The 144179-nt window shown below is 43.2% G+C and overlaps 1 protein-coding gene across 1 annotated transcript; it reads right to left on the bottom strand.

Moving 5' to 3' along the window:
* Nucleotides 1-61217: 61217 nt before the first annotated feature.
* Nucleotides 61218-130414, bottom strand: LOC124796142. The gene is made up of 4 exons (XM_047260234.1): nucleotides 130214-130414; nucleotides 116446-116608; nucleotides 61547-61678; nucleotides 61218-61375 (listed from the first exon to the last, which is right to left on the bottom strand). Exons 1-4 carry the CDS (start codon nucleotides 130412-130414, stop codon nucleotides 61218-61220), a joined length of 654 nt encoding a protein of 217 aa, XP_047116190.1.
* Between the last annotated feature and the right edge of the window lie 13765 nt (nucleotides 130415-144179).

Raw genomic sequence — 144179 nt, 5'->3', positions numbered from 1 at the left:
AAATTTCAGTTGGACACTGGTGCCTCTGTTACATTGCTCAATCGTAGCGCATATGAACTGTTAGGCTCCCCACGCCTGTCTAAAACTAGTACGCACCTGGCGGCTTATAATGGACAAGACATTCCCGTCCTCGGAATGTGTAGTTTGCCTGCCTTGTATCACTGGCATGCGTGAACTGTGCCTTTCGCTGTGCTACCATCAGGCGACTGTGAGAACATATGTGACTTTGATTCGTTTGGCTTTCAAATTCAAGACACTGTGCTGACAGTGACTGCATTCAAAGCCAAAGACAGTGTAGCTAGTTTGCTTATAACACTGCAACAGCGTATTTAAGTAGCTTATGTAATCAAATACCAAATTTGGTTTATAGCGTACTATGCCCCAACTGAACAAATAGTCCTGTCACAGAAAAGCCACATATAACACTACCGTCTGCTACTGCTATACCATAACCTTAAAGTTGGAGGCAGGTCGTGAAATAAAACTATCTTATTAAAGCAGTTATGGTATGAAGCAACAGAGCAGTGTTACCCTCTGAGAGAAATTTTGTTATGTTGACCGTGTTATCGGAAATCAAAGTCAGGATTACGTAAATATTCGAACAGTAACAAACAATATTGTTGCCTAGCTATACTGTTTAAGGAAAACGGTCGCCAGCCTAATTTGGCACGAGAAAGATTAACGTTCTCGTTTAAGAAAGTAGGTATGCGTAACTTGAACAGACAAACACAACCTAAACTTGGCCACACGTGAGTGCAATGATCTCTGACACCTGCATATGTTAACGTTAAGGTTGGAACAAACAGCTAGAGCAGCACAAACTATTTACAAAAATGTAACAGATAACGAAACACACAATTACTTTCAGGGCTTATTCAAACTGAATGGTCTTTATAACGTTACTATTAATATTCACTGCAGAATCATTAATTGGACGTAGGTTCAGTAATATTGTTCAAACATTTTCCTAGCTGACATAAAATATAAATGTAGCTCACAGCAAAATTATGAACAAATCACAGGGTAAGTCTCTCTCAACTAAATACTTTTCTATTAAGAATGAAGGTTATATGGAATTCATCAACAGGTTACTTCTCACTGTCTTTTAAATAAAGAAATTTATGTTTTCATAGATAGTGGTCTTCCCATTACTTGTTACCTAGCATTAACACAATAGACAAACTGTGGATCCTGTTATACTATTAATATGCACTTCCAGTACACAAGAGAGACAAACATTAGAAAACGAGTATATAACCTTCCATAAATGCAATTCACGACTTTTGCTACAGTGAGACACAATGTTGACAAATTTGCAAGATACTGACTCGTCTTCTGCGATTTACAACAGGCAGCAATGTGATCATTTACTAAGCAAAACTTTATAAGCCTCAGTCTTAAGAACTTTTAATTTTGGGGAACAACACTTTAATAAGCAGTTTTAATAGGAAAATTATTTTCAATAAGCATCATTTACTTTAACTCACTCTCTTACCACATTTTTCTTTTTACTATGTTCAAGAGGCATTAATTAGCAAAACACTGGTCTTTAATGTTCTTTCAGTAGGGACACTCGGTAATCACTTTAGTTCAAACGGAGAGGAACCTGAGAGGTGTTATGATAAGGAAAAAATTAAGGTAGGTACATAAATTCAGTTATAAGTTACCTTATATTTGTGCACGCTAAATCGCCCAATAAGCTGATCCTTCAATGTACATTAATATAGTACTCCTTTACAGTATTTGCGCAATGTGGTGGCAACTGCATGTTGCTAGGCGGATTTACAGACAGAATTGCTGGACTCTAACCCTTCTTGGTGACGATGATGAATACCAATTCCAGAATCGTTCCAGCTATTTATCCATCCATCCGAGGCATTGGAAAGTAGCAGAAAAAGCCTCTCTCTGAACCAACACAATTTACAACCTTTACATGGCAGTGCACAGTTTGGTAGCTCGTCCCCGACTGACTCTTGTTCCACCTTTTCTACCTAGGCCAACCACAATTTGCGCGCGCTACACAGTTCCGTTCCCGAGGGGAACCACACTACCTCTTATACACAGAATAACTAAGAACCCTAAGCGAGGATCAGCAGTTTACGTAACAGTGACCAAATACATTAAATAAAACAGAATATTTGCACATATTGACATTTCTACCAAAAATTATTCACACAAAATTACAATTAGATACAGTAAGATTTTTTCCCTCCAAATGGGACAAAGAATTTAAAATGACAGATACACTACTTTACATAGAATCAAACCATGACATCAAAGTTCTAAACAAAGAAAAGAGTACACAATTTTGTGTTATCTATTCAAACACATTTACAGATACTCAATGTTATAACATTAAACCAAAGCAAAAAAGCAAAATAAATCCGTACAGCATTAGACCTATGGTGTTACATGCTGCAAGAATTCCCTCACGTTTTTCTGTAGGTTTAGCCAAGGTTAACAATTTTGTTGGACACATTACTATGAAAGACAATGCTCAGTCGAAATTTTGCCGGACCAGAACTGTTCCCATTGCATTACAGGACAAACTAACTGCTGAACTTAAAGAACTGCAAGATAGCGGAGCTATTGCGCCCATGCAAGCTAGTCAATGGGCAAGTCAATGTCGCATTCGCCTTTAAGTCTACCGTCAACCCACTCCCAAAGGATCTCATGGACAGACAGACTTTTGAAATACTGATTTGAGCGACGCATTTCTTTAAATACCACTAGATGAAGAATCTTGTAGCGTTGTTTTTTTTGGGGGGGGGGGGGCAAAAAGAAAAAGAATTGTTATTTTATATTTTTTTAAAAAAATGTCGAAAAAGTGAATATTTTGGTGGGCCACTTGGCAACAGAATCAGGGACTGATTACACTATTATAATAACATACGTTGAGCATTAAATACCTGAGTAAGAGAAACATTATCATTTCTGTGCATTTTTATATTCGCGATGTAGTCATATCCGGAACAACACTAAGGGACCAGAAGATTTATGGACTTTAAAAGAAATGCAACACTACACAATTAAAAACAAAATTGGCTCAGAAATAATAGGAAAACGATGATGTTCCTTCTGCCTCATGCTGCGTTCGGCCCATCAGCGTGATCGTAATTTCTGGTAATGAACTAACACAAAATAATTGTCAATTGAGTGAATGAGGAGATGGAAATACTCAAGGTTAATTTACTGAAATAAGCACACTTATCTGTAACACACTTTTTTTTTAATGCTACGTAGCTTTTCATATTAAATTACAATAGATGACCACTGTGGTTAAAAACTTCATACATAACAGTCAAAATGTCCTCTTGATGCTGTCTGTTCGTAATCAGTTACAAGAAACTACATGTTTTCTGGTTGAAAAAAAATAGCATTTAGCATATTCACTCAATATTTTCACATAAAATATAAAATACAGTTGCGGAACGCAGCAAGTCCACGTCCGCCTTTCATAGAATACAAACAATAAAAGGTGAGGCGCCAAAAACCTCATTTGTCTTGAAACAACAGAATTCTTTTTTTTTTTTAATACCATTAATCGATACATGTACATAGAGATTTACAGGCACCGCGCAAGAACGGCAAAGATAAAGGATAATAGACTCTGTCGGTGCTATGCGATGGTTCATTTCTTTTACTTTACAATTGTTCGATAACTTTAGGCCATCAGGCGTTTACTATTGAGCGTATATTAATGTTTGTGAGGCGAAAATTACTAATATTACATTGCCTCCCATGAGGAGGGAAGGAATACCGAAGGTATTACTTTCATCCTCATGCCCATTGGAATATTTGTAATTTTCGGGCGTAACATGTTATTAAAATTTAATTTCTCATTCATTCCATAATAAAAAGAATCAACGTTTCAATTTGTAATTACTGACGGTGGATCATTGTGAATTTGTTCTGTGTTTCTATCAGAGTTTGCATGGATTCAGTCTTTCTTGATGATTCTTAAAATTAAGGCTATAAGTACACATATTTACAAAATTTATAAGGAAATAGAGTCACACTTCATTTTTCATCGTTGCAAAAGTTATTTGACTATCACAACTGGTACACAACTTTCTGTTTTGACTGTTTTCATTATATTGTCATCGTCTTGTAAATCGATTGCCTTGTCCGTTATCGCACTTAATTATACATTTATTTTCGTCGCACATACACTATTTATGATAGACTTGGATTGTAGAGCGGCCGCTGGTGATGGCTTCGACAAGGAAGTCCATATCTTTCACTTTCAGGGCTCGAGTGTGGCTCTCCGAATTATTTCACATATATTATATTAGAATAGCTTACAAAACTAATTTTATATACATGTGGGATGGGATATAGGAGGATCGGATCATTTGACGTATTTTCGTCTGCTTATTTTCATTCGTATCGTGACCTCTCGTTAAAGTTTACATTTCAACAGTGTTCAGAGGTGACTTTGTGACTTATCTCTGTGTACAATCAGTCATTATACTAATTACGCTAACTTCTCTATCTTAGAGTCTCTCAGAAGGTTTATGATACATACAAAAATGTTTTAATACTGGGTGTGAATGTTTTTGCTACAGAATGTAGCGCACAGCAACTGTGTTGGCGGTTGAACGTTTACATTATTTCGTCACGTGGTGGCTGCCCGCCTCCACTGTTGCGAGCAATCTTGAACTTCAGTCTGTGTGCGCGCACGTGACCGGAGCTTTCTTTCAGAGCGTTGATTTCGCGTTTGAGGTGCCGTGCGTCACTTTAGTTCGGCGTATCGTGGCTTTGTGCTTTTTAGATTGCTGGAGGGAGCTTCTGCCACCGTAACTGCCTCACATCACTTCCTGTCCACTATCCAATTACGGATTCACAGGTAAGTGGTAGCTACCGCTGCAACTGCATGTGTGGAATGACACCGAGTATTACACACTGCACACATCAATGAATTTTTCACACATGTGGTGCAGTAGAATACTGCCACTGAAAATCGTCGAACTTTAAAAATTCATTTGCACTGTGGTGAGCGTCTGCGTGAACGGTGTATTAAAAGAAATTCTCGCTTCATAACATCACACGGTGTTTACAAGTTGATTTACATACTAATATTTACAAGAGTTCATTTAAATCGAGAACTAATCTAATTGACCACTTTGAATCAGAACAATTGTTTCTTTATTAATCTTTTTTTTACTATTTGTGCCTACGAACACAGGTAAGCTATTAAAAGTCCTTTATCTTTGGCCAAATTCATTCCAATCTCCTTTACAAATTAATTTCATTCATAGTAATCTTTATCACGCTTGCTTATTTATTTTGTAGGCCCAATACATTTTTTTAATGCTCATCTTATTTAGTGACTTGTGAGGGGAGTTTCATTTATGGCAAAGTTTCTCACGTATGTGCTTGTCTTTAAAGAAAGTTCGAGGACAGATTTGAAAATAGCAATTCCGCCACTGGATTTCGTGTAAAAATACAAACAGTCGAAAAAGAAAAATGGGCAAAGCAGGCCTACTCGAGGATCATCGACAGAATTTAAATTACTCCTCAACCAGGTCGAAAATTTAATTTACATTACGCATTACAAAAGCAATTTGCGCGTCGCGAACCTACTCATTTTTATACGTAGTTCCTCACTTCCCAAGCACACGTGCACCTTTACAAGTTGATCCTGGGGAGTGGATAGCATCAAGGATCTTAAAGGATTTGCACTTAGGAAAGGGATTCAATAATCACATAATCACAGAGAAAACAATAAATATTGCAGTGCGCACTTAAAATAAAATCTATCACTTCAGGCATGTATATCTAATATGTATCTTACTGCAGCTTGCTTACTACTCTTTGTTCATTTCTTAGACTAAGTCAAGTTTATGCATTACGCATTTGGGTATTAATTATCATTTGTATATATAAGCCTCTCACTAGAGTGTTGTTGTTTGCTGCTGTGGCGACCTATGAAGCTTGGGCGAGATTCTTATTCTATTTGCTGCCAGCTTGTGAATTTGCAGTATCGCTAATGCTCAATAGTACCATGAAGTTGCCATAATAAACCATGTTACTCGTATGTTGTTTTACTCAGCTTGTTTAGAGTCTGGACTGCGTTATATAATAAACTTCCTTTTTATTCCATCACGATTTTACTTAAGGTTAACGACAGGTCTTTTTTGTACAATTGCACTGCGTTATCAATCTGTTCATGCTTAATCCTAGGTATCTGTTCACTTCAAAGAGATGTTATTTTATCGCTGGCACAGCACTGTGCTGGAATTTACAAGTTAAATCTACCGACTGTTTTGCGCTAACAGGTGGTGCCTTATTTACGTCACATTTGAAAATAGGGAACAACCTCATGGACTCGAATCTTCTCACACTACTTTCTTCTTTTGTCTGGACGTTAAGTATTTTCTTTCAAAACAGGTCATTAATTTGTCCTCGATTAAATTTCACTTACTAATACTAAGCACATATAATCATCATTTTCATATTACTATTTAGCGAGAGAAGTGCATTATTCGCTCCTTCCTGCTCATTTTCAAATTACTGTTTAGCGAGAGAAGTGCATTATTCGCTCCTTCCTCTTTCCTCCTTTTAGTACCTCGGGGCTAATTAATACCTCTCGACTACATCATTTTTATTACATACTAACTTATAACTAAAGTTGAAAATCGCCTCTAGGACATGTCCTCCTGTTTATATAAAGATTATTCATGTAAATACTTGTCTACAACTTATTCTGTATTTTATTTTCCAGACACGTTGTTTTAATACATAAGGTTTCCTTTTAGCACCGGTTAACGTCCGTAGTCGGTTCAGTTCAGTTCTTGTCACTCATTGGTTAATCCTGACCTCCAATACCTTAGAATTTTCTTACAGCTTAAATTAACTTAATTCCTGGCGTTATAAAATTTTCTTAAATCATGATGCTGGAACAATCCTTTGATTTTATTCGTGGCAGGGTCAGATAACAAATAGCTACCAATGTGTGGTTTCCTCATTATCACAAAGGGACCTTCATAAATGCGTTGCCACTTACGATACTTCTTTAACAACAGGGATGGTTTAAATTGAGTCCTGACTAATACCTTTTCTCCTTCTTTGAAATCGATAACTCTGTTCACCTTCTTATCAAATGCCTTTTTTTGGAGGTTAGCATACGTTGTCAGTAATATGAGAGCTTGCCAGATTTTTGCGTCTAGGTCCAATTCGTTGTCTTGTAACTTCGGAAGGGGGTCTATCCATTCATTCCTTTCTTTTGATCTTGACATTAACTCATGTGGCGTGAAGCCTGCCGACAGATGGGGAAGATGGTTTACAATCTGTTCGAAAGGTGTTACGAAGTCTACCCACTTACATTGCTTATTCGGAATGTACGTCCTTATAAATCTGTTAAATTCTTTAAAGATTCTTTCTGTCGAATTTGATTGCGGTCGAAACAGGGATATTAAAATTTGTTTGATTCCATGGCGAGCAAGAAATGCACGCCACGGGCGTGATGTGAAATTTGAAGCATTATCGGACAAGATTGATTCTGGAATCCCGAATCGTGGGAAATAATCATTTTCAATGCGACGAATTATCGGATTTGCACAAGAAGATTTCACTGCGTACAGTCTTATGTGCTTAGAAAAATTGTCCAGGATTGCTACTAAGTATTTAGCGCCTCCCCTACCGGTGGGTAGTGGACCTGCCAAATCAATACTAAGAAGCTGGTTTGGCCTTTCAGAAATTATTGGATTTAGTGGGAATGAAGTGGAAATGTTTAAGTATTTTGCCTTTTGACAGATGACACAGTTTCTCAATAATTTATGGATTCTCTGATGTAGATTCGGAACATAACAATAAGTCGAGATTTTCCTTTTACATTTTTCTGGTCCGTAGTGACCCCATGAAATGTGAGTGTACCACAGAAGATGTTCAATGAAATTTCGAGGGATGTGTGGTGTCACCGCCAGACACAACACTTGCTAGGTGGTAGCCTTTAAATCGACCGCGGTCCGTTAGTATACGTCGGACCCGCGTGTCGCCACTGTCAGTGATAGCAGACCGAGCGCCGCCACACGGCAGGTCTAGAGAGACATCCTAGCACTCGCCCCAGTTGTACAGCCGACTTTGCTAGCAATGGTTCACTGACAAATTACGCTCTCATTTACCGAGACGATAGTTAGCATAGCCTTCAGCTACGTCATTTGCTACGACCTAGCAAGGCGCCATTATCATTTGATATTTATCTTGTGATTCATGTACCGCCAGACCGATGTACACCAATTATGGATTAAAGTTAAGTATTCCAAGATCTCCGTACTTTATTTGCAATTCTCAAGACATTGTCCTGTTCCAGACCTCACGCCAGTCTGCGTGAGCTTAAACGCGTGCCTTTCGGCTACCTCCTAGTGGCTTGGCTGTCTTGCCAAGTCACTACAGGATGCAAACACACCACCTCTCAGATGACTCAGACGCCTTCTGAAATAAGCACTTAGTTATGAACTTTATAAAACTTTGACAACTTGTGGGCTGGATTTTCGTGAAGAATTTGTCTAACCTTTTCCCATTTTGGATCTGTATTTTGAAGAATCAGTATCTGCCTACATAACTGAAGAAAATACTTTCTGTGAATTGGATCTTTCATTAACAAAACTTTATAATTAGACATTTGTTCCACCACTTCGCTGGTTGCTGGTAAGCCCTCAGGTGAGCGAGAAAGTGCGTCTGCTATAACATTATCTTTGCCTTTTATATATATAATGTCAAAGTCATTTTCCTGCAGGAATAAGCACCAGCGAGTAAGACGGGGATGTTGCAACCTGCATGTAAGGAGGAATGATAAGGCTTGATGGTCTGAATAGACTTTAATTTTTCTTCCATAGATATAATAGTTAAATCGCCTAAAAGCCCATACAACGGCGAGTGCCTCCAACTCCGTAACCGAATAAGACTTTTCACACTCAGATAACACTCGACTCGCAAAGCTAATCACTTGGATTTGCTCGTGTCCATCTACTAATTGAGAAAAGAAAAGACAAGCGCCGATACCCACAAAGGAAGTGTCTGCAGTAATGCAAAATTCCTTATCCATCTGAGGATGATCGCGGATGTCATTGTTAAGCAAACCGTCTTTAATTTTCTGAAATCCGTCGTGGCATTCCGGCGTCCAATTCCAATCTGAATTCTATTTTAAAATGTTGTGAAGATCGGGATTGTTCAATACCTCATTGAGAATAAAACGTCTGAAAAATGACGTAAGACCGATAAATCCTTTCAGTTGCCTTTTTGTAACAGGGGTTGGAAAGTTTTTTATGGCAGACAATTTTTCCGGGTCAGGTTTAATTCCTTCAGGGGTGATGATGTGTCCAAAAATTTAATTTCACTTTTTCCAAACTTGGATTTCTTAAGATTTGCTGTAATACCATACTCTCTGAATCATTGAAATACCTTTTGCAGAAGGGACACATGATCTTCCCAGTTTTCCGATGCTACAAGAACGTCATCCACATAGACTGTTACCTCATCTAAAAGTTCAGGACCTAGTACATAGTCAAGGGCTGAAATAAAAATTCCGGAACTCACGTTTAGTCCAAACGGTACAACTTTGAAATGGTAAGATCTACCTGCAAATATAAACGCAGTGTACTTCCTAGAATCCTGCGCAAGTTTTACTTGCAAGTAACTGCTTTTCAAATCAAGGGTGCTGAAATACTTAACTCCAAGAAACTTCTGCAGATGCTCTTCAAGGGCCTCTGGTCTCGTTCTTATGGGTACTATAATTTTATTGATTAATCTTGCATCTAAGACTAGCCTTACGCTACCATCTGATTTTAGTACAGACGATAAAGGACTCGAATAAGGTGAATGAGACACTTCTATCACGTTCCAGCGTAACATTTTCCTGATCTCGCACTTGACAGCTTCGCGTCTCGCATACGGAATGGAAGAGCTTGTTCTACAGCAGGTTGACTGGTGCAGGACATCCATTCGATATTCAAAGCCTTTTATTAGTCCAGGTTTCTTACAAAATACTTGAACGTAATCTGTTAACAAATTGTAAAGCTCATTCTTCTGTTGTCTGGATAATTCAGTGGACTCACTAGCTTTACCGTATAATTCATTCTGACCGGGAGTTAGGTCTTTATACTCATCGATACCTGACAATTTGTCCCTCCCTGTTCGGGCGCCAAGTGTAGCGTTGCTCTTGGGTGGGGGGGGGGGGGGGGGGGAAGAAAAAGAATTGTTATTTTATATTTTAAAAAAAAGGTCGAAAAAGTGAATATTTTGGTGGGCCACTTGGCAACAGAATCAGGGACTGATTACACTATTATAATAACATACGTTGAGCATTAAATACCTGAGTAAGGGAAACATTATCATTTCTGTGCATTTTTATATTCGCGATGTAGTCATACCCGGAACAACACTAAGGGACCAGAAGATTTATGGACTTTAAAAGAAATGCAACACTACACAATTAAAAAAAAATTGGCTCAGAAATAATAGGAAAACGATGATGTTCCTTCTCCCTCATACTGCGTTCGGCCCATCAGCGTGATCGTAATTTCTGGTAATGAAGTAACACAAAATAATTGTTAATTGAGTGAATGAGGAGATGGAAATACTCAAGGTTAATTTACTAAAATAAGCACACTTATCTGTAACACACTTTTTTTTAATGCTACGTAGCTTTTCATATTAAATTACAATAGATGACCAATGTGGTTAAATACTTTATACATAACAGTCAAAATGTCCTCTTGATGCTGTCTGTTCGTAATCAGTTACGAGAAACTACATGTTTTCTGATTGAAAAAAAAAATAACATTTAGCATATTCACTCAATATTTTCACATAAAATATAAAATACAGTTGCGGAACGCAGCAAGTCCGCGTCCGCCTTTCATAGAATACAAACAATAAAAGGTGAGGCGCCAAAAACCTCATTTGTCTTGAAACAACAGAATTCTTTTTTTTTATACCATTAATCGATACATATACATAGAGATTTACAGGCACCGCGCAAGAACGGCAAAGATAAAGAATAATAGACTCTGTCGGTGCTATGCCATGGTTCATTTCTTTTACTTTACAATTGTTCGAAAACTTTAGGCCTTCAGGTGTTTACTATTAATGTTTGTGAGGCGAAAATGACTGATATTACAATCTCAAACCGTGAGTGTTGTGAACACTCATTTCGGCTTGTTTAAATATTTTCGTTTGTACTTTGGCAGTGCTTCTGCACCAGTAATTTTCCAACGGTGTTTGGAACAGCTGGGTGCTCAAGTACCTAACTGTTCAAACTATTTGGATGATACTGTCGTAACAGGTCGTACGCCTGAAGAACACATTGCAAATCTGCGTGCTATGTTTCGTTGTAACCTCCCAACACTAGAAATATATAAATTATGCTATAACATTCACATTTAGTGTAACCTCCCAACAGTTTATTGTTCTGTAGCCTCGCAATCATAAGGTGACTAACCTCCCAATAAAAAGTGTGCCTCATATATAACCTTTCAATAATTAACTGACTGTGAATGTAAAATGGTAAATTTGGACGTCAGCAGTGCTGCGTCATGGCCCTGAAAGATCATTTTGAATAAACTGAAAATTCTTACCTTAATTAAGTCGCCGGATAACGCGTATATATCTGCTCCTATAAGAAGTTCTTCTGGCACAGCCCAGTGCGATGCTGGCCACTAGATTTGTCATATACAGGGCTATTACAAACTATTGAAGCGATTTAATAAATTCACTGTAGCTCCATTCATTGACATATGGTCAGGACACACTACAGATACGTAGAAAAACTCATAAAGCTTTGTTCGGCTGAAGCCGCACTTCAGGTTTCTGCCGCCAGTGCGCTCGAGAGCACAGTGAGACAAAATGGCGACAGGAGCCGAGAAAGCGTATGTCGTGCTTGAAATGCACTCACATCAGTCAGTCATAACAGTGCAACGACACTTTAGGACGAAGTTCAACAAAGATCCACCAACTGCTAACTCCATTCGGCGATGGTATGCGCTGTTTAAAGCTTCTGCATGCCTCTGTAAGGGGAAATCAACGGGTCGGCCTGCAGTGAGCGAAGAAACGGTTGAACGCGTGCGGGCAAGTTTCACGCGTAGCCCGCGGAAAATTGGCTCATGCCACAACTGGAGACCGACAGCGCCGACTTCATCTTTCAACAGGATGGTGCTCCACCGCACTTCCGTCATGATGTTCGGCATTTCTTAAACAGGAGATTGGAAAACCGATGGATCGGTCGTGGTGGAGATCATGATCAGGAATTCATGTCATGGCCTCCACGCTCTCCCGACTTAACCCCATGCGATTTCTTTCTGTGGGGTTATGTGAAAGATTCAGTGTTTAAACCTCCTCTACCAAGAAACGTGCCAGAACTGCGAGCTCGCATCAACGATGCTTTCGAACTCATCGATGGGGACATCCTGCGTCGAGTGTGGGAGGAACTTGATTATCGGCTTGATGTCTGCTGAATCATTAAAGGGGCACATATCGAACATTTTGAATGCCTAAAAAAACTTTTTGAGTTTTTGTATGTGTGTGCAAAGCATTGTGAAAATATCTCAAATAATAAAGTTATTGTAGAGCTGTGAAATCGCTTCAATCATTTGTAATAACCCTGTATAAAAAGAAACAACTGATTTTTCTTTACGATAACCGGGATGACCATGGACTGCAAAAATTACTAAATTCTTTAACTTCAGATGAATTATTGTCAAAAAGTTAATTTTATAAAAAAATTATTATTAAAAGGTTTCTTTAAAAAATTTACATGGGACTTGATATAACAATAGTACAAATTTAGTTGTAACAAATTAGATATGCGCGCGACTGCTTTTACCTCAGGCACCGCCATCGCTCTCCACGACGGGCCCCGCCAACTCCATACACCAGCTAGCTACTCCTAGCTACTACTTACTCCTACTGCCGAAGCTACAACTACTACTGCTGCCAGCACTGGTTTCTGGTCTGAGATTCTCTTATAGCTTACATATCTCAGGCAGCGCGTGAGCAATCCATCGAAGTTACATCTGCTCGAGTGCGCTAGCAATAAATTCCTTAGTCATGGATCTCTTACATCGTGTGTTATCTGATATGTGACCTGCCAGTTCCTCGCAATGTCAGAGAGTTGCAGTCAGTCTTAGGGAAAAAGAAATATTATATTCAGTTCATACCGAATGCAGTACAAATCAGAGCTTCATTACATCGTTTGCGACTCAAGAATGTCCCCTTTGTTTCGTCAGATGAGTGCCAAGAAGCTTTTCGAAAACTTAAAGATGCATTGTTCAGTGATCGATGCTTGGTTCACTTTCATCCTGACAATCGAGTTGTGTTGCAAGTTGACGCTTCCTCTTACGGAATCGGTGCAGTGCTTTCGCACATACACTCCTGGAAATGGAAAAAAGAACACATTGACACCGGTGTGTCAGACCCACCATACTTGCTGCGGACACTGCGAGAGGGCTGCACAAGCAATGATCACACGCACGGCACAGCGGACACACCAGGAACCGCGGTGTTGGCCGTCGAATGGCGCTAGCTGCGCAGCATTTGTGCACCGCCGCCGTCAGTGTCAGCCAGTTTGCCGTGGCATACTGAGCTCCATCGCAGTCTTTAACACTGGTAGCATGCCGCGACAGCGTGGACGTGAACCGTATGTGCAGTTGACGGACTTTGAGCGAGGGCGTATAGTGGGCATGCGGGAGGCCGGGTGGACGTACCGCCGAATTGCTCAACACGTGGGGCGTGAGGTCTCCACAGTACATCGATGTTGTCGCCAGTGGTCGGCGGAAGGTGCACGTGCCCGTCGACCTGGGACCGGACCGCAGCGACGCACGGATGCACGCCAAGACCGTAGGATCCTACGCAGTGCCGTAGGGGACCGCGCCGCCACTTCCCAGCAAATTAGGGACACTGTTGCTCCTGGGGTATCGGCGAGGACCATTCGCAACCGTCTCCATGAAGCTGGGCTACGGTCCCGCACACCGTTAGGCCGTCTTCCGCTCACGCCCCAACATCGTGCAGCCCGCCTCCAGTGGTGTCGCGACAGGCGTGAATGGAGGGACGAATGGAGACGTGTCGTCTTCAGCGATGAGAGTCGCTTCTGCCTTGGTGCCAATGATGGTCGTATGCGTGTTTGGCGCCGTGCAGGTGAGCGCCACAGTCAGGACTGCATACGACCGAGGCACACAGGGCCAACACCCGGCATCATGGTGTGGGGAGCGATCTCCTACACTGGCCGTACACCACTGGTGATCGTCGAGGGGACACTGAATAGTGCACGGTACATCCAAACCGTCATCGAACCCATCGTTCTACCATTCCTAGACCGGCAAGGGAACTTGCTGTTCCAACAGGACAATGCACGTCCGCATGTATCCCGTGCCACCCAACGTGCTCTAGAAGGTGTAAGTCAACTACCCTGGCCAGCAAGATCTCCGGATCTGTCCCCCATTGAGCATGTTTGGGACTTGATGAAGCGTCGTCTCACGCGGTCTGCACGTCCAGCAGGAACGCTGGTCCAACTGAGGCGCCAGGTGGAAATGGCATGGCAAGCCGTTCCACAGGACTACATCCAGAATCTTTACGATCTTCTCCATGGGAGAATAGCAGCCTGCATTGCTGCGAAAGGTGGATATACACTGTACTAGTGCCGACATTGTGCATGCTCTGTTGCCTGTGTCTATGTGCCTGTGGTTCTGTCAGTGTGATCATGTGATGTATCTGACCCCAGGAATGTGTCAATAAAGTTTCCCCTTCCTGGGACAATGAATTAACGGTGTTCTTATTTCAATTTCCAGGAGTGTATTTGGTGATAAAGACAGGCCTATTGCTTTCGCATCAGAAGTCTTGCCCATAGCTCGGTTTAAATATTCGCAAATAGAGAAAGAGGCATTGGCTATAATGTATGGTGCCACTGATTTCCACCACTATTTGTACGGCAGAAAATTCTTCTTAGTAACGGGTCACAAGCCATTGCAGCCCTTGTTTCATCCGATGAAGCTAGTTCGTGTACGAACTGCACAAAAATTGCAAAGATGGGCTTTGTAGTTGTCTCAGTACTAGTACGAGATTGTGTCTCGTCCAACGGCTCAACATGTTAATGCGGACGCACTTTCACGTCTTCCGTTTTGCCCTGACGCAGAGTTTGACGCTTTGGCTACGTCTCGTTATCACACCGATGTTCAGCATTCTGAATTTCTTCAATCCTTTCCTATGAACTATAGAAAAATTGCACAGGCCATGGAAGCTGATTCAGATTTGAATATTTTGCTAAAACACATTCGTTCATCTTGGCCTCGCTCATTGCGTAGCATAAACATCCCTATAGTGTGCCGATACTTTGCATTTCGGCATTGCCTCAGGTTTGCAAAAAGATGCTTTGTAGCTACTTCACCAAGGACGCTGGGGGATTGTTCGTACGGAACAGTTAGCGCATAGACAGAGTACTTGGCAGGGCATGGACTCCCAAACAGAAAAGACGACGTCACAGTGTCACGCATGTGCGGAAAATCAGTCTGCTCCGCCACGAAAGTTCTCTGCTTGGCCCAAGCCGCAATCGCCATTGTGCGCACTGACGTCGAACATGGGCGGTCGTCACATTGAGGTCACAGGCCGGTGCACAGACCCGCGAAATTTTGTAATTAATGATCAATGTTTGTCTTGAGTTAATGTCGAAACTGGAAAAATCCGTAAGTAGAAGTTATTGTCAGTTACTTATTCTCATTTACTCACCGTAAAAATCGATCGTTAATTATAAAATTTCGCGAGTTTGTAGGACAGTCCAGAACCTCACACATCGAAACCTAGCGAATGAATGCCATTTTACACGAAAAACGCACTAAAAATGGGGATAATATCCTGAAACACGTTTTGCAAAATAGTAAAGGAAAGATAACCGTGAAGGGTAGCAGAAAAAGTTATTTTAAATATAAACTCATTGCTTTTACATAAGCAGGCTTTTACCAAACATTTACAGCACATAAAATTTAAAAATGCTGCTTCTCGTAAGTGAAGTCTGATTCGTTCGCTACAGTACATCACCTCATTTTTGTACTTCACGTCTTGTGCATTCTCGTGGACTCGGTTAATGTTCTCGAGTAGCTCACACTATTGTCTTTCCTCGTGCAGTGAAGAATTTTATATTGTTCCGTTGAGTTACTCAGGTTGTCAGATACACAAATATATCTCAGGTAGTCAAGAATTGCACAGTATTCTAGATATCGACGATTAACGTATTAACTAAATACATTAAAATATGAGGGACAGTCAAATGAAAACCGAACAGCTGGCACAAGGGGACTACGGAATGGTCCCATTCGAAAGTAATCACCACACGGCTTAAGCCATTTATCCCACTGGGAAGCGAGACGATCAGTTCTTATCGTAGAAAACGGTCGTCCTTTGACGGGCCCACATTGGCACCCACTCTCGCACTCCTGAAACCGACGTCTACACCTAAATCTACATCCATACTACGCAAGCCACCTGACGGTGTGTGGCGGAGGGTACCTTGAATACCTCTATCGGTTCTCCCTTCTATTCAAGTCTCGTATTGTTCGTGGAAAGAAGGATTGTCGGTATGCCTCTGTGTGGGCTCTAGTCTCTCTGATTTTATCCTCATGGTCTCTTCGCGAGATATACGTAGGAGGGAGCAAGACACTGCTTGACTCCTCGGTGAAGGGTCTCGAAACAAAAGCCCGTAACGAGCTACTGAGCGTCTCTCTTGCAGAGTCTTCCACTGGAGTTTACCTGTCGTCTCCGCAACGCTTTCGCGATTACTAAATGATCCCGTAACGAAGCGCGCTACTCTCCGTTGGATCTCCTCTATCTCTTCTATCAACCCGATCTGGTACGGATCCCACACTGCTGAGCAGTATTCAAGCAGTGAGCGAACAAGTGTACTGTAAGCTACTTCCTTTGTTTTCGGATTGCATTTTCTTAGGATTCTTCCAATGAATCTCAGTCTGGTATCAGCTTTACCGACGACCGACTTTATATGATCTGTGGTGTCGCCGCCAGACACCACACATGCTAGGTGGTAGCATTTAAATCGGCCGCGGTCCATTAGTATACGTCGGACCCGCGTGTCGCCACTGTCAGTGATCGCAGACCGAGCGCCACCACACGCCCCAGTTGTACAGCCGACGTTCATAGCAATGGTTCACTGACAAATACGCTCTCATTTGTCGAGACGATAGTTAGCATGGCCTTCAGCTACATTTGCTACGACCTAGCAAGGCGCCGTATTCAATTGATAATTAATATTATGAAGCATGTACCGTAACGAGAGATGTTCTACAAATGTGGATTAAAGTTAAGTATCATATCAACTACTTACCTTATTTACAACTCTCAAGATATTGTCCTGTTCCAGACCTCACGCCAGTCAGCGTGTAATTAAACGTGTGCATTTCGGCCTCCTCTAGAAAAACAGTGTTGGCTCTTCTGCCAACACTACAAATTGGCGACTCGGATACAAACGGTCTCCTTTATATATATATAACTAATTTACTTGTGTCATGGCTTCGCCACAATCTCCAGATGTACTGTCCGAATTTTATCGCTTGCAGAATTAGCAGACGCAGGCCTTATTGGATGCCCTTGGACAGCTCATCCAGGGTCAACGTGCAATGCAAACCGATGCGGCAGCCGCCGCTCCACCGCTACTACAGCCACAACTTGCAGTTGCACCACCTTTTCGTCTGTTTGATGCGGCACTGGAAAGCTGGACAGAGTGGTCACGCCAATTTGGATTCCATCTCGCCGCCTACAGAATTCAAGGTAATGAGCGGCAGCCTTACTTATTATCATGTGTCGGCGTCCAGACGTACCATGTGATAGTGAATTTGCTTCCCCAACGCGACGTAGCAACTCTGTCCTACGAAGAAATTTTGTCTGCATTAGATGCATATTTCAAGGAATCAGTCAATGTATTTGCAAAAAGGTATACGTTCTTTCGTACAAAACGTACAGCCGGTCAAACTAATTGGGAGTGGGTTGCAACTTTGCAAGGCCTTACAAGGGATTGTGCTTTTGAGTGTGAATGTGGACTCCCTTATTCAGATACAATGGTACGTGATGCAATTGCACAGAACGTTTCTGATGTTCGTATACGGGAGCAAATTTTGAAACTAGTCAATCCCTCCCTTCAACAAGTGATAGACATTTTGGATAGGCAAGACACACTTGACTTTCCTCAGGAATCGTTTGAACCTTCGCCAGCTGTGTGTCACGTTAATTGGCCCGCCGGGCGAGCTGCACGGAACAGTAAACAGCCCTTGCGCTCGTCTGCGCAGCTGCCGCCAAGCTCTCAACCACGTGTCCCGCGGCAGCAAGCAGATGCAGTGCTAAAATCATGCCCGCGGTGTCCAGCCAGACATTCGCGTGAGAATTGCCCATCACGCCAAGCTATTTGCTTCTTCTGTAATAAAAAAGGACATGTTCAGAGTGTTTGCCAGAAAAAGCTCAGATCGGACACTCACAATGATTCCAGGCCCTTTGCTTCGCGCCGGAATCGAACCAAGAATACTCAGGCTCGTGAACGTTCGCCCATGGACATTCATGTAGTTAATACCAATCCGCCCAGTGCCGCTCTCTTTAACAGTGACTGTGTTCATCCCACAAATAGAGTGCGTCGACGTCGCAGGAAATCATGTCAAGTAGCAAGTGCTTCTGTACCAGTGTCTGTTCAAATTGCATGAGACAGTCGCTCTTGTCGTCGGCAGTACAATAAACTTTTTGTAGACTTGGACATTCATGGCAAAGTGATCCCATTCCAGCTCGATACCGGAGCTGCAGTTTCATTGATCAATAAAGACACGTACAAACAACTGGGCACACCTCCGTTGTGTGCCGCAAATGTTAAGTTAAATAGTTATTCCGGTCAGAATACCCCTGTGTTAGGACAGTGCAGCCTCCTTGCAACATACAAGGGACAAACAAAACTTGTGTCATTTTACGTTCGTCGTTCTTCTTCTGCAGTGAACTTGTTTGGTTTAGATTTATTTCAGTTGTTTAACTTGTCTATAGTAAATCAGGACCTATCAGTGAATCAGACTGTGCCTTCAGCCAGTGTTTCTCGTCTATGTGAAGAGTTTGCAGACATTTTTGCTCCGGGCCTTGGTTGCGCTAAGAACTATAAAGCACATTTGGAACTGAAAGTAAATACGCAACCGAAATTTTTCAGAGCGCGCAATGTTCCCCACGCATTGCGTGATAAGGTCGCAAGAACGTTACACGATTTGGAATCACAAGGTGTGATTGAACGTGTGCAGGCTTCTCTCTGGGCATCACCCTTAGTAATTTTGCCAAAACCTTCCGGAAAATTGAGACTTTGTGTGGACTTCAAAGCTACAGTGAATCCACAACTAGTGATTGCAACTTTTCCTTTACCCCGCCCGGAAGATCTTTTTGACAAACTGTGCCCGGATAAATATTTTTCGAAGTTGGACCTAGCAAATGTGTACTTGCAAATACCAGTGGACGACGAATCCCAGCGCGTCTTGGTGGTTAACACGCATCTGGGTTTGTACCGATTCAAAAGACTGCCATTCGGGTGTGCATCCGCCCCTGCATTGTTTCAGCAATATCTGCAAACTGTTTGTGCCTTGATCCCTACTGCAGCAAACTATCTGGACGATATTGTGATCTCCGGAAAGACGGAAGAAGAACATTTAGCCAACCTCCGAACATTATTTCAGGTCTTGCGACAAAATGGTCTTCGCTTGCGGAAGGAAAAATGTGTGTTTTTTGCTCGTGACTTACCATATCTGGGCCACGTATTCAATGCCCAAGGCATACATCCCAGTCCCGAGCACCTCCGTGCCATCCAAGACTTGCCTTCGCCGCAGAATTTGAAGCAGCTACAGAGTGTGCTGGGTAAAATAAATTACTACCATCGCTATGTGCGCAATGCCTCTTCCATTTCAGCTCCGCTTCATCGCTTACGCCGTAAAGGTGTTCCGTTCGTCTGGACGACGGACTGCGAACGCGCCTTTCGCCAGTTGAAATCGGCGTTGCTTTCAAATACTTGCCTTACGCCATTCGATCCCCAGAAACCCCTTTTGTTGATGGTAGTTGCATCGGATTTCGGGATCGGTGCTGTGCTTGCGCACAACGATGGTTCGCATGATCGCCCTATTGCCTTTGCGTCCACATTGCTCTCGTCTGCGCAAAGAAATTATTCACAGATAGAGAAAGAAGCCTTGGCTCTCGTGTTTGGTGTTACTAAGTTTCATGATTTCTTGTATGGTCGTCACTTTACCATCATTACAGACCACAATCCCTTGACATCGCTTTTTCATCCGAACAAGCCTGTACCTTCACGTACAGCGCAGAAATTCATTCGCTGGTCAATTTTCCTCTCGCAGTACCGCTACGATATCTTGTATCGGTCCACTGCTAAGCACGGAAACGCTGATGCGTTGTCCCGTTTGCCTGTTGCTGAGGATAGAGCATTCGATTCTTCCGAACTTGCTTGCATGTTCATTGATTCGGAAACCGATGACGTGGTCGAATCGTTTCCGATTGATTTTCGTCGTGTAGCTACAGCCACAGCTGCCGACCCTGTCCTTGCTACCGTTCTGCCTTTTGTTGCTACGCAATGGCCCTTGTCAAAGTCACGGATCGAGGATCCGTTGGTTCGCCGATTTTTTGCTCACAAGGAGAGACTTTTTGTACGACGTGGTGTTTTGCTGTTGCGTTCTGATAATGATCAGTCCCGGGTCGTGGTCCCACGTTCGTTACAGTCCTCTGTCTTACGGCTTCTCCACCAAGGAAATTGGGGTACAGTGCGAACGAAACAACTTGCTCGTCAGCACTGTACTTGGTTCGGAATCGATGCTGCGATTACGAATATGTGCTCTTCTTGCATGGCGTGTGCCGAACAACAATCCGCACCATCGCGGAAATTCTTTGCATGGCCGAAAGCCACTTCCCCTTGGCAACTATTACACATAGATTTTGCTGGTCCATTCTGGAATGCTCGATGGTTGGTTGTTGTCGATTCTTTCAGTCATTTTCCTTTTGTTGTCCAGATGTCTTCCACGACGTCATCTGCCACCATCCAAGCGTTATCCGCTATCTTTTGCATTGAAGGGCTTCCACAGACTATTGTTTCCGAGAATGGCCCACAATTCATGCCACAGAATTTCAGTCATTCTGCCAGGTCAATGGTATTCAACATCTGACATCCGCGCCGTTTTCGCCTCAGTCAAACGGTGCCGCTGAAAGATTGGTCCGGACTTTCAAGTCACAGATGTTGAAGTTGAAAGAGTCGCATTCTCGGGAGGAAGCGTTATTGCTCTTTTTGTCTTCGTATCGCTCTCAGCCCCGAGATGGTCGCTCGCCGGCTGAGTTGTTGTACGGTCGTCCTCATCGAACCTTGATGTTTTTGCTGCATCCGCCGCATCAGGTTCCTGTGCAGCGGCAGCTACCTGCTTTTGCTCCAGGCGACGTTGTATACTATCGCAACTATCGAGGTTCACGGCGTTGGCTCGCAGGGCGCATTCTTCGCTGCCTCGGCCGCGCTATGTATCTGGTTTTGGGGGCCTCTGGTGAGGTGCGTCGGCATCTCAATCAGCTGCGCCTCTGTCGTCGCTCGGGTTCTGCCGCTCCCCGTCTGCTTTCAGCGACGGTGCCGTCCGGTCAGCGCCCTGGGGACCCATCTACTGGCTCGCCTCATCCCCAGGTGTTACCGACGCTGCCTTCCATTTTGCCCCGTGGCGACGCGCCGCCGCCTCCGCCGCCGCCGCCTGTTCTCCCGCCGGCGCCGCCCGCAGTGGACGCTTCCCTGCAGCCGCCGGTCGCCTTCCTGGGTCACGCGCCACCGATCGCTTCCCGTGACCAGCTGTCCTCCGCCTTGGAACTCTTGCCGGCTCCGGACCAGATGTCGTCTTCGCCCGTCGGCTGCCCCGACACGATGGAGGTCGACCCTCCTGTCTCTTTACGGGCGCATACACCGCATGTTGGCATGCAACCCTGGACTAGGTTTTCAGGCGTTTCCTAGCTCCCCTCGGACCGAATGGCCGGGTGCGGGTGGCACAGCCTCGCCTGTTGTTAGGCTCCCCACCTCATCGCATACGTCAACATGGGGTCCTCCCCACGGCGGGCGGAAGCCTTATAACACAACCGTTCGCCGATTTGCGGGGGAGGAATGTGGTGTCACCGCCAGACACCACACTTGCTAGGTGGTAGCCTTTAAATCGGCCGCGGTCCATTAGTATACGTCGGACCCGCGTGTCGCCACTGTCAGTGATCGCAGACTTAGCGCCACCACACGGCAGGTCTAGAGAGACGTACTGGCACTCGCCCCAGTTGTGCAGCCGACGTTCATAGCAATGGTTCACTAACAAATACGCTCTCATTTGCCGAGACGATAGTTAGCATAGCCTTCAGCTACATTTGCTACGACCTAGCAAGGCGCCGTATTCAATTGATAATTAATATTATGAAGCATGTACCGTAACGAGAGATGTTCTACAATTGTGGATTAAAGTTATGTATTATATCAACTACTTACTTTATTTGCAATTCTCAAGATATTGTCCTGTTCCAGACCTCACGCCAGTCAGCGTGTAATTAAACACGTGCATTTCGGCCTCCTCTAGAAAAACAGTGTTGGCTCTTGTGCCAACACTACATGATCATTCCATTTTAAATCACTCCTAATGCCTGCTCCCAGATAATTTATGGAATTAACTGCTTCCAGTTGCTGCCCTGCCATATTGTAGCTAAATGATGAAGGATCTTTCTTTCTATGTATTCGTAGCACATTACGCTTGTCTACACTGAGATTCAGTTGCCATACCCTGCACCATGCGCCAATTCGTTGCAGATCCTCCTTCATTTCAGTACAATTTTCCATTGTTACAACCTCTCGATATACTGCAGCATCATCTGCAAAATGCCTCAGTGAACTTCCGATGTTATCCACAAGGTCATTTATATACGTTGTGAATAGCAACGGTCCTACGACACTCCCCTGCGGCACACCTGAAATCACTCTTACTTCGGAAGGTTTCTCTCCATTGAGAATGACATGCTGCGTTCTGTTATCTAGGAACTCTTCAATCCAATAACACAATTGGTCTTCATATGCTCTTACTTTGTTCATTAAACGACTATGGGGAGTTGTATCAAACGCCTTGCGGAAGTCAAGAAACACGCCATCTACTTTGGAACCCGTGTCTATGGCCCTCTGAGTCTCGTGAAAGAATAGCGTGAGCTGGTTTTCACACGATCGTCCTTTTCGAAACTCATGCTGATTCCTACAGAGTAGATTTCTAGTCCCCAGAAAAGTCATTATACTAGAACATAATACGTGTTCCAAAATTCTACAACTAATCAACGTTAGAGATAGAGGTATATAGTTATGTTTTATATCCCGCCTGGAAGGCGGCCTTTGGGTCTGTTCCTGAAAACTGAAAGGAAGCGGTAGGAAGCTAGGAGGAGCAGATGAGATAGAACTCTCGGCACTGCAGTGTGAACTAAAATCACCTTTACTTAACTTTGCGTGCAAGTAGTGGTTCGCCCACTGTGAAATAGAAACAATGTTGATAGGTCGTCTCCTCAGAATCAAATGGGTTGAATCCGGAGCGACGCTCGTACAGCTCCACAGCGCTGGCTAGAGGGCGCTGTCGTCGGTGTCTCGTAGCGCCAACTCATGAACTTGCACCTACGCCGTGGCATCGTTCCTATCGCTACCACATCCTGCACATCTGTTCGACGTCCCTTCTTGAAAACGGGGATGACCTGTGCCCTTTTCCAATCTTTTGGAACGCTACGCTCTTCTAGAGACCTACGGTACACCGCTGCCAGAAGTGGGGCAAGTTCCTTCGCGTACTATGTGTAAAATCGAACTGGTATCCCATCAGGTCCAGCGGCCTTTCCTCTTTTGAGCGATTTTAATTGTTTTTCTATCCCTCTGTCATCTATTTCGATACCTACCATTTTGTCATCTGTGCTACGATCTAGAGAAGGAACCACAGTGCAGTCTTCCTCTGTGAAACAGCTTTGGAAAAAGACATTTAGTAATTCGGCCTTTAGTCTGTCATCCTATGTTTCAGTACCATTTTGCTCAGAGAGTTCAAATGGCTCTGAGCACTATGGGACTTAACATCTGTGGTCATCAGTCCCCTAGAACTTAGAACTTGTGGTGTCACCGCCAGACACCACACTTGCTAGGTGGTAGCCTTTAAATCGGCCGCGGTCCGTTAGTATACGTCGGACCCGCGTGTCACCACTATCAGTGATTGCAGACCGAGCGCCGCCACACGGCAGGTCTAGAGAGACTTCCTAGCACTCGCCCCAGTTGTACAGCCGACTTTGCTAGCGATGGTTCACTGACAAAATACGCTCTCATTTGCCGAGACGATAATTAGCATAGCCTTCAGCTACGTCATTTGCTACGACCTAGCAAGGCGCCATTACCAGTTACTATTGATGCTGTAAAACATGTACCGTCAAGAGCGATGTTCACCAATTATGGATTAAAGTTAAGTATTCCAGCAGCTACGGACGTTTTTTGTTAGTCTCATTTCCTTGACCTGTTCCAGACCTCACGCCAGCCTGCGTGAGCTAAAACGCGTGCCTTTCGGCTTCCTCTCATAGTGGGTTGGCTGTCTTGCCAATCCACAACAGAACTACTTCAACCTAACTAACCTAAGGACATCACACACATCCATGCCCGAGGCAGGATTCGAACCTGCGATCGTAGTGGTCGCGAGGTTCCAGACTGAAGCGCCTAGAACCGCTTGTCCACTTCGGCCGGCGCACGGAGGGTGTTGCAGTGTTTTCCAACCAAATCGCTGAAATGTAGCCTTCGTCAGATTAGCAGTGTGGGGGCGGGCGTTATAGTGCTAAAGGATGATTCCGTCCCACAGCAATCCTGGACATTCCGACTTCAAGGCGCTTGGCATTTTCCGCGAAGTACACTCCTGGAAATGGAAAAAAGAACACATTGACACCGGTGTGTCAGACCCACCATACTTGCTCCGGACACTGCGAGAGGGCTGTACAATCAATGATCACACGCACGGCACAGCGGACACACCAGGAACCGCGGTGTTGGCCGTCGAATGGCGCTAGCTGCGCAGCATTTGTGCACAGCCGCCGTCAGTGTCAGCCAGTTTGCCGTGGCATACGGAGCTCCATCGCAGTCTTTAACACTGGTAGCATGCCGCGACAGCGTGGACGTGAACCGTATGTGCAGTTGACGGACTTTGAGCGAGGGCGTGTAGTGGGCATGCGGGAGGCCGGGTGGACGTACCGCCGAATTGCTCAACACGTGGGGCGTGAGGTCTCCACAGTACATCGATGTTGTCGCCAGTGGTCGGCGAAAGGTGCACGTGCCCGTCGACCTGGGACCGGACCGCAGCGACGCACGGATGCACGCCAAGACCGTAGGATCCTACGCAGTGCCGTAGGGGACCGCACCGCCACTTCCCAGCAAATTAGGGACACTGTTGCTCCTGGGGTATCGGCGAGGACCATTCGCAATCGTCTCCATGAAGCTGGGCTACGGTCCCGCACACCGTTAGGCCGTCTTCCGCTCACTCCCCAACATTGTGCAGCCCGCCTCCAGTGGTGTCGCGACAGGCGTGAATGGAGGGACGAATGGAGACGTGTCATCTTCAGCGATGAGAGTCGCTTCTGCCTTGGTACCAATGATGGTCGTATGCGAGTTTGGCACCGTGCAGGTGAGCGCCACAATCAGGACTGCATACGACCGAGGCACACAGGGCCAACACCCGGCATCATGGTGTGGGGAGCGATCTCCTACACTGGCCGTACACCACTGGTGATCGTCGAGGGGACACTGAATAGTGCACGGTACATCCAAACGGTCATCGAACCCATCGTTCTACCATTCCTAGACCGGCAAGGGAACTTGCTGTTCCAACAGGACAATGCACGTCCGCGTGTATCCCGTGCCACCCAACGTGCTCTAGAAGGTGTAAGTCAACTACCCTGGCCAGCAATATCTCCGGATCTGTCCCCCATTGAGCATGTTTGGGACTGGATGAAGCGTCGTCTCACGCGGTCTGCACGTCCAGCACGAACACTGGTCCAACTGAGGCGCCAGGTGGAAATGGCATGGCAAGCCGTTCCACAGGACTACATCCAGCATCTCTACGATCGTCTCCATGGGAGAATAGCAGCCTGCATTGCTGCGAAAGGTGGATATACACTGTACTAGTGCCGACATTGTGCATGCTCTGTTGCCTGTTTCTATGTGCCTGTGGTTCTGTCAGTGTGATCATGTGATGTATCTGACCCCAGGAATGTGTCAATAAGTTTCCCCTTCCTGGGACAATGAATTCACGGTGTTCTTATTTCAATTTCCAGGAGTGTATTTTCATAGCGCTGTGTACTAATTGCGCTTCTACGCTTGAGGAACATGGGGAGCAGAGACAGCTGCAGTTGAAGAAGGTCATAATGGGAGCTTGTGCGAGTAGCTTTGGATTCCCTTGGCGGGGAGGATGTGGGATGTTTGCACTGCTGGGGGACTGGTTTAGGGCGGAATCATCCTGTTGCACGATAAAACCCGCCCCGCACTGACAACCGGACGAAGGCTACGCTTCGGTGATTGGTTGCGAAACACTGCAACGTCCTCCGCATAGCCTTGATCCTTCACCGTACGATTTTCACGTCTTTGGTGACCTGATGAAAGACATGGGTAGACGTCGGTTTCAGTCGTAGGAAGGAGTGCAAGAGTGGGTGTGGTTGTGGATCTGTCAGCAGGCGATTGACTTTAACGGAACAGGAAGTGATCGTCTCCCAGTGGGATAAATGTCTTAACACGTGTGGTGATTACTTTCGAATGGGACCATTCCATAGTCCCGTTGTGATGGCTGTTCCGTTTTCAGTTGACTGCTCTTCATAGGTCAGTGTATTCAGTAGATACGTTATCCGTCGATGTCTACAATACTGTGCAGACCATTCCAAGCTCTCGTTGTGGCGGTTGTTTGTTTTCATTTGACTGTCGCTTATACAAGCTAAGTGTTGTTTTCTATATTCATATACGATGGTGATAGGCGTCATAATTGTGAGCGAGCAGCTATGTTGTAAAGCTGTATCGCAGAAGCTAAGTGATTATCTCTGACGTGCGCGAGGGCGCTGTGGGTCACACAACGTTAAACTCTGTTAGACTGAGGAAACAATGGCAATGTTATGTATCAAATGTAAAGTCTAAATTTACCAATGTGTTTAATGAATATGCTTATATTAAGATTGTAACGGAAACTGACTTGCAAAGCAAGAAGTCTAATGGAATGTCCGGGGTAAATATTATAATGACGTTTTTTTTCACTATTGCTGCGCCATTGGACTAACTTGGTACTTGGTACTGAGAGTTGCTAGATTTGAGAGATAGGAAACTGTATTGTTTCGACGTTCATTAAATTTAAAATCAGCCGTGAGCACTTTTTCACAATATACAAAAAATCTTAGTGTTTTCATTCATGGGCATATTTCATTTTTTGCCAACGTCTCTTTTACAATTTTTTTATTGATCAGGGTACCAAGTTTGTTCGGCAAATACTTCGATTTGCAACTATCAGATAACTCATTGCACCTCTCTAGTGTCTCTGTGTAGATGCAGTAATTTGCAGCTTTAGCACAGCGGCGCGCATTACAGAGCAATACTGTAACGCATTATACATATTTGCGCAGAACAGAGGTGAGAACAAATATTTTTTTTCTATTTATTCAATTAGGGTTAACTTATCTCATTCAGAGACAATTTTTGTGATGAGTTTTGCAAATCTAATTATCGCAGGTTTCATGTCAAAGTTCATTATTCAGACAGTTTATACTGTTCGGAATTCTTGCAGTCAGTTTGCTAACTTTTACAGTATGAAAGACTTCCATTTGTTGTTGTTGTTGTTGTGACCTTCAGTCGTAAGATTGATTGGAAGCAGCTCTCTATGCTACTCTATCTTGTGCAAACCCCTTCATTTCCCAGTACCAATTGCAACCTACATCCTTCTGAATCCATTTCCCAGTACCAATTGCAACCTACATCCTTCTGAATCTGCTTAGTGTAATCATCTCTTGGCCCCCCTCTGTGATTCTTACCCTCCACACTGCCCTCGAATACTAATTTGGCAATTCCTTGATGCCTCAGAACATGTCCTACCAACCGATAAATTCTTCTAGTCAAGTTGTGCCACAAATTTCTTTTCTCTCCAATTCTGTTGAATACCTCCTTATTAGTTATGTGCTCTACCTATATAATCTTCAGCATTCTTCTGTAGCACCACATTTCGAAAGCTCCTATTCGCTTCTTGTCCAAACTACGTATTTATCGTCCATGTTTCACTTCCATACATGGCTAGACTCCATACAAATACTTTCAAAACGACTTCCTTACACTTAAATCGATACTCGATGTTAACAAATTTCTCTTCTTCAGAAATGCTTTCCTTGCCATTGCCAGTCTACATTTTATATCCTCTCTACTTTGACCATCAACAGTTATTTTGATCCTCAAATAGTAAAACTCGTTTACTACTTGAAGTGTCTGATTTCCTAATCTAATTCCCTCAGCATCACCCGACTTAATTCGACTACATTCCATTATCCTCATTTTGCTTTTGTTGATGTTCATCTTATATCCTACTTTCAAGAGACTGTCCATTCTGTTCAACTGCTTTTCCATGTCCTTTGCTGTCTGTGACTGAATTACAATGTCATCGGCAAACCACCAAGTTTTTATTTCTTCTCCATGGATTACAATACCTACTCCGAACTTTTCTTTTGTTTCCTTTACTGCTTGCTCAATACACAGATTGAATAACATCGGGGAGAGGCTACAACCCTCACTCCCTTCCCAACCACTACTTCCCTTTCATGTCCCTCGACTCTTATTGCTGCAATCTGGTTTAAGTAAAAATTGTAAATAGCCTTTCGCTCCATCTATTTTACCCCTGCTACATTTAGAATTTGAAAGAGAGTATTCCAGTCAACATTGTCAAAAGCTTTCTCTAAGTCTACAAAGGCTAGAAACATAGGTTTGCCTTTCCTTAATCTTTCTTCTAAGATAAGTCGTAAGGTCAGTATTGCCTCACGTGCTCCAATATTTCTACCGAATCCAAACTGATCTTCCCCAAGGTCGGCTTCTACTAGTTTTTCCATTCTTCCGTAAAGAATTCGCGTTAGTATTTTGCAGCTGTGACTTATTAAACTGATAGTTCGGTAATTTTTACATCTGTCAACACCTGTTTTGTTTGTGATTGGAATTGTTATATTCTTCTTGAAGTCTGAAGGTATTTCGCCTGTCTCATACATCTTGCTCACCAGATGGTAGAGTTTTGTCAGGACTGGCTCTCCCAAGACTGTCAGTATTTCTAATGGAATGTTGTCTACTCCCGAGGCCTTGTTTCGACTTAGGTCTTTCAGTGCTGACTTCCCTTTACATTACGACAATTAATTATATTTACAATGGAGCTTTTCCTTCACATTATGACAGTTCATTTATTATTGCATCTCAGAGCTTATAATCAGAAGCAGTACGTAAGTCAATTTTTTATTTATTTAGGTAACTTTCAACAGCGGTGGTTTATTTGATTCCTAGTATTTGTCATACAGCATAGGAAGAACAGACACGGTATGGCCGGAACAGTAGCTTTTCACTTATGATCAAACAGCGCTGGAATTCGTATTGCGGTATTTCAGGTTTGAAAGCCGTTTGCCTGTTCAGGGCGGCACGAGAGCGATGAGAAGGCTCTGCATCCCCTCATGCCACCCCCACTGCCCCCCCCCCCCCTCCTCCGACATTGGCCTAATCCAGACAGGACCTTCCTCTCTCACATCTTCACCTGCCACTCTCTGACTTCTTTTTCTTTCCCCCTCCCCCCCCCTCCCCGCCTCAAGATTGTCTGCCACCGCCATCATTGACACCGTCACGAAGATGAGGCCAGGATAGTGGCCTTTCGCTTTCAATAACTCCTACCGTCCCTCCTCCTCTCCTTTACTCTGTCATTTAGTTGTAATCTACTGGCTAGCCAATGGGCCGTTCTCTTTCCTCAAACTCCTACTGTCATTTCTACTGTCCTGTCAGCTTTCATTTTTAAATACCTAGCCGGCCAGTCAATCGGACCGTTCGCCAGCATGAAAGCCAAGTAAAATACCAGAACCATCATGTCATCTTCCCACCACCACACCATGCAAGAAGGAGAAGCGCCCCAGGGGCGCTAAGACTTCGCCCCCAGCAGGGGGTTCAACCCTCCGTCACGTGCGTCTGCGTCTGCTCCGCATCCAGAGTCACCTCCTCGCTGAGAGGCATTTGTGGACTGTCGATGGAACTTCTTCTAGTTTCGGAGTCACACAGCCAGAGCGGGCTACGCGCTGTGAGCGGCTGCGGACTGACTGGTTCGGGGCAGACACGTCACCAGGGGGAGTGCGCCCTGCGGCGTGCCGGCGCGTCCGGGTAGTGGCCCGAGTATTTGGGGCTCGTGCGTTATCCGGGACAGCCGGCCTCCCGGCCGATAATTAAACCACTCCGTCAAGCCGGCCGGCGGCGTCACGCCTCCAGCCCCGATGCGTGATCCGGGGCCGTCAACGCAGATCCGTCACACTGGCCCGACGCCAGTGGTGCTACTGGTAGTAGCAGTTGTTGCACTTCTACTCGTTCGTGGATCACTTCCACCACTGTACTGGAACCGTCGTGCTGTTACAGTTTACGAACAATACAAATTAATTTATTTTACAAGCGGCAGTTAAATGAAAGTGAGACAGATGGGAAACACTAAGTAAACTGTTTGTTGTTTCAAAAGTTTTTTTTTCTTAATTTGTATTTCAAGTCCCCATCGGGGCGGGCTGGCAGCAACGTATGCGCTGCTCTTCAGCTGAAAGACATAGAACAAACAATAGAAGACAGTTAAAAATATACAAAGGAGAGAATATGGGGAACATCGGTATAAAAAAGGGGGAACATCATGGAAGGCATTAGACAAAAAAAGGGGCGACTGTGAAATGGAGATAAAAACCGTAAAAAAGTAGCACACACAAAAAAACCACACACTGGGACAGTTAAAAGAACACAAGGCACAGTATGAGCGGAGCATAAAAGTATCGACGGATGGTGTAGCACATAACAAACACTGACAGCGAACCTCAAGGCAGCACACAATTCAAATCACATCTCTTGACGCACAGGAGAAACAGCACTAAACACAACACTGACGTGGCACACTGACGATGATCAAAACAGAGGATCTGCCAAGCGCAAGGAGATGAGGGTGGGAGGGAGGGAGGGGAAGAGAGGGGGGAGATGGGCGGGGGGCGCGCTGAAGAGGGCCAGGTAGGGAGGGATGTGTTAAGGAAAGAGGCAAGGATGGGGTGCAGGGTCTCGGGGGAGGGGGGGGTGGGAAGGAGGAAAATCCGCTATGGGAGAAGGAGGGGAGAGGAAGAAGGGGTCCCTGGGGAGGGAGGGGGAACAAGGCCAGGTTATAGATGGAAGGAAGGGTAGATGTCACGGCGATGTTCATCACCCGGGAGGGGGAGGTGCTGGAAATTGCCCTGATGAAGGAGATGGTGAGGAAGTGGAGAGAGGGAGGGATGCAGCGATAGAGGTGCGGCAACAGGCATGGGGTGGAGAGGAAACCAGAGGGTGGGGGGGATCAATCCTGCAGACAATGTAAATAATGCGGATGTTGGAGGGACAGGAGGAGGTAGGGGAAGGGGATGAGGTCATACAGGAGCTGTGTGGGCGAAGGAAGGCGGATACAGAAGGCAAGGCAGAGCGCATGGCGTTCAAGGATTTGGAGGGCCTTGTAAAAGTGGGTGGGTGCGGAGATCCAGGCAACACTGGCATAACAGAGGATAGGACAGATGAGGGATTTGTAGATCTGGAGGATGTTGGAAGGATGCAATCCCCATGTCCAGTCAGACCGGAGTTTCAGAAGGCAGAGGCGGGAATGGGCTTTCTGCTGGATGGTCTGGAAGTGAGGGGTCCAGGTGAGGTGTCGGTAGAGGGTGAGGGCAGGGTCTCACAGGGTGGGGTGAGCTGGATGGGACGACCATAAAGGGTGAGGTAGAAATCATGGAGACGAAAGGAGCGGGTGGTGCGGCCTATGATGATTGCCTATGTTTCAAAAGTAATCGGCACAACTATTAATATACACTGATGCGCCAGGGAAACTTGTATAGGCATGCCTTTTCAAATAGAGAGATATATGTAAACAGACAGACTATGGCGCTGTGATAGGTGGTCCACTCATAGTGACCTGGCCAAATATCTCACGAAATAAGCGTCAAACGAAAAAACTACAAAGAACGAAACTCGTCTAGCTTGAAGGGGGAAACCAGATGGCACTATGGTTGGCCCGCTAGATGGCGCAGCCATACGTCAAACGGATATCAACTGCGTTTTTTTAAAAATAGGTACCCCCATTTTTTATTACATATTCGTGTAGTATGTAAAGAAATATGAATGTTTCAGTTGGACCACTTTTTCCGCTTTGTGATAGTTAGCGCTGTAATAGTCACAAACATATGGCTCACAATTTTAGACGAACAGTTGGTAACAGATAGGTTCTTTAACTTAAAATACAGAACACAGTTACGTTTCAACATTTTATTTCGGTTCTTCCAATGTGATACATGTACCTTTGTGAACTTATCATTTCTGAGAACGCATGCTGTTGTAGCGTGATTACCTGTAAACACCACATTAATGCAATAAATGCTTAAAATGATGTCCGTCAACCTCAATGCATTTGGCAAAATGTGTAACGACATTTCTCTCAACAGCGAGTAGTTCGCCTTCCGTAATATTGGCACATGCATTGACAATGGGCTGACGCATGTTGTCAGGCGTTGTCGGTGGATCACGATAGCAAATATCCTTCAACTTTCCCCACAGAAAGAAATCCTGGGACGTCAGATCCGGTGAACGTCCGGGCCATGGTATGCTGCTTCGACGACCAATCCAGCTGTCATGAAATATGCTATTCAATACCGCTTCAACCTCACGCGAACTATGTGGCGGACATCCATCAAGTTGGAAGTACATCGCCATTCTGTCATGCAGTGAAACATCTTGTAGTAACATCGGTAGAACATTACGTAGGAAATCAGCATACATTCCTCCCATAATGTCGCACCATACATTAACCCGCCAAGCTCGCTGATGTTCTACTTGTCGCAGCCATCGTGGATTTTCTGTTGGCCAATAGTGCAGATTATGCCGGTTTACATTACCGCTGTTGGTGAGTGACGCTGCGTCGCTAAATAGAACGCGTGCAAAAAAGTCTGTCATTGTCCCGTAGTTTCTCATGTGCCCAGTGACAGAACTGCACACGACGTTCAAAGTCGTCACCATGCAATTCCTGGTGCATAGAAATATGGTACGGGTGCAGTCGATGTTGATGTAGCATTTTCAACACCGACGTTTTTGAGATTTCCGATTCTAGCGCAATTTGTCTGCTACTGATGTGCGGATTAGCCGCGACAGCAACTAAAACACCTGCTTGGGCATCATCATTTGTTGCAGGTCGTGGTTGACGTTTCACACGGGGCTGAACACTTCCTGTTTCCTTAAATAACGTAACTATCCGGCGAACGGTCCAGACACTTAGATGATGCCGTGCAGGATACCGAGCAGCACACATTGCACACGCCCGTTGGGCATTTTGATCACAATAGCCATACATCAACACGCTATCGACCTTTTCCGCAATTGGAAAGAGGTCCATATTGTTATATTGCTAGAGAAGGCCAAAATGCACGCTATAAGCTCACGCAGGATGGTGTGAGGTCTGAAACACGATACTTAATGAATGCTATAAAGAAAAGTACGTAGCTTCTGGAATACTTAACTTTAATCCATCATTTGTATACATCGTTCTTGATGAGACATGCTTCATACGATAACTATCAATTGCTATGGCGCCTTGCTAGGTCGTAGCCATTGACTTAGCTGAAGGCTATTCTAACTATCTTCTCTGCAAATAAACGAGGCTTCGTCAGTGTTGCATCGCTAGCTAAGTCGTCCGTACAACTGGGGCGAGTGCTAGTAAGTCTCTCGAGACCTGCCGTGTGGTGGCGCTCGGTCTGCTATCACTGACAGTGGCGACACGCGGGTCCGACATGTACTAATGGACCGCGGCCGATTTAAAGCTACCACCTAGAAAGTGTGGTGTCTGGCGGTGACACCACACATATTAACACTGGTAATGTATTACGAAGCAAATACCGTCCGCACTGGCGGAATGTTACGTGATTCCACGTACTTATGCGTTTGTGACTATTAGAGCGCCATCTGTCACCAAGCGAAAAAAGTGGTCCAACTAAAACATTCATATTTCTTTACTTACTACACGATTATGTAATAAAAAATGGGGGCTTCTATTTAAAAAAAAAGAAACGCAGTTGATATCCGTTTCACCTATGGCAGTTCCATCTAGTGGGCCAACCATAGCGCCATCTGGTTTCCTCCTTCAACCTAGACGAGTTTCGTTCTTTGTAGTATTTTCGTTTGATGCTTATTTCGTGAGATATTTGGCCCGGTCACTATCAATGAACCACCCTCTATAAGCCAACGAGTGTCTGGCGTAGTTGTTAGATCGTCTATTGCTGCTAGAATAGCATGTTATCAAGATTTACGTGAGTTTGAACGTGGTGCACGAGCAATGGGATAAAGTATTTCCGAGATAGTGATAAAGTGGGGATATTCCCGTATGACCATTTCGCAAGTGTACAATGAATATCAGGAATCAAATCTGCACCGAGCGAGGTGGCGCAGTGGTTAGACACTGGACTCGCATTCGGGAGGACGACGGTTCAATCCCGCGTCCGGCCATCCTGATTTAGGTTTTCCGTGATTTCCCTAAGTCACTCCAGGCAAATGCCGGGATGGTTCCTTTAAAAGGGCACGGCCGCCTTCCTTCCCCATCCTTCCCTAATCCGATGAGACCGATGACCACGCTGTCTGGTCTCCTTCCCCAAAACAACCAACCAACCAATCAAATCTGCGACGTCACTGCGGCGGGAAAAAGATCCTGCAAGAACGAGACCAACCAGAACTGAACACAATCGTTCAACGTGACAGAAGTGCAACCCTTCCGCAAATATCTGCAGATTTCAATGCTGGGCCATCAACAAGTGTCAGCGTGCGAAGCATTCTACGGAACATCATCAATATGAGCTTTCGGAGGGGAAGGCCATCTCGTGTACACTTGATGACTGCGTGACTCAACGCTTTACGCCTCGTCTGGGCCCGTCAGCACCGACATTGCAAGGTTGATGACTGGAAACAAGTTGCTTAGTCGGACGTGTGTCGATTCAAATTGTATCGAGCGGTTGGACATGTACGGGTATGTATCCAGGGAACCTGCATGTCAGCAGTGGACTGTTAAAGCTGGTGGAGGCTCTGTAATAGTGTGGGGCATGTGCAGTTGGAGTGATATGGGACACGTGATACGTCTAGATACGACTCTGATAGGTGACACGTACGTAAGCATCCTGTCTGATCACCTGCGTATATAGGTGTATAAATCTTGAAGTGTATATGGTGTGTGACTGCATGCTGTGTATGTGAGTGAATTTCTTTTCGCACACTATGTATGTCATTTTTTGTTCTGTGCACTGTGAGCTATACTATTTTGCGCACTATGTGTATTATCTACAAAGTATGTTAAATTTCACTGCTGCTGGCCGTATCAAAAGAGATTATATTGAGATTTGCGTCGTGTCTCGCAGAGAAACCGTAAAGAAATATTACATGTCAGATGTAATTAAATTGCAGAAAATGTGTGTCTTTAAACTGTTCATAAACTGTGCTACGACTTTTCCAGGCTGTTGGAAGAAAATGTATAAGTGCTTAGCCGTGGATGGCACGAGTCATGCTTGTCTTGGGTTAAACCTTGGTTGCAGTCCTGTGGTTTCATTTCTCCTGCAGTTATCGCGGTAATGTTGCTGTCCTCTCTGTCGATACTAGTACTGCTGTACTATGTTTGATGTGGCGCATATAGTTTCCAGCTGGGAGGTGTGTGACCAGTCGGTTGGTTGGCGTGGGGCAGCAAGGAACTCTCTGACGCGCGTTCTCTGGCCAGGGCCGATGGTGGTGTGCGCGCGGGGTTGCAGTATAAGGCGCTGCTTGCGGGTGCTACGAAGTTCGTCGCCCACCGATCTTGGAGATCAAAGTTGAGTCCTCACTTAACTTCTATCAAGCCTCAACTGTTTACGTTTCTTCGTTTGATCCTGGTTGTCGCTTTGGGACATTCCCGCGAGCAACAACGTGTGTGTATTCAAGTAGGCTAAGATTCCAGCCAACTTCCTGTGGAATTTAACTTAATTTATTCCCTGTTATTGAAGTTGACCAGCGGTATCTTCTGCCTTGTGGCCGTTCCGGTTACTTGCCCTGGTCGTAATTTTAGGCAGTGTATTTTCCTCGTCGTGTTGTTGCTGTCCAGTACGACATATAGTTCGACAGCTGAGGTGATGGCAGTCGTTGTGGGCGTCAGTATTCTGTGTGTGTCGTTGTATTGAAATCTTGTGGTCGTCTCGTTGGTTGCGTGGAGAGGAACTGATTTTGTTGATGGCTCGGTCGGCTGTCTGTCGGTTGGGTTGCTTTCCGATTAAGAAGTCGTTCGACAAGCTGGCTGTCTCACCTAAACGGGCGTTAGTGTTACAATCTCAGGTCAGCCCTTGGAAACTTCTGAGCACCGTTCCTTGTGTGTTACATAGTAGTTTCCCTGTTTGGATTTTAGTTATTTGGTTGTGTATGGCTTTCAGCCGAGTATCAATATCTCTTAATGTTCTTGTCTTGCCCTTAAGGCATGAGATTGTTATTCTTTTATATGGGGCCTTAGGCCGAATTTTACATGAGACGGATTAAGATAAGGCCTCCTGTCTTTTAAATTGAAACTCTTTTTCTAGGCCTTATGCCGTTAAACATATTTTGTTGATATGTGGCCTTCATCCGAGTATTAATATCTCTTAAATTTAATGTTCTTGTCTTGCCCTTAAGGCATAACATTCTTATGCTTTTGTATGGAGCTATCAGCCAAATTTTGCATGAAATGTTTTAAGGCTTTCTGCCTTTTGATTGAAACTCTTCTTATTGCTTAATATGCGGTCTCCAGCCAAGTTACATTAAAATTAAATTTGTAAGGCCTTCAGCATGTTTAGATTGAAGATTTAGAAAATATTTTTGGGTGAAACCTCAAGAAGAACCTTGTATTTCAATTTCTTCCTTAGGCTTTGTGTCTTGTATTTTGAGTGTGGCCTTCAGCCAATCTAAAGTTAATCAAAGAACGTCGATTGAAGTTTTGAGTGTTTTTGCATCCTTTTTGTAATATTGAGTGTTGGTTCAAAATGGTTCACATGGCTCTGAGCACTATGGGACTTAACATCTGAGGCCATCAGTCCCCTAGACTTTAAGAACTACTTAAACCTAACTAATCTAAGGACATCACACACACCATGCCCCATTATGCGGCATTATTTGTTGACAATGAAGTTTGTATTTGAATGCAACTGACAGCAACTTATTTTGGCCCCTTTCCACAATCTAATCCGCTCCGTCCTGCTACCCCAGGCATTTCAAGTGCATTAACTGTTCGTAAACTGTGCTACGAGTATTTTAAGGTGATGAAAAGCACGTCAATTGTACAGGAAAACATAAACTGCAATACTTATTTTGTGTATATATTCTTGTAAATTCTTCCGTTATTTTTTGTGAATACTGTGTATATACTGCTTTTACGCCTTGCTTTATGTGTGTTGAAATAAATATTACGTGAAATCCAACATGTCAGGCATATTGTTTTTGTTATATAAACATACATATATTTTTAAAAAAGCACTAGTTCATAAAGTGGAATATACTTTTTGCAAGGAAAGATTAACTTATTCTGACCAACAGATAAATCTAGTTTTTTGAACTCTAGTCGTTTGCTTTCTTTCATTCTGCCCTGTCATGTATTACTATTATCGCTCAGAAGGATCACGCAAAGCGTTCTGCTTCATCTGAGAATTCTTTCTGATCTTCCACGATCCTCTCATCTTTTCCCATGGCGTCTGTTCCTATTTTTCAATGTGCTTTGTCCCTAGTTTCTTTCGGACTTCAGTCTCTGACCTAACATTCCACTTGTGTATCTTGTCTCTGTACATGTTTTTGTCTTCGGTGTCTCTTGGCTCGATTTGTGCTCTTTGTAGGTCAAGGAAGAAGAAACAAAATTTCTGAGGTTTGTCAGTGACAGTGTAGTACTGCCAGTGATGGCAAAGTGTTTGAAGAACGGTTGAATTTAAAGAATGGTGTTTGAAAGAAGATAATAAAATGAACGAAATTAAAACAGAAGTAGTAGAATGATGACGAATTAGATCGGGTCTGATGGTAGGATTAGATAAGTAAATGTAGCAGTAAAAATAGACGATGAATTTTGATGTTTGGACAGCAAAATACCAGGTGCCTGGCTGAATTAGGTAGGATACGAAATGAAGGCTGACCATAAATAGACGAAAGCGTCTCCAAGAAAGAGAAATTTGTTATCATCTATACACATTATAAATGAAAATCCCCCGCCACATTTTTCTGTGAGTATTTGAAGGCTAATTTCATAAACTAACATTGGGACTGATATAGTTTTCACTAATAGACTGACCTAATCGGGAGGAAGTTTTGTGTATATGTTGCCGCTAAGCCAGACAAGTGGTCGATGCGTGGATGCTTAGTGTCAAGACGGGGCAGTTCGCAAGCCGAATAAATATTGAAGTGTTAGGAAGTCTTTTCTGAAGCTGTACATTTGGAGTGAAGACTTGTACTGAAGTGAAGGCGAACGATTGGCAGTTCAGACAGAAAGACAATAGTGGCTTTTGGAATGTGGTGCTACCGAAGAATGTTAACAATTAGCTGGTACATCAAATAGCTGATCGGGAGGTACTGTATAATACTGGTTAAAAATTAATTTGTGACACAACGTGAGCAAAAGAATGGGTCGGTTGACAGGATTCATCATGGTGCATGAAGGAGTCGTCGGTTTGGTGCTGGAACGAAGCACAGAGGGCAAAAATTATAGAGAGAGACCAAGGCTTGAATACCACAGGCAAATTCAAACGGTTGTAGGTTACGCCAGTTATGCAGAGATGAAGAGTCTACTGGGGGAGTGCTTCATCAAACCGGTCTTCCGACTGTAGACCGAAACAACAACGTAACAGCACTTGAAATGTGGCATTTGAAGTTAATTTAATAGATAAATAGATTGGACCACTAGACCGCTTTAGTTGCATTTAAAGTTTTCTTGGAGGTGGGCAATTAATTTCGGCTACTTTTAGGACGGACAGTGTGTACAGAAGAATTAGTAGCTTTGTTTCACTATGATTGAAACAGGAAAATAAAAAATACCCGCCATATAAACACTCTTATTGTTGCACCCGAGTTTTAGTTATCGTTACTATGTAAAAAATGAATCGTTGCTAGGTGGAGTACGATGGGAGTGCTTAATAGCGTGTCGTCACTGGACGATTTCAGCTCTGACCACGGTGCGCTTGACTGCAAGATTTCCCGGGGGCATCTGAGTGAGGGCTGACGTCAGTGCAGCTGCGACGAGATGGACATGGTCAATCAGCCACCGATTGTGACGGTTGCCACCGTCATTCATCGATCACCACACACACACACACACACACACACACACACACACACACACACGGAGAGAGAGATAGATAGATAGAGAGAGAGAGAGAGACAAGAAAAGTCGAGCACAACGTTCCAGCAAACGTTGACGTGTCTTAACTTCAGGCATATAGATGAAGCTTTCTGTGAACTTTTGAACAGACATGTCAGTGTATGCAACAGATCAGCTCTGGTTCATCTCCTTGCGATTCAAATTATTCATCAGCAACTACCACCTTTTTCTAAGCTAAGAAAGAAAAAAGAAAGCAAACAAACCTAGCTGTAAAGAAAATTTCTCTCTGATAGCATTCAATCGTAATCGCGTTTTGTTTGTTCGATGTCTGTAACTCCTAATACCACAGGATGTGTTCATTAGTCAGCTTTTGAAGTCCCTTTCTGTTGCAGATTATATACGTGCCTGTAGTTCCACGGCTGTTCCCGGGCTGCACGAACAATAGAGCTTAGGTGACTTACTCAACCTCTGCCTCCAGTCTGCAGGTTCTGACGGCTAGCCTGCCCTCTACCCACTCCCACGGAAATTTTCGGATTAAAAGGTTGCAATACAGGGATGTAGTCTTTCACACTTACTGTTCCGATTACATATCGAAGAAGCAATGACGGAAATAAAATGACGGTTCAAAAGCGTGAGTAGAATACTGGGTGGAAGAATGTAGACGTTAAGATCCGCTGTTGACATTGTTACTCCTATCGAAAATGAAAAAGAATTACAGGAATTGTTGAACGGAATGAAAAGTAAGTAAGATTAGAGTTTAATGTCCCGTAGAAAACTGAGTCATTGTAAATCGGACACAAGTTCGGATTGCTTCGTGGATGGGGAAGTAAATCGGCCGTGTGTTTTCAAAGGAACCATCCCGGCGTTTCCTAGAGCGATTTAGGGAAATCATGGACACCCTAACGGAGGGATGCGGATCTGAACCGTGGTTCTCCGGGATGGGAGCCGACTTCGCTGACAACTGCGGCCCCTCGCTCGGTTTGAATGGAATGAACACTCTAACGAGTACAGTGAGTACGGAACACGGACTGAACGTGAAGCACCGAAAGTACGACGTGAAATATTAGGAGACGTAAGATCTCTCAGCTGATCGCAAGTGGATGTTCTAGTAAGAACAAAAGAGTAGTACGATGACAAGCTCACTAACTGACCGTCAAAAGTTATCAACAAACCTGTCAAAATATTACCTGCTAACACTGGACTAAACAGCCGTTTGCCAATCATTAATTTTGCTTTTCGTTGGCGCTCACATTGCACCAAAACTGTCACCCCTTAGCTATCCACAAACGTAGCAGGAAACATAAATTTATCCTACGATTCAGTAAGAGACTTAAAGGGGATTATTACGCAAGAAACTAAGCGAAGGCACGTGCTTGACTGTACAAAAAAGTCATTGTGCTTTAGCAGTAGCGAGTGAATCGAGATTCTCCAACATCACAAACAATTCAGGCTCTTCAATCCAGAAATCTGATAACGGAGACGATATTTCAGATCGTTATTTAGTAACCTCTTCTCTGGGATGCGCAAATAAGTTATGCTTACAGGTGGAGCATAGACCATAGAGGTCACCGAATCGGCGATGGAGAAATCATTGTGGCACCTCTTCAGTTATAGCCCACAAATCCTGTGGATGCATATTATATATAAATCAGCGGTTTCCATTGCATTTTGCATCCTCATGCAGTTCATCATTACCGTTTCTTCTGCGTTTTGAGGGCGTGTGCCCACCGCTATGGCAGGGGTGTTTCCTGAAACTCATTTCCCTCCTCCGCCCTGTTTAACAAGGCCATTGGCAGAACAGAGGTGGCTCATTATGCTGGAAGTCTTCAGGAGCAAGGACTCTCTGATTACTAGTCAAAGGTGCTACTCGTAAGTAGGGGAGCGGTGTATATTGCGGTAGGAATTTCGCTGACTTCAGAATCAGCATTCCTGAAACTGATGATTTCAGCATTGTCTTACTGACCCCAGTTCCCAGAACTCAGTCAGTGACATAATTCCAGGAATTCCCTCCTCCCCCTGCCCCTTTCCCTAACCCCCTGCGACCAATGGCGTTATGTGATCTGCGGAAATGTGGAGGGGTCCTGGGGCACCAATGCCATATAAGCTGAGCCTTCTGCCCTCTGAGCAAATTTAAGTTTTATAATCAGTTTCCGTGAATGCCATAATTTATTCACTGTCTGTATATACGTCTAGGCCTCATGTGTTCAACTGACGAGACTCTCCTATTGACTAAAGAAGACATTAAGAAGTCTCTTCGCTGTAAACATCCATCAGAGAAAGTTGCTCACAGCTTTCTACATCAGGAATGGACAGGAATGATAATGGAGGAGCGTGTGACTGCAGACAAGGGGAATATTGTTCAGCAGAAAATGGAAAAGCGACAGATGGTAATGTCATCAATTCCAGGAATGTTGATGTCAGCGAAATTCCTGCCAGAACATACACTGCTCCCCTACAGCCCTAACCTCTGGTGATGAACCCACGATTAAGCTGTGGCAAACGTTTGTATAGTGTCATGCAATAAGAACCATCTTTTCCAAATGCATATCCGAGTCTGATACTGGTCAAGTTTTTGTAGAAGACAGCTTTATTTACAGCAATGCATAACTGTGTGCACAGCGATCTTGTTTTATAATTTTTGTGAACAAAGCATAGTTTAGGTCATACATTATTTATTATGAAGACGGATTTAGTCCAAATTAGCCGATCTTCAGATCAAAAATGTGAATAACGTAATAGCCCTCACCATTATGAGCTAGTGCTCATAACCTGCTAATTCGGCTGAAACCCATCATTACAATAAAAAAGTACGTTATCTAGACGGTGATATCTTCATTAGAGGTGCTTTACATGGCTTTGTAATTTCGACAAAATTGTGTAAGCTTCCATTATTTGCTCTGAAGCTGAATGTATGCTGCTGTGAAAAACCATGACATATTAAACCCACCTACTGATCCGCAATGCGTACACGGACGCCTGTTTTCTGGGAGATGTCATGTGATTGAGTTACATGGACACTCCAACAACCACCCTCTTAGGAAGAGATTTATTAGCGGAATTGATCCTGCAGAGGCAGAGAGTGGATCGCAACTAGATGGATCAGGTAAACTTGCTTCTTTCACTGCGCTTGTTTCATTCAGCATTTGACTCGGAGAACTACGACTGAAAATGCAAGATTACGCCGAAACAGCACAACGTCCTATATGGCACACGTATATGCAATACGAGAACGATACAGACTGCAAATACACTGAGATGGGTAGCGACTGACCTTATGTGGGTCACACCGAGGGACAGAACAAGCTTCTCAGAGTTTTTTTCTAAGTGAAAGGATACTTCTCGAACTGGCGGACCTCGTTTGACGTGCAGTGGATATCTTCCTCAGAACTTTTTTTTTTCCGCGGGCACTAGCGCTACGGGAAGTCATCGAGAGCGGAGGAAAGAAAAGCACTCACTCTGGTGCACTCGAATATTGGAATTCTCTTTCGCTCTGCTGAAGCGAAAGGAGAACAATTCCTACGTACGACGAGCTGTAAGGCAGCTCAAAAACGGTTTTCACAGCCAACGCTGCAGCGCAAACGCGTCGCCGGCGCTACCAGTTTTCACGCCTCATCCCACCCGCTGCGTTCGCGATGTGCATGAAACTGCGGAAGCACACATAATTCACTACGACTCAGTTTTGCGGTAATTGAACAAGCATGTCGATTGAGTTTCCCAAATATTCGAACCTCACTTAAACAAGAAACTTGGAACTTTTCCAATACAAACTTGTTGTTATCTTTCGCCAGATTTTAAATTTCTATGATTCTCCTTTGCGATAGTGTTGGAAAATTTCTTCTCTTTGCTTTTGCTTATGCACTGAAACGGCACAGTGATTTCCATGTTATATAAACTGTCACTGCCCAAACGAGTGACTGTTCCGTGTGAGTAACATTTCATCTGACTTTCTTACTGTTAGAGGGGCCTCTGGAGGGAGGATGAGCAGAATTTATCACCCATTGATATCTGATATTGCACTTTACATCCTAAAAGCCTTCTTAAATTAGTGCATAAGTGAACATGTTTCAAATGTTCCGCGGCGACCAGAGATTCAATTCCATCCCGCTTGAGGTATACCAACACTGCAATAATGTGGTAGTCACAGGTGTAACGAAGAATACAGGGTCAAAGATGATTTGTTGCTTGGAACCACTTTGTCCTGTGGTTGGCAAGGCAGTTAACAGTAGGGACTATCCCCTACAGTCCGAAGAAACGACCCCGTTGAAATCGGAAGACACTTTTCTGGTGACCTTCGTGTGAATTCGATATCGAATTCTTGATGAACTTACTGTTGTAGTTTAGAGTAGTTATTTCATCAAGTAATACTTTGAGTTGTTTTTCACTTATAACGGAGTAATTATTTGCAATAAATAGTTTTGCTTATTTTCAAACATTTGCACGCGTACAAGGATACTAGTGAGATAGTCTTTGTTTTTTGAGGGAATGCTCCCAGGTGCACTTAACGTCAGGGAATGGAGAGTTTCATGCCTTAGTTCATTTCTGTATTCCAGAAACTGTTAAAATCCTTGCTATCAATATTCACTTGATCTTAAGATGTATGCTCGTGTCTTAGTATCCATCCCTTGTAGGTGAGCCCACCAACACGGTTCAGTACTCGATCAGATCTCAGGCTGAAGTGCTTAAATGACTGTATTGGCACTTTAAGCGATTCTTTTTAGCCATTGCGTTGTCACCATTTTTTGAGAACTTTTTATCAGCACTAAGTGATTTTCGCTCGATTCTGTACTTAGGGGTCACATGCAGAATTTGCAACGTATTCTTCAATTAGGCCCTAACAAACAGTGTCACCCTTCGTATTGTTGTAAATATAATTGCCAACAAACAACGAAGCATATTTTTTGGCTTCCGGCCGCCATTTTTATACCATGACACCATGGCAACGGTGTCTCCTCTAAGACGTCTTAGTACCACTAGGGATATTGTATGACAACTATACATCGAGTTTTAATATATTTATCTTTTCACTCAGTACCTCGTTTGCGTTATATTTAGCGCGGTGGAACACCAATGCGTAAGCTCAGAGTGACAATTATTGAACTGTATGAAATAAAATCGTCATAACTGTGAACGGTTTGCGTTAGGACGTTCAAACTGCACGGTTGGCCGTTGGGCAAGATGGGAATTAATATGCGCGTGGTATGGTTTAGTTTAGCGACGAAGCCCACTTCAAGCTGGATGGGTTCGTCAACAAGCAAAATTGGAGCATTTGGGGGACTGAGAATTTGCATTTCGCAATCGAGAAATCTCTTAAGCCTCAACGTGCGACTCTTTAGTGTGCAGTGTTCAGCCACGGAATAATCGGTACGATATTCCTTGACGGCCCTGTGACTGAAGAACAGTAGCTGAAGGTTCTGGAAGATGGTTTCATCAAAAAATGGTTCGAGTTGTTTTGAGCACTATGGGACTTAACTGCTGAGTCCCCTAGAATTTAGAACTATTTATTTTATTTAAATGTCAAGTTCCGTAGGACCAAATTGAGGAGCAAATCTCCAAGGTCATGGAACGTGTCAGTACATGAACTTACAACATAAAAAGAAATAACAGATAAAAATAAATGTTCATGAACCTGAAAGAAAATCAGTCCATAAGTTTAAGCAAACGCCATCAGCAATACAATGAGAATCATCTTAATTTTTCAAGGAACTCCTCGACAAAATAGAAGGAGTGACCCATGAGGAAACTCTTCAGTTTCGATTTGAAACTACTTAAACCTAACTAACCTAAGGACATCACACGCCTCAATGCCCGAGGCAGGATTCGAACCTTAGATCGTAGCGGTCGCGCGGTTATAGACTGTAGCGCCTAGAACCGCTCGGCGAACCCGGCCGGCATAATTTCATCCCCATTACCCAAAGTAATGATTTCGACAAGACATGGTTTATGCAAGACAGAGTTCAATCCCATCGAAGCAGGAGAGAGTTTGATGTCCTGGAGGAGCACTTTGGGGACCGCATTCTGGCTCTGGGGTACCAAGGGACCACTGGCATGGGCCTCGATTGGCCGCCATACTCTCCGGATCTGAATACATGCGACTCCTTTTTGTGGGGCTGTATTAAAGATATGGTGTACAGCAATAACCCCAAAACCATTGCTGAGCTGCAAAAACAGCCATTCAGGAGGTCAGCTACAGCATCGATGTTTCGACACTTCAGCGGGTCACGCAGAATTTCGCTATTCGTCTGCTCCACATCATGACCAATGATAGTGGGCATATCAGTTATTTCATAACCTAAATCCGAATATCTGTTGTGACGTTTACATGTTGACTAAAGTGCGAGGACGCCGTAATTTACGTCTTGTTATACAGTTCACTAATTGTTCCCTGTATATCTTGTGTAGGACCCAGCCGATATTTGGTAAATTTTAAATATTGGTTTACGAAACTGCTATTAAATTAAGTTTGGCCTATTTATATTGTTTTCAGATAGTCTGTTAATATGCGCTTATCCATAACTTTAATAAACACAACAGATACATATAACAGAGATTTTAGTCATCAATAATATATCCACCTTCACTATGTAGAACAGTCTGCCAACGCTGGGGTAGCTTTCATTCGGCGACTGTAGAAATCACGTGGCGAAGAACTGGAAGATGCATGTTCGGAGAGCATTTTCATCCGTAAAGAAAGTTCCTTGAAGGCTGTTCGATAGAGAGCGGGAAAGGGTAAAATCTCAGAGCACACACCCAAGTGCGTAACGTGGCTGCTGAGTGATTTCCCAACATAACTCTTGTGCGGTGTTTCTTTGTCAGTCTAGCACAATGCGGGCGGATGTTATCGTAGATTAGCATCACTTCACACAGCCTTTCTGGTCGTTGTTCTTGGATTGCGTCTCCAAGACGTCTCAGTTGTTGATAGGAAATGTCAGCTGAGATAGTTGCACCTCAGGGAAAATTGGTAGTACACCAAACCTTCGGTGTTCCACCAGATTCATAACATTATATTTTGTAGGTGCACGAAAGTCTCTATACGGGGAGATACTTTGTTTGGCCCCACCTATTCCTTTCTTTTCCTTATATTCGCAAAAAGACACCACTTCTCGTCACCAGTAACTATACAGGATAGAACTGGTCGGTGTTTCACAAGCAACTGATGATCAAGCAGAGATGAACATTTGTCCACCTGCTGATATTTATGATTTTGGCTTAGAGTACCATTCTCATGTCTTGGTCTGTCCAATGGCATTATTCCCATACACGGCGCAAATGTTTCTGGCGGCCTCCGTTGCTGACACCTCTGTATTGAATTCAGACACAAGAATATGTCTGAAATGTTCCGATTTCTCCACTTGGCACTTCATTTTCTAGCGTCCACAGCTGCACTCACTATCTCCAAATGACAAAATGGCAATATGTAAACTCAAATTGTGGTGTCACCGCCGGACACCACACTTGCTAGGTGGTAGCCTTTAAATCGGCCGCGGTCCGTTAGTATACGTCGGACCCGCGTGTCGCCACTATCAGTGATTGCAGACCGAGCGCCGCCACACGGCAGGTCTAGAGAGACTTCCTAGCACTCGCCCCAGTTGTACAGCCGACTTTGCTAGCGATGGTTCACTGACAAAATACGCTCTCATTTGCCGAGACGATAGTTAGCATAGCCTTCAGCTACGTCATTTGCCACGACCTAGCAAGGCGCCGTTAACAGTTACTATTGATGATGTAAAACATGTACCGTCAAGAGCGATGTTCACCAATTATGGATTAAAGTTAAGTATTCCAGCAGCTACGTACGTTTTTATTAGTCTCATTTCCTTGACCTGTTCCAGACCTCACGCCAGCCTGCTTGAGCTAAAACGCGTGCCTTTCAGCTTCCTCTCATAGTGTGTTGGCTGTCTTGCCAATCCACAACACAAATAACGACAGTGAACTGGAAATAAAAGATTCCAATTGATAAATAAGCAAGCGGAATACCACCATGGAAAACGGAAACGCTGCGATCTTATGCACCAACCTAATATGTATAATGAAGTAGTTTCCTAGCGACTCATGAATATTCCACACAAAGTTCTTTGAAAATACCAACAATTTATCGTTCCGATGGCTGTAGTTGCTGTCCCATGGCAACAGCATCTTATTACCATCATTAGAGGTTACCTTCGACTAGTAACACATTGTTCCTTTAATATTAATTTTTTAGTACCTGGATTTTCACTGCATTATGCGCAATGGAACGCCGGTACATAAAAATATATTTTGCCAATATCCGCTATTTATCCACTAAAAGCCGTCAAGTGGTTTTCTAACAGCCTCTCTCATGGGTCGTTGACGCACACATGTTTGAAGACATCTACTTGTACCGATAACACGTCTGCAATTGGCGTCCCTGTGTGTGTGTGTGTGTGTGTGTGTGTGCTTCTCTGATTTCCTGGCTGCCATCTTTGTTACTGTGTTAGCTTGACAACGGAGTCATTTTGAGCACACACTGCAGGGCATTACTTAGCATTTTTAAACGAAGATTAAATTTTATCGACACATTAAAAGAATGGCACCTACTAGGCTGACAAAACAAATAATAGATATCAACTAAAACAGAAGTAAGGCCAAAACTGAGCCAATTAAATGGGTGCCTGCGATTAAGATGGATCTTGAAGTAGCAGGTATAGCTTAGGTAGAAATTACAGATAGAAAAACATTCAGACAAAAGATATTTGATTGGAAAGTTCGTCAGAAGGAAGTTAGAAAACGGACTGGAACACCGAGGTCTGATGAAAGAAAGAGACTTAATTCCGACAGGCTGAAACAAATTTGGACACAAGAGAAGGCTAACCATCAAAAGCGAAATTGATTTATCATATCTCCCGTGGTCCTAATGGGCCATACGTGAATAATATATTAATATTTTCATCATTTAATGTCATTAATTGCTAGTTGTATATCACGATATGCCAGGACGTATAAAAGAATTAAAAAATCTGTTTTGTTCTTATACTTATCGGCTGAAAGCTATTAAGAACTTTGTCTTTGGAACTTGTACCAGTGCCACTAGGTGGAACTTCATCTTCTTTCAAACTGTAAGCTCACTTTTCCTGACATCAAAAAGACTACTTTTTTTGCGATCTGTAACTATTTGCCTATTTATATATTCGTATTTTCTTTACGATAACTTATTTCGTAAATTCCATACAACTTCAACAGTTCACATTTTGTGAGGTGTTTACTATTGGATTGGGCTGACATAAACCATTTTCGGTTCGAAATTTACCACTTAACCCGTTTATCTACAGCTGTCAGTCACCAGTTTACGATCGTGTTGTCACGTGATCATCCCAGGAGCCGCCAGCAGCAGCCAGGCTGGTAAAGGCAACATCGTTATTCCATTTCACTTTCCTCTGACACTTACTACTAACCAGACTTATTGCTTACCAAACCTTCTGTAACTCTGCTGTGCTTGTCCTTAAATTGCTAATTTTCTGAAGATGACTTCTACATGGAATCGAAACTGACGTTAGTAAAGTATTATTGCTATTTAGGCTCTTGTTTTAACCTAGTTGTGACTCAAACGAATACTTATATGGGAATGTATTCCTTCTGCTTTGGCATATGTAGAATTTAAAGTATTCTTCATTAGTTCGATATCTGAGCTGTGACATGGCTGCACTCGCTCTATTTTAATCTTAATCAGTTCCACAGTAGCAGCCGAACGTCTGTAGGTCCTTTTTAGTTTCTAATTCTGGTAATTTACGTGGGTCCAAATGAATTTTTTTCACATGCCGCTGTCTCGCACTATTCTCCCTATCCACTATGCATATAAAGTGAGCTATGTCTGCAGTAACAACTTAATGTTACTGATTGTTTCTTACCAGTTGTCTTAGTGGAACACGTAACTATAACATATTTTCTTCTAAATGTTTGGTTGGCTGAAGCAATCCTCATTAATCCTTTTAGTGCACTGATCGATAGCTGTAGTTTTGTGCTTAAAGATAATAAACGCTCATTACTGTGATTAATTAACTACTACCTGAGCCGTGTGCGGCTCGCGTTCTTGCTGTTGATAACTTGACGTTCTGTAATAGCGGTAGTGGCGTCTCGATTCCTTGTTGTGTTAATGGTGCCACTGACTTGCTAGTATTGTTTGTCCGCAAGTGGCAGCTGTACTATCTTTGGTGCCACGGCTAGTATTCCGGGTCGCCGTGTGTGTCAGGCAGTTCGGCTTCGGACGGAGCAGCGAGGAGGTCCGCAGCGCGAGGGCATACCGGCACTGCTGGGGGCGTGCAGGCACTCTCGGACTGAGGGGCTGTAGCCGAGGACATTTGAAGTTGAGTGAACCGTGTCCAGTACTGAAACCTCCACTGTTTGAGACCTCGCTGTTGTTCGCGTGTTGCTGCTCCCAGAGTCGGTGAGACCAACCGCAACAAGTGGAGTCTGTCTGGCTGGCCGAAGCTATTAGCCACCTTCTACTCCTTGGTGTTAGTTTGGCTGTAGTATTGTTGTTATTAGTGAAGTGCAACCAGCGGTATTTTCTGCCTTGTGGCCGCTAACGCCCCAGTTACCTGCCCTGGAGGTTAGCTTACTTTTCCGGAAGTATACCTTTCCTCGTCGTGTTGTTGCTGTCCGACACAGCGTGTAGTTCTACAGCTTCTTGAACTGCACTGTGCATGTGTTTTTTGGAGGTCTGCCTTGGTTCTAGTGTTTCCTTCGGCCTTGGGTGTGTTTCTGAAGACGTGGTGCTGTCCGTCTCTTTGCCCTTGCCTAAAAATATCCCATCGTTTTATCGGTGATCGGGCGTTAGGCGGATTGGTTAGTCGGTCGGCCGGCGCTTAAGCTACCCGTGATCTGAGCTGCCATCCTGTTTCGTGAGTACAACTCCTGGCTGCCTGTCTCACCGCTTACACAGCTGTAGTCACCCTCTTCAGGTCGATCCAGGAAGCAATGTCTGTGGATCACTCCGTCTTATTTGGACAAGTTGTCATAATTATTTAAAATTTACTCTAATATTTTAACATGTTATCGCCTTCTCCTATTGTAATTCCGGCCTTCAGCCATTAATTGTTTGTAACACTGCTTGTGGCCTTCAGCCGACAAATAATTTTCGATTTTCTCTTAATAAGGCCTGCAGCCATCGCTGCACCTGTTATAGTTCGTTAAGATTGTTTTAAAAAGGTTTTAGTATTTTAACATGCAACTGCCTTCCTTACTTGTAATTCAGGCCTTCAGCCGTTGAGTATTCTGAAAATTGCTTGTGGCCTTCAGCCCCCAATAATTGGAATCCTTTCTTAATCAGGACTTCAGTTGTTAGTTGGTTGTAACATTTCTTGTGGCCTTCAGCCGACAAATAATTTTCGATTTTCTCTTAATAAGGCCTGCAGCCATCGCTGCACCTGTTATAGTTCGTTAAGATTGTTTTAAAAAGGTTTTAGTATTTTAACATGCAACTGCCTTCCTTACTTGTAATTCAGGCCTTCAGCCGTTGAGTATTCTGAAAATTGCTTGTGGCCTTCAGCCCCCAATAATTGGAATCCTTTCTTAATCAGGACTTCAGTTGTTAGTTGGTTGTAACATTTCTTGTGGCCTTCAGCCGACAAATAATTTTCAATCCTGTTTTAGTGAGGCCTTCAGCGCTCACTATAGCTTGTTACAGTTATTAAGATTGTGAAAATGGTTTTTGGTACTTTTAACGTGTAAATGTCCACCTTATTGGTAATTTAAGCCCTCAGCCGTTGAGTATTTTGAAATTGTTTCTGGTCTTCAGCCGACGAATAATACTGAACCTTCTTAATTAGGCCTTGAGCCGTTGATTGTGTGTAACATTGTTTGTGGCCTTCAACCGACAATAACTTGCAATTCTTCTAATAAAGCTTTCAGCCGCCAGAGTAGTAAAACCTTTTAAAAATTGTTGTTGAGAGTTTTCTTTTTTAAAAATAAAGTGTATGTGTTTTCTGTGCAACCAGCGGCAACTGATTAGGTCCCGTCCACACCTTTCCTGCTTTCCCTAAGTCCCACGTCTAACTACCTTTCATTTTGTAATTGCACTTGTTCAGTTTTCGTCGATAAAGCTATGATCATCTTCAATGGAAATTGCCTCGAGCTGAGGTGAGCGAACTGATATGTACTGCGTAAGTTTTTCGGATGCTGTTATCGTAAATTCTGACCTGGAAAAGCACGTACAGGATACACTGGGCAGCTATAACATCATGACCACTCGCTTAAAAGCATACTGGTCCATCTCTGGAACCCAATACAGCAGCGATTCTGCGTGTCATAGATTCGACAAGTCCTTTTTCCGCAGATACCTGCTAACAGATTTCCCAAGACAAGTAGATTAAGTTGTTTATGCCTGGAGAGCTGGCGCCCGATATCTCCACAGATGAGTCCCATCGCTTTCAGATCAGGCGAATTTGGTGGTCAAGATATGAACGTGAGTTCATTGACACAGTTCTCAAAGCACTCTAGCATCTTTCTGGATTTGTGACGCGGAGAGTTATCCTTCTGGAAGATGTCGTCACTGTTAGGGAAGATATCAACCGTGAAGAGAGGTGTTTACATTTTATCGGGAGCTCCAACGTTGGGCCTGTTATGGAGCTCCTTAGTCAGACAGCGTTCAGGATCAGAGAGAAAGCCTATGTGCACTCGGTGTGTCTGCTGGGAGTCCTCATCCGAGATGTGGAGAAGGCCATGCCTGTGGTTTTCGAGCGTGCAGGGTGCAGTCGGCTGTAAGTTGGGGCTCACGTCGGCACGAACGACGCATGTCGCTTGGGTTCTGAGGCCACCCTCAGTTCATACAGGCGCCTGGTGGAGGTGGTGAAGACTGCTGGCCTCGCGCGTAGTGTGCAAGCAGAGCTCATAGTTTGCAGCCTTGTTCCAAGAGTCGATAGGGGTCCTTTAGTTTAAAGCCGTGTGGGGAGTCTCAAGCAAAAGATTCGTCGACTCTATGACGGTCTTGGCTGCAGATTTCTGGACCTGCGTTATCGGGTGCCCTTGATAAGTCAGGGGTGCATTTCACAATGAGGCAGCTACTCGGGTAGCAGAGTACTTGTGGAGCGCCAAAGAAACTGGTATAGGCCATGAGTATTCAAGTACACTGATATGTAAACAAGCAGAATACGGCGCTGCAGTCAAAAACGTCTTTATAAGATAAAAAGTATCTGGAGTAGTTGTTAGGTCGGTTACTGCTACTACAGTGGCACATTATCAAGGTTTAAGTGAGCTTGAACGTGGTGTTATAGTCGGCGCACTAGCGGTGGGACACAACATCTTCGAGAGAGCGATGAAGTGGGGTTTTCCTGTACATACATTTCACTAGTGTACCGTGAATATCAGGAATACGGTAAAACATCAGATCTCCGACATCCGACTGAAGAGAATCGTTCAACGTGACAGAAGAGCAATCCTTCCGAAAACTGCTGCAGAGAAATTACAGCAAATGAAATGAAGGAAAAATGGGGCATGTGAGTAAGAGTCGTAATTTACGACATCACGTGGGTGGGATTATGAGTAGTATCTGCAGTTAGAAGTGGGGAGTACTGGAATTGTGTCTGGCTAGTCAGTACTAAGCTTTGCCAGATGGTCATATATTTATTAATTTTCCTCGTTTCAAGGCGGTTCTTCTTCCATCCTCTATGGATGTGATGACGCAGTACTTGATATTGCACCTTTAACTACGCCATTGTTTAAGCAGGTAGTTTGCGAAAGTAGAGTCTACTTTCTCAAGTTATCAACTCCTATGAAGTACCTTCAAGACGATGCATGTTGCTCTCCCATACTGATCTATATAGAATCTGCCACAATTACTAGTGATTTTGTATGTTCCACTCTTTTCCAAAGATGAAGTTCCGTTTTTGGGCAAAAAGTATCTAGCAGTGTTGTGCACATAAAATGATTTTAGAAAGCTCCTGGATTGGTTGGTTGGTTGATTGGGGGGGTGGGGGGGGGGGGTGGGGGGGGGTTTGCGGTGGGGGCGGGGAAGGAACCGAACAGCGAGGTCATCAACCCCATTGGATTAGGGAAGGAGGGAGAAGGGAGTCGGCTGTGCCCTTTCGAAGGAACCACCCCGGCATTTGCCTGAAGCGAATTAGGGAAATCACGGAAAACCTAAATTAGGATGACTCCCGAATGCGAGCCGAGTGTGCTAACCACTGCGCCACCTCGCTCGGTAAATTTCTGGATTTAAGCTTTATGGCTACGTTCAGTGAGACTTTACGTAAATATGGAATTTAGCTTCATCTGTAGATGCACTAGTTTAAAATCTTGGATACTATAAAAATTTTACTGCACCACATATTTATCTTTGTACCTGATGATGGTGTAACAGCCGAAAACCGGTTTCTGAAATAAATAATTGATAACTAAATAAATAATAAATATTTTAGAATATTACAACAGCGTCGTGTGTGTTTTCGTACATAATGTATAAAATATTTTACCAAGAACTGACGGAACAGTCAATGAGTGCAGAAAGTAATATGTCAAGACAGTCACCTGGAATATGAACACTGTTGATGATAGAAAGCCCTGGAAATATGGCTCTGGTGAGAACAAAAAGAAAATCTAATGAAGATCTTTTTCTGAGCAATCTACGTTCGAAAAGGCCTTGTGGCAACTGTCAACAACACAAAAACTTTTTCGACGTTAACTAAAACATAAGGAATTGATTTTTAGTGGTAGAACGAAAGATTTTGGGAAAAAAATCAAGGGGAGTGGAGGAAAGAAGAAATCGTCGTAATTACACGGATCGAACAGAAAATCAAGGTTATCAAGAAATAAACCGAACTATGTAAGAGGGAAGGGTTTGAGTAAGAAGGCATAATGTTTGGCAGCTTGACTTGGCTTCTATCGTTTTAACTTATTCATCTCCCACTTTACAACGTCCTTGTGAGGAAGTTTTTGGCAGATTTAACTTTGGTCATGCAGGGTAAAAAAAATGTTCAAATGTGTGTGAAATCTTAAGGTCATCAGTCCCTGAGCTTACACACTATTTAACCTAAATTATCCTAAGGACGAACACATACACACCCATGCCCGAGGGAGGACTCGAACCTCCGCCGGGACCAGTCTCACAGTCCATGCAGGGTAGATCGACACTATACTGACAACACTTCCTTATTCAGAGGAACACTTGGGCGGGCTCATTCACACTTTTACGCCCCCCTTCCTTCTTAAGCCAATAAGAAACTGGAAACCCATGAATTCTGCATACCTCTGGTGGGCATTCGTTCATATGACTGGTTTTTGTGGCCACAATTATTTCCGCACCTGGCCCAATCTCTTCATCATCGGATAGAACGTCGACAGTAACTGCAATATCATCAGCAAATCTCAATGCTGGTATTGTTTCTCAGTGAATTTTAACCCCATTTATAACCTTACTTTTATTTCCTTCATTGACTCTTCGACATTCACGTCGAACAGTAGCGGAGACAGAATATATCTCTGTCATAAGCATTTTTAAATACCGAGTACTTTGCTCTTGGTCTTGGTGCTTACTGTTTCATATTCGTGATCGTATTTCTCTGCCATTTACACATATATAGCTCAGGATTCCATTGGTCGTATATGTTTACTGTTCTCTCTTCGTTGTTGTTCACACTGAATATCGGCCGTCTTTCACTATGGTCTGCACATGCTGAAAGCTGCTACTGCTTTCTAAGTTTTACTTGTAAGTACATGTCAAATTGTGACTCCGATATTAATGCCATTAAAATATTGGCCTCTGTATGAAATTTGATCCACGAAAAGCATCATCGCAATGTGACTACAGTTAATGAAATATTAGGTACTGAGCAAACTTTCATGGAACAACGGAAGAGCAAAGTGGCCTCTAGCATAAATTAATGGAGATATGTCGTATACAAGGTGTTGAACAGAACAAAACCGCCTTATACGAGAGGTATGTGCCATGCAATTGTACTGTCGTCTGACACAGAGTTAGAAAGACGAGAAACACAACTCATTCCCACGGTTAACACGATGTAGAAAAGCGCCGTCTGAGCTTCGAATCACAGTTCGATTAAAACGCCTGATACGCTTAGACCGTCCTGAAACGGGCTGCTCCCATGAATCCAATTACCGTCAAAGCGTCGTGCAACGGAAACGGCAGGAAGTAGTCCGACTGCTAAGAAATAAATGTGATGAAAATCTAGCCCAATAAACAAGGTTATGACGACAGCGTCGCTATATAAGATACATTGAAGTGACAAAATTCATGAGATACCCCTAATATCGGATCATACATCTTTCGCGAGGCGTAGCGCAGCAACTCGACGTGACATGGGGTCACCAAGTCGTTGGAAGTTAGATGTAGAAATATTAAACCATGCTGCCTCTACACCCGTCCATAACTGCGAAAGTGTTGCCCGTATGCACGAACTGATGCCTCAGTTTTATCCCATAAATGTTCGATGGTATTCATGTCGGGCGATCTGGGTGGCCAAATCATTCGCTAGAAATGTCCAGGTTGTTCTTCAAACCAAACGCGAACAGCTGTGATCCCGTGGGATGGCCCATTATCATGGGAACATGAAATCCATGCATAGCTGCAAATAGTCTCCAACATAACCATTTCCAGTCAATGACCGGTTCGGTTGGACCAGAGGACCCAGTCCATTTAAAGACAGCCTACACCGTTACGAAGGCACCACAACTTGCGCAATGCCTTGTTTACAATCTGTGTCCATGGCTTCGTCGCGTCTGCACCACACTCGGGCCCTGCCGTCAGCTCTTACCAATTGAAATCGGAGCTTATCTGGCCAGGCCACAGCCGTTTAGAGACCAACCGTTATGATCACGAGCCTAGGAGAGGCTCTGCACGTGATGTCGTACTGTTAGCAAAGGCACTCGAGTCGGTCGTCTGCTGCTCTAGCCCGTTAACGCTTTATTTCACCGAACTGCCATAACGGATAATTTCGTTGAATGTACAACCCTGATTTCTGCGATTATTTCACAGAAAATTGAAGGCCGTCGGCCACTGGTTTGTCCGTGGTGGCAGGTAATACCTGAAATTTGGTATTCTCGACACACTCTTGACACTGTGGATCTTGAAATAGTGAATTAGCCAACAATTTCCGAACCTTATTGCCCCATACGTCTAGCTCTAGCTGACATCCTACGTTCAGAGTCAGTTAATTGCCATCGTGCGGACGTAATCATGTCGGAAACCTTTTCACATGAAACACCTTAGTACAAAGAATAGCTCCTCCAATGCACTGTCATTTTGTACCCTGAGTACTCAATCTTACTTTCATCTGTATATGTGCATATCGCTAAACCATGACCTTTGTAACCTCAGTGTAAATATAAGGACATTAAAGTTTCAGTAGGCTCTTCTCAACTTTATGATAGTTAAACCAAATGCAGGCTGAAAAAATAAAATCACCACAAACAAGAAAACTTCTTAAAAAAAAGCACTCCATTGTCAGGCCACAAGTGCCCTATCGGGACCATCCGACCGCCGTGTCATCCTCAGCGGAGGATGCCGATAGGAGGGGCGTGTGATCAGCACACCGCCCTCCCGGTCGTTACGATGGTTTTCTTTGACCGGAGCCGCTACTATTCAGTCGACTAGCTCATCAATTGGCATCACGAGGCTGAGTGCACCCCTAAATGTGGCAACAGCGCATGATGGCCCGGATGGTCACCCATCCAAGTGTCTGCCACGCCTGACAGCGCTTAACTTTGATGATCTGACGGGAACCGGTGTATCCACTGCGGCAAGGCCGTTGCCCATAGAACTCCTTAAACAGCAAAATTAATTGTATTATGTTTCAGTGGAAATACTGAGAGGTAGTATGTGACAGTTGCCACAGTAGTTCGTTGACGCAGGATTTCAAGGTTATGTCGAAGAATGGTGCAAGAGTCTGAATTTACATGGGAAGTATGTTGAAGAGTACGAGTTAAACAGATTTAATGTTATTTGTCGCGGGTGTGCTGACGTAACCTCCTTTCACAGTTGATTTGTTAGCTCAAGATCGTACTGAAATGGGAATAATGAACACCACGCTACATGCACCTAATACGGGATTCGAGTCGTTCTTGTAAAGAAAACGCTCCTGTCAACTCATAGTAGTTATTCTTTAGATCGGTAACTCAGTGTGAAATGAAGAAGATTCTACACAGGGGCGACAAAAGTTACGGGACAGTACATCCACATGGTATACAACAGTGCACTGGCGGAATTAACAGACTCTGAACGCAAAATGGAGCTAGACGCATGGGACATTCCATTTCGGAAATTGTTAGGTAATTCAATATTCTGCTATCCACAGTGTCAAGAATGTGCCGAGAATACCACTTTTCGGACATTACCTCTCACCAGGGACAACGCAATGGCCGGCGGCCTCCACTTAACGACCGATAGCAGCGACGTATTCGTAGACTTCTCATTGCTGAATGACAGGCAACACTGCGTTAAATAACCGCCGAAGTCGACGTGGGACGTACGACGAATGTTTCCCTTAGGACAATGCCCTGAAATATAGCATCAATGGGCTATAGCAGCAGACGACCGACGCGAGTGTCTTTCATAACAGCACCACGTCACCGGGTATACCACAGATGGCTAGAAAGCCGTGGACTGGACACGTGAGTTCCGATTTCAGTTGGTAAGAGCTGATGGTACGGTTCGAATGTGGCGTAGACCTCACGAAGCCATGGACGCAAGTTGTCAACAAGGAATTGTGGAAGTTGGTGGTGCCATCATAGTGGTGTGGGTTTTGTTTACATGGAAGAGACTAGGTCCTTTGGATGTTCTACTACTTGGAGACCATTTGAAGCCATTCATGGACGTCACGTTCCCAAACAATCATGGAATTTTTATGGATGACAATACCAATTTCACCGGGCGACAATTGTTCGCGATTGGTTTGAAGAGCTTTTGGGGACAGTTAGAGCGAATCGTTTGCTCACTCAGTCTGTTCGACATGACTCCCATCGAACATTTATGGAACATAATCGAGAGGTAAGTTTGTGCACAAAATGTTGGACTGGCAACACTTTTGCAATTATGGACTGCTATTTCATTGCAGAAATCCACGGCTCAGTGTTTCTGCAGGGGACTTCTATCTTCTGGTTGAATCCATGTCATATCGGCATGCCACCCCACTCCGGGCATAACAATGTCTGATATAAAGCGTAAAGCTGAAATACTAAACACCTTTTTCCAAAGCTGTTTCACAGAGGAAGACCGCTCTGCAGTTCCTTCTCTAAATCCTCGTACGAACGAAAAAAATGGCGGACATCGAAATAAGTGTCCAAGGAATAGAAAAGCAACTGGAATCACTCAACAGAGGAAAGTCCACTGGATCTGACGGGATATCAATTCGATTCTACACAGAGTACGCCAAAGAACTTGCCCCCCTTCTAACAGCCGTGTACCGCAAGTCTCTAGAGGATCACAAGGTTCCAAATGATTGGAAAAGAGCACAGGTAGTACCAGTTTTCAAGAAGGGTCGTCGAGCAGATGCGCAAAACTATAGGCCTATATCTCTGAAATCGATCTGTTGTAGAATTTTAGAACATGTTTTTTGCTCGCGAATCATGTGATTTCTGGACACCCAGAATCTACTCTGTAGGAATCAACATGGATTCCGGAAACAGCGATCGTGTGAGACCCAACTCGCTTTATTTGTTCATGAGACCCTGGAAATATTAGATACAGGCTCCCAGGTAGACGCTATTTTCCTTGACTTCCGGAAGGCGTTCGATACAGTTCCGCACTGTCGCCTAATTAAGTAAGAGCGTACGGAATATCAGATCAGCCGTGTGGCTGGATTGAAGAGTTTTTAGCAAACAGAACACAGCATGTTGTGCTCAATGGAGAGACGTTTACAGACGTTAAAGTAACCTCTGGCGTGCCACAGGGGAGTGTTATGGGACCATTGCTTTTCACAATATATATAAATGACCTAGTAGATAGTGTCGGAAGTTCCATGCGGCTTTTCGCGGATGATGCTGCAGTATACAGAGAAGTTGCAGCATTAGAAAATTGCAGCGAAATGCAGGAAGATCTGCGGCGGATAGGCACTTGGTGCAGGGAGTGGCAACTGACCCTTAACATAGACAAATGTAATGTACTGCTAATACATAGAAAGAAGGATCCTTTATTGTATGGTTATATGATCGCGGAACAAACAGTGGTAGCAGTTACTTCTGTAAAATATCTGGGAGTATGCGTACGGAACGATTTGAAGTGGAATTATCATATAAAATTAATTGTTGGTAAGTCGGATACCAGGTTGAGATTCATTGGGAGAGTCCTTAGAAAATCGTCAACAAAGGACGTACCTTACAGTACACTCGTTCAACCTATAATTGAGTATTGCACACAGTGTGAGATCCGTACCAGATCGGGTTGACAGTGCAGATGGAGAAGATCCAAAGAAGAGCGGCGGGTTTCGTCACAGGGTTATTTGGTAAGCGTGATAGCGTTACGGAGATGATTAGCAAACTCAACTGGCAGACTCTGCAAGAGAGGCGCCCAGCATCGCGGTGTAGCTTGCTGTCCAGGCTTCGAGAGGGTGCGTTTCTGGATGAGGTATCGAATATATTGCTTCCCCCTACTTATACCTCCCGAGGAGATCACGAATGTAAAATTGCAGAGATTCGAGAGCGCACGGAGGCTTTCCGGCAGTCGTTCTTCCCACGAACCATACGCGACTTGAACAGGAAAGGGAGGTCAAGACAGTGGCACGTAAAGTGCCCTCCGCCACACACCCTTGGGTGGCTTGCGGAGTATAAACGTAGATGTAGATGATATTAGTAGGTGTCCGATGACTTTTGTCACCTCAATTTATGTCGCATACTGCTGAAAGAAGAGCGTTTGTTCATGTGAAGTTTCTTGTTCATGTTACGGCACGCCCGCCGGGAACGATAGAACAGGGAGGACTGTGACAAGACGTCAGCCAGCTGCACGCTGACCCCTCTACAAGACAACAACGCGACAACATAGGTCTCTATGCGAAGAAACATAAGCGCCGCGCCCGACTGGTCGCGGCCCAGTCGAAGAGAAGTTTCTACACTAACGACCTGAAGTGTCAACTTTATTACTTTGCTTGTACTAGGTTTGTTTATATTGATGAACCTTGCTTATTTTGCACGTCGCCCTTTGCTTGCGACACATTTGTCTAATCGCAAAGTATTGTAATCCTTTTCATTTTATAATAAACCTTATTAATACGATTTGTCTGAAATTTGTCTAGCGATCAGAGAAAGCTGGCTTCCTACACGAACCATATTCGACGACTAGGCAGAATTTAACGGTTGACAATGACCAATACTACCGCTCAAAGTACGTACCTTTCCTCTTGACTCACCGTGTTTGTATCCCTGATCTAAGGGGAGATGGGTTACGCAGCCATCACTTAGCGCAGCTTTCTACCCTGCGACTGTTCTCGGAGTAATTCTCATAAATTCGTGTCCCTCCACGCTGCAGAGTAACCACTTTTCCTCTGAACTAATTTCTCCCTGAACCGACTAACGTCCGCCAGCCACTGCTGGGCGCCGGTATGGACGAGTTAGGTGTGAGGTAGCAAAGTGAACGCGCTGCGCCGAACGAACTGCGAGCGGGGGCAGAAGTTGCGTCCCGGCGTTGCATATGCAGCGGCGGCGCTAACTTCCGCCGTCGCGAGTTATTTCCGCGGCCACAGTGGCGGCGCCAGCACTGGTCCCTGCGGGACGCGCGGCCGGCACGCGATTCACGGCGGCGGCGGCGGCGGCGGCGGCGGGGGCGGCGGCGGCGGCACACGCCCAACCCAGGCCACGCCGCGCTGCGCGGCCCGCCCGCTCGCTACCTCTGAAGGCCCACGCCCACGCCCACACCCGCCTCTCCGGCGGGGTTCATTTGTTTAATTAAGCCGTGCGCGAGATAAATGAGTGCGAGCGGGAGCGGCGTGTGACGAGCGGCGCCAAGACAGCCGGCGGGCCGCTAAATTAATTACGCGACGGGCCGGCAGGGGACCGGCACAGGCGCCTCCGAGGACCGGCCGCGGCCGCGAGTGCAGGCGGTCCGCGCTGCTCCGAGGCGACGCCGCCGTAGTTCACTGGACGCGAGCCGGCGCGGGTCTCCCAGTCTGTTTCAGGGTCAGGATTAATATCACATCGAAATACACCTCTTCAGTCGCCCACTGGCCGTAATGGCTCCTAAACGGGAGACCAAAGAGAGAACACCAAAATACTAAATTCAGTACTCCGAAATACACTGATGGATGAAAATCTGGAACATCAAAAACTTATTAATGTAGAGTAATGAAATTTTGTGAATAAATCTCTCTAGGTAAGATACACTACTGGCCATTAAAATTGCTACACCAAGAAGAAATGCAGATGATAAACGGGTATTCATTGGACAAATATATTATACTAGAACTGACATGTGATTACAAATGGTTCAAATGGCTCTGAGCACTATGGGACTCAACTGCTGTGGTCATAAGTCCCCTAGAACTTAGAACTACTTAAATCTAACTAAACTACGGACATCACACACATCCATGCCCGAGGCAGGACTCGCACCTGCGACTGTAGCGGTCGTGCGGTTCCAGACTGTAGCGCCTTTAACCGCTCGGCCACTCCGGCCGGCCATGTGATTACATTTTCACACATTTTGGGTGCATAGATCCTGAGAAATCAGTACCCCAGAACAAGCACCAGTGGCCGTAATAACGGCCTTGATACGCCTGGGCATACAGTCAAACAGAGCTAGGATGGCGTGTACAGGTACAGCTGCCCATGCAGCTCCAACGCGATACCACAGTTCATCAAGACTAGTGGTTCGAATGGCTCTGAGCACTATGGGACTTATCATCTATGGTCATCAGTCCCCTAGAACTTAGAACTAATTAAACCTAACTAACCTAAGGACAGCACACAACACTCAATCATCACGAGGCAGAGAAAATCTCTGACCCCGCCGGGAATCGAACCCGGGAACCCGGGCGTGGGAACCGAGAACGCTATCAAGAGTAGTGACTGGCGTATTGTGACGAGCCAGTTGCTCGGCCACCATTGACCAGACGTTTTCAGTTGGTGAGAGCTCTGGAGAATATGCTGGCCAGGACAGCAGTCGAACATTTTCTGTATCCACAAAGGCCCTACAATACCTGCAACCTGCGGTCGTGCATTATCCTCCTGAAATGTAGGGTTTCGCAGAGATCGAATGAAGGGTAGAGCCACGGGTCGTAACACATCTGAAATGTAACCCCCACTGTTCAAAGTGCCGTCAATGCCAAGAAGAGCTGACCGAGAGGTGTAACCAATGGCACCCCATACCATCATGCCGGGTGATACGCCAGTATGGCGATGAATACACGCTTCCAATGTGCGCTCACCGCGATGTCGCCAAACGCGGATGCGACCATCATGATGGTGTAAACAGACCCTGGATTCATCCGAAAAAATGACTTTTTGCCATTCGTGCATCCAGGTTCGTCGTTGAGTACACCATCGCAGGCGCTCCTGCCTGTGATGCAGTGTCAAGGGTAACCGCAGCCATGGTCTCCGAGGTGATAGTCCATGCTGCTGCAAATGTCGTCGAACTGTTCGTGCACAGCCGTGCGGATAAGATGCCTGTCATCTCGACTGCTAGTAATACCAGGCCGTTGGGATCCAGCACGGCGTTCCGTATTACCCTCCTGAATCCACCGATTCCATATTCTGCTGACAGTCATTGGATCACGACCAACGCGAGCAGCAATGTCACGATACGATAAACCGCAATCGCGATAGGCTACAATCCGACCTTTATCAAAGTCGGAAACGTGATGGTAAGCAATTCTCCTCCTTACACGAGGCATCACAACAACGTTTCACCAGGCAACACCGGTCAACTGCTGTTTGTGTATGAGAAATCGGTTGGAAACTTTCCTCATGTCAGCACGTTGTAGGTGTCACCACCGGCGCCAACCTTGTGTGAATGCTCTGAAAAGCTAATCAATTGCATATCACAGCATCTTTTTCCTGTCGGTTAAATGTCGCGTCTGTAGCACATCATCTTTTTGGTGTAGCAATTTTAATGTCCAGTAGTGACTTTATCAGATTACCACTGAAAGATCACAGGTTAATGTAAACTTGAGATAAAACATTGAAAATGTGAAATGCTGGCACTTTAATAACCGGTGTAATCGCAAGACTGTTGAATGAAAACATGCAAACGTACGCGCAAAGTGTTGTACAGGTGCCAGATGGCAGTTTGTGGGATGGAGTTCCCTGTCTCTTGGACTTGGTCAGTCAATATAGGGACAATTAATGCTAGTTGTGGTAGCCGTTGTGGTTGACGTCCTATGGTGTCTTGTATGGCCTCGATTGGAAACATTTTCGGTTATCGAGTAGGCAAAGGAACATGTGGAAACCCTGTAGAGCATCTTGGGTTGCAGCCTCGGTATGTGGTTGAACGCTATCCTGTTGGAAAACACTCTCCACAATGCTGTTCTAGATTGGCTTGCCAACAGATCGAATCTCCAGATTGACTTAGACATTTGCAGTCAGTGTGCATAGGATGACCACGAGAGTACTCCTGCCGCAGTAAGAAATTGCAGTCAAGAACGCAACGCTGGTGTCTGTCCAATGTATCTAGCATGTAGACAGTTTGGTCTGAGACCCTGAAATAGCTTCGTTCTTACAAACACACGCCCGTCTCTGCCAACGGGGCAGAACCGGGTTTCATCAGAAAACACAACAACAACAAAAAGTTCAAATGTGTTTCAAATCTTATGGGACTTAACTGCTAAGGTCATCAGTCCCTAAGCTTACACACTACATAACCTTAATTATCCTAAGGACAAACACACACACACCCATGCCCAAGGGAGGACTCGAACCTCCGCCGGGACCAGCGGCACAGTCTACGACTGCAACGCCTTAGACCGCTCGGCTAAAAAACACAACAGACCTCCACCCACTCGCTTGAGAGCACTGAAGTTATAAATAGGGGATGTTTGAGGTCAGTGGAATGCACGCTACAGGACGTATGGATCGAAGCTGTTCCTGAAGTAACCAATTTGTAATATTTCGCTGTGTTACAGTGTGGCCAACTTCTGCTCAGATTGCTGCTGCAGATGCACTGCAGTGCACCGGAATCATAAGCCGAACACGATGGTCTTTCCTCTCGGTAGTACCACGTGGCCGTCCGGAGCCCGATTTTCTTGTGACCGTACGCCGTCGTGACCACCGCTGCCAGCAATCATGTACAGTGGCTACATTCCTCCCAAGTCTTTCTGCAATATCTCGTAGTGATGTTACAATACCCTATGCAAAGTCAGTGAGGTTTTAATAACAGAGTCTTTCTTGCCCAAAGACATTCTTGACTGACATCAACTGATCACGTCCATTCTCCAAGGAAACTAAGCCCCACGACAGTTAGAGCGTGTGTTTAAAGCAAAACTGATTTACATCCTCGCAGTGGCGCCACTGCAGCCGCTCACATGGGTCTGGTGTCAAATTTGAGAAGATATTATCTTTCAGCTGTAGAAACACGCCTACAACTCCTTCTTGGTTTTACGATCCTTTTCCCCTCAGTGGAAATACGCATGCGACAACGTGTGCCGTCTAATATGTTCGAAATGGCCCGTATAAAAAAGAGATTCTGCCGGCGCTCATATTTGGGTTCGATTTCGGACAGAAAGGTAGACTCAAGTGCTTAGGGCAGCCCTCGGGCTGTGGACCATTTGTATATCCAACAGAAGGATCGGCTAAATGTCACTATCCCACAGACATGGTAACATTATGAATACTACACACTTCCTCCTGCTTAGGCTAACGGAGGAGTTCTGCTTCTTCTTTTCCATTCATGTGATCTACGATGCGTCTTGAGACACTTACAGAGGCACAATTAGTCCATGGGTGGTTACTGAGAACTCCCCCCTCCCCCCATAAAAAATGTTTCGCACAAATTTTTCGTATCAAATACGAGTCGCGGGTTCTAAGACGGCTATTGCCAGCAAATGGCTGAAATGTTTACGACATTTTCCTAACATTCCGATCACGAATGATCTTGACAATTTTATTGATATTTTTATCTTTTCCGAGATGCGTAGTTTCAAACTTACCCTACTTGTCTATATAAAATACGCTGGTAAAATCCTGTGTGTGGTGGAAGCGTAGTTTATAAAGTGTAGAGGAATCTGCTGGGAAGTGTCTCCTGCATCATCGGAAGTGTTCTGAGAACGTCATGCAGTAGTACCGAAGCACATGAAAACTCTTCGTCCACGTAAAATCCTGTCAGAGGTGTAATATGAGTTTTCCATCATTTCAGTTTCCCGTAAGTAAACTACCAAAAGTTTCATTTTCTATGTCATGTCTTACTGCGGCATGGAAAAGAAGCAAACCAGAGGATAAATATTCATTTTGAAGCACAAAAAAGGCGAATATGCTCCTGTTCGAAAGACTCTTACTGAAAAGTGAGCTAGTGCCTCATTCTAACTTTCTCAGCATCTTCAAAAGTTATAGCACAAATTTTGGCATGCAAACATATTGGAGCTTTTTAAGCGGAGAGAGAAGGAGACAGTGGCAGCGGGAAGGAGGTGGGAATGCCGTAAATACTGGAACATAGTAGAGAGAAGATGTAGAAAGAGCGAAGGAGACACTGGCAGTGTGATAGAAAGAGAGGAGCACAACGACAGTGAAACATAGTTGACAGTGACAGAATAGTGCTCATAAATGAGAGAAGGAGACAGTGTTAGTGGGAGAGGAATGAAAGAAGAAGAAAATGTAACTGGGTAAGACAGAGTGCGTGACACTGACAACGAGGAAGAGAGAGGAGGTGACATTGACAACCAAAAGGAAGGAATGAATGCAATAAGAGCAGTAACAGAGAGCAAGAGGGAGACTGCGACAGTGATACGAGACTGTAGTAGTAGCAGAACAAAAGAGTGGGGCTTTGAGACAGGAGACAGTGACAGAGAGACATAAAGAGATAGTGAAAATGAATTGGCAAAATGACTTTGTGAGAATGGGCAAGTGTGAGTGGATGGGGAACGGCACAGTTGGAAAAACTAATGGTCTACGTGGAACATCAGCCCTAAACAACTCTAGCTGACTAACGTTAGTGAAACGTCTACGCGATCGTGATGCCCCCAAACGCCATTAAAGCTTGATACAAAAGAAACTTAAAAACGATTTCAGAACATAAACGTTAGTAGGGTAGTGAATCTGTAAACTTTAAGTGTCGAAATGTGTTTCTTGCAAGCACAACACTAAAAGATTAGAGATTTCTGTATTATCAGGATTTTCGACAATGCTGAATACATCTGGTACCAATCAATCCGCTAAATCAGTTTCTTGTGTAGAGTACACGGGCGTGCAAGACTTAAGAACGCAAGTAACTTTCACATAATGTGTCACTGTCAAATACGTATAACATAGCTGGATGAAATTTGGACCATAAAGGGAACGAACTGCGCCGGCCGGGGTGGCCGAGCGGTTCTAGGCGCTTCAGTCTAGAACCGCGCGACCGCTACGGTGGCAGGTTCGAATCCTGCCTCGGGCATAGATGTGTGTGATGTCCTTAGGTTAGTTAGGTTTAAGTAGTTTTAAGTTCTAGGGGACTGATGACCTTAGCAATTAAGTCCCATAGTGCTCAGAGCTATTTCAACCGTTTGAATGAACTGCTACAGTACAGTACTGTGTGGTATTACAGCTCCATCTCATAACAGTATAAACAGGCCATGTTAACCGGAACGAGAGTCCTCTATCCGTTGCCAGTTTCGAATGTGGGTTCTCTGCTGGGCATGAAGAAGAGGATTGTATGGGTGTGTCCACAGATGGCTCCTGATGACAGAAAAACATTTATTGATCAACTCAAATACATTGGTTTGGGCCCTCTGGACGTGGTTTTCTTCCACTCGTAATATTCTTGGCGGCCACGGAGGTGACCGGCGGACGTTCACACGTGCGCCCGCCACTGCGTCTGAAGCTGCGCTAGTTGAAACGTCCCCTTAGAAAATATTTATGAATTACTGTGCTGATAAGCCCCTTACGTTATTTGATTTTCAAACAGCTGAGCAGAACTGAACGTGGTCAGACATTTCTCTCTTTACTTATTCTGATCAACACTAAACTGTCACACAATATTTTTAGCGCAACGCAATGTGACTTTCAATAATCCCTACAAAAGAATGGCCCTGACTAACAATAACCTGTACCTGTCATGAAACACTTACCTCGCAAAAATCTTCGTTACTCGAACTACTGCAATACAGCGAGCGCCAATACTGCCAGATAAATAAAGGATTCTAACTACTGAAGGCACTAACTACTGAAAGGCATAGATACCAAATGAAAGATTTTCATGGAGAACAAACAATATATATTACCTTAATAGTGTTCAAAAGTCATTATATATATATATATATATATATATATATATATATATATATATATATGTTGTTGTGATCTTCAGTCCTGAGACTGGTTTGATGCAGCTCTCCATGCTACTCTATCCTGTGCAAGCTTTTTCATCTCCCAGTACCTACTGCAACCTACATCCTTCTGAATCTGCTTAGTGTATTCATCTCTTGGTCTCCCTCTACGATTTTTACCCTCCACGCTGCCCTCCAGTACTAAATTGGTGATCCCTTGATGCCTCAGAACATGTCCTACCAACCGATTCCTTCTTCTGGTCAAGTTGTGCCACAAACTCCTCTTCTCCCCAATTCCATTCAATACTTCATCATTAGTTATGTGATCTACCCACATAATCTTCAGCATTCTTCTGTAGCACCACATTTCGAAAGCTTCTATTCTCTCCTTGTCCAAACTATTTATCGTCCATGTTTCACTTCCATACATGGTTACACTCCATATAAATACTTTCAGAAACGACTTCCTGACACTTAAATCTATACTCGATGTTAACAAATTTCTCTTCTTCAGAAACGCTTTCCTTGCCATTGCCAGTCTACATTTTATATCCTCTCTACTTCGACCATCATCAGTTATTTTGCTCCCCAAATAGCAAAACTCCTTTACTACTTTAAGTGTCTCATTTCCTAATCTAATTCCCTCAGCATCACCCGACTTAATTAGACTACATTCCATTATCCTGGTTTTGCTTTTGTTGATGTTCATCTTATATCCTCCTTTCAAAACACTGTCCATTCCATTCAACTGCTCTTCCAAGTCCTTTGCTGTCTCTGACAGAATTACAATGTCATCGGCGAACCTCAAAGTTTTTATTTCTTCCCCATGAATTTTAATACCTACTCCGAATTTTTTGTTTGTTTCCTTTACTGCTTGCTCGATATACAGATTGAACAACATCGGGGAGAGGCTACAACCCTGTCTTACTCCCTTCCCAACCACTGCTTCCCTTCCATGTCCCTCGACTCTTATATATATATTACACGATTACACGATTACACGATTACACCAGAGAAAGTCGGAGCTCTCTGGCAAACTTCCACTTAAAACACCTACATACATTGGAACCTTTAACATAAATACATTAATCCAACCAGGAAAACTTCTAAACCTTCAACAGAACTTGAAAAGCAAAAGATAGTAATACTAGCTTTACAGGAGACACGTTTTACAGATGAAGAAACATCAGATTATGGCAACTATCGCATCTTTAAGAGCAAGACGGATAAACGAATCGGAAGAGGAGCCCCCCATCTCGGGATGGCGTTTATCATACACAAGAGCGTGCTCAGCTCCATCAAGGAAGTTACTCCCGTAAATAATAGGATAATGACGATGCGCTTACAATGTGCCAACAAAACATACACAATGGTTAATGTTCATGCTCCCACAAACGGAGACAACAAGAAAAACCCCATAGAAACAGAAAAGTTCTGGGAAAATTTGGAGAATATAATGGCCAAGATTCCAAAAGATGATACAAAAGTTCTACTCGGCGATTTTAATGCCCAAATTGGTAGAGAGAAAATCCACCAAAAAACAATAGGCAAATATCCTGCACATAAATTTACCAATAAAAATGGTACAAGGCTCGTCGAACTATGTAAGCAGAATAACCTGAAGATAATGTCAACATCTCTAAGAAAATGTCCAAGAAAACAAAAGACATGGAGATCTCCTATGCAACAAATTGGCGAGTTTCAAATAGATCATGTGGCGATTTCATACCCAGTACAAAAAGAAATTTACGACGTCCAAGTACGCAGAGGAGCAAACATTGATTCAGACCATTACCTAACTAGAATTAAAATCAAGTTTACAGCACGAAGAAGTCATCAGAAGAAAACAGAAATACAGAAATATGACACCAAGAAGATTAAAGAATTTAAAGTAAAAGAAGAATGGGAGAAGGAAAAGGCAAACACATGGGAAGAATTTCATTCTAAAATCACGCGAATAGCTAAGGAAACTATTCCCTTGAAAAAGATATTCAAACACCCTTGGTGGGATTCAGACTGTGAAAATGCATTGGAAAGGAGAAAAAAGGCATTTCAAGAATATAACAGTAAAAAATCACAAGAAAGTCTACATTTATTTAACGAGGTTAGAAAACAGGTTTCAAAATCCATTAGGCAAGCAAAAAGGAAGTACACAAAGGCACAACTGGATGCCATAGAAGAAAATTTCCAAAACTATAATACAAGAGACTTCTACAGAACTTTCGCAGATAAAATACGAGGATATATCCCTCAAAATTTATGTTTCAGAAAACCTGATGGTAAATTAGCCCTAACAAACCAGGAAAACTGTCAAGTATTGGCTCAATATTTTTCTAACCTACTAAATTGCCCAGAACCTAGTTTAAGGTTTCCCAAAGAAATCAGTGCCAACGCTCAACCGGATTCATTACCACCAACACAGGAAGAAATCAAATGTCACATTAAAAACTTAAAAAATAATAGAACATCTGGCGAAGATGGCATTGTTGCAGAGCTATTAAAAAACCTAGGACCAAAGACGTTGCAAGAGCTCACAAAAATAATAACAAAAATATGGGAAACAGAAAAATTACCAGAGGATTGGAAATGTGCCCTTATTCACCCGTTACATAAAAAAGGAGACAGAACAAATGTCAATAACTACAGGGGAATCTCACTTTTACAAGTCACCTACAAAATTCTCTCAACATGCCTGCTGAAAAGAACACAAGAGCAGCTGGAACGCCAAATTGGTGATTATCAAGCAGGCTTTCGCCCCGGTCGCTCATGCATAGAACAAATATTTAATTTAAAGACAATATTAAAACACAAAGCAATTAGAAATGCCCCCATAATTTGTACATTTGTAGATTTTAAGAAAGCCTATGACTCAATTGACCGGCAATCTTTGTTTAACATTTTAGAGGAACTTGGACTTGACTCCAAAAGACTAAGGCTTATCAAAGAATCACTGACAGACACTGTATCTAAAGTTAAATTCAGGGGAGAAATCTCTGAACCTTTTCTCATAAAAACTGGAGTACGTCAAGGTGACGGGCTATCTCCACTTCTGTTTAATATAGTCCTGGATAAAGTCATTAAGGAATGGGAAAAAGAATTAAAAAATCAATCCTACTGGAAACCAATCCATCTTGGTAGAACCAAAGACAACGTGGAGATATCTTGTTTAGCATTCGCGGACGACTTGGCCATACTTGCAGATGATGAAGAAATCGCCACCAAACAAATAGAGAGCCTTAAGGAATGCGCGGATAAAGTAGGTTTACAAATTTCGTTTCAAAAGACAGAATTTTTCTGTACGAAATTCCATATACACAGTTTGAACACAAAACATGGAAAAATAAATAGAGTAAAACATTTTAAATACCTAGGTGAAATTTTGGAGCCAACCGGAGGAGAGAAAGTTGCACAGAAGATCAGACAACAGAAAATGAAGAGAGCATATGGTATGACACATGAAATATACAATAAAAAATGCATCTCCTCGAACACAAAAATCAGACACTACTGCGCAGTAATTAAGCCAGCAGCACTATATGCTAGTGAAACGCTCACACTCCACACAAAATGTGATTTAGAAAAAATACTAAAAGAAGAACGCAAAATTATGAGAAAGATTTTAGGTCCAAAATTAACAGAAGAAGGATACCGGATACAATCAAGAAGAACCACAGAAACTATATCAAACCTGGCAGCAGACATAAGAAGGCGAAGATTAAAATTTTATGGACATGTCACTAGACTTCCCCCCACACGACTCACCAACAGAATTCTCACTTACATAGAAAAAGTCAAATCAACAACACCATGGATTAGCTAAGTAAAATTAGATTTACAAAAAGCAAATATTGAACTTAAAGATGTCAAAGATACAAAAACTTTTAGAAATAAGGTGGAAAAGTGGATTGTATTGTCGGAGAAGGAAGCACTAAAGAGACCAGGAACAAAATGGACAGAAGAAAGAAAAAGAAAACATGGAGAACGAATGAAAGAAGTATGGAAGAAACGACGTCAGAAAGCTTTGCGTGATCCTTCTGGGTCCATTCGCGATAAGTAAGTAAGTATATATATATCAGTTCATGACATCCAATCTTACAAATTTTGTATTTCTGACGGACACACGTCCAGATCGTCCGCTCTCAAAACTGCCATCTCTCTTCCCACAACCACCACTGCTGGCGGCTCACCTCCAACTGCGCAACGCTACGCTCTCTTCACATCCAACTGCCCAACACTACAACAGCGAATATTCCAACAATGCCAACCAGCCACAGACTGCGTACAGCACAGCCAGTGATTTTCATACAGAGCGCTACGTGACGTTAACAACATAGAAACCTAAACAGCCTACTTACATGGTAAAAATCGAATCGTTTGCCTCGGCACCGGCGTTCCGGCCTTTCAGAGGCTTGTTGGGGCGGCTGGAACCACACGCCACGGGCCTCTGCTGTGCTGGCGGTTGGGGGGGGGGGGGGGAGGGGGGCAGCGGGGCAGGGCAGTGACCTGTCTCAGCGGACTCCACGGCGGTGGCTTCCTGGCGTCGGCGGGCCATGGTCCCCGGTTCCTGCCACAGTCACGGTATTCGTGTCCGCAGCGTCCCAGGACGATGGCGACAGTGCGTTACCGCGAAGTACCTCATGACAGGTGGCTGCTTGTTGACGCCGGCCGACGATAGTTACGGCGGCGGCGTCATTGCGGCGACGACCTACATTACGATGGCAGCGACGACTCTGAACCGGTGGCGGCGCTAGGTGACGCAGGCTATGTCTCACTCCAACACTTCACGGCGGACGATGGTGAGAAACTGACTGCAGGTCCTTAAATACGGCTTTCTGCCGATGATGTCTGCTGTTCTTCTTCTCCAGTAGGTCGGTGGAATATTCTGTTGTTGCTCGACTGGCGTAACTGACCAGATTACCGCCTTCGATGTCGACACCCTGGCGTGTGGAGAGCTGCTTCTTGTCACGCCTTCTGCAGCGAGTTGGCCGATGACACAGCGCTCTCCTTCATGTTGCTGAACTGGAGCCTCCGCCGACCCATTTAAGCCACGGTATCATAGCGCTGAACTGCAGAACCGGATGTAACACACCTATGACATCTTGCTCCCAATACTCCTTCCCATTTAAACTTTGTTACTTCATAACTCCTGCCTTTAAATAACTCCTTCACTCTTATCTTTCGACCCTCTACAGTAGTACAGAAGGTTGCTAGAAGAAATACGCTGTGAGATGAAAAGAAATACACTTTTATTCATAAACCACAATAAAACAGACTGGAACAGTATTAAAGAAGCCATGGTACAATCAGCCACTGAAACTATGCTGACCAATAGAAAATGTAAACACCCATGGTGGAACGAAGATTGTAATGAAGCAATTGAAAAGCGAAGACAGGCTTGGATAAAATGGAATAGCAAGAAAACCTCCGAAAATCACTAAAACTTCTTGAAGGTTAGGAAAGATACATCAAAAGTAGTGAGAACAACTAAGAGACTCCTCAACAAAAACCAAATCGATGAAATAGAAGCAAATTTTAGAAGACATCACACTCGGGAATTTTATAAAGCCTTTCAATCACAAGTATGGAAGTTTAAACCTCCTACGTGACATATAAGAGGACTCGATGGAAAACTAAATTTGAATGGCAAATCATGTGCTGCAGCTTTTGGAGATTACTTTTCATCCCTACTGAAAATCGAAGTGAAAAGCTTGATATATATCCTACTGTTCCTCCTGCAGATAGTCCCCCTCCCACATTATATGAAATCATGAAAACTATACAAGGCTCGAAAAATAACAAATCTGGAGGTGAGGATCGCATCTTGGCTGAAATTTGGAAATACGCAGATCATGATACAATAAAACATCTCCTTGATATCATAGTGAAGATTTGGGAAAGTGAAACTCTACCTCCAGATTGGACCGTAGCAATTATTCACCCACTTCATAAAAAAGGCGATAAGAGTGATCTGAATAATTACCGAGGGATCTCTTTGCTACCAACGACGTACAAAATCTTTTCCAGACTGTTGTTAAACAGAGCTGAATCAGTCTTAGATCGACAATTGGGTGAATATGAAGCTGGTTTCAGGACATCAAGATCCTGTCCAGAGCAGATCCATAACCTGAAATCTATTATATCATACGCCAAATCAAGAACAAAAGCATTTGTTGTGACTTTTGTCGACTTTTAAAAAAGCGTATGACTCAATTGATGGAGAAACAATAAAGAACACCATTGCCGAATTTGGTCTAGATAGGAAAAAAATCAATCTGATAATCGCCACTTTAAATACCAGAATGTCAAAGGTCAAAGTTCAGACGCGAACTATCAGAACCATTTCAAATCCGCAGACGGGTGAGACAAGGTGACCTGCTCTCTCCATTGCTTTTCAACTGTGTCCTGGAAAAGATTGGAAAACAACCGTACCGGCAGGTTATGGGATTCACATTGGACACAAAAGAAATGGCCTCAGTGCAAACTGTTTGCCTTGTGCTGATGATCTGGCACTCATTGCAAATAATATTGACGAAGCTAAGGTTCAAGTGTCCAGCCTACAATCAATTGCTGCTAAGACTGGCCTATTTAACAAAACTGAATTCATCACAGACATCAAACACGCTCCTTCTCATATTGAAATATATAACAAGAGAAAATAAAGCAGTCGAAGAAATTTAAATATCTTGGAGAAATAATTACTCCTGACGGTTCAGAAAATGTAACTGTAGAAAGTAGGTGTTCTAAACTAGAAGGTGCTTTTCATCTGTGCAAGGACTTATACAAAAGCAGAAGTCTGTCTTTAAACATAAAACTTCGTCATTATAACACCGTAATTAGACCGTCAGCTTTGTATGCATCAGAATGTTTAAACATGACGAAACAAGGACGACTACAAAAACTTGGAATAAAATACCAGAAAATTTTTAGGGAAATCCTTGGCCCTATCAAAGAAAACGGAGAATTCCGCCGAAGACACAACTGTGAATTATACGAACATACAGAAGGCATTGTTACTAGCATGAGGAAGGGGAGAATGATGTTTTTTGGTCATCTGGAAAGAATGGACCCGCAAAGACTTACTCATGGCATACATTCATCAATTTCAAAAACAAAATCGTATTCAGAATGGACAAGCCAAGTTAAAAAGTATTTACAGGAAGATGACATTCAGGATCGAGAAGTTTTCAGAGAAAAAGTCAAAATTACTAAAAACCTTATTTCGCTTACTACGCCAGTTCCACGTCCTGCCTGCAAATGGTCAAAACAGAGATAAGAAGCACAGTCAGCCAAAATGAAAATCTACTAGCAAAAGAGGAAAACACAATCAGGGAAGAGATAAAAATCCTCGTGGTCCGTAGCAGGCCGAAACGATGGCAGAAAAAAGCCATAATTACAGTGGACCCACTGGTATTCATGCTGGTCCTCTGCACAAAAAGGAAGGAATATGGTTCTTAATAGTGCGTGCGATCACCACGGACCTCTGCAAAGGGCTCCACGCTAGCCTCAGGGTTGTAAAGAGTTCTTGGGGTAAGACGTTCCATTGCTACACCATCCCTGAATCATCGTTGGTACATGTGGACACGCTGCAGCAAGTCTCTCCGACGTATCCTTAACATACTCGTTTGGTATTTACTACTAAAAACAGTCTTGATCACGATTTATTTATCAAGGTGACCGGTTTCGACCACTGCTGTGGTCATCTTCAGACCATTGAGTAGGAACTTCTTTCTGTTGGAGAATCACTACTGTTTTTAATAGTAAGTATTTGTAACACATTGATCACTGCCACTCCCATAATGTATCCAGAAGTACTCGATTGGATTTAGGTCAGGGAAACGAACAGTCCAGCCCATTCGTCGAATATCACCTCGTTCACAGAGATGCATCACCTGCGCTGCCCGATGCGGTCGTGCATCCTCATACATAAAAAAGAGTCGAATGCACTCGTGAAGAGACACACATGGTGTGTAACATGTTCAAAGTTTTTATGGTCATGGCGTCTACGCAACATTACGCCTGCCGATGCCATGACTCCTCGACCACAGTTTGAAACCTGCTGCAGGCATAAACTTACCAAGACCAAGAAAACCGACTGTGAGCTGGCATGTGAGATCGTGGTCCAAGAAACCCTTTTCTTCCTGACGTTTCGTCCAGGACTCCGCTGGACATACTCAGATGCACTCCTCCGCTGAGTCATTGCCTTACTTCGAGTCACTTCCAGTGGGACGATAAATTTTCTGAACAAATTGATGGTGTAATGGGTAACCCATTAGGTCTTTCGATCGCTAATTTCTATATGCAGAAATTCGAACAATCGGTTCTGGACAAAAGAAATAAGAAACCATTTCACTGGTACCGGTTTGTAGAAGAGACATTCGTGGTTTGGTCCCATGGTAGAAAGGCATTGGATGAATTCTTTGCCGGCAGCGGTGGCCCAGCGGTTCTAGGCGCTTCAGTCCGGAACCGCGCGACTGCTGCGGTCGCAGGTTCGAATCCTGCCTCGGGCATGGATGTGTGTGATGTCCTTAGGTTAGTCAGGTTTAAGTAATTCTAAGTTCTAGGGGACTGATGACCTCAGAAGTTAAGTCCCATACTGCTCAGAGCCATTTGAACCATTTTGAATTCTTTGATCATCTAAATAAAATTAATTAAAAAATCCAGTTCACCATGTAAATGGGAAATGATTAACAGAATATCTTTCTTGGATGTTTTAGTTGAGAGACACTCCGATCAAAGTTCGAAACATAAAGTTTTTCAGAACGTAACACGTACAGACATGTTTGCATACAAACTCCATTCACCATCCAAAACAAAAGGGAGGTGTCACTAAAAGTCTCGTCAATAGAGCCCAACGGATACGCACATCGAAACACTTGGACGCTGAAATAAAACATATGAAGCAGGCTTCCAATGAAAATGGCTACTCAGAGAAAGAGGTAAAGAGAATTTTGCGACTGTGCCGTGGCGGCAGTATTCCCGATCGATTCTCGATCGTTGGGCCTTCGAGTGTTGTTTCTTTCTCCTTTGTGGGGCGCCTCCTGGCGGCGCGGCGGTTGGCGCCGTCTCTGCCCGGTGGCGTGTGCGCGAGCAGTCAAGTTCGTGCGCGAGCGGCGGGTCCCTCCACGCTGTCGCTGGCCGGGGCTGGTGTTACTTGCTGCTCCCCGGATCGGTGGTTGAAGTCGTCGCCTGATTAACAGCTTTCCTGCCCTGTCTGACCGCGCGTTGCTGAGGTCTGGGTGACGATACTCATGCTGCATCATCTTTCTCGCGGTGATTTCCCTGGAACGCGCCTTGGCATGAGCTTGTGGCTGTGCTGCTCCCAGATATATTTTACAGGGGAGTACTTTTCCGTCCTCGGAAGTTTGGTGCTGTTTGTCTGTTTCAGCGTGCTATGGCTAAGAAGATTATCTTCGTTGTTACGATTGTGTTGGAAGCGTGGGCAAACCCCAGTGTTCGTGTTTCTCGGCTTTCTGTGGGGTGATGTACCTTACTTAGTGTGTTTTTCTTCGCGTTCTATTGCGCCGTTGCAGAACTTTGTTTAACATTTTCCCTCCTTACTCTTCTGCAGAGTGCCTTTGGATCCTGTGGCCTGTAATTTCGCTTGTGATAAGTTCCGGGGTTTTGGGGGATAATTGATTAAATTATGTTTTGGATTTTATGAGATTCTGTGTGTTTGTCTGGGGTTTTTGCTGGCCTGTGCCCGTAGGATTTCCCGTTTCCTCGCCCAGGCGTCGTACGTAAAGTTTAAGGTGAGTGAATTTTGGTAGTTCCCGTCCAGTGGTTCGGTGGGCCCCGTGACGAATTGTTTTTCTTTCTTTTTTTTTCACCCTGTCTGTCCTATCTCCCTGGCTTAACGTTGGCTCATCTGTGCGCGTGTGCGAGTGTGAATGTGGGCGACGGTGATCGTTTCCTGGCTTGTTTACCGTTTCTAGCCGACTTCTCTGCATAGACTGCCGACTCTGTAATTTGGTCTATGCCATGTTATAGTTGGTTCAAGTTGGTTCGCACACTTCCCTTGGTAATGACATCTACGTACCTATGAGACTGAATAATGTTTTCAACTACTGTAGACTGGCGGTTGTCGCCGTTTGTGTTAAATTTTAACTTGTATTTGAGTTCTCGTGTAATTGTATTTTGTTAACTGAGCTAATTTTATCTTGCCTACTGCTGCAATGTCAGAAATGTTAAAATCTATCCTTGGGCTCCTTGTGAATTTTTATGTCGATAACTGATGCAGCATTTTAGTGTAATGATTTATCTTTTATGTTTTAGGGAAATTTTATCTTGGCAAATCCTTGAGTTTAAATTGTCCAACTTCTGTCTATGATGTATGGAAATGTTGGGGTGGATTGTACTTTCTCGTTAGGCCTATCACTTATTGTTTCACTAAAGACATTAAGGGAGATGTGTTGAATTTTTTTTAATTAACAATCATAAATTTAATCTTACCTGTGAAGCCATATTTGTGGAGAGTTGTTTAAACTTTATTGTCTTCCCAGCTTGCCCTTTGCTACTGTATTAAAAGTTTTTGTTGTTTTGATTAATCGCAGCTGCTTGCCTTAACGAACTAGAGCTGATTTTGAAAGATTCCAATAAAGCCACCGTGTTAAAAGAAAGATTTTGGTGCTACTATTTGTTTCCCCCTTCTTCCCCTTCCACGGCTCACTGGTTTGCCCACGTTTCCGACACAATCGTAACAACGAAGATAATCTTCTTAGCCATAGCACGCTGAAACAGACAAACAGCACCAAACTTCCGAGGACGGAAAAGTACTCCCCTGTAAAATATATCCGGGAGCAGCACAGCCACAAGCTCATGCCAAGGCGCGTTCCAGGGAAATCACCGCGAGAAAGATGATGCAGTCACCCAGACCTCAGCAAGGCGCGGTCAGACAGGACAGGAAAGCTATTAATCAGGCGACGACTCCGACCACCGATCCGGGGAGCAGCAAGTAACACCAGCCCCGGCCAGCGACAGCGTGGAGGGACCCGCCGCTCGCGCACGAACTTGACTGCCCGCGCACACGCCACCGGGCAGAGACGGCGCCAACCGCCGCGCCGCCAGGAGGCGCCCCACAAAGGAGAAAGAAACAACACTCGAAGGCCCAACGATCGAGAATCGATCGGGAATACCGCCGCCACGGCACAGCGACCAAGGAACAGAAGACTGAAGGACAAGGATGAGCCACAACGATGGAAACATACAGTTTCTCTACCTTTTATTAAAAAATCACTTCGGTAATATTTTACAGAGACATGACATCAGACCGGTCTTTAGACCAGCAAAGAAAATAAGTCAAGTACTCCTATCTGTGAAGGACAAACACGCTCCTCTGTCGACATATGGTGCATACAAAATTCCGTGTACGTGTGATAAAGTTTGTATTGTATCTACCAAGAGGAGCGTAAATACACGGCTAAAAGATCACAAAAGTCTTTGCCGACTAGGAAAAATAGAGAAATCAACTGTAGGAGAGCATGCTCTTCAGTCAGGAAACCACGAAGCAGAAATTTTATCTACAACGTCAAATTACTATACACTGAAATTTATATCAGGATAATTTTAATAGGAAAGAGGAGGCAATGAAACTAAGCGACATATGGACAGTAGCTCTGCAGAATCCCGTGACAGTATGACTGTAAGCATGCTGGTTAATCGAGAGGCTTAGACATTCAATACAACAATGTTGAACCTGAGACAGACAGTCATACAGATCTCTGTAAGCGCGGACCAAGAAGTGTCCCATCGGGGCAGTGCTGCTACTTATGCTCACCATAATTATTCACGGATAGCCACGGTGAACGCTACTATCATCCGACAGCACGTTGTTTGTTGCCAGAGGTCAGGACCCCTTTCGGACGCTAGGATCTACACTAAGACAGCTCCAATGTACACATCTGATATGCATAAATGTGCACAGCTCCACTCCTCTTCTGATTCGCTGCATAAACACCTACGCTAATTTCACTAATTCCGACATCTTGCTATCATTTCTCTCCAAACATTGGATGCCCATCAATAACAAAAGATCCATACACACTTCCCTAATACCGTGGATCCTTCCAGCACACAAATTCCCACCAAGACAACGTGTGATAGAGAACGTCAGTCACATGACAAGACGTCTTCCCACTTCTAAGAAACAGCTGCCACAGCCCTGTCTCCATGATGTCAGTGGGTAGTTAACCAAAATACACTTTCGCTCATCCCCGCACTAGCCTCACGTCAGAGGTCCTCTGAATCTGGAAAACAACATATGAGGCTACGCCATTGTTTTCTGCATACTGCGTTTCTTTCGGAAAGTGAGTAGTGGTTATGTACAAAGGACTCTCTTTGTCAGTAAGTCCCGGACGGACAGTGTTCTCCTGCTGCTAGAACAGCACCGCGGCCACAGTTCGGCCTCCGAACAGTGCTCAGCTGGTAAATACACAACAGCCGTCAATACTTCGATTCGCACCTGGCATCCAGACTTCTGAAAAATCCGCCACCTGAGACTCCAGACTGCGCTGGTGGCAAAAGACCTTTTCTTGTAACGTTCTTTGCCCATCCTGTCTCAAAACAAACATACTGTGCTCCACAAACACACAAAAATCAGCCAGATAGCAATCCATCCCGGCACCGTGTTAAATGAAAGAAAATGAAAATAGAAAGAGTGCATTATGTCCAGCCATTGTCATTCGAAATACTTTAAATAAAAGCATTGCCCAAGAAATCAGCTCCGTTATCTCCCTCCGACTACCTAATAACCTCGGATTGGAAGAAATAAGAATGCAAAACTGCTTGTCGTGTTTCATAACATCCCCCTATCTGTGAAAATTTTATGTAGCAGGTGCCCCTCCTACGTCAAAATATGGGCAGGAACAAGCAAACTTTTTCTGTCATTTTACCGTGTGCAACTGCATTAATATCTGGTTTGCCGAAATGACATACCTTATTGCTGACTGCCATGATGGGACACTTCTTGGTCTGCGATGACCAATAAGGATTAAGGTAATTGCTGGCAATTCTGTTCAGATAGTTTCAATTAGATGTCCATGAAGTATATTCCTGTTTTTGTAGGCAATAAATAGTATGTATCTTAGGGCATAGCCTACAATTACTGCAATTAATAATAATACGAACATAGTATGGTCATGGAAGAATGATAGTTACTCCATTAATGGTGAAGCTCCGTCTTGAGGTGATAAGTTTGATCATGTTGCCATTTATTGGTTTCTAATAAAAGGTCAAACCTTTATTTGTAGAGCTTAAATCTAATGCACTAATCTGTCATATTAGAATCTAGAAATTAATGGTAATTCTGAGTAACTATGTTCTGCAGATGGATTGTTTTGTAATAATTCTGTTGACCTTCTTATATTAGCACTGAATATGATTGCTCAGTCTGTAATTATTCTTTCTCATATAATTACAATAAATAAAATTATAAACAGCCGACCAGTTGCAATGGATAAAGAATTATTTACCTAGGTTTCAACAAATTTAAATTTGTCTTCTTCAGAAGGTGGCAATTTTACATTAGTAAGAACTAATGTACCATCGACCGTTGCAACTGGTCGGCTGTTTATAATTTTATTACGTGGAACCGTTGCTGTTGTGCAGCTATGTTTAAAATACTGATTACAATAAACATAATGATTCCTACAATAGAAATTGTAGATCCAATTCTTGAAACTACATTTCATGATGTATATGCGTCTGGGTATTCTGAATATCTTCGTGGTATTCCTGTTAATCCTAAGAAGTGTTGAGGGAGGAATGTCAAGTTTACTCCAATTAATATAATTGTGAACCGAATTTTTAATCTTGTATTATTTATGGTTAACCCTGTGACTAGCGGTTATCATTGAATAACACCTCCTATGATCGCAAATACTGCTCCTATAGATAATACATAATGGAAGTGGGCTACTACTGTTACAATGTGTGAACAATAGTTAAATGGCACGTATACTCAATCTCACACACTTTCAAGGAACTAACCTTAACTCATTTTATTGCTGGACGTGATTTTAAGGCACATCCTTAGAAATTGTGGAATATACAGTAACAAATAAGGACTGCAGTACCAGATGAACAATACGAAGAACAAAGTTTTCTGTCAGATCAGAGTCAACATTATGTTATACTCCTTGAATCTTCCTGTGCCTGACATTTAACTTCGCTCCTTGTCCACTTATATTGGTACATGATAAACATAACTGCGAATGAAAGTCCACTGATACAGTATACTTGCTAATGTTTATAGTATTTAAAAGTGCTTTCAAAGTATCATGGAGAATATGAGTATATTGATTATATATTGTAAATATTGTCACTTTCAGGTATCATCGATTGAAAGCTAGTTGCAATGTGAAAAACACGAAATATTAAAGTATCACAACTGAATTTACATACAGATAGGTTTTCAAATCACTTAAGCAGCTGACTGAATGTTGAATTAAACGTGAAATTTAAGATGATCAGTTGTTTTTGTTCTGGCATAACCATAAGCCATGTGTGGGGTTCATAGTCGCACATCTTGTAGGCATCTTTTTAAAAGATTTGGAATTCTTAGAACAGCCTCACAGTACATTTACTCACTAATGAAATTTGTTCTCAACAACATGGACCAGTTTAAAAACAACAGTGACATTCATGATTGTAATACCAGAAAAAAGAAAGACTTACACTATCCTTTACTTACTCAACCTATCTTTGGCACAGAAAGGGGTAAAATATGCTGCTCTAAAAATTTTCGACAAATTACCAGATGAAATAAAACGTCTGACAGGCAGCAGTACTAGCTTCAAAAATAAATTGAAATCATATCTCCTTGACAACTCCTTCTATACCATAGATGAATACTTGAATAGGAATAAATAAATCTATAATTATAGCATATGCATTTTGTGCCATTTAAGGTAACAGGGTAAATAAGAGAAATATAATCCTTAACTATATATATATATATATATATATATATATATATATATATATATATATATATATATATATATATCCTGGGGTAGTTGCTAGTCTCCTACCAGGCGCCTCCCCAGGTGGCAGATAGGGGAATGCTCACCAGATATGGTGGGTACCGGGGAAATAAAATACCTGGGGTGGACCAAAACTAGCAAACTAGGGCACGACGGTTCCACATGTCAGTGGCGGTTTCCCGACAGCGTCTGTTCCACATGTTAGTGGCGGCTGATTTGTGTTTCAAGGCTCCACAACCTTGATCCTACCAACTGGCACATGTCAGACCAAAATACAATTACAAGTAAAATCATGGTTCGTGTATGTAATAACAAAAGTACCCCAGGTGGTGAAATCCACCCACCTAGCAGAAAGGTGGCAACCGGTCTATCGGATTCTGGGGAGACCGGACCTACACGACTTGTGAGTGGATCGGAGCACTCTGGAAAACTTCCCAAAAATGAAGATTACATTGGAACAGTAAACATACGGACACTAATACAAACTGGAAAATTATACACATTAACAGAAGAATTAAAGAAGCTGAAAATCCAAATCCTAGCAGTACAAGAGACCAGATTTCCTGATAATCAAATCACTGACTACAATGGCTTCAGAATTTTCAAAAGTGGAACGGACAGAAAAATTGGTAAAGGGGCAAACATGCTTGGTATGGCCTTTATGGTCGAAAAATCCTCAGTTAAATTTGTAAAATCTGTAAAAACTATTAGCAATAGACTAATGTTTCTTAGGTTGAAACACAAGAATAAATATTACACCCTAATTAATGTTCACGCACCCTGCAACGTTGACAATAGAAAGGACATAGACAATGTGGATAAATTTTGGGAACGATTAGAACTTGAAATGTCAAAGATACCGAGGAATGATGTCAAAATACTTCTTGGAGATTTCAATGCACAGATTGGCAGAGAAAAGAAATACAGGAAGACGGTTGGACTATACCCAGCACACAAATTGACCAACAAAAATGGCGTGCGACTAATCCAACTTTGTCAGCAATTCAACATGAAAATCAGCTCAACGTCGTTCAATAAGAAACCAAGAAAACAGAAGACCTGGAGATCCCCTATAAGCCAATTGGGAGAATTTCAAATTGACCATGTGGCCATCTCATATAACTTCCAAAAAGAGATCAGAGATACCCAGGTTAGGAGAGGTGCAAATATTGACTCAGATCATTATCTCACAAGAGTTCGGGTCCAATTCACCCCAAGAAGGAAAACACCAAGAATTCCACCAGCAATCCCAAAATTTGACCTACAAAAACTAACAGAATCAGAAACAATTAAAAAATGGGAAAATTCTCCCGCAAACAACTGGGAAACATTCAAGGAAAAAAATCACAAAAATAGCGAAGGAGCAAATACCACTGAAGAAGAAGCACAAACATCCATGGTGGAATATGGAATGCGAAAAGGCAATTCAAGTTCGTACAGAAGCCTTTGCGAAGTACAGTTCAAATAAAAATGAGAAAACTCTTCAAAACTTTTTAGAAACATGGAAACTTTCAAATAAACTTATTAGACAAGAGAAGAGAAAGTATGTAACTCAGCAACTGGAATCAATAGAAGCAGATTTTAAAAATTATAATACGCATGGATTCTACAAAAACTTTTGCAAACCAAATTAAAGGGTATATCCCTCAAAATGTCTGTTTTCGGAAATCAGATGGGAATCTGGCACTAAGCGACGAAGAAAACTGTGAAGAATTAGCCAAATATTTTGAAACGCTACTAAACTGTCCAGAACCAACAGAAGCTCTTCCAATATCCAGCACTAAAGCCCCGCAACAGCAAGACTCTGTACCGCCAACTGAAGAAGAAATTATCAAACACATAAACAAACTCAAAAATAACAAAGCATCAGGAGAAGATGGAATTGTAGCCGAATTTCTCAAAATTCTAGGGTCTAACTCAAGAAATGAGCTAGTTAAAATTATTCAAAACATATGGGTTACTGAAGAAATACCGGATGATTGGAAATGTGCCCTAATACATCCGTTACATAAAAAAGGGGATAAATCGGATGTGAACAACTATAGAGGAATCTCCTTACTTTCCGTCACATACAAGATATTATCAGCTTGTCTTCTTGAAAGAACACAAAAACTGCTAGAACCCAAAATCTCAGATTTCCAAGCTGGTTTCAGACCAAACAGATCATGTCCAGAACAAATTTTAAACTTGAAATTGATTACAAGGATGAGACAAATGCGAAGGAAGCCTACAGTATATGTCTTTGTCGACTTTAAAAAGGCATATGATTCAATTCACAGACCCACACTATTTAAAATTCTTGAAGAACAAGGACTGGATAAGAAGACACGGAACATCATAGAGCAGACATTAACAAATACAAAATGCAAAGTGAAATTCATGGGAAAACTTTCAAAATCATTTGAGATAAAAACTGGGGTTAGACAAGGTGATGGATTATCACCTCTGTTATTTAACTTAGTTCCGGATAGAGTCATGGCAGAATGGGAAAAAGAACTCAAAAAAGAAAAGTACTGGAAACCAATATCACCGGGAACCAAAAAAGATGACCTACAAATCCCCTACTTAGCCTACGCAGACGATCTTGCAATAATGGCAGATTCTAGTGAAATGGCAGTCAAACAGATAGAAACCTTAAAAGAGTGTGCAGGAAAAGTTGGCCTACAAATATCTTTTGAGAAAACGGTGTTTACAACAACAAATCTAGAAATTTCTAAGTTACAAACCAAATATGGAGAAATTAAGAGGGTACCATACTTTAAATATTTAGGAGAGATAATTTCTGAAAAATACTCACAACAAGAAAGAATATTAAAAGCTCGTAGGGGTCTAGGGCTGGTCCAAAACATTTACAATAAAAAATGTCTATCTATAAATACAAAAATTAAACATTATAATTCGGTACTTAAACCAATAATGCTATATGCCAGCGAAACCTTGACACTTAAAAGGAAAACAGATATGGAAAACCTGAAGAAAGAGGAAAAGAAAATCATTAGGAAAATTCTGGGACCAAGATGGACCAAAGAGGGGTATAGATTACAGAAAAATTCTAAAATTGAAGAATATTCTAACATAGAGATAGACATGAGGAAGAGGCGTCTAAAATTCTATGGCCACATAATGAGACTTCCCGATCACAGACTTACAAAAAAAATAGTAAGATGCGTAGCATCCCTTATTAATGGAGGAGAATGGATCAAAAATGTAAAGAAAGATCTGGAATTAGCCAACATTACTACTGAAGACATGAACAAAAGAAACAATTTCAAACTTAAAGTTGACAAATGGGAGGTCAAACCAGAGACAAAAGCGCCGAGAACTGGAACAAAATGGAGCGAAGAAAGAAAAGCTGAATTCTCGCAAAGAATGAAGACCTCTGGGCAAACAAGAAGAATAAGAAGCCCCAGAAGTGAACCATCTTTACTTAGCGTCTTCCATGTTGGGAGCTTTACGACTAATAATAAATAACTAACGTGGAGGACGCATAAATTGGCCAGCCCGTTCTCCTGATCTTACACCTCTGGACTTCTTTCTGTGGGGTACGTTAAAGGAGAATGTGTACCGTGTTGTGCCTACAACCCCAGAGGATATGAAACAACGTATTGTGGCAGCCTGCGGCGACATTACACCAGATGTACTGCGGCGTGTAGGACATTCATTACTCCAGAGATTGCAATTGTGTGCAACAAATGATGGCCACCACATTGAACATCTATTGGCCTGACATATCGGGACACACTCTATTCCACACCGTAATTGAAAACGGTGTACCTCACCCCTCATGGTAATGAACATGTGCGTCAGTGAAAAAGACCAGTAAAAAGGTGTTAGCATGTGGACGTAATGTGCTGTTCCAGTCTCTTCTGTACCTAAGGTCCATCACCGTTCCCTTTGGATCCCTACGTAATTCGGTGCTCTCCGATACACACGATCGAACAGCGGAGGAGTGGTACTCAATCGTCAACTTTCGGTTACAATATCTCCGGATGTAATTAACATTTTACAATGCAACAAACGGCACTGATTACGTATTTGTTTATATGTTCAGATGTGCTAACAAAACTAACTGGGTTCCATTTAAAAAAACGATGGTTTGTGTTAAAAAACATACTTCCGTGCATTTTTTTATGTTTTGTGTTAACCAATTACACTAGCCCCTCTCCTCACGTTCGGTTTGTGGAATCGATTCGTCAATATTTGATGTGGTTTACGAAATATATCCAGCGGTAATGTTAGGTGACTCGCCCTGTATATATATATATATATATATATATATATATATATATATTAAATGATCTTGTTTCATATGTGCATTTCTTGTGCACTTGACACGTTCCACATCATAACGGCTACCGTACCGTGCGATTGATCAATGGAACGCGCAACCAACTAAACTAAAGTAAACTAAGCGCCGGATCGAAAACGTAGAACGCAAGCTCAAAGAAGACGGTGGCAAGCCGTCGGCCAATGGTGCGCGGAATTGGACCGCGCCTGCCAGGAGCGGCCTCTGCAAGAAGTGAACGTAAGCGCTGCTCCGGACGCCCTCGGCCGCTCAGAAGGACTCAGTATACGGACATTAGTGGAAAGTGTAGGCACAGTTGCAGTCCGTCACTCGCAGATCAGTTATTAGTGACGTGGGTCAAACTTGCAGGAACATTTCATATCCAAGAATATTACTGTTTGCATGTCGCCCATTGCTAGCGACTACTCCTTGTAAATCTCCAAGTGAACTATTGTGAATCTGCTTTATAGAAATAAAAATACTAATGTTATTTGCTTGAATTGTTGTATAGCATTCAGAGGATTCAGCATCCCTTAGGTGCCCTATACGAGGCGAGTGGGTAAGAACCAACAATTTTACTGTTTCTGTGAAAACATGGTGTAGTTCAGCTGCTCTGAATAGAAACGAAACGGCCAAAATGGGTGGAATGGATCGCGTCAATGAAATCACCCCTCCTCTCTTTGCGATACTGATTCCCTCACATTCCGTGGTCAAAGTCGTCGATTCACGCTGCCATGAGCATCAGGCAGATGTTCTTGACAACTTTTGACACTCCCCACGTTTAAAGCCTGCATCCACGTTGAACGCGATCGCCGCCCTTTGAGTGGAGAATGACCGTAACTTTTGCTCTCGTGTACAGGGTGGAAACACTGGACACAGTTCAAAAACGTTTTGACGAAATTTTAATGTGACGCGAAGCAGCAAAGTGTCCTCATTCTTTTTCAAATGGTTCAAATGGTTCGGAGCACTATGGGACTCAAGATCTGAGGTAATCAGTCCCCTAGAACTTAGAACTACCTAAACCTAAGGTCATCACACTCCCATGCCCGAGGCAGGGTTCGAACCTGCGAACGTAGCAGTCAACCGGTTCCAGACTGAAGCGCCTAGAACCGCTCGGCCACACCGGCCGGCTCATACTTTTTTAGTACTCCTGTGTCACACCCTCCTGTGGCGTGATCGTGAAGGGATGTGACATTGACGCATACGAGAATAAAAGCGCAAAGGTTCCTCCTAACTCCACCCAGTTCGGTAAAACCCTCGAAGGTACCAGCACACATTTATTGAGGGTTTTATAAATGTACCTTTACAGAGCACACATGCAAAGTAGCCTGCCAGCAGATGCCTAGGAGTATTCCGCAGGTTTTCTAAGACATATTTGTGAAGTACTCAACGAAGTTGGGCAGTTGCCACCGAGCGTTTTGCCTAACTGGGGAGGTTTTAGAGGGATTCATCACCGTTTTATTCACGCATGTGTCAATGTCGCATCCTTCTGTGATCACGCCACAGCAGGACGTGGAACAGGAAAACTGACAAAGCTTAAAGATCATTTGTTTATCAGAAGACATTCCAATTTCGTCGAAAGGCTTTGAACGGTCCACAGTGGTTCCACCCTATACACCAGTGAAAACGTTGCAGTTTCACTGCACTCCAAAGGGGTAAGATCTCATCCATTGTGGTTGCACCCCCTGATGTGTGTCGGGAGGGGTTGAATCGCTCAGTAGGTGCCAAAGGTTGTCCAGAACGCTTATCGTGCTGCGAGCTGTCTGTTGTCGACCGCGAAACGTGTGGGAATCAACGTACCAAGGGAAGAGGTGGTTTTATTGACGATCTTTATTCCAACCCCTGAGGCCTTTTCGTTTCGATTCTGAAAGGCGGTGTTTCTGAAAAGTTTTCGTCGGCCATCCATAAGGAAACCGTGTGATTTCAACGCTTGGCTTAGTGGTCCTGGCCTCCACCGCAGAGACGTGAATTGTAGGTAAGAGGGGCTGTCACGATCTTCCGATCGTGCGACACGTCCACTGTGACGTTGGGCAAAATTGTGGTGAAATCTGATGCCGATGTGACTTTTTTCTTCAGCGTATGTCTACACCTTGCTGTGTGAAGCGTCGTTGAGCGCGAGGATGACGTGGTAGGGTATCACGCTTTTGCGCCATTACAGGGGAAGTCTGAAGGCTTGGAAGTCTGAAGGCACTTGTGAGCAGTATTTCAAACTTATGTGTCAGAATGGGAGAGAATTAAGGGGTTTCGAAAAAGTGATCCTTCAGTCCTGTTGTGCATTGTATTTCTTAAATTGTGGGATAAAGCCTTGGTTTGTTACAAGGAAGGATTCGTATCATCTAATGCACTCGTAAATTCATGTCGCATTATACACACAGAAAGAAAAAAACATAAATTGTTGATAATATGCCGAGTTCGCATCGACCATCTCTTCATAATTGTGCTGTACATATGGAGGTGATATTTCAATTCTAACTACTGACGACGCCTTTGACACGATTGGTTAATGTATCTCCACTGCAGGATGTAATTTTAGTGTGTTTTTGCTTATGATGAAGGTATATTTAGATACACCGAAACTGTGGTCAAGGATTTCAATAAATCTTTATCCTGCAACTGTTTGGCTGTTATCATTTACCGTGAGTAAATTTATACAGCAGACTGAAAAACGATGGGCCAGAGAAACGTTAGCTATACTGATCGACCGTGTGGCCGATAGCTCACGTAGAAATTCTCCATCTCGGAAGCGTACGGAATGAAAGCAAATTCTCACACGATTACAAATTCATATTTAACAGCGTGCTTGGATGAATAATAACACTGAGCTAGGCTATCCACGTGGTGGAAAGGCGTGTGGTCTAGTTTAGCTAACCAACACAAAGAAATACCGAATTCACGAAAATTATTCAAATAACGTAAAATTGTACAAATAAGGAAAGATATAAAAAGAAATCACAGAAAGAGAACAAGAGATTTATGGAGAGGAACGAAGTAATGCACCAGATGGTAAGGACGTGTTCTATTATCGATTCACACGCAACAAGAAACCTGAAACTCTAGAAATGAATTTAAAACTGAAATGTGGAAAAGAATTCTAACACGACAAACGGATATCACATACACAACGCATTCACGCATCAAAGATTCACACTAACTAAAGCGAGATATAGGTTCAATCAAGCACTATCCTATAGATAAGTGGATATAGGACAAAGAATCACGTTAAATAACCAAAATATTAATAAGCATCGTCACATTCCATAAATGAAATAGATACTTTGGTATGGTTTACCAAGAGTATAGTTTTGCGAGACGCACCAGCATCCCAAGCCAAACCAAATTCGTACTCTTTCTAACTACCTAAACTTGCATAACAAGACGTGATCACAAGAGACAACCTCACCTTCCGACGTCCCAGTGCACAGTGAAGTTCACGCGTAAGAGCAGAAACGACCAGAGATCACGTCTTCCCGCTACCTGTGCCAACCTCTATAACAGCTGCTGACCAGTGTCCCCTAATGTTTATTTGGCCCAACACAAGTTGGTTAAACTGCCACTACCACTCAAGCAGCTCCTCCCTAAGAACCAAACTACATAGAAGTATCACACATAGACGTACATACACTATATGATCAAAAATATCCGGACACCTGGCTGAAAATGACTTACAAGTTCGTGGCGCCCTTCGTTGATAATGTTGCAATTCAATGTCTTGATGGCAGCTTCCACTCCCGCAGGCATACGTTCAATCAGGTTCTGGAAGGTTTCTTGGGGGATGGCAGCCCATTCTTCACCTAGTGCTGCACTGAGGAGAGGTATCGATGTCGGTCGGCGAAGCCTGGCACGAAGTTGGCGTTCGAAAATATCCCAAACGTGTTCTTTAGGATTCAGGTCAGTAGTCTGACAGGCCAGACCATTACAGGGATGTTATTGTGGCCGGCCGCTGTGGTCGAGCGGTTCTAGGCGCTTCAGTCCGGAACTGCGCTGTGCTACGGTCGCAGGTTCGAATCCTGCCTCTGGCATGGATGTGTGTGATGTCCTTAGGTTAGTTAGGTTTAAGTAGTTCTAAGATTAGGGGACTGATGACCTCAGATGTCAAGTCCCATAGTGCTTAGAGCCATCTGAACCAGTCTGATGTTATTGTCATGTAACCACTCCGCCATAGGCAGTGCACTATGAACAGGTGTTCGATCGTGAAATCCAAGTTTTCTCACCTCCCGCCTATCTGTCATAGTTCCTGCAGCGGATCCCGATGTAGTTTGGAATTCCTGTGTGATGGTCTGGTTAGATGTCTGCCTGTTACACACTACAACTGTCGGCGGTCTCTGTCAGTCAACAGACTCTTTTATGGTGTACGTGTCTACTCATGTTTCCACTTCACTATTACATCGGAAACAATGGACCTACGGATGTTTAGGAGTGTGGAAATCTCGCGTACAAACTCATGACGCAAGTGACATCCAGTGACCTGACCACGTTCGAAGTCCGTGAGTTCCGCAGAGCGCCCCATTCTGCTCTCTCACAATGTCTAATGTCTACTGAGGTCGCTGATATACAGTACATGCCAGTTGGTGGCAGTGCACTGCACCTAATATGAAAAAGGTATGTTTTTGGGGGTGTCCGGATACTTTTGATCACATAGTGTACAACCTCACTAATAGGCAGACAAGGAATAGGAAAGGGAAAACAGATAAATAGTATGAAAACGTAATAAACAAATGGGAAAGCAAAACATAGCACTGTAGATACTGATATTAATATATATCTTGTTGTTGTTGTGGTCTTGAATGCGAAGACTGGTTTGATGCAGCGCTCCATGCTGCTCTATCCTGAGCAAGCCTCTTCATCTCCGAGTAACTACTGCAGCCTACATCCTTATGAATCTGCTTACTGTAATTATCCCTGGGTCTCCCTCCACGTTTTTTACCTCTCACGCTGCCCTCCAATACCAAACTGGTGATCCCTCGATCTCTGAATGTGTCGTACCAACCAATCCCTACTTTTAGTCAGTGCTACAAATTTCTTTTCTCCCCCATTCTATTCAGTACCTCCTCATTAGTTACGTGATCTACCCATCTAGTCCTCAGCATTCTTCTGTAGCTTCTATTCTCTTCTTGTCTGAACTGTTTATCATCCATGTTTCACATTCATACAAAGCTACACTCCATGAAAATACTTTCAGAAAGCACTTCCTGACACTTACATCTACATTCGATGTTCCTCTTCTTCAGTGACGCTATTCTTGCCATTGCCAATCTATATTTCATACCCTCTCTATTTTGGCCATCGTCAGTTATTTTGCTCCCCTAGTAACAAAACTTGTCTAATATTTTAAGCGTCTCATTTCCTAACCTAATTTCCTCACCCTCATCTGATTTAAGTTCCATTATCCTGGAATTGCTTTTGTTGTCTTCATCTTATATCCTCCTTTCAAGACACTGCCCCTTCCGTTCAACCGCTCTTCCAAGTCCTTTTCTGTCTGTGATAGAATTACAATGTCATCGGCAAACCTGTAGATGTGTGAAATGTAAAGCATAAATTGAGAAATAACAATTTTTGCCTACTGAAGTGGCACTTTGGCCGTCTCATGAAACTCTCCGCAGCTTGTTCTTCGCCCCACAATTGAAAGCACAGATGAACCGACCAATAAAGGTGCAGCTAAGTATGTAAAGGCTGAAGGCAGTTGAATATTGCCAACGGAACGCTCCACATTGAGACGTTTGATCTCTAGTAACGATTGCGGCACGTTAGTTTCAATTGAATGATTAGACACGACCCACTTCGCCAGTCGGTCATTCGGCGCAAATCCGATGTCTTATGAGCGGATTCAGTTCTTTCTAGTTACTCAAATGTTTCCGAAAAGTAGACAGAAAAGCGAATTTTCGATTATGTAATGTTAGCTCGGTATTAACAGTTTGTCCCCTATCATTAAAAATAAAATCTGAATGACACAATAACAATTAACGAAATAAAATATGAGTTTTGGTGCACAGCAGTCACTGAGAACAGAAGACTATTCAGTTGGCGCACTTTTCATGATAAATGCCGATAGATGAGCGCATCTGTTGTTTCTACCTTACTCCACTTTGTGGCGTCATGTGTCAGCTATTACGTCTTCGCTCAGATGGGATATAAAACTTGGGAATATTGCTTGTAATTTCTCGAGCTAGGAATGTTAAATCTGAAATTACTGTTTTCCAGATATCGTACGTGAATGTAACACAAGCTGTCTTACACTCTATTGGAGTCCCTTGAACCTGTGTTGGTAGTTTGATAGAATTTTCCTTTCTTCAAGTAACGTGATAATGTTTCGCCTATATTTTACTTCAGGATCTTGCAACTGCACCTGATCAGCGCGAATCGGATTCCTAACATTCCGTCAACAAGTCTAATGTTATCGCATTTAGAGCACCAAACCCTACTGAGCACAGAACAGTAGCTGAAAGTTGAATCTAGAGACATGCGCTGTTGATGGCATTCTAATACGATTGACACCGGTTTGTGACATTTGTTTCGTACATTATTTCGATGGTGTAACATTAGTTGATCCGTGTGAATAATTGGCACTTCATCCTGATCAGTCATCGGTAACTAACACTGTAATGGAGAAACAAGTGAATTCAACTATTTATTAATAAAATCTATTATATTTTGAATAGTAGTAACAGATATTATTCTCATCGTAAAACAATCTATATCATTAAATACAATGTGGTCAATTGTAAACCATATACAAACAGATAGTGTCATAATGATTTTATTTTTAAAAGGTCTTTCTTTTACTAAACTTTTCTGCAAACAATGTTAGCAGTTATAATGTGATGATAGTTTACTTTTTGGCTGTAAGTGTCGTTAGCACAAACATAGATATCAGTGAATCTGCGTCGTAAAGAGCCAAGTATAACTGTCCATGTGAAAAAAAGCAGGATCTGGTAAATACAACGCTGCCCTTAGAGGAGTCAGACTTTGTGCTTTATTAATAGTCACAGCGAAGGCTACCTTCGTCGGGAATTGTTTTCTTATCATTTGGAAAGGCATAGTTGGATCAGAAGTTGTGAGGTTAATAAGGTGTTCGAACACAGTTTTATCGGAATTAATGAATTCAGCAGTGACGATGTACTTTTCTCCTAAGAGAGTTACCACTAATCGTGCGCCACCGGCTAATGCCTGATCAGCTTTGATATTTCTAATTAGCATGATAATAGCATTTTTCTTTAAAAGAAATTGATGATTTAAAGAGTTCAAGAATTCTACGGGGTACAGCTGAATGTTGTTTGTTTCTTCGAATAGGACACATTCAGAACCGAGATAAACCTTTGCCGCTCCAGGTAACAAATGCAAAATGACATGTTCATTAATTGTTGTACTATCATCATTTTTAACGTAGAATCGTCGTTGAATAGAATCGCGAAACATTTTGTTCATTAAATTCTATGTCACTGCATACGGCGGTGATAGAATTAGCGTAATTAGAATAACTTACCTGTGATGATGAATGCTAATGTAATTCAGTTTATTTGCGGGGTACATAATTTTATTCAAGTATATATACTTGAATATTTCTGGTATTTCAACTGCAGATTTTTCAGGGCTCTTTTAACATTAGGACTCTGTATCTCAGAATGAACAACAATGGACTTGTACCACTATTGACATAAGTCCTTCATATGATGGACGGTGTTCGTTTATAAGACAGTAAGGAAGACAGAGGGTACGGAAATCTCTGCGCTCGCCAGCATGCGGCCAGTGTATATGGTGGAGAAATGTGAGCAACGAGTCCAACATCACAGATATAACGAACGGGGCATTCATAACCATTTCCAGGGGCCGTGAATTTCCGTGAGAAACACCTTGCGGGATAGCATCGCTGTAATCACTAATTGGGAGTATAAGATTTTGTACAAGATTTTAATTCCAGAAGAAGAGACAACAGCTTTTTATATTTTTGTAGAACATGGGGAAATTCTGATAACTTCTTGCACATTGCCAATTTAGAGTTTCCTCTGTTATTACTTCTAGATTCTGTGCTGAATGAGAGAAGTCGATATTTGATCATTTTGGGATAAAGATGGTAGGAATTCCCAATATCTCAGGCTAGGGGACCCTATAATGATCAACCATTACCGCTTGGGTTTTGGGTGCCTTGAGCCTGAACTCTACATCCTGCGCCCATTTTGTTAAGGACCACAGGTCGGTACTCAGATTATCGTAAGTTATCTTCTAGTTTATTGGTTTTGCACTTATAGTTAGGTACAACCAGAGGTCAACAGCGTGGGTATGGTATTCGCAGTAGAAAAATACTGTTGATACAATGAAAAGAGTATAGGATCTACACTCCTGGAAATGGAAAAAAGAACACATAGACACCGGTGTGTCAGACCCACCATACTTGCTCCGGACACTGCGAGAGGGCTGTACAAGCAATGATCACACGCACGGCACAGTGGACACACCAGGAACCGCGGTGTTGGCCGTCGAATGGCGCTAGCTGCGCAGCATTTGTGCACCGCCGCCGTCAGTGTCAGCCAGTTTGCCGTGGCATACGGAGCTCCATCGCAGTCTTTAACACTGGTAGCATGCCGCGACAGCGTGGACGTGAACCGTATGTGCAGTTGACGGACTTTGAGCGAGCGCGTATAGTGGGCATGCGGGAGGCCGGGTGGACGTACCGCCGAATTGCTCAACACGTGGGGCGTGAGGTCTCCACAGTACATCGATGTTGTCGCCAGTGGTCGGCGGAAGGTGCACGTGCCCGTCGACCAGGGACCGGACCGCAGCGACGCACGGATGCACGCCAAGACCGTAGGATCCTACGCAGTGCCGTAGGGGACCGCACCGCCACTTCCCAGCAAATTAGGGACACTGTTGCTCCTGGGGTATCGGCGAGGACCATTCGCAACCGTCTCCATGAAGCTGGGCTACGGTCCCGCACACCGTTAGGCCGTCTTCCGCTCACGCCCCAACATCGTGCAGCCCGCCTCCAGTGGTGTCGCGACAGGCGTGAATGGAGGGACGAATGGAGACGTGTCGTCTTCAGCGATGAGAGTCGCTTCTGCCTTGGTGCCAATGATGGTCGTATGCGTGTTTAGCGCCGTGCAAGTGAGCGCCACAATCAGGACTGCATACGACCGAGGCACACAGGGCCAACACCCGGCATCATGGTGTGGGGAGCGATCTCCTACACTGGCCGTACACCACTGGTGATCGTCGAGGGGACACTGAATAGTGCACGGTACATCCAAACCGTCATCGAACCCATTGTTCTACCTTTCCTAGACCGGCAAGGGAACTTGCTGTTCCAACAGGACAATGCACGTCCGCATGTATCCCGTGCCACCCAACGTGCTCTAGAAGGTGTAAGTCAACTATCCTGGCCAGCAAGATCTCCGGACCTGTCCCCCATTGAGCATGTTTGGGACTGGATGAAGCGTCGTCTCACGCGGTCTGCACGTCCAGCACGAACGCTGGTCCAACTGAGGCGCCAGGTGGAAATGGCATGGCAAGCCGTTCCACAGGACTACATCCAGCATCTCTACGATCGTCTCCATGGGAGAATAGCAGCCTGCATTGCTGCGAAAGGTGGATATACACTGTACTAGTGCCGACATTGTGCATGCTCTGTTGCCTGTGTCTATGTGCCTGTGGTTCTGTCAGTGTGATCATGTGATGTATCTGACCCCAGGAATGTGTCAATAAAGTTTCCCCTTCCTGGGACAATGAATTCACGGTGTTCTTATTTCAATTTCCAGGAGTGTATATACAAAATTGGTACCTATCGAGCTATAGTGAACTGATCAGTCACAGGTAAGAGCAAAGTTTGGTGGTTGCATGAGACAAAGTCACTTTGCTTCCTGCTTTTCATCATGCTGGTTCTAAATGCTGTTTGAAGTTGGCTGTTTCAGGACTCATTGGGACCATATGGCTGGATGCTGCTTGTAGAAATCCGGTGTCTAGTTTCGACGGCCACTTCTGTGACATAGCTTACCAAAACTGTGGTGACAACGCTGCTTTGCAAGGACAGCTTGGCGTAATGTTTTGTTCTCAACACTCTCCGGTTTATAGGTTTACTTTCCATTGCGTCAGAGAAAGATATTTGATTATACATTTCTTGAACAACATCAGTATTACAGTTATTATCCGTGAGATTATGGTATGGCATTCATTACCTTCCCACTGTTGTAACATTGCTCCAGGAATTCTAGATTCTGTATGGTTGACCTTTGCTCCGATTTTCATGTGTCATGAAATTGTACTCCACGTGGGCCACTACAGTACAAATACAGTTATGTTATCTCCACTGCTCATAAAGTTCTTAAATGACATCGAGCATTATTCTCATCTCACAATCATTTACGAAATTTGCATGGTTTTTAAGTTTTTCCCATGTGCTCTTATATAAATTTTTACGTGAAACACTTGTAGTTGTCCTGAGCACAAGTTATCAAGCGTACTCTGCCTTCAGCGGAATAAAGATTCAGAAACGATTTGCCATTAGGACAAGTATTATGAATTATTTCCATGCATATTACAGCCAATAAGGTGAGTCATCATTGACGTAAATTCTGAGACTACATTCTGAACTTGATGATGTTCGACCTGCCTATTGTATTTCATGCTCAGTTGTAAGTGGGTGTTTCGCTTAACAAGTGGGGTCTCGTACCATCATAGCAAGTTATCTGCCTGCAACGGAGGTCCTGATGTTTAAGTCTGTAATGTATCCCAGAAAACAAAATGAAAAGAGAATGGTGTTACTCTGCAGTGGAGTGTGCGCTGATATGAGGCAGGGTTAAAATTTCGTGACCGACTGAGACTCGAACTCGTGACCTTTGTAAAGGTCCCGACTTCAGGACTCGATCCGGTACACAGTTTCAATCTGCCAGGAAGTTCCAGAGGGTTTTACTGTTCAGAGTTGAATGTTTGAATGGCGAGTCACATAGACGGAAAAAAAGAAAAAGCATTTGGCTCCTAATCGCAACGCAACGATATGGTGTAAGATTATCGTTAATTTCATATGTATATTTTCTCATAGTACCTTTATAATTCTCAAAGCCTTGTGTTATAACTGGAAAGTAGTGAGCTCTGTCATTTATGACAGCTGTAATTGTTACAGCTGATGCGAGAAATCAGCTTTGCATGAGGATAATGTTTGTAATTGGACTTCCCCAATTTTGTAGACAGCAATCTCGAGTGAAGAACATAGTACACTGTCCGGCCACATTAACGTGACCACTTGTCAAAATCCTGAACAGCCACCTTTTGCAGTGCGGGCTGCTGTGAGACACGCAGGAAGACAGTCCATGAGGTTCTGAAAGGTATAGCACCGACAAGGTTGTGGTGACCAAACGGTCATTGCAGAGACACTGTTGGTGTCACCTGGGTTCATCTGGGTGATCAGTTGCTCAACAGTTGCTCGTCAATTCGCCCGTACACATCGCCACAACCGTCGTTCCCCCATCATCCGTTGCCTGTGGTGCACTACAGTTGCCTTGGCACTGTGGCACTGATTTTGGATAGCGCCATTGCCATGCAGGGTACACTTTAAGCATGGCAGCGCATGATCAGTTTACAAACTTAGCCGTTTTGCAATGTTTCTGCCCTTGGCTTTAAGGCCAATGATCATGCCATTTTGGACATCAGATAAACTGCACCATTTCCACTTGTAAGGTGGCAGCTATAATGAATGTTAATTTCGCACCTTACATGAGCTCCTATACGTCGTAATGAGTAGGTTGATATGTTGCATGATATACTTCGGTGATAGCAGATTTACCTATCAAAATGTACTTGATATGGTCCAAAAAGGTATGAGACTTGGTTCGATGGTATTAACACACCGAACCCAAATCCTGCATGTTAATGGGCAAAAGGTGAAAAAAAGCTACTGGAAGAGAGGCTTGAGTTTGGGACAGACTTGGGTTGGCTGGCCACGGCCCACGTACAGCGAAAGGCTTTGATCAGGGTGTGAACAGTGGCGAGGGAGATGGCGAACATACCAGGTGGTCCATCGAAGGGAGCAGGTGATGGCAAAGCGCTGCCTGCGACGGAGAAATTCTTTAGAAAATTACATTGCGGGAATTTCCAGACGGCTACAAACAGGCCTGAGACGCAGTTAAATAACGTCACATTTTCTGATCACGTGAAAGGTCCATGGTGCTATTGTGATGTATGCGTGTAACTTTTAGGCGTCAGGAGCGGGCGCAAAATGTCCGATTCTCTGAAATAAACTCTAAAGGCGTAGAAGTGGCGAGGTTATGGCGCAGTTAGAAGGTTCTCCCTTGGTGATTGGTGGTGTAGTTTCCACGAGATGAAAGGAACGCTTCCGTTGGTCTAAAAAGCTCTGACGCGTAGCACGAAAGGACACAGGTGGAGGACAGCTTGCTACGAAAAGACAGAACACCGAAAACTTCGGGGACTTTCCTCTGAACCAGTGTCAAGTCGACAATACGTGACAGCTAAAGGTAAATGCACTGGCAAGGGCATAAAAATATTGGATAACCAGCTCGTGTCCACTGTGAACACGAGCAACCTTGAGTAATCTTTTGCCTATCTTGTCACAGAAACTGACCATTCTCCTTAGACTTGATTGTCATCTAAATAGTACCGAGTTTAGCACCTGGAATCGAATGATTTGAGGTAACATTGCCCAACTCAGACAGTACTTCACTGTCTAGATGTAATACAAATTTTGTAGAAAACTTTCTATTTAAATCTGATATTGTTGCCTTCGATGTTATTTCTGCTAATCAGGACGTAATTTGTTATCTTGAGAATTGTCCTGAAATTGTCATGTCACACTCAATGTAAATCGGCATGCTTCATTGAGAATAATACAGCAAATAAAACAATTTTGTACAGCTAAACACCGATGTGCTCTGTCGTAGAATAAGGATCAACTCCTACCCCATTAATTTATTCTAGTGACGCAGACGCACTCTCAGGGTGTTTTTGCTGATGTCTGACGAATGTGAAAAGGAGTGGAGTGTCAGACGCATTACAACTGCTACACTGTTTTCTGCGTTTCTCCCGACACGCTTTATTTACCCATCACTGCTAGTGCTGCCATCTGCCGTCACCAAACCGACCACTTCTATCGGGCTTAATATTTTGAAACCACATAAAATATTTATAATTAGTAAAGGTGTTTGGCATCTAGTCTTCTAGTAAATAAAACAGAACGCCATTTTCAATATATTATTATTAATTGATTATGAGAAACAGTAGTGATGGTACGCGACATTCTCATCCGCTGCCTGATAAGAGAGGGAGATAACAAGCATTCAAGACAAGCGGCGAGACCAGAGTTGAAACAAGAGTGAGTCAAACATCAATTTTTAAAATAGTTGATTCACGAAATTCACACAGATATTATTACATGTGCCAGAGTCGTATTCTCTGCAGGATGATTACTTCTTTGGTTTTAAATTATATTGTAATGATTCCTGCAAGTCATATATTTTTTCGGTCTCCTCCTTTCTTCGATTGTGCAATGAAAGTGTTTCCTGCTACTAACTATGTCAGTTAAACAGAGGTCAGACAGCGTAAATGATCATTACTGGTCAACATCTTGTATGAAAAGGAATATTTTCCGGGCATGTTTGTTGAAGTCACATCTTTTGTGTACTCAGATTAGTTAAAAAGGAACCTTTACGATGCTTTCAACCCAGTCTTTCCCACTTATCAGACAGCACGATACAGTGGTCTCACAACTGGTAGGAATGATGGACATTGTGCGTCGCTAATGTTACCGTATGAGTATTGAGAAATAGAAATACTGCAGGACAGATAAATGAATGGAAACGGGGAAAAGTGAACGGAGAAAGAAAAGAATAAGAGAAATAGTCTGCCATGAAACGGGACGAATGCCAAAACCGTTTGCTGACTTACAAACAAACTGGCACGAATGTACCTGGTTTATTACATAATTAAGAACTGCAGCCAATCATGCAAAGAGACAGATGCACAATTACTGATGTTACTTTGACACAGTTAACGAACAGACTGTTGAAACTGATTAGCAAAAGAAGAAAACTGCTTCATTATCTCTAAAGAGATGTACCCACACATATCATATTGTTAAATAATTGTGTCAATAGTTTGCTTTCTTTTATCGTACAATGAGTAACAGTCCGTTGTGCAATTGTTTTACCATGCAACGTCGAAATCGTATGACGCTGAGAGGATTCCTTGTATCGGAAAACGGTTTAATGCCAAGTATACTTCTTTTCTCCCACGTAGTGTGGTGCGTGACAGAGCGCATATTTTAATCGATGTGCTTCCTCTAATTACGTGGGCGCAAGAGTAAAATTACGGCGTGTTCTTAGAGGTTCCAGATAACTGGATGCTACGCAGATTTTTATGGCCGTGATGGCGCCGCTGACCCAGATAGTTCGGCAGCGTGCTTGCTGCAGTGCAAGAGACGACGCTCGTAAACACGGAGAATACGGTTTTTTTTTTTTCATTTTACGGTCATCAGTCTTTTTCAGTAGTTTGATGCCGTGCTCCATTTCATCTCATGGAACATCGCGCGCGTGTAAACCACACCTACTGGGAGCGCTCCTTTCCCGTTTCACGAGCATACTGGCGCACACAACAAGTAGATAAGCGGTAGCCGCGCGTGATGCGAGACCGTTGGAACTAAGGTATCCAGAAAATCTGTGCTCGTAGAAGGAAAAGAGTAAGGAGCCCGGGGTGTCGTATTTCATGTAGGAACTCGAAACATTGGCTGTGGCAGGAGCATCTACAAGAACTGCGGTTCGAGATTTTGAAGAACAATAGATTAAGAACTGCACGGACATGTACCTAGTAGAACAGTTCGTGATGAGAGATAACAGTCAATGGTAAAAAAACAAATTTGTGTGAAATCTTATGGGTGTGTGAAATCTTAAGGTCGTCAGTCCCTAAGCTTACACACTACTTAACCTAAATTATTCTAAGGACAAACACACACGTCCGTGCCCGAGGGAGGACTCGAACCTTCTCCGGGACCAGCGGCACAGTCCATGACTGCAGCTTCTCAGACCGCTCGGCTAATCCCGCGCGGCAGAAAAGAGAACCACTTGCATGAATATCAAGAGCTCAGATGAAAACCCAGTTCTAATCAAAGAAGGGAAAGCAGAAAGGTGTAAAGAGTATATAGAGGTTCTACAGAAGGGCCATGTATTTGAGTATAGTATTATGGAAATGGAAGAGGACATAAATGAAGATGAAATAGGACTTATGATACTGCGTAAAGAATGTGACAGAGCAGTGAAAGACCTAAGTCGAAATAATGCCCCGGGAGTAGACAACATTCCATTGGAACTGCCGATAGTCTGCAGCTATTACTATCAGTATTATTACTTTTAGTGGTGGGACACAAAGCTCTGTAGGCTGAAGAGTTTCCGATTAATGCCAGATCAGAAATAAGGACTACATGAGTCAGGTGATTTACAAACAGCGAGTGTTCTCCAAATATTTTAATTTGGTTTGTTTGAAATGGGGTGGAGGTGGAGGACATGGTGCTAGGTATAATTGTGCTGGTGCAGAGAACGAATGTTTCGTAGCAATCGTCTATCCTCAACGCGGGTAACTAGCTTTCTTTTCCAAGAAGCAGTTCTAGGCAGCACTCACGACGTACTGAGAATTTCTTCATCGGGCGACCGCTGTGGCCGTGCGGTTCTAGGCGCTCCAGTCTGGAACCACACTGCTGCTACGGTCGCAGGTTCGAATCCTGCCTCGGGCATGGATGTGTGGGATGTCCTTAGGTTAGTTAGGTTTAAGTAGTTCTAAGTTGTAGGGGAGTGATGACCTCAGATGTTAAGTTCCATAGTGCTTAGAGCCATTTGTGGAGCTATGTTCATACTATACCACTCTCCATTGTTGCCAGCTGTATACAAGATGGCGACGATGACGTCATCCAATTTGGCGTGCTGTAGACTTGGCAACAGATCATCACGTTATCCAAGAAGGTGCCCATGACATCATCCAAGATGTACTTGACGGGAAGACAGGTCAATTGGGCTACTTTCACTAACCTAACCCCCCCTCCCCTCAAACAGAAAATGGTGGTAAGTTCAAATTCCATCAGGACAATGCAACACACCACTACTAACGTAAGAAAATGGCGGGAAAATAGGTCACTTGTGCTGCCTCCACTAACCTAAGTAATCTGACCACCACATCTTTCTAGGAACTGGTGGGAAGTTTGAATTTGGCGGTAAAGAAAGGTCACTACGCCTATCTCTACTAACTTAAGAAAATGGTGGGAAAGAAAGGTCATTTGGGCTACCGCCACAAACCTAAGTCATCCGACCACCACCTCGTCCTAAGAAATGGCGAGAGGAGGACTCGACGAGGATGACGAAGAGATTGATGAAATATATGATGAGATAAAAGAAATTATTCAGATAGTGAAGGGAGACGTCAATTTAGTAGTCATGGGTGACTGGAATTCGATAGTACGAAAAGGGAGAGAAGGAAAAGTAGTAGGTGTATGTGGAATGGGGGTAAGGAATGAAAGACGAAGCCACCTGGTAGAATTTTGTATACTGCATAACTAAATCCTAGCTTACACTTGGTTCAAGAGTCATGAAAGAAGGTTGTATACAGGGAAGAGGCCTGAAGACAAGGAAGGTTTCTGATAGATTACGTCACGGCAAGACAGAGATTTAGGAACCAGGTTTTAAATTGTAACACTTTTCCAGGGCAAGATCTGGACTCTGACCACAATCTATTGGTTATGAACTGTAGATTAAAACAGAAGAAACTGCAAAAAGTTGGGAATTTAAGGAAATGGGACCTGGATAAACTGACAGAACTAGAGGTTGTAGAGAGTTTCAGGGAGAGCATTAGGGAACGATTTACAAGAATGGGGGAAAGAAATACAGTAGAAGAAGAATGGGTAGCTTTGAGAGAGGAAATAGTGAAGGCAGTAGCGGATCAAGTAGGTGAAAAGACGAGGGCTAGTAGTCATCCTTGGATAATAGAAGAGATGCTGAATTTAATTGATGAAAGGAGAATATATAAAAATGCGGTAAATGAAGCAGGCAAAAAGGAATACAAACGTGTGAAAAATGGGATCGACAGGAACTGCAAAATTGCTAAGCAGGGATGGCTAGAGAACAAATGTAAGGATGTAGAGGTGTATATCACTAGGGGTAAGATAGATACTGCCTACAGGAAAATTATGGAGACCTTTGGAGAAGAGAGAAAAATATGTTCAAATGTGTGTGAAATCTTATGAGACTTAACTGCTAAGGTCATCAGTCCCTAAGCTTACACACTAATTAACCTAAATTATCCTAAGGACGAACACACACACCCATGCCCGAGGGAGGACTCAAACCTCCACCTGGACCAGCCGCAAAGTCCATGACTGCAGCCCCTCAGACCGCTCGGCTAATACCGCGCAGCGGAAAAGAGAACCACTTGCATGAATATCAAGAGATCAGATGAAAACCCAGTTCTAAGCAAAGAAGGGAAAGCAGAAAGGTGTAAGGAGTATATAGAGGTTCTACAGAAGGGCCACGCATTTGAGGATAATATGGAAATGGAAGAGGACATAAATGAAGATGAAATGGGACTTATGATACTGCGTAAAGAATTAGACAGCGCAGTGAAAGACCTAAGTCGAAATAAGGCCCCGGGAGTAGACAACATTCCATTGGAACTGCTGATAGCCTGCAGCTATTACCAACAGTATTATTACTTTTAGTGGTGGGACACAAAGCTCTGTAGGCTGAATAGTTTCCGCAACAAACGAGTCAGAACTTCGGTAGCAAGTACTTCACTATGTAGAAGACGATGATAGACGACGGAAAGTCCCAGTGGATCGCATCAAGCAGTGAGAAGAATGTGTAAATAAATGTTGTTGTTGTTGTGGTCTTCAGTCCTGAGACTGGTTTGATGCAGCCCTCCATGCTACTCTATCCTGTGCAAGCCTTTTCATCTCCCAGTACCTACTGCAACCCACATCCTTCTGAATCTGCTTAGTGTATTCATCTCTTGGTCTCCCTCTACGATTTTTACCCTCCACGCTGCCCTCCAATACTAAATTGGTGATCCCTTGATGCCTCAGAACATGTCCTACCAACCGATCCATTCTTCTGGTCAAGTTGTGCCACAAACTTCTCTTCTCCCCAATCCTATTCAATACTTCCTCATTAGTTATGTGATCTACCCATCTAATCTTCAGCATTCTTCTGTAGCACCACAGTTCGAAAGCTTCTATTCTCTTCTTGTCCAAACTATTTATCGTCCATGTTTCACTTCCATACATGGTTACACTCCATACGAATACTTTCAGAAATGACTTCCTGACACTTAAATCAATACTGGATGTAACAAATTTCTCTTCTTCAGAAACGCTTTCCTTGCCATTGCCAGCCTACATTTTATATCCTCTCTACTTCGACCATCATCAGTTATTTTGCTCCCCAAATAGCAAAACTCCTTTACTACTTTAAGTGCCTCATTTCCTAATCTAATTCCCTCAGCATCACCCGACTTAATTAGACTACATTCCATTATCCTCATTTTGCTTTTATTGATGTTCATCTTATATCCTCCTTTCAAGACACTGTCCATTCCATTCAACTGCTCTTCCAAGTCCTTTGCTGTCTCTGACAGAATTACAATGTCATTGGCGAACCTCAAAGTTTTTATTTCTTCTCCATGAATTTTAATACCTACTCCGAATTTTTCTTTTGTTTCCTTTACTGCTTGCTCAATATACAGATTGAACAACATCGGGGAGAGGCTACAACCCTGTCTTACTCCCTTCCCAACCACTGCTTCCCTTTCATGTCCCTCGACTCTTATAACTGCCATCTGGTTTCTGTACAAATTGTAAATAGCCTTTCGCTCCCTGTATTTTACCCCTGTCACCTTTAGAATTTGAAAGAGAGTATTCCAGTCAACATTGTCAAAAGCTTTCTCTAAGTCTACAAATGCTAGAAACGTAGGTTTGCCTTTCCTTAATCTTTGTTCTAAGATAATGCGTAGGGTCAGTATTGCTTCATGTGTTCCAGTGTTTCTACGGAATCCAGACTGATCTTCCCCGAGGTTGGCTTCTACTAGTTTTTCCATTCGTCTGTAAAGAATTCGTGTTGGTATTTTGCAGCTGTGACTTATTAAGCTGACAGTTCGGTAATTTTCACATCTGTCAACACCTGCTTTCTTTGGGATTGGAATTATTATATTCTTCTTGAAGTCTGAGGGTATTTCGCCTGTTTCATACATCTTGCTCACCAGATGGTAGAGTTTTGTCAGGACTGGCTCTCCCACGGCCGTCAGTAGTTCTAATGGAAAATTGTCTACTCAGGGGCCTTGTTTCGACTCAGGTCTTTCAGTGCTCTGTCAAACTCTTCACGCAGTGTAAATAAATATAATAAATAAATAAGTAACAATACGATTTGTGACAATGCCGAGAGCATCTCTGTGTGTGACGAGTGCTATAACAACGCCCCAGAAGAGTGGTCACTGTGTTGTCCTTCGTGATGGTCAGACAGACAAAAACTGACAGACAGTGAGAGCCTCGCTTTGGCTTGTGGCAGACACCTGTTGGGCGGGGGGGGGGGGTTCCTTGTGGCTTCCGTAGCAGCGCGACGGCTGCGGCGCGTCGCGGGACCGGACTGTACCGCACGCGCCCTTCCGCGTCAGCAATATTCAATCAGGCTGCCACGAGGTGCACAGGACGCCCGCTGCCGGCACATATTGCTGCGACAGGGCCAATATCTGGTCGGGGTCGCGCGCTGCTTGTTTCGGCCGTCCGAGTGGTCGCGGTGCACCTGTGCGTGCTCGTGTGTGTGTGTGTGTGTGTGTGTGTGTGTGTGTGTGTGTGTGTGTCTGACGCAGAGAACCGTCCCAGGGCCGCCACGTGACGAGTGGCGCGTGTGATCGCTCGCACAGTGCCCCAAACAAAGTAATTAGCATGCAGTCAGTAAAACATTCTTCATTGCTCGCTCTCGGACTGTACCTTAATTTGAATTGGAACAGTTTAGTTTCAGTAGAAAGAAATCACAACGGTTGGAAACGAGACATAATAGCTCGTGTCCATACACTAACCATCATCGTACCATAAACAAAATGCTTGTATCAGCAAGTGGAAGTCTAACAGGGATGTGTGGCTCTGTTAAATAGCAGACCTACCTGCTGGCTCTACTTCTTTGAAGTTCAACCATACATCCTCGACCTATTAAACTCACCTGATCTTACGTGCAGTGCAACTGCTGGTATGATGCGCTTCACCATACGAGCTGTGATAAAATATTTTTTTCTAAGATAACACCGTTATGATGCTGATTGGTACGATTATAAATCGTCACAGACAAATCTGGTAAAGCCTTAATATATTGATGAGGCCCAGCGTCCTCCAGTTTTGCAAACGTATATAAACTACATCAGTTGCACAGAGATATAAGCCCTTCTTTCTCAGTTCATGAAGTTCACGCCAGACACACTCCTTCCTATTGTCCCGACACTTCTGATAATCAAGGAAAAGTCATTTGCGCATGAATTTACCCTGTCAAGCTGCCACAACTCTCCTATGCTTTGCGGCCTATAATACTTGCTGTCACGTGGGACTTCCAGGATATTTTAGGAACTACTGGCACTCAATAATCTGATATTCTCCAAGACACAAATAAAAAAAGGTCAGGAAATTTCTATTCGCTACCAGGCATTTTATTTAGTCGACCAAGCCATGTGATGGAGACTTCACCAAATCAAAGTACTTCCATATCATACCAGAGATTACGTCGATGTCTATGACTATAGAACTGTGGTAAGTAGTTACAAAGTGCAAGTTCTGAATCACAAAAGACTCCAACAGCGCTTACAAAAGGATCACTGTTAAGATAATGCCACAACTCGTAAGTAGTTGGATAGAGGGGGCCAGTACAAATGAAGATCCAATTGTAATTAGTTTAATGACCTCGCTTCAGTTCCCGATTATGTAACTGGGTGAGTTGTGTTCAGGGCCACTCAGTGTACTGCCTACACTGTTCTGTGTAATCTATTCAAGATCATCCCTCCTCCGTTCCCCCTTGGCCTGCCCAAACACCTGCTAAGGACTTCTGGTGTCAGGTTACACTTGACCTTTGGAGGTGATATCAGGTTACACATGAGGTAATTCTGCGGGGGACATTCCACATCAACCTCGATTTACCTGATGTACTACCTTGAACTGCTTCAATTTACTGATTATGATTTCCAGGAAACGATCATTTGGTTTCCAAATGGGGGGATGGTCACCCTATCGATGAATGTGACTGAAGCTCTCCCACCTCCTCCTCCTTTTAATACACACTTGAGAGTGCCACTTCATTATAATGCTGGACACCATAGGGAGATGTGCTTTGTTGTAAACAGTAATGTTCTCTCTGCAGGGTTCAAAATGGTTCAAATGGCTCTCACCACTGTGGGACTTAACATCTGAGTTCATCAGTCCCCTAGAACTTAGAACTACTTAAACCTAACTAACCTAAGGACATCACACACATCCATGCCCGAGGCAGGATTCGAACCTGCTACCGTAGCAGTCGCGCGGTTCCACACTGAAGCGCCTAGAGCCGCTCGGCCACAACGGCCGGCTCTCTGCAGGGGAAGGGTCAGGAAATAATAACAAAATTGTAGCAAATGAACTTATGGTTTATTATCAATATTTTACAATACTGTCTGTTAACAATAATTTTTCAGGTTATACATACAATTTTTAAATTTTTTAACATTTTTCTGTATACAATATGTGGGGAACAGGAAGGTCAAGAAAAAAAACCGCACACAACCACAAATATAAACAATAGTTACCTGCACATAAAGTGTGCAAGAATTCAAACATGCTCACAAACACACACCTGTGATAAGCAGTTCATGCAACTATTCCTCACACAGCCAATATTTACAAATAAATAAATACACAGGCACATACTTGACAACTCGTAAATAATTGTAGGAGAGTCCAGATTCTGTCCCCACAGATCAGCTGTGTGAACAGCCTGACTTTCAGCTGCTGTGAGAGATAACCTGTCACACCATCTGCAGAGCCAGCACCCTCAAGCTGCCACCTCTTGTAATCCATGATCATGAGAGTCTTTGAGGCCAGATGATGCATACCCTCGGCTCACGTCTAGGTTGCCTCTTGAACTATGTGGTATGTGTACATTTTCGACCTGAGGCCACGAACTTCGCAATCTGTAAACCATTCGCCTCGTCTTTGCTCCAGGAGATAACCTCATCGTTTTTTGGTGTTATTTAATATCAGAGGTGTCGAATTCCTCAAATTACTTCATATAAGTCGCAGCCTTTCATGCAGTAGATGAAGTTTAGGATCAGCGAAGTGTGGCTTTGTAAACGCATAGTGGAATCGGTATGATGAGGTCCAGAACACATATACCAACGTAGATGGCTTCGTGAACTGTGCCGAAACCTTAGACATTCCCACAGTAATTGCTAAGACAGTGACCTGCTTGAAATTAGGTCTGGTAATGTAATCTTTTCCGCCAAATTGACCCCCAACCCCACCAGTAAACTAAGTGAATTTCACGGTATTCTCTAATATTTTACACGGTTTTTTCGAAAACCGAATTGTTCATTGATTTGCAAAACTCTATTTCAAAATTACATGTCACACGAGCCCTCTGTCTGGTGTTTACATCAATGTATTCATCCAAACAGCAACGCTGCTTGAAGGAGATGCCATGGATGGTCTTCACGAGTCCTGTCCCCAACCTAAGGTTTCTGTAGTGTAGAACATATAGCTGCTTATGCCCCAGCCAACAGCATCCGGATGGAACCAGTTCGTGGGGCTAGGCGCTCTGAACGCAGCAGAGAGTCGTGTGCATCATACAAATGGACTGAATGCGTCAGCTCTGCCTCCAGAACATATCCTTCTACTGAATCAGCAGTCACATCATTGATCTTTTCCTTGAGTCTAATGATTTTCCGTTTGGACATCCAATGGAACCTTCCAAATGGGAGACTTTGTTGCATGGCTTGACTGCAGAGGTCGTTGAAATCCAAATAAAGGCCGTAACTGAAGTTGTCATATGGTCTGTACGGAGGTTGTTGAAATCCAAACAAAGGCCGTAACTGAAATTGTCATATGGTCTGTACGGCTCCTCTATCATTCGCTTTGGCATGCTTGTGTACACACTGGCAATCCCCCCGTGATTCAAAGAACGCCAACATATCGGCATTGGTCATCAATTCGATGTTGACAAGCGCTCTTCTTAATATTTCATCTTACGAAAGCCCTCGCGTGCTGTAATAGGAGGCAGGATCCATTGAGTATGAGTCTTGGTATACACTTCAGAATGTCTCTAAAACATCTGCGAGTAGACGAAAATCTATGTTCACGTATAATTTACCATATTACCATAAATTGGGGTTACTGAATTCCTGCCAAACATTCACCACAAGCTCCTACTCCTCATCCGACACGACAGTGCCTGTTAGTTAAATGGAGAATGCGATTACGTTGGGCAACGTGGTTTTGTGGAGTCTCTCCATCGAATCCAGGTATTTCCATGGAAATCCCCCTTCTTCATCACAAGTTGAAACTTTACATGAGCCACATAGGCAGATCCGGTTAAGTGCATGACCTCCTGATTTATTGTCTCAGCAACTTTCTGAAGTAGTGAATCCAGGAAGCGGAGAGTTAGTTTTGGTGTGATTAGGCTGGAAAATGAAATGTACTTTTCAGCGGCGTCGAGAATGACGCTGACCTTATGATCTTTCAATCCAAAATATCGCAAGTGTTCAACAAGGTAATGAGCGTCATACCCATTCGAATTATGGAAGAAGGCGGTTATGTGTCTTGTCAGTTGATATTTAAAGTTGAATGCATTGCTGGTTGCGCCGTGGAACTTACCAATTAGATGACAGTGATCCGTAGGTGGAGTCTCTGATTTCTATCCAAAGGCAGCCAACAAATGAGACAGTCAGGTGCCTTTTTGTATAAAACATTATTCTCCCACGAGTCAGTCATGGAAACTTTATTGCTTTATATTCCATCAACTACCCACACAAGATTTTCGAGATCAGAGACCAAGTTTCTCGTAGGATTTTCCCCGATTTATGATTTAAATACGAGCATACAAACTGATATGATGACACCCCCGTCTATGAAGATGGTATGAGAGGCATTGGGGCCACCTTCACAACCCACGATAGGAGCTAGGAGGCAATCTAAGTCAGCGTATACTATGAAGGGACGTGGTGGTGGTTATCCTTAAACTTTAAGAACTGCAGGCATTTCCACACTTAACAGTTCCTGGCTACAGCAATCAATGAGATATCTTTCTAGATACTCACTGTTGCTGAAAGAGTTGTGGTATCTATGGAAAAAATACCGTGCACAATCATTTTTTGACAAATGGGAGACATGTCTTTGACTGAAACGTAGGGCAGCTTCCTTCGCACAGAGAACAGTAACAAATGTACTTGCTTGGCGCACTGAGTGGCTTAATTAGAAAAGCACAGGGGTCCAACTACTTCATGCTTTGCTTCATTCTGCACAGTGTGCTCATTGTTATCCTCTTCTTCTTCTTCTCATTTGCTATCACATACATCCAGGCTGTAAACTTGAATTGAATAGTCTGGATCTACCTATAGAATTTTCGAAGTTCTGGAGTTTTACGGGGAATAAGAGGTCTTTGAAGTTTTAATGCTAACGGGTATTATGTTTGGTATGTACAGTATCTGTATACACTGCGTTTGTCGATTAATTTCTATCGCTAGCTAGAAGCGATAGTGCCAAGCAAAGTTAACCCCTTAGCAGTTTTATGGACAGTTATATATGCTTTTTTAGCTACAAAATGTTTGGAAAGAGGGATGAAACTGGGGCCATCAACAAGTGGATCAAAATTATGCAAGCATACATCGAGATGGAGTACTTGGCTGACTCCTTATCAGATCCTGTTTCCTGTAGAAGAATGACCATAATGGTACTCTTGCTAAAACTTTAGAACCACTCTGCTTTTTCACTAGAATTATCGCATGCTCTAGAGCTAATGCAGACTTATGAAGCTTATACTGGCCGGTATTGTTACAATTTGTGTTTTGAGGATATTCTCGGGAAGATAAGTTTTTACAATGCTAAAACAATTTCTAAATTTGCTAAGTCAGTGGGATTCAGGATCACACTACAGTGCTCCCGGATACTACGTTTAGCTGTTTTAGTTTTTTGTTACGAGCTTCTTGCCTGATATTATTCCATAACGTTAGCTGAAGTTGACAAGATGATACAATGTCACATTATCCCTTAGTTATTAGATTCAGAATTTAACCACTTGCAGGAATCCAGCCAACTGTCACTGAGTTTCATGCATAAAAAAATCCGCATATACCAGATGGTAAGTTTTATAGGGAATGGTGGGGTGATGGAACAGGGTTATATTTTTCAAATGATTCAGTGGAGTCACCGGACCCTGAAACAGCAAGGATGGTTCCCAGTATTCCCACCATGCTAATGAGACTAAATCCCAGTCTCTGAATAAGAGGCGAGAACAATTTAGTTTAGCCAGTGGTGGTGACATTAGTAATCGTTTCCCTGGTTTCATGCCTGAAGAAGAGATATGTTTGAGGGAGCTCTACCTTCTAAGTGGGTAGATAAGAAGATGGGATAGGACCTTCGCAGGCTGAAGCAGCAGAACGTGCAGTCCTTCACAAACAGTATTTTAAAAATTGGTCAGCTTTTTCGCAACAATTTAAAGGTAAACACTGCTCAAAAAGCGAATATCAGAAGCTTAACTGGACTTACTCCATCCTGGCCCTTGTACTAGGGGATTGGGAGGCTTTAGTAAATATTTCGAGTTGAATTAAAATAGAGGAAAATTTGTGATTGAACCCATTAATGAAAGTCGCTTAAACAGGGTTCTGAATAGCTGTTTGCCTGTTTATGTGAGGAAAAAGATAATTTGTAAAGAGTGGTCCAAGGTTAACTTTATTTTGAGTCATGTAGAACAGCTGGATATTTTGAATAAGCCCAGAGAATACGAGAGATTTAATAATAATGGGTTTAAGAAGGAAGGAAATTACGACGAAAAAGGACTACCGATGAGAAAACAGACATTACTATGCGAAGAGACATAATTCGGCTGTATGGGGCAAGGAACATGTTCAGCAAGGGTAAAAAGCATGCAGGATACAAGGGAACCAGGCTACAACGGAAAATGCACACACTATAGTGGACGTTATCATATACAATTCTGAAAACTGATGGCTTCCTGAGATGTGGGTCAACTACAATGACAGTCCACTTAGAACATGATAAGCCTCTAATCAAGAATTTTGTAGGATATTATGATGATAGGAGCTTGCAGAAAGATTTAGTGTTTCAAAACAATGTAGTTAAAAGAGCTATAAACAGAAAACCGAAAGTTACAGCAAAGTTTCATATCACATTGGTGAGTATTATTTTAGAATCTGGTATGGACAATAGTACTCTGGCCGCCTAACTGTATTGATCTAAACGCAAGAAATTGGGATTTTCTGTTACCTGTCACGAAGTCATGATTATAGGAGTAGCGGGATGTAAAGGCCAGTCAATCACAACGGAAGCGTGTCTTATTTTCACTATAATCAGAGAAGTATTTAGACACTTATAGAAGTACCAAATTGCAATATATAAGTGTTATTAGGGATTGATTGGATTAGGAAGCAAAGACTTCTATTAAATTTGTTGTTAATATTCAAGACAGAGATTAGGAAATAGTTGTTGCATTTATAGAATCTGAAGTGAAGGAATAGGTTATATTGAATACCCGATATCAAGCCGTTCTTAAGCAACTATAAGCTATATCCTTAAAGTATGCTACTGCGAGAGAAATCACAAAAATAATTAAACACGGGATTATGTAAATGCTACATATTCTATTAAATAAAACAATATCATCTGTTATGAAACAAGGAGATGGTTTACATTAGTGTGTGTGTATTGCCCACAGAACGCAAAAGAAGAAGGATCAGTCACAACAAAACGCGAGTAATAACAAATATATACGTAAAACATTTTGCCCCATCAAAACCACACTTTTCTTTTAAAAAAATCGAGGGTTGTGTTAACCCGTCAAATAAATTCACATTTACATGGTTTGGTTTGCAGATGACAAGCTCTCAGTGCGGGACGCCATACAAATGGTCCTGCAAAACCATATAATTTAAGATCACGGTTAGAACAAAAACGAACCAAAACTTTCTTTAGGTTTCACTTTGTTGGATGAGTTACAACTTAAAATATGTTCACTTTTTACACTTTTCTATCAACAAAACCCACTGATGATGGGACAGAGGTGCCGAAACATGTTTGAGTAAGAAAAAGAAACAGTGTTTTGCATAACCTGTATCCGATAAAAGATTGTTTACGTTTGGATGGCAGGGCTCTTAATCAAATTATCAAAACGGAGAAGGACTGCCCTGTTCTGAATAGGCTCAATGGAGCACCCTGGAATGAGGAAGTCAGTGGACGTCGAGTTTGGATAGGTGAGTTTGTGGTGACCTTACAAATGTCGGAGGCTCCTGTGTTACACCTTATGTCGCCATTGGAACAGCAATATCTGTAATTAAGTTTTATCAACGTGGTTGCCACAGTGAGTATTGCCTTCTCTGGTGTGCAGAAAATGGGCCAAGCTGCTCGCTGTGGCGTCAGCGAGGTATGCTAGCCACAGCACTCGCTCCGATGGGTCACGTGTCTTGCGACAGCTTAGGCACTGCCTGACAGCAAGGCGGCGCGGGGTGCGGTACCTTAGACCAGCGAGGTGGCGCACGGACGATGAGCACCAGCACTCTCAAAGAGGGACAGGTGTCTACACCTGAACCTACATCTACATCTGCATCTACGTGATTACTCTGCTATTCACAATAAAATGCCAGGCAGAGGGGCCAATGAACCACCTGCATGCTGTCTCTTTACTGTTCCTCTCTCGAACGGCACGCGGGAAAAACCAGCACTTAAACTTTTCCGAGCGAGCCCTGATTTCTCTTATTTTATCGTGATGATCATTTATCCGTATGTAGGTGGGTGCCAACAGAACGTTTTCGCAATCGGAGGAGAAAACTGCTGATTGGAATTTCATGAGAAGATCCCGTCGCAACGAAAAACGCCTTTGTTTTAATGATTGCCACTTCACTTATCATGTCTGTGACACTATCTCCCCTATTTCGCGATAATACAAAACGAGATGCACTTCTTTGTACTTTTTCGATGTCATCCGTCAGTCTCACCTGATGCGGATCCCACACCGCACAGCAGTACTCCAGAGTTGGGCGGACAAGCGTAGTGTAAGCAGTCTCTTTGATAGACCTGTTGCACCTTCTAAGTGTTTTGCCAGTGAATCGCAGTCTTTGGCTTGCTCTACCCACAATATTATCTATGTGATCGTTCCAATTTAGGTTATTTGTAACTGTAATCCCTAAGTGTTTAGTTGAATTTACAGTCCTCAGGTTTGTGTGAATTACTGCGTAATCGGAATTTAACGGATTTCTTTTAGTACTCATGTGAATAACTTCGCGCTTTTCTTTATTCAGGGTCAATTGCCACTTTTCGCACCATACAGATGTCTTATCTAAATCATTTTGTAAGTCGTTTTGATCATCTGATGTCTTTACAAGCCGGTAAATGACAGCATCATCTGCAAACAATCTAAGACGGCTACTCAGATTGTCTCCTATGTCAATAAATCGTTTTCTTCGAGGTATTTCATGATGTTCGAATACAGTATTTGTTCTAAAACCCTACTGCAAATCGACGTTAGTGATATAGGCCTGTAATTCTGCGGATTACTCCTACTTCCCTTTTTGGGTATTGATGTGACTTGAGCAATTTTCCAGTCTTTAGGTAGGTATCTTTCTACGAGCGAGTGGTTGTATATAATTGCTAAATATGGAGCTATTGTATCAGCATACTCTGAAAGGAACCTGACTGGTATACAATCTGGACCGGAGGCCTTGCCTTTATTAAGTGATTTAATATGCTTTGATACACCGAGGATATCTACTTCTATGTTTCTCATCTTGGCAGTTGTTCTTGATTGGAATTCAGGAATATTTACTTCGCCTTCTTTGGTGAAGGAGTTTCGGAAAACCGTGTTTAATAACAGCATCTCCCGGATGGCGGAAGCACACACACTGTACAGCCAGGGAGGGGTGCATGTACAGGCTGGCAGGCGGTTAACGTACCGCCAGGAGGTGTCACATAGGGGCCCACCCAGAAAGCAGAAGTCGGCAGCTTGCAGTCTGTCGATGTGAACCTTCCACCAGAGGAAGGCCCGGCGGGTCCGCATCTCCTGTCAGCCACTGCTGCGGCCAGTCTATAGCTGTAGCGTTGGGCGGTGAAGTCAAAACAAGGCCGGCAGGCTGCACTCCTGTAGCTGAAGTCTCCAAACAGGCAGCAAGCAGCACATCACGGTTCGCCTGCAGAGTGAACCAGTAACTAGCGGTCTGTCATTCAGCCTGGATCAGTCACGCAGACAGCCAGACCAAATCAATAATTCAAGAACAGTCTTCATCGCATTTATTTTTGTTATAATACCGCTAAACGGTTTCAAACCGACGCAGGGGTCATCTTCTGGGCGTTTACACTGTGAAATTACAGATATCCGTCAGAAAGGCTCTATCATACAACAACTAAAATTACGTAAATTTAAAATATGTTACCCACTGGTGTCACTCCTGTCTACATAACGGCAAGAAACTATGCGAGACTAACCCTTCGTATGAGCTTAAATAGCGTACTGAGATCACGTGAATAGACGGCAGTCGACCAATGGGTAACATATTTTAAATTTACGTAATTTTAGCTGTTGTGCTCGTATAATAGAGCCTTTCTGACGGATATCTGTAATTTCACGGTGCAAACGCCCAGAAGATGACCCCCTACATCGGGTTGAAACCGGTTGGCGGTATTACAACAATAATAAATGCGATCAAGACTGTTCTTGAATTATTGATTAATCATACTAATCACTGCTTCTCTCCACAACCATGTTGTCCAAAAGACAGACCAAATGCTGAGGCCGAGATCTTCTTCTACATGGATACTCCGCAAATCACTTTTCAGTGCCTGGCAGATGGTTCATTGAACCACCTTCACAATAATTCTGCATTATTCAAATCTAAAAAGCGTCAGGAGAAAACGAACACCTATATCTTTCCGTGCGACGTCCCAATTCCCTTATTTTTTTATGATGCTCGTTTCTCCCCACGTAGGTCGGCGTTAACAAAATATTTTCACATTCGGAGGAGAATTTAAATTGTCCGTAATTGTAATCCTTAGGTATTAATTAAATTTAAGGCCTTTAGATAAGACTGAGTTGTCATGTAACCGAAGTTAAACGGATTCCTCTTAGCACTCATGTGGATGACCTCACTCTTTTCAATATTTAGGGTCAATTGCCAGTTTTCGTACCATTCAGATATCTTTTTAATTCGTTTTGCAATTTGTTTTGCTTGTTTGGTAACTTTACTAGACGATAAACGACAGCATCATCTGCAGACAACGTAAGACGGCTGCTCAGATCGTCTCCTGAAGCGTACATATAGATAGGAACAGCAGGGGTCCGTAATACTACCTTGGTGAACGCTGGAAATCACATATATTTTGCTAGATGACTTACCGTCAATTACTCTCTGACAAGAAATCACGAACCCAGTCACATAACGCTCGTGTGGTACAGTGTCAAAAGCCTTCTGGAAAACTAGAAATATGGACTCAATTTGAAATCCCTTGTCAATAGCACTCAACACTTGGTGTGTGTAAAGACCTAGTTGGTGTTTCACAAGAACTATCATTTATAAACCCATGTTGATTGTGTGTAAGTAGGCCGTTCTCTTCGAGGTAATTCGTTATGTTCGAACACAACATATGTTCCAAAGTACTGCTGCATATCGACGTTAATGATATGGGGCTATAATTTAGTGGGTTATTCATAACATCTTTACTGAATATTGGTATGACCTGTGCAACTTCCGTCTTTTGGCACGGATCCGTCGTCGAGCGAGCTGTTATATATGGTTTTTAAGTATGGAGCTATTGCATCAGCACACTAGGAAATGAACCTAATTGGTATACAGTTTGGACTAAAAGACTTGCTTTTATTAAGTGATTTAAGTTTCTCCACTACTCTGATGTCTGAAACGGAGGTATGTAAAGGTAGACAACCCTTTCTTGTAGCAGATTAGGCTTCCATTTGCCCTCGTCTAATCAAAGATGTCAGCGGTCCTATCCACACCTTAGTGCCTCAGTTATGCACAGCTTTTCCTGCCTCAGCATTTATCAGTGCTAGGATGTTTTTGAACGGCAGGGCTCAGATGTAGCGTGTTATTACTCCGTACTGTAGGGATTGCTGAACGACATGCTGGCTGCTGTCATACTGGACGATTTGCGATGCTTGTTGTGACTCCACTATGTGGAAATGAGTTACGAGAGTTGCTCGACTTCTGCAATATTTGCACTGTTCCCATGCTATACATTATGGCTGTGACACACACTCTGAGTCGTACTTGGTTTTTATTTACCATTTGTGTAGAACAATAACGTTATTAGTGATGGGGAGAATGGGTTGCTTGGCAACAGTAGCGTGGATTTCACAACCAGCTACTGGCAGATCCGTTTGAATCAGTTTCGACAATGTACACAGTTTTCCTTTTCGAAGGTAGTTGAGTGGTGCACTTTTTGGATTGAAAATTTCTGTGGCTGTTTCCACAATGGCATTAGAATTTGCTCTAGGGGAACAGCTGTTAAAGGACTTAGTTCTTCATGTGGATGATGTATTACCTATAAACAAAACATGGGATGAGCATATTGCTGTATTAAAGAATTATTTATGAAACCAAAGGAGAAAGTAATTACAGTTAACTTATCAAATTGTTTCTTTGGAAAGTGGGAAGTGAAATTTCTGGGGCATATTACAGATAGTAGTGTTCTAGTCCAAGAAATACATAACACTTACATTCGTTTTAGGGATGGTGTTTCTTTTCTGTTTTCTTTCTTGCACAATTTCTACCAGGAATCAGCTTGACCATTCCTGAACTGATACACTGATTTAAACAGAAACCGGTATGGCATTGTGCGTAGAAAGAAAAGAGCCGTTTTAATCACTTAATGAGAGGCTTGGTAAATGCTCCATTTCTGCTGAATACTAATCTCGAGCAGGTGTCCAAAACGTCGACAGATGCCTCAGATTATGAAAAGCCTTGTGAGGTGTTTGTGGAGGAATTAGGCAACTAAGAGCTTACATTATCTAACCGTCTTTGCTAGTTAAGTTTTAAACAAGCTTGAAAGAAATTACTATGCCATGGAAATTGAAATATTTGCTATGATGTGGAAGTTCCAAGAGTTCTATTGTCTGTTAGCATGGAGAAAAATTATATAATATGCAGATCATCAACCATTAAATTTTGTCATGAACTGTCGCTTAATGCATCATAGATTGATGAGGTGAGTACTTTATCTTCAGAAATTCGATTTTGAGATACAATGAATAAAGAAAGAACAAAATGTTGTGTCCAGAATCTTGTCTTAGCCTCCTGCGGTGCTGAGCAATACTAGAACCACTGAAGCGCCAGGAGACATATATCAGACTTATTTTTTTAAGCTGCGGAGAGCACAGTGGAACGATAAGACAGCTTGCTGAATCAATAAAGTCTAAACAGATACGTGATACTTATTATCGTCTTAATGTCAAGATTTTTTGTGAACATACCTGTGGTTAGTAACGATCTATCGTAATAAAGTCCGTAAAAAGTGAAAGTTATCTGTTCATGTTACCACTCAAGAAGCTTACAACAAGTAATCACTTTTGCAAGAGCTAACAGAACGTCCTTTCACCTGTGCTGATAGACAATTGCAACTGAGAACTGAAAATAATTTTATATTTACGATATCTGTAAAATACCAAAACTCAGGCAGAGATTATTTACAGTGCCGTCCACTTCAAATATAAGCTGTATCTCTGACAAATTTCTGCCAAAGTTAATCTTTTTCTCAAGAGCAGCTGGAAGTATTTTTGCTCAAGGTAGACTCTCTCAGCATTCGTATCTGTTAATTGCTTATCAGAAAAATTGTGTGATTGGCTTCAAAATTATTTCTGGCTTACACCCTCATAAACAGAAATCTGAACATGGTCAGAAAAAACTAAAAGTCAATTATTAGCCATGTGCAAGGCTAATTACATGAAAGTTAAATTTCTGCCACACTTTTACATCAAAACCAGGGTTTTAACACTGAAAAAAGTGTGTGCAGTGAAAATAAACTTGACATCTTGCAGATGTTTGGTGTCCAGCAAATTCTGTATGTGTCTTTTGCTTGTGCACTCGAATCTTGGTCTTGTTTCTGTGTACATCTGAATTGTGGTCAGTTTTTTGTGTTTTAAGCCCTTATTCAGTTCTTTGAGCTAGAATCAGTTATGCCATGGGTTTTTGTTTTGAAGAGTGGTTTAGTTCTACTGTTATTTCTATTTTACTGACGTAAGATTTTGCAGTTTTATTTGAGGATTTGTTAAAGGAGCTATAATAAAGGTTTTATGATTACTGTGTTCATTTTAATATAATCAGCTTTTCATAGATGTGGTCCGCTATGAAAGGTGTTGTCAATAAATATTATGACTGCTAAAACATATCTGTGCTTCCCCCACCCCTACCTACACACCACAACCCATACTGTAGCTAAATCAGTCGTATCATCATGGCGATGTCCATGGTGCACTGCAGCATGTCTAAGTTCCTGGAGTCACTTTCTTGGATAACTGATGGGAGTGAAAGGGGCATAAGAGCACTTGCATCGTCCTGCAGTCATTCACAAGTGCGTATCTGCATTGTAAGCCGTGATAGTACAGAGATATGCAAAGAACCAGTGCAAAACTGTTTTCATCTTACAACTTACCTTGTGCAAACTGTGTATAAACACTGTAGAAACAACCAATGAGGTTGTGCATTGTTAAGATACAGACCTCATATTAGAGAGACTGTAGTTTGCTCTGACCAGCAGTCCTTACTTAGGTTTTCCAAAATCAGTTCAACCAATGTTGGGATGGTTCCCTCAGCAACGCCACTGCAATCAAATGTCCTATCCTGGTAGAAACATTCTTCTGTATTCCATACATTTGTATATTTGAGCTATTATCTTTCATTCCGTCATGATGATAAATCCTATATCTTTATCGGATGAATAAATAATGGAATTACAATTGAAGAAAGGTCTGGTCACCGTATGCAGTGGTCCTGGGTTTCTGACCACAATGTCGTCATCCAACGGTAGCAAATGGTTCAAATGGCTCTGAGCACTATGGGACTTAACTACTGAGGTCATCAGTCCCCTAGAACTTAGAACTACTTAAACGTAACTAGCCTACGGCCATCACACACATCCATGCCCGAGGCAGGATTCGAACCTGCGACCGTAGCGGTCACGCGGTTCCAAACTGAAGCGCTTAGAACCGCACGGCCACACCGGCCGGCCCAACGGTAGCAGAACAGACACGTGGCTGTCAGAATTCAACTGTAGGGGTGACCTCGTGGTTGGGTAAGGCAGAGTCCACATGGAACGGTGGTACCAAAGAGTACTTTCAGGAGATAAACAGCATTGTCCACATCAAGCCTGTCCAGAGCCCATGGCTGGAAACTGATGATTTGGGAGAATACGAGGACACCAACGTTAGCAGACACTGAAAAGGTGGACTTGCTGAGGCAGGCAGTATTGGTAAAGCCGTGCAGCGAACAGCGAGCCCATGCATGAGCTGTGAAGTCAATGGTCTGCCGAGTGGTGGCACATGACGCATGGATCTGACAGGGTTGGCGTCTGAGAGTCTTGGGCTAGGTGGTGCTAGCAGACCAGTGACTGTCTCTATTAATGTGAGCAGACCTTGGAGGTTGTCAGCTGGTGTGGACACGCTGCAAGGGTATACCTGAGCTTTCGACGTACCTCTGCAGGTGGCAGAATCGTCTGCAACAGTTGCACTGGTTGACAGTCAGAGTACTTCCCTTGGGATTCTATGAATTTAGCACAAGGTGTCACACAAGAGATAACTAATAGGACAGTTTTTAGTTGAGACATGGGTGTTGTATCACACAAAAGATGACAACCAGGATTATCATATGACGATGAAATGGTCCATATTATCTCCTGATTATTATAAAGTCCCATGCTAACATACACATGAATAAGGAATTATTGCGGGATCTATTCGAGCTCAAGACACACAGCGAATATGATAACTGACGATTATTGTCATGGGACGATACTACTCTAACACATATATCTCCTCGGAAAAACTGTGTAGTTTAGGTGAATGGGATAAACCGTAATCTACGAATGAGTTATGGGAAGACAAATACATGGTGGATACGTAAAGTGACAGCCTGAAAAAGTCAGAAGGATGAACAACTACGACATGGAAATGACATCAGTGACCGTATCATCAATGAGACATCAGTTACTCGAGGAAAATAGAAAATTTCATGGAACATAATCGGCACTATCTGTGCCATTTAGGTGTATCATTCCGTGTCTTCTGCCAAAGCGTTCTCTACCATTATACAGTTAATTCTCTATATATGCTCGTGGAATACCAACTCACCAATGGACAAGGGCTCTGCAAAGTGCTAGATAATGATATTTTTGCTAACAAGACTACAGTCTCCTCTCTTAGCAAAAGTTTTACCGTTTTAACCAACTATTTCGTACCAACATATACAGTTCTTAAACAGTTCTAGGTTGCTTGCACTCCTACTCTCCAGCTAAGTTTTCAGCTTCAGCCAGTACACTACTTTCCACATTCACATTTCTCTGAGACTAGCGTCCTGACATCCCCTTCTCTCTTACTTTCTTAAGATTAACCAATGAGGAGCCGTCTTATAACTTGTTAGAAAGAAAGTTGTTCATCCTGTGCAAGGCCCTTTGCTTTACAAAGAGAAATGGATTGCTGTCCACAGTGCAGCTCCTTGCTTTCACAGAATACACAGTTCTCTGTCTGGTACCGACTTCCCCCTGCACACGCGTTCTTGGAAGGTGACCGACCACGGCAAAGCAAAGTTCCTGATTGTAAAAACTAAAATTCTGCCTGAGCACTGGTGTTCGTCGTGCTACGTTAGACAACTCTATGAATATAGTCCTGGAAACCACATCGCACAGAGCGCTTTATGCGAAAATCTGCCAGAATGTGGCGCACAGACATCCAGCCTAAGCAATGACTGGAATATGGCATGTACCTGCCACTAGTGACACTTCATTCCGGCTCATTCTCTTCTCTGAAAACCAAGCTGAAACTCTCAGTGTGGCCTGCCTAATGCCCTTGATCCCTCTCCTGACCCTGGATCGTCAAGGATTCAGCTAAACTACAGAAAATAACACCTGCAAAACAGCCACTAGTTACAATTGAGGAAATGTTGGTGATGATCAGGGATGAATTTAATACGTGTACTACATGCAGGCACACAGCTGAGGACTGTATCTGTAGCCCCCTATACTACAGTGAGTGGAAAGAAAAGGTAATGGACTAGCATGTGACGAATACTTTCCGACAAATAATGGAAGTGCAGCAGGATGGTGTGATCATGCATTTCAGTACTCACACAGGTAGATGCTTGTGCTGGAGCTGCCTACCTTTTTTGAACAATTCACATCAACTTAGCCCTATTCCGCAATGAACTACAGGTGTTCACCCTGAGGGTTGGAGACCAGCTGGCTAGTTCAAAGGGTCTCCACCAGAGCGCACTGTCGGTCCTCCACTACCACTCTCTCCCATGATATAGTCCAAGATGGCGGTCCAGGAAAAAAGGGATGGAAACCAATAGGGAACCTGAGTCCAATCATGTCTTAGGCTTTAGCCAATAGGACAGAAGTATCCAGTGACGTCATCAGAGGGAATGTAGGACAGGCGTAGAGCAGCATCCAGATCATATAAATTCATAACTGAGGTGTGCTGTAGATAAACACAGTTGCCACCTGATTTCACATATAGTTCACAGTCATCATACACTGTTATACTAATATCACACCAGTAAGGTGAATGTCCAGGGAGGATGAGTTGGATAATAAACTGTAGTCATCTTCTGATCGATGTAGCATTCTGTACAACATAATTCATTCCAGTCAAACTCATAAATAGGCACTTTAACACCCTTCAATGCATTTTCAATTTCTATTCTCACATGCAAGCCCCAGTCATGATGTGCTTCTATACTCACATTTAGATGTTTCGTTCCCTAGGAGTTAAATTGTGAGTAGAACTCAAAAGCATGGATGCACTTCATACCTTCTTATCCACAGTATCTGTACTCTGTGCCCACACTAGCAGAGGGATGTTCTGCTGGGATGGGTTGTACTTTATGACCAGTACTGTCGTCCACCTTGCTTTTGTTTAGGACCACTAACAACATTCGATGCATTTTGAGCAGACTGCATGTACTCGTCACACAAATCGATGAGTCAGACAGACAATAACAGCTCCATGTCCTGCTTCAGTAAGTGAGCCACGTGCGGTACACGTTCCAACGTGATCGCTACAGGTCGTAACAAGATGGCAGCTGACGTTGCTGCAGGTCTGGATGTGGCAGTGGTTGACATGTTGGTGCTCCGCCCCCCCCCCCCCCCTCCCCCCACTGCTGAACGAAGAGGAGGAAGTGGTATATGTGGACCAAGACATGAAAACAAGCAATAACAATAATAATAATAACAATTACAATAAAAATAAAAATGTTAACTACACACAAAGATGTGATATCGGATACTTGCTGTTGGTGCTTCATGGTTCTTCTTCTTCTGCTGCTGCTGCTGGATGACACAGCCTGCCCGATATCCCTTCCAGCTATGTCACTAGATGGTGGCGATGTTTAGAACTAGGCGTCTCCAACCCTAAAGGTGAACAGCTGTGGTTCATTGTGGAAAAGGGCTAAGTTGATGTGAGGCATTCAAAAAACGAAGGCAGTTTCAGCACAAGCATCTATCTGTGTGAGTACTGACATGCATGTTCACGCCATCATGTTGCATTGCCATTATTTGTCGAAAAGTATTCACCACACTCTCATCCATTATCTTTTCTTTCCACTCTTTGTGTAGGAGGGTATGGATATAGTCCTCATCTGCGCGCTTGCACGTAGTACACATATTACATTCATCTCTGCTCACCACCACCATTTCCTCAATTGTACACATGGAAGCTTACACCAGAGTGGGTAAAAGTTTTGCCTGTTGCGCTTCAGAAGACAGACTGACACTGGGTTCCATCAAATGATCTACAGTTACAGGACACTCATATATCAGTATGAGTTGTGAAGCATAACTTAGCCCCATCTTCATTATATGATGAAGTGTATTCATCTTCACCAAATATCATTGCTATCAACACAGACCTCAGATGCTAATATACTCCTCCTTCTCCAGCACAGATGAGTCCACTGAACAGAGTACACAATTATGTTTGTTCTCCCAGTCCAGCAGCTAGACATAGTCTGTTTCCCCCATTTTTTCCCAGACCACCATCTTGGATTACATCACAGGAAGGTAGAGGTGGAGGGACAACAGCACCTACCAGAAGTGATCCTGTGAACTAGGTCAGTTGGACTCTGGAACTCATGGTGAACAAACCAAATGGAGCTATTGCCTATTGAGAACTCAATTTTTTTAAATAAACAATGCATACTTTCATCCATCCTATCCACAAGCCCAGTGTAGACTGTGTCCTTTTCCCATCAATTTCCAGATGGGGGAGAGGAGGGGAGGGGAGCAATATATATGAAATAAAGACTTAACACCCATTCTATCCAGCAATGCAGCACAGACTGAGTGCTTTTCCCGCCAATTTCCAGACGGGGGAGGGGAGGGGGTAATGGAGGCTGGTGGAGGGGATGGGGTTAGGTTAGTGAAGGTAGCCCAATTGACCTATTTTCCAGGCAATATTTGAACTTCCAGCTGTGACCTCTCTGTGATGTTACTACATTTATAGCTGCCATGTTGGATCTGCCATTCTGAATAAATCTGGCAACCATGGAAAATGGGGTAGCATCAGCTTTGCCCTACTACTGCTTTACACCACGCGCCCTCTGTGTATCAGTTGTTTTCATTTCTGCTTGCTGTGGTAGTTGGCAGCAGCTGCTTGAAGACAGGTGTTTATCACTTTGTGAACTTGTCTCTGAGGTATTTATGTTTGTATTTAGTATTTTTTGCTAGAATTTTTTCAGAATTTACTGTGATATTTTAATATACCCTACAATATGGAACAAGAGGTTGTTTATTACATCAGAAGAAAACAGCGATGTATTTTATTTGATACATTACTTTGTCTATATTCAGTAATTGGAACGTTATTTCTATTTTGAACTGCAATTTCCTTAACCTTTAATACAAAGGGAGTGGAAGGACTTGACCCATACAGTGACCATCTCATTTCTACATATTTATTTGCACCATAGATAAATCATTAAGAGAATTACAATCATAAATCGGATGATAATTTATTTAAGAAACGCCATTCAGGCAAAGTTTACAAACTGCTTGTTATATAAAACATTTAAAAACCCACCACTCAGGCCAATTTTACAAACTGCTTGTTATATGAAACCACAAGCGAATTAATCTCTTTGCAAACATTTAAAAAACCGCCACTGAGCCCAAGTAAATCATTTAAAATAAACTTTACATCAAATAACCAGGAAATCAATTATTCTTTCCACACAGACTGCAAATCGCCCCTCCCAGGCGAGATATTACCAAACATCTTTACAAGGTTATAGACAGTTTGATCAATAATAACCCAGTTATTTCACCATCGAAATTGACATACGTCACTAAGGCTGAATTGCACCGCAATTTTAGAAAACGGTTTCAATTTAGACACATTCTTCTAGAAATCCCTCAAAATTCTTAACACAAATATTTAAAACAATTAAGCCAGGCAACCTTGCAGAGGCATCAAAAGTTTTAGAAAATTGCAGCTTGTACAATAACTGAGGCCCGAGATTGTGAGGCTGAGACTTGGCCACGAATGGTGTAGTACTTATCTTCGAATTAAGATGTGGACTCCGTTTGTACTTCCACCCCGTTCAGAACACCGAAATCGGAACCAAACAGCACACGCGAGCTCAGGCGAAGTCCACCGCCCGTAAGCCCGCTAGTAATTTAAAAGGGGAAACTCTGCACTTCGGTGGCCCACTGCTTCCGATCTCTGAAACATAAATCAGAAGCGACAACAGGGAACCACACAACCCTTCCTTCACCTTAATACTCAAACTTATACAGAAAACTACTTCGATAAAATTGACAATAATGAAACTGATTTCATTCCTTTAAGCAAAACCACGTACACGAATGATGCAAACGGAACTGGCTCATTAAAACCGAAGCATCACAAGGAGCTCCTTATGTGGGCCTGTAAGGTACCACACGGCAATCTTTAGACACGGAATATAGATCGTTTGGTAAGGCTGAGCACACGTATCAATGTTTTGGACACTTGCCAGCTGAAGTAAGAACAATACTATTACGGAGCCAAGCACAAACTTAAAAAGAGGCATGAAATATCACATCACGGTCCTTGCAACGCTTTGCTGCCTCAAGAGCAATCAACATTATATTTCACTAATCGTTGGTAGGACTTGAATTCCTTAACTTGATGCCAGCTGCTGGATTGATGTGGCGAAGACACCAGACGTTGCTTAGTCCGATAGTAACAGCGTGTTCCTTCACGGAAGCGAGCACATGCGTAGCTTCACGAGGTTGCCAGGAAGCCACAGCGCCGGCCCGCTGCTACTGACCCCAGTACGATCAGGCGCTAACTGCCGCCCGTACTCTGGCACACCGTGTTCGCCGTCGTCTCTCCAACGTCTCGCTAATACGCGCACTTCCGCGTGCCGTGCCCAACGTTGTTGTCCCTTTCCATTCCGTACCATAGACTTACTAAATAAAAACTAGGCCGCGCATTGGCGCTAGTGTCGCGTCCCCACATTGAACGTGATAGAAGCCGCCATTTGCACGGAAACAGTGCGTAAATGGGGTTCGTTCGTGTGCTACTTTTAATTGCAACAGTATAATGGAAGCAAAAACGAAGACGGAAACAATATTACATTTCACAGGTCAGTCATTTCTGGTTGTTTGTTACTTTCTATTACTTGTATATAGTACTTTCATGGAGAAATAATACATCATGAGCGTTTGTATTTGTTTAGGTTTCCCCTTACAAACGATTTTCTACATCGTAAGTGGGTAGTTGCTACTCGTAGAGAGAACTTCCAACGACAGCAAATCGTTTGCTGTGCTCTCTTCATTTTGAAGAGAATTGTTAAATGGAAAATTATGTAAATAGACGTCAACTGAAGGACGATGCTATACCGACAGTATTTGGATTTCCAACTCATTTGAAAAAGATATAGTGTCCTGGAAATCGTGCAATATAGGCCTAGGTTAAATAGTGTGGAAATACTGTCAGTGCTTATAATTTTGAACGTTCAAATGGTTCAAATGGCTCTGAGCACTATGTGACTTAACTTCTGAGGTCATCAGTCGCCCAGAACTTAGAACTAATTAAACCTAACTAACCTAAGGACATCACGCACATCCATGCAGGATTCGAACCTGCGAGCGTAGCGGTCGCTCGGCTCCAGACTGTAGCGCCTAGAACCGCACGGCCACTCCGGCCGGCTATGAACGTTGCTTTTCCAGGTTACCAAGGCAATCAAATATATATATATATATATATATATATATATATATATATATATATATATATATATATAAGTATGAATCAGAGGTAGGTCGAATAATGGCGTTTAGATACTTAACATGTGTTGTCAGGTGGTGATTATGCTTCCTAAATGGTCAAATATTTGATCGAATGTTTCAAACTCAACCACTTTTAGAGGTGCTATCAGTGTTAAAAACTAATGTGCGAATGAAATTCCTACCGTACTTAAAGTGATATGGGTTATTACAATTAATCACACCAAAATTCGAGTGTAGACAATACTGTGCTGAACAAAAGTAAGCGTGCAAAATGTACACAGTAGTCGCAAAGAGCGATCAGGACCTGACAGGAAAATTACGTGAATTAAATAATAATCGTACTGTCTGCTACTTTAAAAGTTTCATGTAATCATCTTATGCAAATAACTCGATGAAAACTCGCTCCACTTTGTCAGGAAAGAGCCTTACATTCTTAAATTTCGCGTCTCTATGCAGACATATTTCGGAAATTAGGAAATTTTATTGATTCAAGTATACTTTTAAAATAGACTCGAATACTCAGCACCTTTTTTAAACAAACATGTGTTTAATTTGTGCTTCAATTTGCTCCTGTTGCGTCTCATATACGTCAAATCATAGCCCCAGTACTAGGATTCATCCCTGCAAATGGCGGCGATCAGCTGCTTCAATTGGGGGACAGTTGCCTCGCTTCTCCGCTACGGCGTGGCAGGGGCTTTTTCCATACCGCCCGCTGTATCCTGAGCCGGCCGAGGCTCCAAAGACAGACTTCTGCCAGAGGGAATCGATAGTGCCTAACCAAAGATAGCCCTGGCACCAGTCCCGCCACACCTATACATCACATCCCAGTGGCACTGTTTTCATAATTTTTGATGGTTTTCGTTGAGTTTTGTGTTGCACATATTTAAATTATTTTCTAAGATAAATGTTCTAAAAGTTTAGTAAATGACGCAGATTTTATTAAATTTAGTAATTTAGTTTTATTCTGCCCCAGGCCGACAAGCTGACTGCCAGACTATTTATTCATAAAATGTAATCTTTTGATTGAGGAGGATATTCTGGACAAAAGCTAATCCTCAGTATTTTGAAGGAAGGAAATTACAGCACGGGTGTTCGATAATAAATGATTGTGCATAACATTTTACACACAATCAGCAGAGAGTTTTGCCTGAAACAGTTTAATAGTAGTACACAGGTTAAAACGAGTAATAGATCGGATGATACCCTCATAACTGCACACAGTCTTTCTCCCAGCTGGGTTCCTACAGACGTCTGCTGCTGTTACGGTGAATATTTCCGGAGGTAACGCGGGTGCGGCGGGCCTTTACGGAGCGCGGCTGCACCGCGAGCCAGATATCGGCCGCAGTGGAGAACAGGACGGCGCAGGGCGGAACGGCGGCACAGCAGGTGGGGGCGGGCCAGTTTTCGCGGCGCACTGAGCGCCCAGCCCAGCCGCCGCCGCGTTTGCAGACAGAGGCGTGCTTTGAAGCTGGCGCGGCTTCTGGCCGGGGCAGGGCCGGCCAGGTCATGCATATTTTATGAAACATTTGCTTTGGGCGGGGGCGCCGCAGCGCAGACAACGCCCGAATGATGTTCCGACGACTGGCGGCGGGTCGCCGATCCGCCGCCGGCTGCCGCCCTCATAGGCTCGGTAGGTCGCCTTTACCTGTGCTACTTTATGCTACCTGCTACCTGCCAACCAAGCAGAGCCCAAAATGCCTTGCGATAACAAAGGTGTTCCACCAGGATTCTGTGTTAGGCCCTTAATTTTGGGACATTAACATGGAACCATTATTGGACAGCTTCGCAACAAAGGGAAGATGTGCCTACGCGGATGACCTCCTCCTGTTGGTGGGCGGCCGTAGCCGCGAAGATGTGGAGCCAAAGATTCAAAGGGCAATGGAAACATTACAACAATTGTACCAAAATACTATAATGACAATATCAACCAACAACTCAACCTATCTCTTCTAGAAATGATAACTACACTACTGGCCATTAAAATTGGTACACCAAGAAGAACTGCAGATGATAAACGGGTATTCATTGGACCAATATATTGCACTAGAACTGACATGTGATTACATTTTTACGCAATTTGGGTGCATAGATCCTGAGAAATCAGTACCCAGAACAACCGCCTCTGGCCGTAATAACGGCCTTGATACGCCTGGGCATTGAGTCAAACAGAGCTTCGATGGCGCGTACAGGTACAGCTGCCCATGCAGCTTCAACACGATACCACAGTTCATCAGGATTAGAGCCTGGTGTATTGCGACGAGCCAGTTGCTCGGCTACCATTGACCAGACGTTTTCAATTGGTGAGAGGTCTGGAGAATGTGCTGGCCAGGGCGGCCGTCGAACATTTTCTGTATCCTGAAAGGCCTGTACAGGACCTGCAACATGCGGTCGTGCATTATGCTGCTGAAATGTAGGGTTTCGCAGGGATCGAATGAAGGGTAGAGCCACAGGTCGTAACACATCTGAAATGTAACGTCCAGTGCGAACAAGAGGTGACCGAGACGTGTAACCAAAGGCACCCCATATCATGACGCCAGGTGATACGCCATTATGGCGATGACGAATAAACTCTTCGAATGTGCGTTCCATGGACTGTGTGGCTGGTCCCGGCGGAGGTTCGACTCCTCCCTCGGGCATGGGCGTGTGTGTGCGTTTGTCCTTAGGATAATTTAGGTTAAGTAGTGTGTAAGCTTAGGGACTGATGACCTTAGCAGTTAAGTCCCATAAGATTTCGCACACATTTGAACAATGTGCGTTCACCGCGATGTCACCAAACACGGATGTGACCATCATGATGCTGTAAACAGAACCTGGATTCATCCGAAAACATGACGTTTTGCCATTCGTGCACCCAGGTTCGTCGTTGAGTACACGATCGCAGGCGCTCTTGTCTGTGATGCAGCGTCAAGGGTAACCACAGCCATGGTCTCCGAGCTGATAGTCCATGCTGCCGCAAACGTCGTTGAACTGTCCGTGCAGATGGTTGTTGTCTTGCAAACGTCCCCATCTGTTGACTCAGGGATCGGGACGTGGCTGCACGATCCGTTACAGCCATGCGGATAAGATGCCTGTCATCTCGACTGCTAGTGGTACGAGGCCGTTGGGATCCAGCACGGCGTTCCGTATTACCCTCCTGAACCCACCGATTCCATATTCTGCTAACAGTCATTGGATCTCGACCAACTCGAGCGGCAATGTTGCGATACGATAAACCGCAATCGCGATAGGCTACAATCCGACCTTTATCAAAGTCGGAAACGTGATGGTGCACATTTCTCCTCCTTACACGAGGCAGCACAACAACGTTTCACCAGGCAACGCCGGTCAACTGCTTTTTGTGTATGAGAAATCGGTTGGAAACTTTCCTCACCTCAGCACGTTGTAGGTGTCGCCACCGGCGCCAACCTTGTGTGAATGCTCTGACACACACAGCACCTTCTTCCTGTCGGTTAAATTTCGTGTCTGTAGCACGTCATCTTCTTGGTGTAGCAATTTTAATGGGCAGTAGTGTACTTAGGAACCCAACAGTGAGAATCGAGGACTTACGAGTTCTCCGTCGAATGAGGCACGTTACTTGGGAGTCATAATTGAAACAGTAACCGAAAGAGGCCTAGAAGTGCTTAATAACGTCATATGCATTGGACATAAGAGATCCATTTTCCCCCCGAATTAATAAAATTATATAATAAATGTGGCGTCGATAGTTACGATGCCACAACGCAGGCGCACGCTCTCGTAAGTTGGCACTACGAGAGAAGACTAACTACGCCGACCACAGCGCCCTCCGGTCGACCCTGTGGAGCTCAGCGAGTGCCCCATTTCATCAAGAGCAGACGGCCTGGAAATATCACTTCTACTACAGAGTGGCCTAGCTTGCTATAGAGACTTTTGTCTTAGTTACGTTCAGTGAAAGTTTGGACAGCAACGAGTATTTGGTAGCTTTGAGATTATACAGAATAGGATTAGACATTGACTACGGCTTCACACCTACGTGTTCATCGTAGCCAAATTAATGTACCCATTTGTCATTACCTGAAGTTTAATCTCCTGTTCCTATAGAGCTGAGAAAAGCCTCGTCTCCAGTCTCAAAACGATCAACAAATCAGCGAGCGGTACTGACTCTGTTCATTTTGTTTTTGACTCTATTAAAAGTGCATACCGAAGTGCTCCTGCTCCTACTCACTTCCTTCACTCTCGGCCTATATTACAGAAGCAGTTCACAGGAGCAGACAGACCCAGGCACCGCCTATCCAGGGGGGATACAAAAATTACAGCATACTAACATCAATAGTGGGATACGGCTCGGGAGTCTGGGCGCACAGGCTCACGAGGGTGGTGCCCGCCATGGCGGTGAGAAGGCTGCAAACAAATATTAAGGTCATTTGGGGCCTACAGGACATCTCCTGGTGGGGCCCTGTTGGTAATAATGGGGCTCTGCCCCCTTCACATCAAAATAAGAGAACAGGCAGCATAGTTCTGGGCGAAGAAGGGGGAGATCGCGAAAACATTTGAATATTCTTAAGATTCGGGCTTGGGATAAGGAGGCGATCAAGAGAAGAGGTAAAGAGCTGTGGCAGGAAACATGGGAAGCCGATGACAACGGCCGAAGAACTTTCCAATTCCTACCAGATGTCAAAGAACATTAGGTCTGAGATACTTTAAACCAACACGAGAATTGTTCCATTTTCTCACTGATCATGGGCCCTATCCGACATACCTGTGTCGGTTTGGGAGAAGGACTACGCCTTCGTGCGACTGTAGTACACTGGAGGACATCCCCGACAATGTGGTTTACGCGTGCCCTCTTTACAATGATGTAGTAGCTGCGCAAAGCACCGGAATTGACGTAGGTTACATTTTGTAGTGAGTGGGACTTAGATATAAGGAAATAAACAATAGGAACCTGCAGCGAAATAGTCAAGATATCTTTGGCTTGCCCAGTGTCAGGGATTATCTCGGTGGGCATGGCTTTGCAATTTATGTTTATATATTCGACTCGCACATCTGTGACACTGCAGGTAGTGTAGAGGTTTAGTTCTTAAGTACACCACAAGAGTAAGTAGAACAATATCAGTAGTAAAGTACCTTGCCAATTGTAAATAACACTACTTGTAGCTCATTTTTAAACTTTGGAAACTAGCTGCAAAAATCATTGTAACAATTAAAGGACCCACTAATTGCATAAGGTGGTGGGTTGTATGTATAATAAAAGATTAAGAATAAAGAATGTTTTAAGTAAAAAAAAACTGCCCTGTGACGAAAACGTCCAAGTCTTACAGCGACTACAGCTTAACGATTTCCACGAGTATTCTTATAAGGAAACTAAGGTCACAAGGCATGTAGCTCTAGCATGCAATGTGCTGTGTAGAAGCCAGCAGAAGGAACGAGCATTACCAACAGTCAGTAACCTCGTCGGTTAGTGTTGGAGTGACTGTTAGAAATGAGCGTTCTCATTCCGACTTCCGCAAAGTGCGAAGAAGGCTCTGTAATTCGTTACCTAAATGCTAAGGGCGTGAACGCCGCTGCGATTCATCGCTAAATTGTTTCAGTTCGTGGAGAGGATTTAATGTCAAGGCAGCATGCTGCGAAGTGGGTACGGAATTTCAATTCAGGATGGACGGAAATCCACGATGAAGACAGAAGCGTAAAGTCGTCTCTTATGACTGATGATGTACTGCAGAAAATTGAAGAACATCTTCTCTCTGATCGCCGTTAGACTATTAACGACTTGCATGGAGTTTGTCGAAACATTTCACAAACTATTGTTCATGAAATCGTAACAGATCGACTAAATTATCGCAAGTTGTATGCGCGGTGGGCACTCAAGATGGATACCGTTGCACACAAAATGAACAGAGTCAGTGCCGCTCGCTGATTTGTTGACCGTTTTGAGACTGAAGACGAGGCATGTCTCAACTCTATAGGGACAGGAGATGAAACTTGCGCTTATCATCATACTCCAGAGAGCAAACGTTAATCAATGCATGCGGCATACTCATTCAAAACTCAGGAAATTGCGAATGAAATCATGATGTCAGTCTTTTGGGACAGAAAAGTGATTCTGCTTGTTGATTTTTTTTGATTTTTTTTTAATTTTTTTTTTGAAAAGAGGTGAAACAATATATGCTGGAAGATACTGTGACACCATTAAGAAACTTTGCAGAGCCATACAAAACACGTGCGACTGCTACGGTCGCAGGTTCGAATCCTGCCTCGGGCATGGATGTGTGTGATGTCCTTAGGTTAGTTAGGTTTAAGTAGTTCTAAGTTCTAGGGGACTGATGACCACAGCTGTTAAGTCCCATAGTACTCAGAGCCATTTGAACCATTTGAACCATACAAAACAAACGTCGCGAGATGTTGACAACGGCATTCTGTCTCCTTCGTGACAACGCGCGTCCCCTCACCGTTCATGCAACACAAGAGTTGTTGACTTCGCTTAGTTGGAATATTTTTAGCCACCCCTCTCACATCCTCGATCTCGCAGCTAGTGACTATCATCTGTTCACTAAACTGAAGGAACACCTTCGCCGAAAACACGTTTCCGACGACGACGAGGTGAAAATCAAAGTGAAGTACTGGATGAAAAAGGCGGCGGGAGACGTCTATGACAGGGGAATGAAAAATCTCGACCCAATGATGACAAAATGTATTGAGGTAAACTGTGATTGTGTGGAAAAATAACGCAAGACCTATACTACATTGTATGAAAATTTTATTTCGGACTTAAATAATTCTTCTAATGTTACTCGTAATTCAGTTTCTTGTCACTTCGCGTCACCGGCGCACCAACAGGAAACAAGAAGGAAGAAAGATAAAGATTTATCCTGAAGTTGAGAGCCATGTCATTAGCAGCAAACACAAACTTATACAGGACAAAAAATAGGGAAAAGGACATGGTCCTGTCCTATTCATCTGCATTCTTAAAGTCTACATGAAAGCTTACCGTATCCTATAAAACCACAAGTCCGAGGTCACATAAATTTTGAACAAGTTTATTTCCGATTATGATACACAATTTTCTTATATGGGACTCTGGACAACGCAGATTGACTTCCAAAAGTTTATGTAATGACGTGGCAGAACCTTTGCGACCGCGACGGGAACGAGCATCTTGTAAACGCGGTCGAATTGCGCTTCTGGCACGCTTCTGCCGTCAGCATCTATGGAAAGTGGCTCAAGAACTGTGAAACTTCGAAAACGTGAGAGGGGGCTGGAAGCCCATACCACGTAAGTGACCATTAATCTGTTCCTTATACATGTATCTCATACGTGGAGGTGGAAGTACTCCTACACAAAATGGTAATGAAATCTTGTACCATCGGTAGCTACAATCATAACCTTTTTTACTGTTACCAATTTCGATTGTTAGTAGTAATAGTCAAGAAGCAGGTCACATACTTGAACAAATTTTTGAAAAATTATGGAGGACGGAAGTAGTATATCATTACAAAATCGAATAATATATTAGAAACACGTCGAGGATGTACGTGTCATTCTTCATACCTTTACTCATTTAAAACTATCTTTTTGAGTGCCTACGTATCACTACATCTAGAGGTTATGCACTTTTGTTGTGTTACTGGTGTGAGTAGTCAATAAGCATGCATACATTTTCGTCTTCTTACTCTCTTTATCCTTTAATTCAGTAACATTCTTACTTCTTCTTACACGGTGACAACTATAGAACTATATGAGATAAAATTGTAATAACTCCTGGACGATTTGCGTAATGACCTCGAACTGCACGTTTGGTCGCGAGGCATGTTGGGATATAGTATGCGCTGCGTGGTTTGGTTTCATGACGAAGCCTGCTTACATTTGGATGGGTTCGTCAATAAGCAAAACTGGCGACTTTTGTGGACTGAGGATCCGCATTTCGCGATCTAGAAGTCTATTTACCCACAACGGGTGACTATGTGGTGTGCAACGCACAGTCACGAAATAATCGGTGCGATATTTCTCGACGGCGAGGTGACTACTGAACGGTAAGTCAAGGTTTTGGAAGATGATTTCATCCCCATTGTCCAAAGTGACCCTGATTCCGACAAGATGTGGTGCATGCAAGATGAAGCTCGACGCCATGGAAGCAGGAGAGTGTGTAATGTGACTGGTGACCGCATTCTGGCTCTGGGGTTCCCAGAGGCTACTGACATGGGCCTCGAGTGGCCGCCATATTCTCCGGATCTGAACACATGCCACTCCTTTTTGTGGAGCTGTATTAAGGACAAGATGCACAGCAATAACCCCAAAGCCATTGCTCAGGTGAAAAGAGCCATTCAGGAGGTCTTCGACAGCATCAGTGTTCCGACACTTTAGAGCGTCATGCAGAATTTCGCTATTCATCTGCGCCACATCATCGTCAATGATGGCAGGCATATCGAACATGTCATAACCTAAATCTCAATATCTGTAGTGGCGTTTCCAATTTGAATAAAGTGTCTGTACGCCATAGTTTGTAACTAATTTATATTTTTCTTTTCATATAGTCATCCTTATAGCCCACAAGCGGAGGTGGAAGTACTGCTAGACAAAGTAGTAATCAAATCCTGTACCATCGTTAACTACAGTCGTAACCTTTCCTACTGTTACTAGTTTCGATCGTTACTAGTAATAATCAGGTAGAAGGTTACAAACCTAAAAATTTTTTAGAAGTTACGGAGGACGAAAGCAGTAAATCGTTACGAAATTGAATTATATATAGAAAAACTTCGAGGATGTACGCGTCGTTCTTCATACTTTTGTTCATTTAAAACTACCCTTTCGAGTGACTACAGAGCATTAAATCGGGAGCTTATGCAAATCTGTTTTGTTAGTGGTATGAGTAGTAAATGTGCGCGCATATTTTCGCCTTCTACATCTACATCTGCATGGATACTCTGCGAATCACATTTAAGTGCCTGGGAGAGGGTTCATCGAACCACCCTCAAAATTGTCTATTATTCCAATTTCGTATAGCGCGCGGAAAGAATGAACACCTATATCTTTCCGTACGACCTCTGATTTTCCATATTTTATCGTGGTGATCGTTCCTCCCTATGTAGGTCGGTGTCAACAAAATATTTTCGCATTCGGAGGAGAAAGCTGGTGATTGGAATTTCGTGAGAAGATCCCGTCGCAACGAAAAACGCCTTTCTTTTAATGATATCCAGCCCAAATCCTGTATCATTTCAGTGACACTCTCGCCCATATTTCGCGATAATACAAAACGTGCTGCCCTTCTTTGAGCTTTTCAATGTACACCGTCAGTCCTATCTGGTAAGGATCCCACACCGCGCAACATTATTCTAAAAGATGAGGGACAATCGTAGTGTAGGCAATCTCCTTTGTAGAATGTCACATTTTCTAAATGTCCTGCCAATAGAACGCAGTCTTTGATTAGCTTTCCCCACAACATTTTCTGTATGTTCCTTCCAATTTAAGTTGTTCGTAATTGTAATTCCTAAGTATTTCGTTGAATTTACGGCCACTGTATTTGAATGATTTATCATGTAACCGAAGTTCAACGGATTCTTTAGCACTCATGTAGATGACCTCACACATTTCGTTGTTAGGGCCAACTGCCAATTTTTGCATTATTCAGATATCTACTCTAAATCTTTTTGCGGTTTGTTTTGATCTTCTGATGATTGTATTAGTCGATAAGCGATAGCATAATCTGCAAATAACCTAAGACGTCTGCTCAGATTGTCTCCCAAATCGTTTATATAGATGTTGTTGTTGTCGTGGTCTTCGGTCCTGAGACTGGTTTGATGCAGCTCTCCATGCTACTCTATCCTGTGCAAGTTTCTTCATCTCTCAATACCTACTGCAGCCTACATCCTTCTGAATCTACTTAGTATATTCATCTCTTGGTCTCCCTCTACGATTTTTACCCTCCACGCTGCCCTCCAGTGCCAAATTGGTGATCCCTTGATGCCTCAGAACATGTCCTACCAACCGTTCCCTTCTTCTAGTCAAGTTGTGCCACAAACTCCTCTTCTCCCCAATTCTATTCAGTACCTCCTCGTTAGTTATGTGATCTACCCATCTAATCTTCAGCATTCTTCCGTAGCACCACATTTCGAAAGCTTATATTCTCTTCTTGTCTAAACTATTTATCGTCCATGTTTCACTTCCATACATGGCTACACTCCATACAAATACTTTCAGAAACGACTTCCTGACACTTAAATCAATACTCGATGTTAATAAATTTCTCTTCTTCAGAAACGCTTTCCTTGCCATTGCCAGTGTACAATTTATATCCTCTCTACTTCGACCATCATCAGTTATTTTGCTCCCCAAATAGCAAAACTCCTTTACTACTTTAAGTGTCTCATTTCCTAATCTAATTCCCTCAGCATCACCCGACTTAATTCGACTACATTCCATTATCCTCGTTTTTCTTTTGTTGATCTTCATCTTATACCCTCCTTTCAAGATACTGTCCATTCCGTTCAACTGCTCTTCCAAGTCCTTTGCTGTCTCTGACAGAATTACAATGTCATCGGCAAACCTCAAAGTTTTTATTTCTTCTCCATGGATTTTAATACCTACTCCGAACTTTTCTTTTGTTTCCTTTGCTACTTGCTCAATATACAGATTGAATAGCATCGGGGAGAGGCTACAAACCTGTCTCATTCCCTTCCCAACCACTGCTTCCCCTTCATGTCCCTCGACTCTTACAATTGCCATCTGGTTTTTGTACAAATTGTAAATAGCCTTTCGCTACCTGTATTTTACCCCTGCCACCTTCAGAATTTGAAGGAGAGTATTCCAATCAACATTGTCAAAAGCTTTCTCTAGGTCTACAAATGCTAGAAACGTAGGTTTGCCTTTCCTTAATCTAGCTTCTAAGATAAGTCGTAGGGTCAGTATTGTCTCACGTGTTCCAACATTTCTACGGAATCCAAACTGATCTTCCCCGAGGCCAGCTTCTACCAGTTTTTCCATTCGTCTGTAAAGAATTCGCGTTAGTATTTTGCAGCTGTGACTTATTAAACTGATAGCTCGGTAATTTTCACATCTGTCAACACCTGCTTTCTTTGGGATTGGAATTACTACATTCTTCTTGAAGTCTGAGGGAATTTCGCCTGTCTCATACATCTTACTCACCAGATGGTAGAGTTTTGTTAGGCCTGGCTCTCCCAAGGATGTCAGTAGTCCTAATGGAATGTTGTCTACTCCCGGGGCCTTGTTTCGACTTTCGTCTTTCAGTGCTCTGTCAAACTCTTCACGCAGTATCATATCTCCCATTTCATCTTCATCTACCTCCTCTTCCATTTCCATAATATTGTCCTCAAGAAAAATGGCTCTGAGCACTATGGGACTTAACTTCTGAGGTCATCAGTCCTTGTCCTCAAGAACTTCGCCCCTGTATAGACCCTCTGTATACTCCTTCCTCCTTTCTGCTTTCCCTTCTTTGCTTAGAACTGGGTTTCCATCTGATATTCATGCAAGTGGTTCTCTTTTCTCCAAAGGTCTCTTCAATTTTCCTCTAGGCAGTATCTGTCTTACCCCTCTTAAGATAAGCCTCTACATCCTTACATTTGTCCTCTAGCCATCCCTGCTTAGCCATTTTGCACTTCCTGTCGATCTCATTTTTGAGACGTTTATATTCCTTTTTGCCTGCTTCACTTACTGCATTTTTGTATTTTCTCCTTTCATCAAGTAAGTTCACTATCTCTTCTGTTACCCAAGGATTTCTAGTAGCCCTCGTCTTTTTACCTACTTGATCCTCTGCTGCCTTCACTATTTCATTCCTCAAAACTACCCATTCTTCTTCTACAGTATTTCTTTCCCCCAGTCCTGTCAATTGTTCCCTTATGCTCTCCCTGAAACTCTGTACAACCTGTGGTTCTTTCAGTTTATCCAGGTCCCATCTCCTTAAATTCCCACCTTTTTGCAGTTTCTTCAGTTTTAATCTACGGTTCATAACCAATAGATTGTGGTCAGAGTCCACATCTGCCCCTGGAAATGTCTTACAATTTAAAATCTGGTTCCTAAATCTCTGTCTTACCATTATATAATCTTTCTGAAACCTTTTAGAATCTCCAGGGTTCTTCCATGTATACAAACGTCTTTCATGATTCTTGAACCAAGTGTTAGATATGATTAAGTTATGCTCTGTGCAAAATTCTACCAGGCGGCTTCCTCTTTCATTTCTTAGTCCCAATCCATATTCATCTACTACGTATCCTTCTCTTCCTTTTCCTACTGTCGAATTCCAGTCACCCATGACTATTAAATTTTCGTCTCCCTTCACTACCTGAATAATTTCTTTTATCTCATCATATATTTTCTCAATTTCTTCATCATCTGCAGAGCTAGTTGGCATATAAACTTGTACTACTGTAGAAGGCGTGGGCTTCGTGTCTGTCTTGGCCACAACAATGCGTTCACTATGCTGTTTGTAGTAGCTTACCCGCACTTCTGTTTTCCTATTCATTATTAAAGCTACTCCTGCATTATCCCTATTTGATTTTGTATTTATGATCCTGTATTCGCCCGACCAAAAGTCTTGTTCCTCCTGCCATCGAACTTCACTAATTCCCACTATATCTAACTTTAACCTACCCATTTCCCTTTTTAAATTTTCTAGCCTACCTGCCCGATTAAGGGATCTGACATTCCACGCTCCGATCCGTAGAACGCCAGTTTTCTTTGTCCTGATGACGACGTCCTCTTGAGTAGTCCCCGCCCGAAGATCCGAATGGGGGACTATTTTACCTCCGGAAGAGGACGTCGTCATCATTTAATCATACAGTAAAGCTGCATGCCCTCGGGAAAAATTACGGCTGTAGTTTCCCCTTGCTTTCAGCCGTTCGCAGTACCAAAACAGCAAGGCCGTTTTGGTCAGTGTTACAGGGCCAGATCAGTCAATCATGCAGACAGTTAGTTGCCCCTGCAACTACTGAAAAGGCTGCTGCCCCTCTTCAGGAACCACACGTTTGTCTGGCCTCTCAACAGATACCCCTCCGTTGTGGTTGCACCTACGATACGGCTATCTGCATCGTTGAGGCACGCAAGCCTCCTCACCGAAGGCAAGGTCCATGGTTCATGGGGGGTTTATATAGATAAGGAACAGATATTGGCCCATAACACTACCTTGGGGAACGCCAGAAATCACTTCTGTTTTACCCGATGACTTCCATTCAATTACTACTAACTGTGACCTCTCTCACAGGAAGTCACAAACCCAGTCACATAACTGAGACGATATTTCATAAGCACGCAATTTCACTATAACCAGCTTGTGTGGTACAGCGTCAAAAGTCTTCTGGAAATCTAGGAATACGGAATCGATCTGAAATCCCTTGTCAATAGCACTCAACACTTATGCGAATAAAGAGCTAGTTGTGTTTCACAAGAACAATGTTTCCTAAACCCATGTTGACTGTGTGTCAGTAGACCGTTTTCTTCCAGGTAATTCGTAATGTTCGAACACAATATGTGTTCCAGAACCCTGCTGTATATCGACGTTAATGAAATGGACCTGTAATTAAGTGGATTACTCCTACTACCTTTCTTGAATATTGGTGTGACCTGTGCAACTTTCCAGTCTTAGGGTACGGATCTTCCGTCGAGCGAACGGTGGTATATGATTGTCAAGTATGGAGGTAACCATCAGCAGACTCTGAAAGAACCTACTTGGTACACTGCTGGACCAGAAGACTTGCTTTTATTAAGTGATTTAAGTTGCTTCACTACTCCGAGGATATTTACTTCTGCGTTACTCATATTGGCAGCTGCTCTTGATTCGAATTCTGGAATAGTTACTTCGTCTTCTTTTGTGAAGGCATTTCTGAAGGTTATGTTTAGTAACTATGCTTTGGGAGCACTGTCTTCGATAGTATCTCCATTGCTATCGCGCAGACAAGGCATTGTATGTTCCTTGCCGCTAACATACTTCACATACAACCAGAATCTCTTTGGATTTTCTGCCATGTTTCGAGACAAAGTTTCGTTATGGAAACTGTTATAAGCATGTCGCATTGAAGTTCGGCTAAATTACGAACTTCTGTAAAAGATTGACAGTGTCGGGTATTTTGAGTCTGTTTAAATTTGTCATGTTTGTTTCGCTATTTCGGCAACAGTTTTCTGACCTGTTTTGTGTACCAAGGAGGATCACCTCTGTTTTTGTTAATTTATTTGGTATAAATCTCTCAACTGCTGCCTATGAACTGAACTCAAACCACATCTGGTCTATACTTATATCATTAACTTGGAAGGAGTGGAGATTGTCTCTCAGGAAGGCATCAAGTGAATTTTTATCTGCTTTTTCGAATAGGTATATTTTTCGTTTATTTTTGGAGGATTTGGGGGTAACAATATTCACTCTCGGTACGACAACCCTGTGTTAACTAATCCGTGTAACCGTTTTGATACTCATTATTAATTCAGGATTATTTGTTACTAAGAGGTCAAGTGTATTTTCAACACAGTTTACTATTCGCATGGGCTCATGAACTAACTGCTCGAAATAATTTTCAGCGAATGCGTTTAGCACAATTTCGGATGACGTTTTATGGGTACCTCCGGAATTACACATGTATTTTTGCCAACATATCGAGGGTAAATTAAAGTCACTACCAACTATAATCGCATGTTTCAGGTACGTGTTTGAAATCAAACTCAGTTTTTCTTTGAACCTTTTAGCAACTGTATCATATGAATTGGGAGGTAGGTAAAAGAGACCAATTATTGTTTTATTCCGATTGCAAACAATGACCTCTGCCCATACTAACTTACAGGAAAGACGAAGAGTTTGACAGAGCACTGAAAGACGAAAGTCGAAACAAGGCCCCGGGAGTAGACAACATTCCATTAGGACTACTGACATCCTTGGGAGAGCCAGGCCTAACAAAACTCTACCATCTGGTGAGTAAGATGTATGAGACAGGCGAAATTCGCGACAAGATAAACTACTTCTGACAGCAACAAAGACGCCACCGTCAACCGTGTTTAGCCTATCCTTTCGGAACACCGTTAGGTTCTTCGCAAAAATTTCGCCTAAGCTTATCTCCGGCTTTAGCCAGCTTTCAGTGCCTATAACGATTAGAGCGTCAGCGCTTTCTATTAGCGCTTGGAGCTCTGGTACTTTCCCAACAAAGCTACGCCAATTTACAACTGTGGTTCCTGTATCTACGTTCTTCCTGTGTTCGGCCTGCACCCGATATGGCTGAAGCTCTTCTTGTCTATTCCCGAGACCCTCTAACCTAAAAAACCGCCCAGTACACCCCACACAGCCCCTGATAGGCGTGTAACCGCCTCCTGCGTATAGTCGACAGC

The sequence above is a fragment of the Schistocerca piceifrons genome, chromosome 4 (genome assembly GCF_021461385.2).
Source record: "Schistocerca piceifrons isolate TAMUIC-IGC-003096 chromosome 4, iqSchPice1.1, whole genome shotgun sequence".
In the NCBI taxonomy this organism is placed as follows: Eukaryota; Metazoa; Arthropoda; class Insecta; order Orthoptera; family Acrididae; genus Schistocerca; species Schistocerca piceifrons.
The sequence above is the reverse complement of the archived record's forward strand: the minus strand, read 5'-3'. Positions and strand labels throughout refer to the sequence as shown.

What these genes read in the sequence shown, in the direction of transcription:
- LOC124796142 (XM_047260234.1), bottom strand. Translation starts at nt 130,414, where the DNA reads ATGACCTGGCCGGCCCTGCCCCGGCCAGAAGCCGCGCCAGCTTCAAAG. An exon ending in TCGCGGTGCAGCCGCGCTCC is followed by an intron (nt 116,609 to 130,213) that starts GTAAAGGCCCGC and finishes TTCACTCTGCAG; the next exon opens with GCGAACCGTGATGTGCTGCT. An exon ending in GGGCCTTCCTCTGGTGGAAG is followed by an intron (nt 61,679 to 116,445) that starts GTTCACATCGAC and finishes ACCCTGAAACAG; the next exon opens with ACTGGGAGACCCGCGCCGGC.